The 144,179-nt window shown below is 40.6% G+C and overlaps 5 protein-coding genes and 2 long non-coding RNA genes across 11 annotated transcripts; 4 read left to right on the top strand and 3 right to left on the bottom strand.

The window, feature by feature from the left end:
- Positions 1-549: 549 nt before the first annotated feature.
- On the bottom strand, positions 550-5,369 carry LOC145437823 (uncharacterized). Its single transcript, XM_080315124.1, has 6 exons — positions 5,189-5,369; positions 4,892-4,996; positions 2,840-2,894; positions 2,493-2,781; positions 1,702-1,879; positions 550-831 (listed from the first exon to the last, which is right to left on the bottom strand). The coding sequence occupies exons 1-6, from the start codon at positions 5,303-5,305 to the stop codon at positions 634-636; spliced, it is 942 nt and encodes a 313-aa protein (XP_080171250.1). The 5' UTR covers positions 5,306-5,369; the 3' UTR covers positions 550-633.
- Positions 5,370-12,169: 6,800 nt separating this feature from the next.
- On the top strand, positions 12,170-26,405 carry LOC145437828 (uncharacterized). Of its 2 annotated transcripts, none has more exons than XM_080315131.1 (8): positions 12,170-12,323; positions 12,418-12,623; positions 12,676-12,823; positions 18,260-18,407; positions 22,902-22,992; positions 25,615-25,722; positions 25,808-25,955; positions 26,234-26,405. In XM_080315131.1, the coding sequence occupies exons 1-8, from the start codon at positions 12,275-12,277 to the stop codon at positions 26,305-26,307; spliced, it is 972 nt and encodes a 323-aa protein (XP_080171257.1). In that variant the 5' UTR covers positions 12,170-12,274; the 3' UTR covers positions 26,308-26,405. The 2 variants fall into 2 exon arrangements, with proteins under 2 accessions (XP_080171257.1, XP_080171258.1); XM_080315132.1 differs by having other exon boundaries at positions 26,237-26,405.
- On the bottom strand, positions 26,207-35,625 carry LOC145437830 (body wall muscle protein HR-29-like). 2 transcript variants are annotated; one of them, XM_080315134.1, is made up of 4 exons: positions 35,232-35,625; positions 29,802-29,896; positions 26,913-27,144; positions 26,207-26,750 (listed from the first exon to the last, which is right to left on the bottom strand). In XM_080315134.1, exons 1-4 carry the CDS (start codon positions 35,441-35,443, stop codon positions 26,576-26,578), a joined length of 714 nt encoding a protein of 237 aa, XP_080171260.1. In that variant the 5' UTR covers positions 35,444-35,625; the 3' UTR covers positions 26,207-26,575. The 2 variants fall into 2 exon arrangements, with proteins under 2 accessions (XP_080171260.1, XP_080171261.1); XM_080315135.1 differs by having other exon boundaries at positions 26,913-27,066; positions 35,232-35,601.
- Positions 35,626-36,111: 486 nt separating this feature from the next.
- LOC145437827 (adhesion G protein-coupled receptor E3-like) lies at positions 36,112-57,762 on the top strand. Of its 3 annotated transcripts, none has more exons than XM_080315130.1 (10): positions 36,112-36,331; positions 38,918-39,067; positions 39,129-39,231; positions 39,295-39,392; positions 39,886-39,959; positions 40,015-40,138; positions 40,192-40,363; positions 41,528-41,643; positions 41,697-41,847; positions 46,139-48,505. In XM_080315130.1, exons 2-10 carry the CDS (start codon positions 38,934-38,936, stop codon positions 46,277-46,279), a joined length of 1,113 nt encoding a protein of 370 aa, XP_080171256.1. In that variant the 5' UTR covers positions 36,112-36,331; positions 38,918-38,933; the 3' UTR covers positions 46,280-48,505. The 3 variants fall into 3 exon arrangements, with proteins under 3 accessions (XP_080171256.1, XP_080171255.1, XP_080171253.1); XM_080315129.1 differs by lacking the exon at positions 46,139-48,505 and adding an exon at positions 57,133-57,762 and having other exon boundaries at positions 36,119-36,331; positions 38,921-39,067; XM_080315127.1 differs by lacking the exon at positions 46,139-48,505 and adding an exon at positions 57,133-57,762 and having other exon boundaries at positions 36,121-36,331.
- Positions 57,763-58,408: 646 nt separating this feature from the next.
- Positions 58,409-73,581, bottom strand: LOC145437829 (GDP-D-glycero-alpha-D-manno-heptose dehydrogenase-like). The gene is made up of 6 exons (XM_080315133.1): positions 73,374-73,581; positions 65,397-65,487; positions 65,116-65,275; positions 64,002-64,147; positions 58,927-59,084; positions 58,409-58,863 (listed from the first exon to the last, which is right to left on the bottom strand). Exons 1-6 carry the CDS (start codon positions 73,502-73,504, stop codon positions 58,587-58,589), a joined length of 963 nt encoding a protein of 320 aa, XP_080171259.1. The 5' UTR covers positions 73,505-73,581; the 3' UTR covers positions 58,409-58,586.
- Positions 69,052-70,735, top strand: LOC145437831 (uncharacterized). Its single transcript, XR_013914747.1, has 2 exons — positions 69,052-70,029; positions 70,488-70,735. It is a non-coding gene; the product is annotated as an uncharacterized LOC145437831 (long non-coding RNA).
- Positions 73,582-82,829: 9,248 nt separating the features above from the next.
- On the top strand, positions 82,830-84,152 carry LOC145437833 (uncharacterized). Its single transcript, XR_013914748.1, has 2 exons — positions 82,830-83,069; positions 83,915-84,152. It is a non-coding gene; the product is annotated as an uncharacterized LOC145437833 (long non-coding RNA).
- The last annotated feature ends 60,027 nt before the right edge of the window (positions 84,153-144,179 follow it).

Here is a 144,179-nt window from a genome sequence, read left to right on the forward strand (position 1 = left end):
TGCCGTCCCATACGTAAATATATGTTCATGTGCAATTTGTGCATACAAATTTTGACAAACGGTTAGCCATATGGATATAACCATCAACTAACAACCCCGTCCCCTATCTACAATAAGAAATATTTGAGATGCATCTTGCCACCATACACACACACCAGAGATGAGAATGGATTAGGATAAAAAAACGGATTAATGCAATCTTAACGTTAATGTTATCGTATTTGAACTGTTCCTATACTGTTTATCTCATTTGTCGTCTGTTGCAGAATAAGTTTAATAAAGCCTATCTCTAGGTCAGAACACAATAAAAGACATGTCCTGTTTTAAACATGTTTTTTTCAAAACTATTTTTATTTTAAATAAAACTCCAACTTATTCGACCATGATTATTGGCGTAGCGATTCTGTAGGCGAAGCCGCACAAAATTATTCCAAGTAAATTTAATTTTCATAGCAATTTCATAGTAATATCCATATAGTAGTTACGATTTGAAAACTCTGCCATGGCAAATGGTGATGATTGGTTAACGTGCTGATAAAGATTCTTCAATAGTTTGGGTCTGAAGGATCACAGAATCTATTGGAATTGGCAAAATTGCAAGAAAACGAGCATCCAAGATTTTGAGCTGGTGAGCTACAGTTCTGATTTCGATTTCGGATGAATCTTCTTCGTCATATCGACGACGTCGCTCATGCTGTCGTCATCACTCTCCTCTTCTATGATGTCAGTCTCGAAGAGGTGCTGATGGCGTTTGATGTAGTTCTCGGTGACCGTGAGATTAGAACGAGACCTCTTGAGAGAGAACTTTGCGCTTAGCTGAGATGGAGAGCGCTGTGAAATACGATGGTTTGAGCAGTTCTAGTTCTGATTGCGAGTTTTGAACTGTTCAAAACACCATATGTCCCCTTTTAGAAGGATGTTTCCTATTTTTTCAATAAAAATAAAATGTCCTCTGAGGACGCCCGAATGTCCTCTTTTTTTCGCAATCCGCACTCCCTTTATGTTTTGAGTGTTAGACGGGTATGCAGAGTGGACTAAAAATATGCAACTAAAATTTGACTTTTTCTGGAACTGCCGCGGAGGTTGACTATAAAAAGTGATTGTCCAGCATGGTAACTCGGAGGTGCAGTCGTGGTTAAGTTGACTTACTTTTCGTCAACCTACGGGGCGATCAGAATTACCTGTATAAATTTCCTATATCTATTTCTCTTATCGTAACTTGAAAAAAGTCCGTTCTTTTTCGGATCTTAAAATATGGTAATCCAAGTTGGGTATTACAAAATAAGTTGTCGAACAACTAAAAAACACGTGTCGTCGTTGGGCGTGAATCGTGAAACCGGCGTTCTGTTGTTCGATGTTCTTGCAGCCATTGTTGGCTCAGAGTCTTCTACTAACCGCATGGCGTAGCCGGGGCGTGCCATGTAGGCCTATTGATATGCACGAGGAAAGCCGATCCGATTCCAATAAAATAAAAATGAATGAAGTGCTTCGGAATGGAATGGTTAGCTGTGTTTTTAGTTCTAGTTCTAGATGTGGATTCTTAAAGGTCGTTATAGTTCTATCGCCCTACTTCTAGTTTCAAGTACTGAGAGTAGCTGAATATAGTTCTTGTTCTAGTTTCAAGTTTTATAAAGTAGGTAGTCTAGCTCTAGTTTTAAAATCCAGTACTTTGTGCATGTCTGATGAAATCGGATTTGATACCTTGAGCGATCCGGCATCTTCAGCAGACAATAATGGCGAAGGAAGCATGGCGATTTGACTCGGTGTTAAGTCTCGTGTGTGTTTTCTCAGCATGGCCTTTGCCCTCTGACCGGGGTCCACCTCGTCGTCCTTTCCTCCTTCAAAAATCATGCTCTTCACTCTACGAACCGCTTGAGGCCTTTGCGAAGATTTTATAATCACATTGACGTCACGGATAACGATGAAAGCAACTAAAACTTGATGACCAGACCGGTATCTGTGTGGAAGTCCTACTGATACTGTTAAATATATCGACAATACGACAGCTGTCCCAGAGGAATAACTTTCATCTGGATTTCATATTTTGGCATCAGGAAACCAGATGCTTTGTGTGGTGTCCACCAAGTGTCCATTCACCCAGACTTGGACAAATTGATAGTTATAACTGTCTAATTAGAGGCTAAAAAGAGCGGACTGTCGGTAATCTCATGCTAAACTAATTTCTGGTTTTCCTGAAAATGCTACGGAAGCGCTGTATCGTGCGAAACGAGTCAAGCTCGGTGCACCCCTGTATACAGACATTTGCCATTCTCATCCTCATAAGAAAGAACAATGATTTGATATGAACTGAAATTGATCTAGATAGTATTTCTGTATAATTCGGAATGCTATTACCAAGTTTTTGCGAAAATAATTGTAATTATGATGAGAAAAGCTGAAAATACTCAAATTAAATGCACCCCTAATGTCACATTTAGTCATGCCTCAGACGCTGTTATTGATTTATAATTTCGGAGAGCTTATGAACTCACTTCAACTTTGTTACTGGACTTTGCCTCCCCTCTGAGGCTGTTTGTGAGGAACAGGCCTCGTCTACTTCATTCCCCGCTGCCGGGATTGGAAGGAACGCGATATCCGAGAACTCTAACTCTTCCGAACTGCTCCCCATCATCGTGTCGTGGGCCACGCCATCTAAACTATCGTTGGCTGACACGTCATCGCTGGACCACTCCGGGTAAAATTCAGATTCAGCGTCACTAGTCAGCTCGTGAAGAATGACTTCACCGTCGTTTTTCGTGGGAAGTGTTGGGATCACCGTTGCTGTTAAAATAAACAAACACGCTTCTCTACAAATCGATGTTTTCACGTTCACACAAACCTCTCGCGAGAGGGGAGAAGGCATCCCGACTGGTGGACGGACATTCCCGACAATCCTGAAAAACAACGCAAGTTGTTGAACCAAGCTCGAATCAAGATTTGGACAACTAGATAATTCTGGCAGTTAAATTTGACAAATTACAGCGAAATGTCGGTAATCTAATTGTAATCTAATTTGTGATATGTTGCTCTGCTCTAATTTCAATTCTTCTGTAATTTCTGGCTTTTCTGTAAATGCTACAAAAGAACTGTATAGTTTGAAAAGAGTCAAGAAAAGATATTTGCCATCCTCCTGCTTATGATAATGAATTCTGATTTGATATGATATGAATTAAACTTGAGTTTTGTGATATCTCCTTCGGAATTTAATTGAAATACCAAGTTTTTGCGATTTCAGTACTTCTAATTCTAATGTAATTTGAAAAAAACAAATCTGTAGCTAATATTAAAGAGCTGTACACTGAGTTCAGAGAACAAGACTGCATTCACGTCACACTCCACTCGATACGGATTAGACATGTATACGCGTGCTGTGTTCAGGAGTCAGTATTTGGGAAGATAACTTACTAGTTCCATGGAATGGCTATGAGTAATTCTATTCATATCGAGATCGCACTTGGCACCTGCACTGCAGTTATTAGATGATACTATAGGCTTACCATATTTTGGAAATCTAAAAAGAGGACACTTTTTCGGAAATTTGAGACTTGCAAAACCGGAGTAGAATTCTCAAAAACCAGTGAATTTTTCCCACTTTGCGACCGGTTGACTAAAAAAAAGATCGACTTTCCGCTCAGAACTCAAAATACCGTTTTTTCTCCACGTTGCTAGGTGGTTGACTAAAAAAAGGTCATCTTTCCGCTCGGAGCTCAAAATAGCGTTTTTCGCTCCGATATACCCTCCGGAGCGTCACTTCTGTGCTCATTTACGGCATATCGGTCGCAATTGGCTGTAAATCTGACCTAAATTTTCAAAAAAAGAGGATAAAATCTCAAAAAAAGAGGACAAAAGGGCGTCCTCCGAGGACACTTTCAAAAAAGTCACAAAAGAGACAAATCCTCTTAAAAGAGGACGTATGGTAAACCTAGATGATACTGCAAATAGCGTACTAAATTTCAGGCAGTTACGGCCAACGTAATGCTACAGCGACCGGTAAAAAGTTTTGAAACTCATCTTCAGGGTTGTAACCAAGTCACAAGGCTCCGAGTCACAAGTCAATCTCCCTTTTATAGTTTTGACTCGAGTCAAGTCGAGTGATTTTCAATTCCCACCGAGTCAAATCCGAGTCCAAGTCAGCGAACAGAGGATCGAGTCCAAGTCATGGTATTATGACTCGAGTCCTAGTCCAAGTCATTGTCTTGACTGCTCAGTTTCCAGTTAAAGTCTTCCTAAGCCCACTTTTTTAAACTCTGTTTGGTGATATTGAATGGTTCGCATTTATAATATATCAATTTTCCTAACTTTTAGCAGTTTCTGGTCGCATTTTCAAGCACCAGTACCAACAAACGAAATCCCAATAGTGTGTTGGCTTCGAAATTACAATGAAATGTCGGTCTTCGCCGTCTGAATCTCGAGTCAATGACTTGCTTCGAGTCATGCGCAATGACTCGAGTCCAAGTCGAGTCAATACACAGATTGACTCGAGTCGAGTCATCCGAAAATCGTGACTCGAGTCGAGCCATGACTCGAGTCATTAAAACCCTGCTCATCTTAGCACCTGCACTCAGCATGCAAGCTACTTATATCCAGGCAATTCCACCACTTCACAGTGTTGAAACAGACTTAGGTCATGGATGACGGGGCCTAGTTCCGAAATGGGCATCATTCTGAATCGAAATCTTAGCGTTGCTCCGCCGGTACTCGACATATTCGTTATCGTTACCACTGTGAGAATTTACGTACAAGGTTCTCTGATAACCCAGCAGTGAATAATGGCTTACTATGATTGACGAAGAACGTTCATTTTCATACATTTCCTCGACGCTGTTCTTTTGGTCGCCTGACGCATCTCGCACGCCCTACTCAGCACTAAGCAGATATCGCTGTCGCTTACTTGAATTTTGAAGGAACTTGGAAGGTATCGCTCCTCTAGATTGACTTGAGAAAAACTGTCCAGTACTAGATCCATCGCTGTTTCATCGATCCCTGCCTTCGTCTCCTGCGAAAAAAGCAGCTAGGTTTTTTGAAGACGTTCATCAGCTATTGGGAGAGACGAACCAAAGATATAATATTCCCTATGTATTTACCAGCCTCTCAAAATGAATCACGGATGAACCAAAATGTTCTTAATTCAGTATTTCCGTGCGATTCATATATTGCTTAACATGCAGAATACGATCATGAGTGGTACCTTGCCACAGAATCTTCGTCTAGGACGCAAGATTCTCTTGGAATCCGTCTTTCTCTGCTTCTTCTTATTACCCTCAGACGAAGGACCGGACCTCTTTTTGTGTTTTTCCTTTTCCATTGTATGCTAAAAAATCGCTAACAGAGCCATATTTCCGTGTTTATCGGAAAGTGAGTTTCTGACATATTGCAATTAAATTCTCGGTGACCTGTTACGTCACAATGATCGTACTGAGATTAGTGAAACGGCGAAGGATGTTTTACGAAAGTATTGTACGAAATTTACTTTGCAAAAGCCATTAGCGGAGCCTTATTGTAGATGAACAATTGCTCTTTTGGCAGGATCACTCAAAATATCAACTAAGTTTACCCTGTGATTACAGTCACGTGGCATGTTCTATTTAATTTGGTTTTCAGAATAGGGTGGTTCGATACAATGCGACCTTACATGACATTGTTGGTAGGTCAGGTACCGTCATATACTTTGGATTTCGTAAAAACTCACGCTACTGTCACAGTGTTGGTGAATGAATTACGACACCAGTCCTTAGTTAGTCACCGGAAAACCCCGTGGGTTCCGTGAACCAGTATAAGGGTTGGCTGAAAGTCGAGACACACACCCGACTCATGCAACATAAGTCACGTTGATTTGCAGTAAATATTCACAACAATCGTTCTGTATTGTGTGAAAATCATGTTTTAATGTTTTTTAACACCGTGGTTTATGCACAGTTCACTTTGTGCACCAATATTCATTAGTAATGTGTTACACGTGGAATGGGGTAGAGTTCTGTGACTAGACGAAGATTTGGCGCTCCCCGAAGACTTGCAGATCAACGTACCGGGTCTGTAAAAGTTAGGAACAGCTGAAATGGCGCAAAACTTATAACACAAATGTAGCGGTATGATTCTGGTGTGGAATATTAGTTAATGTTGTACATTGTTGTTGTTGTTGTTGTTGCTGTTGTTGTTGTAGTTGTACATCAAGAAACGTTGCAGATGTCTCGGACCAATCGTTCTGAAACTTTTCTTGACTGCATACCTTTTCGATGTATTTATTCTACATGTATGGCGTAGCCTACCCCTTGAAACTGTAAAGTGCATGCGATTGAAAAGACAAAACACAACAAACTGTGCAAGTACACCAGTGACTTGCGGTTAGATTCGTGATTGGTAAGGCACCGAACCCTGTAGTGTTTAGAGTCAGATTTGGAAATATATAAACCCAAGAAGGTAGCATATTCAATCTGGGTACTTGTTATTCAATACATTACACTATCAGCATTCTTCGTATGAAGGTGCTATACATCTTCAAAATTAATGTCAGGTATAAGTAAAATACATAGAGCAGTTCGTTAGGTATTGATTGCAGTTACATATATAGCAGCTGTCAGAATAACAGATGATATTAGATCTGCACTGCGGAAATCTAATCAAGTAAGTAAGTAGTTTTGCAACGGTCGTAATTCGTTCGTATATACTGTCAAAAGCTGCAACTTGAGCTATGCACAAGGTGCAGAGAGCTTGATTCACATTGATGCATCACAGGATGTATCAATGTTCGATATAATAAACATTAGCCCGCATCATGGGATGCAAAGAATAGTATTGATACGGAGATGTGATACTAATCCTTTGCTTATACTTACTCGAACACCCCGTTTTATTTAGAAAATATCATGTCACGGCGCTTTCCCCCATATTATAAGGTTCGTAGTTTAGTCGAGGAGCAATACGGAAAAGTTGTATCGGATACGGTTTTAACACTTTGCGCGATTAGAATCGAATCGTTAATGAAAGATACGGCGGATCATAAATAAGTCATATAGTGTAGCTTTAGAGCAGGGGTCACCAACACGCGGCCCGCGGGTGGTGGGCCATATTTACTGTGATGAAATATTTGATATGGGCGACAATGCGGTGTGAACGGAACCACGCAACCAGGTACCTAAATTATATTCACTGATATGCTACTTTCATAAAACATATTTGTCACTCCATATCTACTGTGCGCGAAACACAACGAAAATTCTGGTTTTTACTTGACTTTCATGAATATAAGATGTTGGTATTCCGTGAAAACAGCCATGAAATTCCTCGAGCTATCTTTCTTATTAGACTTGGAGGATTAAACTACTTCTACTTGACAAACTGAAAATAGCGAAAAATTAGTAAGTATATCACAAACTATTACGAAGTAGAAGTAGCGAAAATGATATCTACTTGAGTAATTCAGAAGTACAGGAAAACTACTTGGGTACTTGGAAAAAGTTGAAGTACTTCGTTATTGACCCCCTCTGTCACAGTGCCAGAAAAACGAAGTTACCCGCTTTCCCCCGAAAATGCTCTGGCGGTAAGCGTACCGCGGATTGCGAACCACTGGCATGGGCGCTAACCACTTGATCTCGTAAATATCAAAATGTGATATATCGTCTCCCGAGCTATATATGCACATTGCACATACGCTATGTGTATTGTGTATAGATACCATGGGGAGAAAATAATATTGGTAATAATATTAATTTTAATATTAATAACAACACATCTCCGTCACGCTTCACTCACTGTGATGTCTGTCTGACGTTGCCTGCGGCATTAAGATTGATTGGAATTCCTTTACAATATCTAATTTCCTCAAGGGCATATTTTCTACTTTTCTGCAAAATTGACGATTTTCGGAGTAAAATCTTTCTCCAACAAGGAACGATGTATCATTTGAGCATGTTGTTAGCGAATTTGCATCGTCACGCAGGCGAGGTATAGAGACGCTACATGGGTTGTGATTCGACAGGTGTCAAGATAGCTTGCGGAGTGAGCAGACATCAGTCATCTCATGATCCCAGCAAATAAGTGTATGAGCCAATCAGGGATATCTGGAGTCAGACATGGACAACTAGAAAATTTTCAGCTTTTCCAAATTAGATTAGAATTAGATTACTGGCATTTCGCCCTAATTTAGTGAAATTAGACAACTAGAATTATCTAGTTATCCAAGTCTGTCTAGAGGGGTCTACAGCAGTGGTTATAAACCGGTGTTTCATGGAACACTTGGGGTACCCTGAGTCAGATCCAGGGTTTTTTGGAGGTTACGACACACGCTTAACTCGTATATATATATATTATATATATCGTTTGTGATGTTACGCCCATCGCCCGATGGTTGCATGTAATTAGTAGGGATGGTGTGAACGCGAGGTTCACGTTCGCGTTCTGTGTGTGAACCTCGGAAATTTAGAGGTTCGCGTTCACAACAGAACCTTGGTAGGTTCTACACTGTGAACCTTTTTCATATATTACAATTTTCACTTCGTTACAACATCTTTGGTTCATATTTATTGCATTTCAACTGCGGGGCACTCCATGCATGGCGCTGGCAGCATTAAAAATCAACACTAAACGAGCATGCACCTTGACAATCTCAAATGTTTTACTTGCTTTGTTACAAAAGTTTGCTCGAAACATCCAGGTTTCCGTTTGTGACTCTCTGTTGTGAGTTTTACCCGCCATCAAAAACATCACGAGCAAAATACGCAGTAAGCGAATGATGCTTATTCAACCAATCAATGAAATTGATATCGTTTTCTGATGAAAAAAAATGTAGCAGGCGTACGGGGTCAATCTTGACTTCGTATCTTTACTGCATCATTAAAACCAAATCCGTGCGATTGAGGTGTTGGCCACTGCTGTATAGTGTACAACTTTTGTAGCAAGTATAGAAACCTGTTTTACATTCAGCTCAATATCAATGTAGCGATACTCTGACGCCGAATACATAGTCCGGTCTGGTCTCGACCGTTAAGGCGTAAGTTTATGTTCACTGGCAAGTACTCGTCGAAATTGTTGGCAAAGCGACGGAAAATATTGATTTTATGGGAGTATTATATCCTTTAATTGCCTCAGTTGATACATTTAGGGCAAAGATAATAAAGTTCGATTAGCAATAAAGTCGATTAGCGCGTTCGTCAGGATTTATCAACCCAAGATTAAGTAAACCGGTTGATCGCGGCGCATAAAGTTAGTGTTAATCTCATGATTTAACAAACTGGAACAACTATAGATTTCTAGTTATCTATAGAAACTGCGTACCATTCCTACGTCTAATTATTCCCGATAATGACCGTGCCGATTGTCTCCTAGGTTATGGCTTCACTAAACAATCAACGAATTATGTAGGACTACCCGCCATAGCAAAGCGATATCCGTTTCTTAGCTGTGCCGTACTAATTGGACTCGACTTTCATTTCGCGATGATGATAATTCTACCTATTACAGTGGCAGTATCGTCGTTAGCAGCCTGCTGTTTCAGTATGGAGATTGTGGGATCTCTAGTTTTATTCACCAACTAGCAGCCAATATATAACGCATTTTCGCATTATGATGCAACAGATAACGCCACTTGATTGAAAACTCGGGACACCGCGACTAACCATCGCGCGTAACCCTCTTCACCTTCATGCGTCGCGATTAGCAGTATTTAATCACACGATTAGCATTCTCCCGAATCAGCTAACTTAATTATCTCCGCACTCAGCGACGTTTAAAACACCAATATGTACTTCGGCATTGTGGCATTATGTAGCCCGAGTCGTCACTAGGTATCGTGTACATTAGTAGGGTATCACTTCATTGAAAGATAGGGTTGGAATTAGCAATATGACGTCACGTGACGTCATGAGGTTCACGTTCGTGTTCACACAGAACCTTTCAAAAAGGTTCGCGTTCACACGAACCTGAACCTTTCAGAGGTTCACACCATCCCTAGTAATTAGGCCCGATCAGCAATGATCAGTAATTGCGACTTTTTTGGTGGTACGTCCCGCGCCGTGGCGTACGACAGGGGATGTTGTGATTCGAAATCAAAACCTGGTCCTGTTGCGTTTGTATTTGACCAGACAATACGATGACACTTTCGCCGGGGAAGCCTTGCATTTTTGAACATGGTGTCTGATATGTAACAGCTCAAGTCACAATAATTTGAAATAAATATTCATCATCATGTTTCGTTTGGTGTGAAAATTATATTTTATGTTTAATTTTCCTTGCCGATCAGTTGATGCACAGTTAATTTCGTGCCCCAGTGATCCATAGTAATGTACAAGGTGTTCAGTTAGATGTGTATTGTGATAGATTTATTTGGGACTCGGCGTAAATTTGCGGTTCCTGGTGGGCTTGCAAATTATAGCATACGTGTCTGCGGCTTAAGAAAGGTCTAGATCAGTGGTTCCCAACGTGGGCGATATCGCCCCCCAGGGGGCGATTTGTCGCTCCAGGGGGGCGAAAATAGCCAAGGGGGCATTAGGGGGGCGAAAACGGACGAAGGGGGCGATAGGGGGGCGATGACGCGTTGAAATGGCTATATTGGCGTCCATGACCGTAACTGCCACATCCAAGCCCCCAGTTGAGATGGGGGGCCCGAGCTCGAATATGGCCCACAATTTTTTCGTGAATTAACATTAATTATAGAGGATTATTTTGGAAATTTAGGCAACTTTTTCAAAATATTTTCGCGCTGCGCGCCATTTCGTGGTCATATGTTTCTTGCTTATTGGATACTCTTCCTTCAAGAAATAATACGCATGAGGTAAAGACATGGGCATCTCGGCGTTAGCCATTATCACACCATGACGCACCAAGACATATGAAGTTTCAGGCCATGTCACATGCGACTCCGAGAAGTGTGCCAGAACGATAAAACATTGGCGGAAAAGGCCTGCCTTTATGCTGGCCGACTTCGATATATATGCGATATGCCGATATACATATATATTTAATTGTCCATATGCGCCTAAATGGCTGGCGCCAAATGTTCCTGTTCTGTCCAATCAGAATCCTACAAATAAATGCCATCTCGCAGAGAAAAATTAGTTGCCAGTGCAGAAATACCAATTTGAAATCGTGTGCGTCTTTTACTTTAGTACGTATGGGCGATTTGAATATCTTTTGACATAGCAGACAGGCCACGAAATGTCATTACGTAACGAAGTCATTATACCCACGGGTCCGCCCGAGTATGTCCAATTATTATTTACGAGCCCTACATTTTCCAAGACACCTCACTCAGCTTTATCGGTAAATCTGAATACATGAGCAGAGAGAGGATAACAAATTGACAGCAATATTTATGCAATTCCTGATCATATTGACCGATTCAATCAGGAATAATGTAAATTTTTCGCGCTTCGCGAAATAAACAGACTAACTAAAGAGTCCAACAATTTGTGCTGAGAAGTAGCGGTAAAGAGGTATCAGGGGAGTTGGGTCCGGGGTGGCAGAAGTTTGCTTTATCGCCCTATGGAGGGGGTCAAGACCAACGTATAGGGGGGGGGGCTAACGAAGTGCTGTTACGGTCCTTTGGGAATCAAGTCGGAGAAATCACTTTTTTGTTAGTCAACTCACCAAAATTTGGTTGGAAAAGTGTAATTTCGAGGTCGAGCCGTAAAGTTTACCTTTTTTCTTAGTCAACTCGCCCGTGATTTCAGTCTGTATCCCCATTTTTGTGTTCCCAATATTTGGGGGGCGATGATCGGTGTGGAGATTGAAAAGGGGGCGATGAGTCGAAAAAGGTTGCGAACCACTGGTCTAGATATCCTCGCAGACAATGCCCTTAGTCAGTCGCTTTGTGAACGTGATGGATAGGAAGCTATATGCTATTTGCAAATATTTTCCGAAGTAAATTGAAAAAATGCGGAACACTTCTTTAGAAAGCACATCATGCCCGCGTCCACTGTTCATATTCCAATGCAGCCTATGTATGGAAATCGACACTTATGGCGTGCTGCGTTCGTATGCGCGTTCTCCTAGGTCCGCGGACTCCGTATTAGATCAAGATAATACGTTCGCATATCTATTTTATTACAGCATCTAAAATCACGATGATGCTTGTCGTACGGTGCATATAATCGACTGCGAAAAAACGCTCGATTATTAGAATTAGAAGACGTAACATCACGATCACGCAATGATTGTAATCAAGTCAAATAATCAGGGTTTCACGTGAGCGGTGTGCTACGCTGATCCTCAACAAACCTGATGATCTATTTTTCAGAGGACGCACAATTATACTAGTTTTTTGACTGATAGGAATTCGGCTATGCGAATCGATTGGGTGGTCATTTTGTCGGCGCTTTTACTTAGATCAGGTAAGATGTGGGTCTGAAAGTCTATTCAATCGAAGGTCACATCTCAATATCGCTTATAACATTACCAACATTGTGCTAATAACTCATTTTATAGGAATTTCAAGTGCTCGCTATGTTCGAATACGATGGGAAGGGGAGTTGGTTGTGCCAGTTAATAAAACTAAATTTGGAGTTCGAAACCCGGCAGCAAAGTGGTGGGGGCGAGTCCCAGAAGCCGACGTCATGATCGTCATACTCACCCGACCCCATCAAATCGCTAGGTTTGATTTCATGGAGATTGCGAAAGAATCAGATATCAAAGTGAGCTTACGAGAAACACCGTGAATCGAATAAAAACCTTACTATCTACCAGGTCTACGTTACCAGATCGTTTAGGCTTAAAGGATGGAGGCTGCGATCCCGTCTGTTTAACGTCACGAATGGAAGCTTCGAAACGAAAGGAAAAAGAGCTATTCGGATAAAGGCAAACAGGAAAGCTGGATTTCTTCTCAAATATTTCAGTGAGCTGAACCTTCCTTTGTTGATGAATATTAATAATAATAAATAATAAAGCACTCGATTTCTTGAACAATATGTACCTTGAATATATTTTGAAGTGCCCCTCATTACCAGCGCTATATCCACGGAGGTGGCTTAAGGAGTAGTCGTTCCTACTAAAGTAGAAGTACAAGTAGGGATTTCCTAGTAAGTGAGAAAGTGAGTAGGGGAGATGTGGTACCGATGGATCACTGGGACCGAAAATACTTGAAAAATTCTCCATCATAATTCCATGATAACACTCCGTGAATTTGTCTGCAGTTACATGCTGACAGAATCTTTCCTCACATGCCAAAAAAATCGACCTGCGTGAGTTATGGGGTTTGTGACGAATGATTTACGTTTTAGGGGGTGTAAAGTAAGTTTGGATCGACATTTGTATTTTTCTATATCACCTTTCAGACTAACAAACCCGCCATAACTTTTTGATGTGAAGTATGGGTCTTGTATCAGGGTATATAATGACACATATTTTTTAAACCAATACCATCCTCGAGTGGACTAATTTCAAGTCAACTACAATATTTATGGGGTGGGGGGCCTATGATACCATAGCCAAATCAAGCAAAATAGATGGGCCAACTAATCACTTAACAACAGAAACTCGCCTACATAGGCTGTAAATCAGGGGTCACCAACCCGGTGCCCGCGGGCACCAGGTAGCCCGCGAGGACTGGATGAGTAGCCCGCGAGCCCATTCTAAAAATATGTGGAATAGCAGTATTTACCAATATTCGTCAGATTATTACCAGTGAGCTTTTAAATATATAGATTGATTGATTCAGCTATTCTTGTTTAAAACACACTAACATGTAACTTAAATACATAAACACTTGAAAATATATTCAATTAAAATTAGTAATATATAGATGTATGTGATAGAATCACCAGAAATTCAAAATACGGCGCATTGCCTATAAAGGCGACATGACGGAATGCCGTTCACGGTCCTCTCGAAATGGTGGGGGGTTCCGTTACGATAGCTCGACGACCAGGACAATGCCAAAGTAGTAAACAATATTACTATATTACTATTCGGAGTCAGATAGCCGTGAAGTACTAGCAGATTTTCAATATCTGTATACCCATTGCGTATTGCATCTTTTGGCACAGCTTGTTTCTGTTACACTCAACGCAGTTTAATATACCATGTTTCTAACTTTCTGTATTCGTTGCTGGTGTCCGGTAAAATGAAATCTTGGTCATTTCTGGATGCTGAACAGTTAGAGATTGAAATTATAACACTGCGAAATGAACCCCACCACAGTCTGCAGCAAACGCTTGGTGCATTGTTGATACGGAAAAGTACAGTGGTGTATGCGCAGCATCTATGAAGGTTGCAAGCGTCTATGGTTCAACTTATCGTTGTGAATCAGCCTTTTCGGACATGAGCTTCATCACAAACAAACACACAACACGCTTAATTAATGCACATTTGGAACACTCACTAAGAATTGCAGTGTCAAGTTGAATACCAGAGTACAGCGCGCTAGTTGATATCATAAAATGCCAGGCTTCCCACTGACTGCTATAGAAACAGATAACAAGATGTCCAGTCCTGCCCAGTGCTATGAATATCAAAGCGGAAATTCAGTGTGACACGGGGAAACGGCGGGAGTAAATAGTAGCCCGCCGCTTCAATCATTACGCAAAAGTAGCCCTCGGTTGCAAAAAGGTTGGTGACCCCTGCTGTAAATCATTGGTACCTATGGTGTTTTATCGCTATTACGAGTTATTTGAGAGTCAAAATGTCAATTTGCGGGTAATATGCATGTGGCATTAATTTTGTAAGTTTAGGTGTAAATCAAAACATGATTTTATGTTAACATTTCAGTTGATATAATCTATTTTATTGTTGAAAGTCGCAACGAAATATTCTTCATTGGCTTGCTGTAGAGTACACAACAAATTAAGTTGAAAAGTTTGAGTTTTTGAGCGTGTGTCTCATAGGTCCCATGGTCGTGTGCCGTTGGACCCAGCGGGTGGGGACCGATGACACGTTCGAGCAACAAATTTTAAACGTTTATAAACAATTTTTGAAAAGGCGGATATTCATGTAAATGTCGGCGATAGGTGGAGCTTGTATCGAAGTGTTGAGACAGCAAAAGATCTGCCATTCTCGGCTGAAGATTTGAGGGCCAGAGATCATTTTGCAATTTTTGATCCACCGGTACCACATCTCCGCTATTCCATGCCTAGTTTTGACTGACACTGAAAACTAACAACAAGTAGACTTGATCGAAACTCTAAAGCATAACCTCCCGAGGAAGCTTTGCAAGTACACAAAGTCTACTTCAAGTACTAGTACAAGTGGAAGTAATTCATTACCAACCAACTCTGTTTATCAAACGGTGGGACCACACGAGACATGTGTCCCGCATTTTTGCACCTAATTTAGCCCGGCAACGTTCCAAATCCTTTCGAAAATACTATAAATGACAGTTCATCAGCGTTAATGCACACGCATGTGCTGATATATATACAATATAGTAATATGCATATACACCTATAAATCAGTTTTTCGAAACCCTCAGAATGATATACGATTTTACATTATGCATCCTGCATTTCATAAAAGTTAGGTGGTGATAGTAGCCTAAAAGTAACACGTGTATAGGTCGTACATCCAGAAGATCGTTCGATCAAATAAATCAGCACATCATGACATTAGGGATGGTGTGAAACTCTGAAAGGTTCAGGTTCGTGTGAACGTGAACCTTTTGGAAAGGTTCTGTGTGAACGCGAACGTGAACCTTATGACGTCATATCGCTAATTCCAATCCTACATTTCAGTGAAGTAATATAGCCTATATTAATTTACAGATTGTACATGATGCCTAGCGATGATTCGGGCCAAATAATGCCACAATGCTAAAGTACTTATTGACGTTTTAAACGTCGCCAAATGTATCAACTGGGGCAATCAAATAATATAATGATTCCATGAAATCAATATCTTCCGTCGCTTTGCCAACAATTTCGACGATGACTTGCTAGGAATATAAGCTTACACCTTGACGGTCTAGTTCAGACCAGACAATGTATTCGGCGTCTGAATACTGCTACGTTGATATTGAGCAGAGTGTGAAACCGGTTTCAATGCTTGATACCGATATTTCACCCCATTCACAAGTTATAAAGCAGTAGCCAACACTCCCGCAATCGCACGTATTTGGATTTTATGATAAAATAAACATATGAAGTCAAGATTGACCCCGTAGGCCTGCTAGATTTTTTACATCAGACAACGATATCAATTTCATTGATTGGTTCAATAAGCATCATTAGCTGACTACCTACATGTAGTCTGTAGTGTAGGCCCATTTCGCTCCTGATGTTGCGTGATTGCGGGTCAAGCTCACAGCAGAAATTTTTGAGATTGTCAACGTGCATGCTCGTTTAGTGTTGATTTTTTACGCTGCCAGCGCCATGCATAGAGTGGCCCGCAGTTCAAATGCAATAGATTTCAACCAAAGATGCTGTAATGAAGTGAAAACTGCGTAATAGGCCTATATGAAAAAGGTTCACAGTGCAGAGCCTACCAAGGTTCATTCGTGAACATCAGGGATATATCAGTTCTATATATCCCTGGTGAACATGAACCTCTAAATTTCTGAGGTTCACACACAGAACGCGAACGTGAATCTCACGTTCACACCATCCCTAGATGACATTGTTCCGTCCAAAAACAAACGCAATCGGTCGCGTTGAACTTCTGCTCCAGTGTCAGCGACTAAGCACTTTTTAAAAGAGAGGCTCGTATAAGACGATTACAGAACTTTCACCTCGCTGTTAGGTCAACACTTGAGAGAGAATCATTCTTGTTTGCAAAACTAAAGTCAATAGGCTATACATTTATTGACTGGCGAGGGGCAGAGCCTTGTTTCGTTGAAAACTGCTGGAGTTCATAATTATTCAGTTGATCAATCCCAGTTCACATAAAACCTGTTCTGTATATAACTTGCAACTGCAACTGCAACTGCATATAATGCAAAGGTTTGCGTTATTTCTGTATGGCTTCTGTATAGTGTGTACATCTTTGTACCGTACACATCGAAATTTTATGTTGCGATAAATACAATGTGACTATCATCATCAGTAATTTCAATTACTATATCTTCCATAGTGATTTGACTCTTTTGTATTATTAAATATCACGAGTGTGCCAATAGCTCTTGATAGGGGACACCCTTAAAAGCCTTCAAATAGCTTCATGGAAGAACAGCGCTTGAATATCCAAATGAACAATATATTCATATTGAAATGATCCCGAATATATTCGGCTGACACTCGTCAAGGGTAATCGTCAGCAACGCGTAGAGCATTGGTTTTCAACCTTTCAGGCTGCGCGGACTCCCTTTGTGCCGTCACAGACCCCCTAAATTTTAGTTCAAATTTAGCGCTATAATCGTGCAACCGTCATCTGCCCTATGCAAATATTAACTGTGGACTAGTGATAAACAGCAACAAAATGACCTTTCTTGATATTCGCATCATACTATTTATGTAGAAATTGGGAAGACGTTTATTATTTCAAAGCGAATTCTGTGGCTGCATTTCCTGAAAAACACTGCCGTGTCTCGAAAATCCGTGCCGTCGATTTGACATGAGCGAGTGCCATAAATCCATTAATTTGCACAAAGATAGGTGGTGGCGAATGTAATAATAACGCGTGACGTTTTCGACGACACATTTGGGTCTGATCGCAACATAGCCTACATGGCACCAATATTTCTTACAGCCTAGTCATTTCTATATAGCAGCTCATATGGAAGTTTTTCAGGAATAGCGGTTATGTATAATACAAGAGAAAATGGATATTTTTGCAAGCGAATTTGTTCCGAAACCACAACAAATCATCTCTAAACAGGAACATGTTTGTATCAGTGAGCTATTGGCAATTTGGCAATTAAAATGACTTTACAAAGTAATTTTTTTTTATCTCAGACAGACATTCTGTTTATGCGAGCAGTTATGAAGCGAAACTGCTTCGTGATGTATCTAATTAAAAAATAAAAATTGAGTTATCACACATTTTTCAAATTTGGAGGTTGCGCGTACACTCTGAAATTGCTTCGCGGACCCCCGGTTGAGAACCACTGGAATAGAGAGTTAAAGTAAAACACATTGTACATCAACAATCGCATCAACAAATTTGATGTCACCCGCATGAAATTCTGGCTCTCGATTATTCGTAGTTTCATTCCGTTGACGTCATATATGGTGAAAAGATTGTTTATATAAATATAGGCTACTTTCCAATTCTCTGAAGAGTGTCATCAAAAAATATTCGGTTTCATTTCAATATGAACATACTATCCAAAAGTCTTTGAGTTATAGTGAATATTTATTAATGCGATACGAATCTTTCCAGATTTATTAGTAGCATTGTTTTGCAGGAGGATATTGCGCCGTGCCCGACTCTTTGACACCATCAGGGGAGTGCACGAGAAAAAAAGAGAAGCGATCCCGATGCGTTTTCGGATGCAAGTCACCAGAGTTCCTTCGTCGAAACAGTTCTATAATCTCCTTCACTTCGACGTGCCAGTAAGTATTCATCTTCACATTATCTGAAGACCCTGGATTTGTGCAGTAATTTAAATAATTGGACGGATCCTCGTTTACCTCTGGCTGACGTAGCCTTGTTGTCAGTCTTCCACCTCGCATTCGCCGACTGCATGGAGGAGGGTTGGTTTGAATATGTTCACAATTAGATCAGTCATGTTCACAATAAGGTTAGTCGCTATTTTCCCAATAAGGTCAGTTCAAGGTTAAAAGTTAGTGTCATCATGATTAGGGTGAGGGTGATAATAATACTAATCCCCTACCCCAATTCACACCATAATCATAAGGGCACTCACCCTCAACCACAATGGCCAAGAGGGTGAGTGCCCTTAGGATTATGGTGTGAGTTAGGGTAGGGGATTAGTACCACCTTCAACCACAATGACCTAAACCCCTAACCTTAGGGACACTCTGAGGCTCCTCCGCGCCACCTCATCCGCGTAAACGGTGTCTTACAAAAAGCCTAGAGGTGGGCCGTGCTATAAGTCGGCAGTTACGGAAAATGATGAGCAATATCGGCCTGGTGTAAATGACCATAGTAGTCGACAAACACTAGGAAGGCCACAAAACAAACTTAGGGACACTCACGCCAACCCGAATGACCCTCACCCCCCATCCTAAAGACCCTAATCTACACCCAAATGACCCTACGGCCTACACCCTAACGACACTCGCCTCAATCCTAATAATCCTCACCCTCACGCAAACCTAATGACTCAATAACCCCATATTAGCGGAATGGTATTATTGTGAACATATCGATTGACCTGATTTTGAACGTGACTTGACTAACATTGTGAACATGAGACTGACCTTATTTTTAACATACTTAAACCAACCCTGTAGGCTGCACTCGGTTGGCGATAGAGAAAGTCATTTGATTATATCAGTGGTGTTCCATCTTTTTATAGGCGTCGCCCGTTTTCTGAACTAAACATATCCCGTGGCCGACATATCAGAGATGAACAGTCTTAGAATTTCTATGTCCTAATCCAATCTAAATCCGATAAAATTTCGGAGATCCGTTTTTTTCAAATCCTAATCCTAATCCATGCTCATCTCTGCCACATATCAAAGTCCTGCTTGAAATATGGAAATAATCATCTTTTCGAGTCGTATAATAGCAATAATGAAACGACATGAGATACCCATGGAATGCCATTGCAGTTGGGTAGGTTGCGGGTGGATAGTATAATGTGCATGAAAAATTGGGAATTTTTCGATACAAATTTGTATTGTATTGTAATATGCTCCAAATTACCTGCGATGAGGCATAATTTCGTGACCTTCAGTCTGGATGTGTTTAGGGCAGAGGTAGCCAATCTTTTCGGCCAAAGGGCCACATGACATTTACTAACCATTGCGCGGGCCACTTGAATGTTGATGTCATTTGTTAGTCGTCCAATAGGCGCGAAATTGATAACAATTATGCCATGGAAAGTCAGTGTACACTAGTGCGGAGCATGGACCCGAGCCGGATTGGATATCCGGCCGGATTTTTACAATTTTAGCCGGACCGGATCGGAGCCGGATCATCACTTTTTCGATACGGCCAGAATCTTTATGGATAAGCATGACTTTTATAACTAAATAACTACCAACCAACCACACGCAAGTAACCGCCAAGCCATTGCGAACATAAACGAGACATATTTATCAATTCACGGAGCCCCGTACCGTGTAGCAGTGTTGGGATCAAGTCACTACCTTCGAGTCACGAGTCATCTCGAGTCATTGCAGATTTTGACTCGAGTCAAGTCAAGTCAATCGATTTTCAAAGGTGACTCGAGTCAAGTCAAGTCACTCGTTTTTTGGAGGTGACTCGAGTCAAGTCGAGTCAAGTCAAGTCAAGTCACGAGTCAAGTCACAATTCAAGTCAAATTGAATTTTCGAAGTATGAGTGATGATTCAAAGTCATTACATTTTGCTAGCTGTGTGAAAGACAGATTAATTAATCATTTATCTTAATCAAATAACGAATATCTCGTTAAATATGCATGCAAAAAGACGGTATATCGCTCACGCACACGTAGAACTGCTAATAATGTACGTCAGTAACTGTACAGCTCCATACTACAGTCAGTTCTTATCAGCCAAAATATAGGACCTAATACGAAGCTTCGAGAAGTTGAAACAAATTGATAAGGTACAATAGCCTACACTACTTATCTACACTTCCATGAGAATATAAACGCACCCAATATATTCGTTCGATTTATATCACACAAGAGGATTGGTAAATGTGAGCACTGGGCAACGTAAGCATTGAGCCGTCTAAGAAACAGAGACACATTGATATTTAGATTAATTTTCTACGTTGCGGTCAATTTATTTGTGATCGAACAATGGAGGAACCTTGTAACGTACAATTAGTGAATGACTGGTTGTTCTCACAAGTGACACCAGGGTATCTCGAACAATCCGAACATCCACAAGATACAGTGATTTATTCGACATCGCTTACTTAATGACTTGAAATTGACTCGTAAATTTTGCTCCGAGTCACGAGTCAATGCACATTTTTGAAGCTCCGAGTCAAGTCAAGTCAAGTCATTTTTCCAAAGTGACTCGAGTCAAGTCAAGTCATACGAAAAAGTTGACTCGAGTCTGAATCGAGTCAAGTCATGACTCGAGTCATCCCAACACTGCCGTGTAGGGCCGGATTTCTGGCCGGGGTTTTCATTTTTCGCCGGAGCCCGATCGGAGCCGGTCCAGAAGATTGAACAACCGGATCGGAACCGGACCAGAGAATTTGCCGATCCACTCCGCACTAGTGTACACGTCCTAGCCTTGCGAAGCGCGAAATTTTTTCAAAGGTAATGAAAGAATTAGGTCAATAAAATAGTGTTAGTTGCATATATTGTGGGTCGTCCCTGCATAACGCTGATGGGCTCATTTGGCCAGGACATGATTAATCGGCGCTTGCCGGACATATCAATATCGAGGATTTCAGTGAGCATGATTCTATCACTTTGCGCAAAGGTTTCATCACCGACGATCTTTCCGCAACTGCAGACGCGAAGTGGCATGACGGACGACACGTTCTCGCATAATTGCCAATATAGTTATAGACTCAATTAAATCAATCTGCCACGAATTATTCTACTTTATGATCATATACCAAGATCTACGAAAATGTGGATGGCCCGTGGCTACGCTAATGCGTCGGAACTAATATTTTAGTCCTCAACATCCAAAAGTCCACGGCCAGGCTAATAAAATTTTCGGTTGGCCTTGTATTTTTTGATAATACAACTAATTTCAAGAATTGCTTCGCGGGACACTCAAAACCTTCTCGCGGGCCACGAGTTGGCCGGCTCCAGTTTAGGGGATACCCTTCAATGTAGGTATGGTTGCATTTAAAACAAAAATCAATTTAAAACAAACATGTTTAAAACATGTTTATTGTTTTTTATTGTTTCTTTTTTAAGTCATGACGTCACGAATATTAAATTGACGATTGGCATTGACAACTTAAAAGTAGGGTAAATATAGCTCTTTTGACGAAATATCTACGTACTATAGCTGTCGAACCGACTATTTTGAGGGTTCCAACTATCCCATATCTTATACGTCGGCTATATCGGGTGGTAATTGTCCGTAGGCTCATACAATATGTTTTTTGGAAAGTATCAACACATTGATGGCAGGATTTTACAACTTGAAAAAAAAACACAAATTTTTTGAAGGGTCCTTGTTGGAAATACTGTTTAAAACATTTTTAAACGAAGTGTTTTAAAAACCATTTGTTTTAAATGCAACCCTATGTAATATTGTTTTCTTGTTTCGAATTCGGTTCATACCATTTACCGACGTTTGCTTTTGACAAGAGTCAGCCGAAAAGCTCAGGGTAGAATTAATTCGGCATAATGGATCTATTTTTCAGCAATGCATTGAATGTAACCTAGGCATACCATACGTCCTCTTTTAAGAGGTTTTGTCCTCTTTTTTGACTTTTTTGAAAGTGTCCTCGGAGGACGCCCTTTTGTCCTCTTTTTTGAGATTTTGTCCTCTTTTTTGTAAATTTAAGTCAGATTTAGAGCAAATTGCGAGTAACATGCCGCAAATTAGCACAGAAGTGAAGCTCTGGCGGGTATTTCGGAGTGAAAACCGGTGATTTTAGCTCTGAGCGAGATGATGACCTTTTCTTTTTTTTTTAGTCATCCACCTGGCAATGTGGAGAGAAAAACGGTATTTTGAGTTCTGAGCGGCAAAGAAGACCTTTTTTTTTGTCAATCGATCACAAAGTGGGAAAAAATTCACCGATTTTTGAGAATTCTACTCCGGTTTTGAAAGTTGCAAATTTCTGAAAAAGTGTCCTCTTTTTAGGTTTCCAAAATATGGTAAGCCTAATGTAACCAAACTATTACACTTTTCAGCAACTTTATAATATAACTTAAAAATAGTTATCTGGCCCCCTTTAATATAATCCCGTGGCCCATTGATTGAAATTGAAATTGAATTCATTGTCTCCAGAACCAATCGATCCTGGAGTGAGGAGGCAGAAATGAATTGCGTATCTCGGGATGAGGTGGAAAAGCAGTGTTTTAACCACTATATGGAACCGGTGAGTCAGCGTAATTTATAATATCATATCTTGTATAAGCTGGCGGCAACCATCGACATCATATACACAATATATACCCTTTAAACCAGTGGTTGCCAAACTTTTTCGGCTTATATGGCACACTAGAAAATATATAAAATGATCGCGGCATACTTACTAGAAATTAGCTAAAAAAATCGATTTACATGTAAATGCGATGCTTATTTATACAAACATATATTCGACTGAAACCAAGTTTAATTGTTCATAACCAAACCCACATTTCGCCGTTTATCAAGCAGTGCCAATCGGTTACGGCTTTTAATTTTAATAAAAGCCAAAAACAGACATGTTCACATACCAATTATGGGGCAAATGACAATAAAATTGTGCTTGCACTTATCATGTAGCAGGAATTAGAAGGAGAGCCCCAAAACTATTCGTGAAAACAGCGTATTCCTGAAAACGGGGCGTTTCGTAAATGAGCTGTTCTTCTTCTGCAAACGATCGCTAAAATGGATTGACTATACCTACTTATATTTGGTTACAGCAAATTCTGAGAAGTATTGTTAAATTCCAAGTTGAATTCCAGACAATGTGCTCATGATTTGCGGCACGATTCCTTGTTGAGGACTTGAAACGAATCAAAGTATTTTATCCGGACATAGCAGCCGAATGATGATGTGGACATCAGAGTTGGATCAATTGTAATTTGTAATTGTAATTGAATGTATTTAATTACATTTTTCAATGTAATTGTAATGTAATTGTAATTGAAGCATTTTTATTTTGTGTAATTGTAATTGTAATTGTAATTTGACAAAAATTTTGCTCAATTACAATTTCAATTACATTAAATTGCTATTGAGACCTGACAAGCACAACATAAAACAATTGACTTATAATGCATTCTCTTTAAATGTCGACAAGGAATTTGGTGGATCCATTCGCGGAAGCCCTTGACTGCGCCCTTGCGGGCGAATTTATTTTTTATTTTTACCGCTATGCTGGCCTCGGCTGCCATTGTATACAATTTTTAGATTACTAACCAACGGATGGATTCGCAACACGTGACTCACGATTGAATACGCAGAGAAGCGAACTGCTGAGCCGGCGAAAAGCAGCAGAATTGATATTCCCATAGGTGGCGATCCAAGCGTCGAAATTTGATATGTATGGTCCTAATCGAAAGATAGTGTCGCACTGATTCCGCAATAAAAGTATATTTCCAGGCAATGGTACCATCCCAAAATAGTCGTGAAAGCCTGGGAATCGGCATTGTTCTGAACAATCGCTGGGCGTAATTGGTAATTGTTGTGGTCATGCTGCTGCAGCGCTCTCACTTTTCAGAACAGTCGGCCTTAAACGGCTATTTTGGAGCAGTTACATTGCCCTGACGAGAATTTATTTTGTATTTTCGGAATTAGTACATCAATAGCTTACGATAAAGACCAGATGCATCAAATTTGGACGCATGGATCGCCAGCTCTAGGACTACAAAGTTTGCTGCTTTTAGCCGGCTCTGCAGTATGTTTGTCGGTGCATTCATCCGTGACTCACATCTTGCGCATCTATCAGTGGGTTGGCAATCTACAATACGATTTCAGATCACGATGCGGCATCGTTATTTCGTCTGGCTAACTAACCAGACCACTGGATATTATATAACGTCTTATCTGACAAAGCACGGTTTTATTTTCACTCCTCGTCCTAATTCCTACGTCCCTCGATAAAAATAATATTATATCTTTAATTATATACTATAGACGCAAATCCAACACGTGCATATATTATAATACTTTTTCAACGACATACTGCACCCTATCCTTAATCCTAACCCATAGGAAATTACGTAAATAACATTGTACATTTCCAATTACGTGAGCCATAATTACCGAGCATTCAAAACACGCTTATATTACGCCACAATGACATAGCATACTATGTACGCACATAAACGCATTTATTACAACACAATCTAAACTAGACTTGAATTGTTGTTAAATACGACGCTACGGTTGTCAAGGAGCACGGTTGAATTTATGATTATTAAATTACATGTTCAACAGCAGCAATTGTAATTGTAATTGTAATGTAATTGAAGCATGCAAGGAGTAATTGTAATTGTAATTGTAATTTGATATTTTTAACATGGAGTAATTGTAATTGTAATGTAATTGAAACATTCATGAAAGTAATTGTAATTGTAATTGTAATTGAACTGAAATAATGTAATTGACCCAACTCTGGTGGACATTACCCTATCCATCGGTAATGTCATGATAGGTTTCATAGACATTTTCGCAGGTGCTTATTTATTAGTCTGTTAAAAAGTTTAGATCACTTTTAAGTGAGATTATGCACGCTGGCATGCTTTATCTTCAATATTATACTGTGTTCTTTCTCAATTCCTGAACGACATGGCACATCGGAGAATCTTTGGCGGGACACTATTTGGGAATCACTATGCCCTAAACCAATTATAATATAATTTTGTATTATAGGTTTTTGCTTGTATCAACATCGTAACATGTCGAAGGTTCCACATGCAAAGTTGTATAGTCGCCAAGCTTCGATATGAATTAAAATCCACCCATATCGCCCAAACTAAACTGTCTACAGCTTAAAAATATGTAAATTCAGAAATCGTGCCCGTACTCACAAACGCAATTACTCGCGATGTATTCTGAAGAAAAAACTGGAACGGAAATGCACGCGGTAGCACTCAATTTTTTGGCACTTCGGCTAAAGGTATGGATATCTACTTTCGTTTGGAAATGCCGTCTGCTCGATATCTTCAGTTCAATAAAGGCAAATGCTCGCGAATTCTTTGCAGGGCCAGTACGCCACATATTCATGGAACTTACCGACTTCAGGACTTCAGTCGGCCACTGACGAGAGGGGTATTACAGGCGACTGTTTCAAATTCTGCATCCAAGATTCCGTGACACGCGGCTACAAGACCACGTGTGGGAGTCAAGCGGGTAAGCTGATATTGATCTCACCCATTAATCAGCGGTTCCATTATTTTCACCAACTTAAGACTGATGGGGCTGGACAAATTCGAGGTATTCAGTTCTGAACCGAGTAGGCTACGGGCGCGAATTATCAGAGCCCACAAAGCATTTTTTAAGAAAAGTATATGGGAACCGCTGACCCAGACGCAGCAAATCATCCTTAGCCTGTAGTGTTGATCAAAAATAACTAATCTAACCTATATCACCCCAAGAAGACATAATATAGAGATATGTTTCTTTTACAGCAGAAGAGATAATGGTCTGCATGCAGTGTCGCTACATCTACAAAATCTGCGATCAACATGTGGTCGTGGCGTAATCTTCCAACTGCGTATATAGATTCTACGGACTAGATGCATTCATATAGTCAACATTTACGTAAACATTTACATTGTAATCAAAGAGAACGCGAACTCATACTTTTCACTCCCGAAAGTTCCGATTAGGAAGGTCCACAAGTTACCATTCTTATATGGGCTGGTGTATAAATACGATTGATTCGGGAAGCGCAGACGCAAAGATAAGTCGAAAAATGATCGGAGCTGCCCATTGCGAATATATATTAATGGATATTCATTAACCCTGTATTAGTATCGTTTATTCTTGGTGTGTTCCACGGCCACCGAAACTGACCCTTCAATAGCGACCCCCGCTGATCGTTTTTTAGGTGCGTCGATCTGAAGTATCCCGCTAGATGTCAGGTCTGATGTCACTTTTTCGATGTCAATGTCTTTTGGAACTGCGAAGGCCTTTCGGAATTCTCTGCAGAAACAGAATTAGTGATACCATCAGGCAGAGAAATCTAACATTAAGATAGATTTATAGAATATCATTGGCCAAACTGAAATGACATTGTGGAAACATCATTCGCAGTTGTAGCTTATGCACATTGCACAATTTTCAATTAGGCCTACACTGGCCTACCTATAGCTGTATGCGTACATCCCGTCTACTTCCTTCTTATTTTCACGTTTGGCATGGACGAACACTTGACCGTTTTCCACTTTGACTTTGACTTCTTCTGGTTTGAAATCTTGAACGTCAATTTTGAGAGAAAAGCGGTTCGTTTCTTCCGCATCTGCGCAAGAGTCGGGAATAGGAGTCGTTATATGTGAACGGGCGATGATAAACAGGGAATCGTTGTTGAGATCACCCCCTAAAACAAGTATTGGTAGATGTTCTTGGAGGTACAGACCAGACATGGGGTAATCGCGATTAGTAATCGTAATCGATTACGACGATTATAGCATTTTCAAGTAATCGTAATCGCAATCGATTACATTCGAAAAAATTCCGAAGTAATCGTAATCGTAATCGACTACTTCCCATATCTAATCGATTTCTTGGTGAACGAACGATTACTTTTTATTTGTACATACAAGGACTATGACATGAACTGGACATTCGTGAACAAGGAAGAGATATTATACCAGGTTCGTGATAGCACACACGTTTGATTTCTAAATGCTATTGCTCATTATTACGTCAGAAGTAGCCTATTAGCTTTGCTCGTCATTGCGTAAGAAGTATCCACAGTAAATAGGTATTCGATGTACGTAGCCGACATTAGTGTGATTGTAAGAACACCCGCCGTGCTGTATATCAGGTTAGCAACACGTTCCACACGCCACTCCCTCGCAGCAGGATAATTAATCTCCATTCTGCCTAGTTTAAAATAGTAACTCATGTATTGATGTTCGGCTAAGCTTCGTTAAACGCAGTTTGACCGTTGCTACTTGGCGAGCAGGATGCCTATGTAATACGTACGTACACCGGAAAAAGATTTGAAATTTTGTACTCGCCAAATAAAACATTTGGGTTTCCACAACAAAGCAGTAAAAATCAACAGCTGGTGATATATATGATAACCGAGCCGTCTTTGCCGTTTCTCGTAACGGCGGCTTGCAGTAGCCTACATTATCTGTATGAAGTTGAAGGCAAAATTTTATTTTCGCATTATCGGTCCCCGGCTTCATCTTATTCTCATATGACTCTACTTGAAACGGGCGTCAATCGTTATTTCACAATTCTTTACTCAACATTGGGACTTGCCGCCATGGCCATGGGCTTCTATAGCATGTTAGCGTGGGTTGTAGCTAGAATCTGGACCTAAACAGCAATTCGTCCCCTAGTCCAAACGTTAGTCTTTGGCCCCATAGATTGTTATTTTCAAGTTGAAGACTGAATTTCGTCAATATTATTGGTAATTGCATTATATTACTATTGATTTTTAATCCTCTTTCAGCCCCGATGGTCAGATTTACCTGTCGAGCTGGGAGCACGTAATTCATAATTATAACGTCCGGTATCTTGTTATTATTACTTTAGTTTATGTTGTTAATTTGCGACCTCCGGTCTGTTATATAATCAAAAGATTTTGAAGTGGCGCAAAAACTATGGTGAGACGCACACACAAATTGTCATGTTTTAATACTCTTTGGATGCCCCTGCTGGCATTTGCATTATGGGCTCAGATTGGAAGGACTGGACTATTAGTCACGTCCACCCAGCGTGGCTATTGACAATGGACACATACCCAAAGTTTCGGCCGAGGTCTTTCTTTAGTAGTACACTTCGTGAAGTCGCATGTTGGTCGAACTGCGTATGTATTTTGGTGTGTCTTGGCACGGTATTGACTGGTACCTAAATGCCTATTACTATAAATTAGGGTTGCATTTAAAACAAAAATAAATTTAAAACAGACATGTTTAAAGCAAGGCCCTTGTTTAAAAAATGTTTTTTTTTAAACCGCGACGTCACGAATATAGAATTGTGACGTCGTAGTGGATTGAGAGTGGCAATTGAAAATTTAGGGTAAGTATAGCTCCTTTGAAGAAATATCTTGACTATAATTGTAGAACAGACTATTTTGAGGGTTCCAACTATCCTATATCGATGTCCGTCTGCCAAATCGGGGGGAAATTGTCCGTAGGCTCATACAACATGTTTTTTGGAAAGTGTTAACACAATTATGGCATAATGTTACAACTTAAAATACACAATTTAGTTTTTTAAAGCCTTTGTTTTTAAAACACCCTTTAAAACATCTTTTAAACAAAGTGTTTTGAACAACCATTTGTTTTAAATACAACCCTACTATAAATTATGTATGCTTTATTGTAGGGGGAGACGTATGCATTTCAAAATCAAGCTATCCAGAGAGAATTTTCAAGTTAATTAAATCTCTCGAAAAGACTTTATAATTTATGTTGGTTGACGAAATACTTTTGAGTCCCCTTCGATCTCGCTCCCCACCCTATTGGGAAATTTTTGGGGCGGCGGTTTTGTGCCTGGCAAGAATGCAAATCGTTGGGTGCGACAAATCGACCTCTATAAAAATGGGCAATCGGTACATTATGACGTAACAGATAAATGACGCATCTTTTATTAAAGCAAGTTTGTCATCTCATTAGGCCTTTTCAGAGCAATCCATATATTGTTTTCCGACATAACTTCTAAGATGCAAAATAAATGTAATCGTGAGTAATCGTGATTACTTTTCCAATGTAATCGTAATCGTAATCGACTACTTCCTGATTTTGCTGTAATCGTAATCGTAATCGTAATCGCGTCATTCAGAAGTAATCGTAATCGCAATCGATTACATTCATGAAGTAATCACCCCATGTCTGGTACAGACTTCATTTAGCAATTGAATATATTATTCCACTGGATTTTGGACACACACACACACAATCGAATATACTATTCAATTTTATACTGAATTCTGTGGGCTACCTCCAGAGCCTCTTCAAAAATATTTGGTAGTAGGAGTAGGTATTCGGTTCAATTTTAAACCAAATAATATCTCACCCAACTGAGCAATGCGCTTTCCGTCGTGCTCCACGTCGACTTTCTTCGTTTGAAACAATTCGTCGTCGTCAAGGAGTGAGAATATCCCCGAAAACCTGCACCCAATCGATATGCATGACTTTTAGCAGTAGCCAGTCATTTTAGCTTTACTATCCTCAACAAAACTGATGACGTCTGAGAGCTCTGCACACTCAATAGGTACAACGGCTTGGATGCATTCAGAGTCTACAACACTTGTGTTCAAATTGCAAAATTATAATTCCATATCACCAATGTTCCCTCTAATTTTTCACGAGTCTGCGCAAATACGCCAACTCACTGCGCAGGCCCTTGGACAGCAGTGCGCAACTAGGCCCCCTATAGGGTGAAAAATCAAACTTCTGGGGGGCTTCGCCCCCCAGACCCCCCTCGGCCTACACGCTTTTCGCTGCTACTAGTCATCTATGTTCGGTCTTCGTTTAGTGGGCGTTCCGGCTAAACGCGCGAAATTTTATCTATAATTCATGATCAAATCGGTCAATATCATCGGGAATTTGCGTATATATTGCTATCAATTTTGATCCTGTCTCTGCTCACGTAATCAGATTTACCGGTTAACCTGATTGAGTGAGATGTGTTGGAAAAGGTAGGACCCCTAAATAATAATTTAATATCTTCGGGCGTAGGCCTACCCGTTGGTATAATGACTTACTTACTTGATGCTATTTCGTGACCTCCAATCTGCTATGTCAAAAGATATTGAAATCGCCCAAACGTACTGAACTAAAAGACGTACACCATTTCAAATTGGTATTTCTTCTTTGAAAAAGTTGCATAAATTTCCAAAAACATACTCCATGATTTATGTTAATTCACGATTTGATTTCAATAATTTGCGGCCCCTTCGAGCTCGGGGGGTCTGGGTGCGGCAGTTACGGTCCTGTGCTTAAAACCAGACGTGCGTGTATCCATTCAAGTCACATGATTTATTGATAGAATCACAGTACAACATTTACATTTAGTTCTATTGCATGGCACCAAATAATCTCATTATGAGTGAAGAAGGGGAACTGCGCTCTGAACATGATGTGGTTTTGACTTGACGCTCGGCCATTGAGGGCATTTTTTTCAGAAAGCCACCGCGTTTGGGCTGTAACTGAAATATTTTCGGGATATGCACCATAGCACACGTGCAAATCTGTGGGATCGCAAAGGGCTAAGACGCATTCATGCGCAATAACGATAAATCTAGACATCATGGATATCGCACGTGTGCTGTGGCGCGTATTTTGAGGGTGTTTTGGCTTCAGTTCGAGTGCGGTGCCTTTCTGAAAAAAATGAGTGCTTCCAAAATTGTTCACAAATTTATCTCAAATTTAAGACCCCGTCGTATCTAGATCGCAGTCTCCCTTTACATTTAATCCTTATTTTCCCGTCTGTCCTTTTCAGCTCTCCAATGGTTGTATACATTGTCCAGGTCAATGGCATCGTTTGTATTCAGTTTTGACTTTATGCGCATCAGCTGGTCCAAATGAGCCACTTGAAGACGATTTCTCGATGCTGTTTTGATCCGATTCATTAAACTAAAGCCTCTTTCGCAATCCGCACTGGATGCTTGAAATGTAGCACAAATATCCACAAGCTGTGAGACGTGCTTCAGCTCCTCGCATTTTAGTGTCGCAGCCACCATATCGGAAAATGTTCCGATCGATCCTTGTTTCAATTTTTGCTTCATAACATATTTGAAATCAGGATATTCATCGTGAATGGCCTCCATAGAATTTGGCTGGTGGAAAATGTCCTCATACTTCTTTGTTAATATGGCAATGTCTGCTGCTCCGTACTCGAAGTCAGAACTGATATCTGAACTCAATGCCTCACAGTCCAATGCAGACCACTCCTTCAATTCATTCTCTGGAAATCGAGCATCCAAGTGATCGCAAAGATTACGAATAAAACAAATAATCGCGTCGGTATCTATGACTTCAGCTGACCCAGCCCTCATCACCTCTTTGACGCGGTCACTCCACTTGATAACCTTTCCTTCTTTCAGATACTGAGAACGCAGCTTCTCAATCTTTGCTCTTGCAAGGCAGTGTCCCTCCATCACAGTCAGATTGCGTTTTTGAAAAGAAAGACACAGTTGTGCCAGGTCATCCAAAACATCTCCCAGAGCAGTGAGAATAAACTTGAATTTTGAATCCGTCAGCTTTTTGTAACAGTATTTTGTCACTGGATCTCTATAATTACTGGATGATTCTCTCCTGCAGTATTCTTCGAGAACTGTGTAGTTCCTCAGAACAGCCTTCACAGCTTGGTGCCGCGAAAGCCACCGTACTTCGTTCAGAGGTCTGAATGACAGCGAATCCTCATCAAGAATATTCGATAGGTCTTCCAATTTCCCCTTTTTTACAGTGGATCTAGAGAAAGTGGAATACACCGTTCTAAGAAACGTTTCCACGTCACGCATCGCAGGGACGTCTTTCCATGCATCAACAATGCCCAAGTCTTCTCTATGGGCAACACAGTGCTGTTCTGTTAGATGTGGTATTTGCTGCTTTAATAACGCTGCAACTCCGTTGTGCTTTCCCAACATTACTGAGGCACCGTCGGAGGTCAGCATCACCATTCTCTGCATGTCTAATTTATGCTTGGCGTAAAACTGAGTTATTGCCTGCACAATATCCCGAGCGGTGCATCCAGTCAGCTGGGAAATGCCTCCAAACACAGTTTTGTAGTCGACCTCATTTTCCTCTCTATATTTAATGTAAAGCACTAGCATTTTGTGCACCGTTATGTCTGTGCTCTCATCCACGATCAGAGTGTGCCAATGTGCATTTCTAAGTTTGCACATTGTCTCATTCTGCACTATTTGATTGATAGAATTCACAAACTCAAAGGCATAATTTTTGCTTCGCCAGCTCTCTGGAACACTCACGTACTTTGCCATGTGATCGTGAATTTGTTGAACTGACAGCATAGAAGTATTCATGTTTATGGCTAGGAGAATATTGTCGACGAGAACCTTAACTTGCTCGGGGTTGGATTTCTTCACGAGTGACAGCTCGCTCCTCTTCTCTCGATCGTTGATGCTCTCAGTCAGTAATGTACCGATTCCAATTCTCATCTTGCACCTTCTTACGATTCCGACCGCTTTCACGTGGGTTTTGTGCTTAATGTGACGCTTAAGGTAATCCAGTCTCCATGCTTTCCACATTTTACCATCCGAAAACTCGTTTGATATTTTGGCTTCTCGACATATTTTGCACATTAGACCTTTCTCGCTCGAGAAAGAAAAAATCTCACCTAATTTTATAGTTTTGTCTTCCGTTTTCACGTGCTCCGACAACCATTCTATTTTAAACGAATCACAGCTCTTTGTCAATTTGGCTTGGTGGGGGGATGAGAAACCACCCATTCGTTTTGCCATCATTAAAAGCGGTCAGTATAAACAGTGCTAAGCAGAATTAGTGAGTATTCACTCAACGTTGGCCCACCGGCAAGCAGCTAGCTAAAACACTTATAGCGACACAAATGGACGCATGTAACCGCAATTACTGTATACGGCGAATCGTAATGCTGTGCGACTACGTGTGACGTCACAATTAATCAATGTACGTATGTTGATATACTATGGATTACTAGAAGACAGACATACACGCACGAGAACGCACCCGAAATCAATACATGCGATCGATGTAGACCTATCGCGTTAAAACACTGATGTGACGTCTTGATACCGGCAACGCACTCATTACTTTCAAGACATACAGTCAGATATAATGATACGAATATTCAAGTCTGATTGAAGCAAGAACAAGATCACCGTATGACCTTATCTACAGAAGATACCCGTTCAAACCAATCGAATAAAATCACAAATTTGTGCTGCTGAGAAGCTGATCCAACGCAACGCCTTAAAGTGCATATAGTTGCTGCATTTCCTGATCAACGTTTGCAAAGGATTGGATTTTTCAACAATATTAGTGCTTGTACTTGCATATTCTGCATATTACCCTATATCACCATACGTGATCAGATTTGCCTGATGGAAGTGATGACTTCAAAAATTCGCGACATGCAATTGTAAAGTAAATCTTACATAACAATCATGCCACGCGGACAAGACTATTCTTTAGTTTCTCGTAGTTTAACTTCGAGCTAGAGCCCATTGTTATTTACAACTTCGTTACACCATTTTATATCGCCATTCCCACAAGGAATGCGCTATTGAAATGATATCAGTATCGCTCACGCGTACGATATCATTCTAAAAAAAATCTGTTTCGTGAGGCGCACACGATTGCAAATTCTCATTGCTTCGCAGAGCGCAATATTTACCTTTGCGGGCTGCAGGCTTACCTCGGTTTCAGACTTCAGCGTTAGCACTATTTACCCCTGGCAATGTTTCCTCTCATTTTTCTCGAGTCTGAGCGCCTGCGCGGTGCCTTGGACAACAGTGCGCAACGATTAAAAAAAAAGTCATCACTTCGGATTTTTTGTGCGCGGCCAAGATTTTCTGTGCGCGGAGACCGTTTCAGTACTGCGCATTTGCGCACGCGCGCAGCTTAGAGGGAACATTGCATATCACCATCCCATGGGACGGGATAAGACCCGATTGCCAGATGAAGCAAAGAATCGCTGCACGAAAACTATAGGATATTACACAGTAAAGACACCGACCTATGGTTCACAATATGGACGAAAGCGCTCCCTGCAGGGGAGTTTGCGACCTATAAGGGAGCGCCGGCTAGAGATTGGGTGATTGGGGGAAATGGGAGTGTAACGTGGGCGGTAATGGACTATGGGGAGATGTTTGGGAAATCTGCAAATTAATAGCAATGTCTGTTCACCAAAGTCTGCTTTATGAGTGTGTGTTGACGTCGCTCGCGGTCGTACAATATGCATTCAATCGGAAATCATCACCAACGCTCTCCCCACATATGTTTATTGTTATTCAACATTGAGTTTTCTAACAAAAATCAGAAAATCCATCAAACAAAGAATAAACTGATTAATCAGAGTGACACTGAACGAGCGAAAGTAATGAGCACACATTCAAACGAGGACGACGTCGTTTTAAGCGCATAACGTGCCACATCGAAGCACGACGATTTGGAAGATAAATTACTTCCACACTTGATAACACACTGATTGCGCCCTAGAATGTTTACAAAAAATGTAAATCTTACACAGTGTACGTAACGTAGGCTACATCGGGGCGCCAATAAATGATATCAATACAAAAATCCAGTGACTGTAAAATGAACCAAAAATATTTTGTCGGGAATAGGGGGCGTTGTGAAAAAAAGTATGTGGAACACTGAGTTATATGCAACTGTTTAGAGTGGGTTACTAATTACTATAGTCATCAGGGAGATAGCCTTAACCGGTACATATGACACATTAGGATAACTTGATAATTCTAGCTTTTCCAACTATGACACCTACCGCGCATCAACCCTGCGCACCATCTCGTCGAATTTCCTCTCCACCTCCACCATGCGGTCATCACGATATTTTCTTGAAATCCAGTCGTGTCCGGGATTGTCAAAGTCGCTGGTTTGATTTCTCAAGTCAGAAGCGAACACAAAACTTTGCAAAGCACCTCTGAGGTGTCGTCGTCGGCACTGCCACAAGTTTTCGTATGGAATCAGAGCCATCCCTAAATTTCACTGCAGAAAATGAGATGATCAGAGTTCATAATAAATTCGAGATCGATCCTTTGGATATATTCTGAGCTTGGAGAATGCTGTTGATCAACTTAATGCCCCCATTTCTTTATAATCAAGTTGGTAGTCAGTGTTCTACTGGTGTGCTCAAAACTACCAATCTATTAACGAGGACTCACGGCACGCGAGTAAATTGAACTGAGACTGAAAGCATTTTAAAAACTTTACGCATTTTCCATCCAAACGCATGTTGCACTCTCTGCGTCACGAATTTCGTAAACGTAGGCTATTCCGGCGAATGGAAGATCTTATACAACACGCTAGTTTCCGAGGCCTTATCTATCGCCTCTCTAACTTAGATAGTATTTCAAATCAACCTTAAACAGCGCATTTACGACTAAACTAAATCCATCAAATTGTAACTCATTCAGTTGCAATGACCTATCTCTCATTTAAACACCAACGAACTGTCGAGGGGTATTTTGAGCGGCAACTGTTCATGCCTACTGGGAATTACGTCAGGCGCAATACTCGAGGTGATATTTTCACACTTCTAGCCTTGATAGCCGGTAATATTGACCGGATATGTACAATATCCGGTTCGGAGAGTTTTGTTCGACTATAGATAACTAACCTACGTAGGTTAGTTATCTATAGTTCGACACGATGATCACAAGGAAAGCGTAGCGAAACGGAATTTGCAACAGTCGAATGATTTCCGGAGGGTGAAAGCTAATTTCATTCAATTTTCTCGAAATAATCGAGATAATCGACGCGAAGCGCCAGCAATATTAGTATCAGAACAGGAGATCGCATTTCAAGCTCGGAAAATCTCATTGCAGTCGTCTATGTGGGAGAATACGTAATCAAAGCTTCCGTGTAAGTAAATAATCTTTGCGATTGTCGTTTTGTAGGTGTTGAGTTGAGTTTATTGTCGATAATTTTATCCTTTCAATACACCGCAAAATTGCGATAACTTGAAAAACTAGGAAGGTGTAGAAACGACTTGGATTAGTCTTCGAAATCAGACGTTCACCTTGGCCTAGAACACGTAAAGAGGTGTGCACACTGAATGAAAAGCAATGGAGGATAACATTAAACGAAAAAGCAATAAAATGGGGGGACGTGTGTCGGAAAGCAAGGTCAATAGATCGCGGTCCGACAATCTAGAGCGACTATATGTATGACTATATAATCAAGTTCGCCGTGCGTTGAATCGACGAATTTAGCACGTTTTTTCACGCTAGCTCAGATGCTGGCTTTAAAAAGGTAAACATTTTCACCAGAGGCATTGAGCTGAATTTGGTATGACTTCTCCCTGCTTAGTGGCAATTTGTTAGAGGCTGTCGTGGGCTCGACGAAATCTTCTCGCGAGTCTCTCTTTATCAGGGGTGGAATTTCTACAGATAGCGTTAAAACATACATCAAGCTAAAATCCGCCAAAAGATACATAAAACTAGTTTCACTATAAAAATTAAAAACCCCCGTGAATCCAAAGATAGAGCACTAAAGCCGAATTTCTCCCTAAAAATTTAAAAAATCCCCCCGGGTTGGAAACCTTTGATTTAATAGAGTCTGCACTGCATGTTCCGATTGGTGGTGACTTAGTGAAACAAACTCCGTCCATGCAGCTACCTTTCCGTGCAGAAGGCCGATCATTCCTTGTCGCAGTGGTTCTTAATCTTCATTAACCCGCGGGACACTTATGCTAATCTGCAAGCTTTCGTGGAACCCCAAATCTTCAGTCATAGAAACAAACATCTACCACACAAACTACATTGCAATAGGCTATACTGGCGCATAAAATGAACTGTTTATCAAGAGAGTGTTAAAAGAACCAAACAATTAAGTTATATTTTTCACACAAAACCTATAAACGTGATCATGAATATTTATTGCAAATCATTTTTACTTTTGCTGCTGTTGAATACAGAAAGATAGAATCGCCATATCGAAAGGACAGGGTTTCTATTTCGAAACCGAAACTTCCCTGCGTACGCCACTTGCGCACGACGTACCACCACGAATAAAACAAAAATCAAGTTAAAATAAACATGTTTAAAACAAGCCGCTTGCTCATAACGTGTTTTTTGTTGCTTGTTTCAAACCATAACGTCACGAATATTCAATTGTGACGCTATAATTGATTGACACTGACAATTAAAAAGATAGGGTAAATATAGCTACTTTGACGAAATATTTACGTACAATAGCTGTTGAACCGACTACTTTGAGGGTATCAACCTGTCTATATCGTATACGTAAGCTATATCGGGTGGTAATCTTCCGTAGGCTCATACAACATGTTTTTTGGAAAGTATTTACTCAATTATGGCATAATTATACAACTTTAAAAAACAAATATTTTTAAAAGGCTTTTGTTTAAAACTCTGCTTAAAGCAGGGGTGTCAAACTCAACTTGGTCGGGAAACATTTTGATCGCTCGCGGGCCGGACCAGTCAAATGATTCCAACATGTTACCTCCAAATCCATATCTCTGTTTTTCACTGGAATGTTTCATTTTATATCAACACTATGCGAAATAGTATTATATTTATTATATCTCAGATTATGTGGGCTCTATTCGAGAAACACCGGTATTCGTAAACAATGGGATTGGCAAAAATACGACTATTGGCCAATTGAACACATTTATAAGCCACAGGAACAGTGACTCTAACGGCAATATAAGTTGGAATATTATTTTTCGGATTGTCGTTTCCGCCTCTGAATAGCTATTATGTGGTCCGTTTTTCCAGAAAACTCTGAACTGAGTTTGCACTTTTTTGCCTTCTCAAAATGTTGTGTCAATATCACCGACTTGTTCGCATTGTTATTTGAGTGAGAACTCAACACTGCCGAATGTTGGTTATAATGTGGCCTGTGAATATGTTCGACATTAGCTGTCTTGAGGAGTTACTCACATAAAATTATTTATTACTAAAACTTCTGTTAAAAATATTCTGGATAATACAATCCTTTTCAATTTACTACGAATGGCCTCGCGGGCCGGATTAAATGGTCTGTCGGGCCGGATGCGGCCCGCGGGTCGTATGTTTGACACCCCTCGCTTGAAGCATATTTTAAACAAAGTGTTTCAAACGACCATTTGTTTTAAATCCAACCCGAACCCTAATAGTCACAATTCGACGACTGATCGACCCTATCATAAACCTTCAACCAAAATTGCCATGATGGTTGTATCATCACAAATCATATAGATGAGCTAAGTGTATGTCTTGACCTCCATCGAGCTCCTGAGACTTGCTCGCAGAATCGTTAGTGTTCAATGAAACACCTATGGCTACACCAATGCCTTGTCTGGGTTTACTGAGCGCAACCGTAGCCTAAACATGTGCTAGGCATAAGATGCGCGAATCTCCGCTATACAGTCATTGTCTATACCTCTCGATGGAAGTCGAGGTTCAGTCAGATGCAAGCTGATGTCATTTTGACCTTTTTTAGCAGTTTTATATATCCGATGACTGAAGAAATCGACGAAGCCTTCAAGACGATCGCAGTGACATGCTCGATATCCGCGGCCGTATTGTATTTCTGCGTAGCGGGTCTGATTTGTGGAATGGGTGCGAGCGGAGTACGCAATCACATTCACTGGTATGCATTTCGACATATCGATAAAATTTACGTGTAACGAAAACCTTCGGAAAATTTTCAGGAATGTATGCGTTTGTCTCATCGTTTCAAATGTGTTACTGTTGGTCGGCTCGGAAAGGGTGCCGGGATCAATTGATTGCACAGCGGTTTCTATCGCAACGCAGGTAACGTATGTACTAGCCTACCTTTGTCCCTTAAATTGAATGTGTTACGACACCAATTCTCAGTTCTTCAACCTAGCTTCTCAATCGTGGCTTGCCACTGAAACAATGCATTTGTTCCGAATTTCGGCAAGCGGAAACACTGTCTCGGATAAAAACTCGAGGTGAGAAGTAAATATAGTATCAGACACTTTTAGGTAGAGCCCGACCTACACCGGGTTTTGAAGCTGACACCGATCAAACCGAGAAATAGCACCTTCGCCGATTACGCCGCTATATTACCTTACGTCGATATTCAAAATATATGTCATCAGCTACCTTTAAGGCTCATTTCCCAAACTTTAGAGAAGCCTATTTATTTATACAGCTTAACAGTCATTGCTAGAAATGCTGCATCCGGACATCCGGGATATTTTATAGCGATATTTCCAGTGTAGCAGTGCCGTAGCTATAGTTTCTGACTACGTGCTACCATGCTATGCCGTCACGAATATGGGCGATTCCAATGTTTTCCAGTGGGATATCGACTCGATATTATCGGTCGGGAATCGACCGGTCTCTATACCCACATGTACTGCAAGCCATCTCATATAGCCTACGTTGTAAAATGTATGTAAAGTAGGCTATGGAATTAGAATATCCACATTTCCACAACAGGAAATGTTCTGGTAACATGGATGACCACGTGGGGCCATGTTCAGGCGAGGGTCTACCGCAAGATCATCAGTCGGGTAAATTCGTAACTGCTGTCTCATGTAGTTAATGTCAAGAATGTGACAATTGCAGATAATCTTACAAAATCGCCCAGCGCTAGAGTTTCTCATTATTACATTATGGGATGGATCGTACCAGGTGTATACGTCGCAACCACCGCCCCAGCGGCCATCGAAACACTCGGAAAATCATATAAGTAGGAATGAGAGACTTTAGGGATGGTTCCCGATTTAAGGAATATTCTTTCAGTTGCTGGATTGCTACCGAGGATCGCGTGATTTGGATTTTCATCGCCCCCTCTGCTGCCATTTTTGCATTTCACTGTGTCGTATCCTTTCTAACAATACGCAGAACTGCAGTTGCACTCAAGTTTCCTGTAACCGAGAGTTCAAATCTGCGGGCCACTGAACAAGCAATGCCGGTGGGAAAGAAAAATATCTATTAGAGTTGTGCAGGTCATGGTTTTCCGGAATCGATAAAACAAAATCGTGATCCAATTAGGATTCTGTCGTCAATGTTAAAGTACGAATCCCAAAACTACTTCCCATTTATGCGTGTAGAAGTGGGCGGCAGCGAAGCATTCGTAGGCTACTTTGTATCAGTTGCCTACACCTTGCCAACTTTACCGAGTGCTTTTACATTCTACACTGCTTCCAATTCTACTTGAAAACTCAAGTAGGTTTGTCTACTTGGACAACGTGCTCAGGTGATTATTAGTTAAGACTACTTCTACTCAATATTTTTAAGTTTTCAAGGCCGTCGGCATTTTCCGATTATACTTCCGCCAATAGATTGAAATCTGGTACTAAGGATTCTTTAAAATTGTGGTTCAACGCAGAAACTAGTAAAACTCGGGTTCACATCATTGCGGTAAACATATACCAAGTCAAATTCATGCAATAGACCAGTGGTTCTCAACCTTATAACTTATAAGGCTTACGACTACACTATTGTCTTAATATCGGAACATATTTGGCACAAGAACTGAGAAACATATTTTAAATGTTGATATTACGTCCAGCCTTATCAATTCTGTCCAGCTGCATGCTCTACTTGAAGTTCTTCTATAGGATAGTGATTAGGTATAGGCCTACCTCGGGAGAAAATATAGCCTGCCGTGCCGTTTCAATCCCTTCGCTTGAGATTAGGGGAAAAAATGAGGAATTTTTATTTTAACGGCTGTTCACTAATTTGCTGAGACTGACAACGTCAAATCCAAAATATTTTGCTAACATTGCGTGGTTACCCTGATTATCGATATACTGCGCAGTACAGGATATATTTAATCGCAGAAAGCCATTCTGGTAATGTGAGTCCTGAAGTTTTAGCAGTTATGAAGAGAAACTTCCTTATGATTTCCTTACTTTAGAAAATGAAAAATTAGGTTAATTATCAATCATGCTGCAAATTTAGAGGCTTTGCGGACCCCTTGAAATGCTTCGTTGACCCCCGATTGTAAAAATAACGTCCGGATCCGATCATGTTTCGGAAAAACGTTCTGGATTCATGTTCGATTAGAATATGAAATCATGATCCTTCACATCTCTTTATCTGTACGTGTGGTGTCTGACATTTCTCTGGTAAGGTTTTCAGAGAATCGGCGTCTGCTGAAAGTAATCGGTCTGGACACGGAATCGTCTTCATCCACCCCCCAATATATGATGTCACAGAGAAAAGGCTCGTCGTCACATTGCCAGACAGGTCTGAAGATAATTACTTGACGATAAAATCGATAGATATCAGATCTTTTGCAGTCAAGCGATGAAAGAAAACAGTCTCCAAATCACTCGTTGGAACGTAAGTCTTCTACCAATTGTTACTGCCACCTGGTGCTTTTGGATATTATCGATACGAGTCCGCTTGGTGGTCTCACTCTACTTGACTTGCGCAATGACAGCTGGACAGGTAGGTAGTTGAATTCTGGATAAGTAACCAAATACGGCTAGAACTTATAGTAACTTCGTAAATAGCTTGCGACCCGAACTATAAATTTATCAAAATTGGTCTTGCTTGAATGAGAGCTATTGTCCCATTGATTCCGAAAATATATATATATATTATAATCCTTTCAGTGTACTGCAACCAGAGGTGGTCAAAGTAGTCAAGAAAGCTACTCAAATAGAAGTTGAAGTAGCGATGAAAAAATCTACTCAAGTACGAGTAGAACATGGGTGGGCAAACTTTTGAGCTAGCGGACCGCATTCAACATCTGAATCCATTTGCGGGCCGCACTATATAAATAAATCCCACTCGTGATCCGAGTTTTATCAATCTCGGTTAGGATATCTGTAATGTTTAGCATTTAAAACCTTTCAAACTGCGCGGGCCTTGAGATCGGGCTGTCACGCCAGAACTTAAACATAAAAAATATTATAGGAAGTATTTACCTAAGAACCGTGGTTCTCAAACTTTTCAAGATACGCGCCACTCCGCGTCTTAACGACGGTGAAAAATTTCGCGGCCCGCTTATCGTCACATCACAAAACACAACCAAGATGCTAGAAAACCTAACGGATAGTTTGATGGCATGGAAGGTTACGACTGTGGATGACAGATATTTAAATATGAAATTCAGACTAAATAAAGAGCAATAATTATGAACAGGATGTAAATCGCGCAGAGCGCAAAATATTTTTCAGTTGAGCTCAGCTCCGCGCCCCCTTCAGATGCTTTTACGCCTCCCAGTTTGAGAAACACTGCCTTAGAATTATCATGGTGAAATATACCAAGAAAAAGTTTAATGTAGTCCCTGCAATAAATCGATTTTTAGAACGCATTTTTAAATATTTTTTATTAAGTTTATTCATATTCTCGCGGGCCGCACAGAACGGTGTTGCAGCCCGCGGGCCGTAGTTTACCCAACCCTGGAGTAGAAGTACTTCTTACATAAGCGACCTTAAACTACTTGAAGTAGAAGTAGTATTGACTGACTTTAAATCTACTCAAGAAAGTTAGTAGTTGTGAAAACGATCGTAATTCGTTCGCATGGATTGTAAAAAGGTGCAAATTGAGCTATGTGAAAGGTACCGAGCTTGATTCATATTGATGCATATGAGGAGGTATTCAATTTTCGACAGCATAGGCATTCGTCCGCATCATGGGATAAAAATGATAGTATTGATATGGAAATGCGATACTAATTCTATGTTTAATCGAACACCAGGATTTAGAAAATATTACGGTATGGCGAACTCCCCCATATTATAAGGCCCCTAGTTTAACCGAAGAGCAATACGGAAAAGTTGTATAGGATACGGTGTAAACACTTTGCGCGATTAGTAAACGTTAATAAAAAATATGGTGGATCGTAAAATGCCATATTGTGTAGCTTTATTTCCGGAAATTAAAGGCATTACTACCAGAGTTGGATCAATTGCAATTTGTAATTGAGTAAAATGTAATTAATTACATATTTTCATGCAATTGTAATTGTAATTGTAATTGAAGCATTTCTATTTTCTGTAATTGTAATTGTAATTGTAATTTGATCAAAATTTTGCTAAATTACAATCTCAATTACATTTTCATGGAAACCTGACAATCACAACATAAAATAATCATTTAATCAATCATTTATTCGCCGCACCAGTGAAAATCCGGTACGAACCAGTTTGACGACGAGGGGCCTTAAGGCCTTAATAAACAGTCACGACATGTAATAATTAGCCCAGTGCTTTTAAACCTTTTTGAGCTTCATTCGCACTTTTTTTGTAAAATAAATTTCATTCGCACAAATTAACCGAAAATTGTTATTCAAAAAGAAGATTAAAATACAACATTTATTTGTTCAGATGTGAAACAAATTGGCTACTATGTATCTTATGCTATATCAAGTGTCTCATTAAAAGGCTACTATTTTCGCTCGTTTTGATTTAAACTATTTCACTAAAACCCTTCTCGCCTACACAAGTTCACAACCAATGATATATATCATTTTGCTGGGCTTTGTACAAAAACGTGTACTAGTGCTAGGGATGGCTTGAGATAAACTCACGATACTGTGTGTTCTGCTCTTTAGTTCAATCTAGCTTGAGAATTCATAATAGTTTAATAACGTTAAAGAAGCTTTTTAGACTACAACCAGAATCTGAGTTTTCGTGGCATCTTGCGAACCGAGCCTCACCCACGAAAAAGAATTCGGTTTTAGTATTACAGTAGTATGCTACGATTTTACGAACATGTATGACATACAGAGCGCGCAAACCACAATTCTATCCAACACTGCTCTACAAAATATGTCTGACGCACGTGATTTCAAATTAGGGTGAATTAAACTCCTCAGCGTGTCGGAGTTGTACTACTGTCAACTAAGATTGCAAAAACGGGACTATTTCGTGTCGACGACGGAGCATATCCTGTAGCGTACCGCTCCCTGATTACCCTCACTGATCATTAATCATGCTGGTATTTGTTGCCGTTTGCGAACCTATGTGGCAGTCGTCTTTTAGTCTCCGTCGGACGAGCATCGTCGTGGTTTAGTTGTTTTATTAAAAAGGTAATGCTGACGTGTCTACTTTGTCTTACCGAGCCGCGGACCTAGAAGAACGCGCGCCCACGACAGAGCACGCTATAATCCAATCCATATCGAATGGTTTGACCTTCCAGCATTGGTCATTTTTTGGCCAAGGTTTTGTCAATGCTCATGTTTTGGCACCGCATTTTACCAGCCGTTTGTTGGCCAAAGCTTTACGTCTAAATGTGACCCGACGCAGAAGGGGTAGGCCTCGAAATGAATGAGTCTTATAGACCTGAACTCGCTCGTTGCACATCGCCAGTCCCTACACCAGCTCATCCCAACGGTCTTCGACCATGTTTTCCAGAAAACCCAGTCGGACAAATCTTATCATGAATTCTCATGATAAAGCCATATTTTCTGGGTGTCTCCCTCATTGGCTACAGTAGCCTACACAACTCCGTGACCTCGGATTCGTAAAAACTATCGCAGAATTCTTTGCAATAAATTCAACAAATAATACATACATATTAACAGATAGCTCTGGCACCGTGTCGACCCCAAATTATACCCTTTGCGGACCATACTTTCATAACCCTTGAAGGGGTAAAAATTTGCGTTACAGTAAGTTGCAAATGTGAGTCTATAATGATGGTATTTACTACTATCCTCGTGCCTCCCAGTAATCGATGATTGTTCAGCGAAAGAAAGCAGAAAGTCAATTTAACGTCCCTTTTTCAGCCTGTCGCAGGCTCAGCCGGGGTGACGTGATATACTGTATGTCTGCCACTACAGAAGATACCAGACCAGGCTTTTGGTTGCGTAATAATTATAGTGCAAAAATATTAATTCACTATGGCTTGTGAGAGCTACGATTAGTGGTGGGTCGTAAGTTAAACTAGTTTTTACAATTGAATCGCAACAACAAAAGTTTCATTGCCTTTGAATTTTCTATTAGGTTTATTTGAATTATTCCAGGTCAGAAAAATTAACAATTATGATTCACGATTTTCATTCGCACTCATCCGGGATTTTCATTCGCACCACCTTCGTCATTCGCACTGCAATTTTTTTCATTCGCACAAGTGCGAACCGTCACACAGGTTGAAAAGCACTGAATTAGCCTATTTACATCGGTGTTCTATGCGTGCTGCGTTATAACTAGATAATTCAGTCACGCTAAACTGTTTCCCATACTTCAGTAGCAGCACAGAAAACTTTGTGAATTACAATATAGGCTAAACCAGTGGTTCTCAAACTGGGGGCGTGCCCAATTGGGCGTCGTGAAAGCATCCAGACCGGTGATTCCCAACCGCGGCCCCGAGGGCCGCATGCGGCCCCCAGCTAGCCCTCTTGCAGCACCCACAAAAATATTGAGAAATCGCTTTATGAAAGAAAATTATATATATAAAATACTCTTGCTTGGCTTGGAGTCTGGATTGCAGGAAAGTTCTGAGTACACTGCTATGCTAAGATTACGTCAGTGCTGTTTCAATGCAATGTGCCCTACCTTTCCAGTTATACGAGCAGTATCTATAGATATAGGTTTAGATATAGGTGTTGACAGGACCGTAACTGCCGCACCCAAAACCCCCCAATTGGGGACGAGCGAGCTCGAAGGGGGCCCAAAATAATTAAGTGAATTAGCAAAATTGAGTATTTTATGAAATCTTATTGAACTTGTTCAAAAAAATTTCGCGCTGGGCGTGATCTCAAGTTTACAAGTATCCTAATTATTTCTAGAAGTGGGCAAGATTTATAGAAGTGGGCATATCAGCGTTGACCATTACCGCGCCACGACGCACGAAGACATATGAAGTCTTAGGCCATGCAACATGCGACTCCAAGAAGTGTGCCAGAACGATCGGCAGCGAAAAAAACTAGGCCGAAAAGGAGTGCCCTTACGCTGACTGAAAACTTCATTATGTATCCAAAATACATATAGATATAATTGACCATAGGCGCCCAAATGACTGGCGCCGAATGTTCCTGTCTTGGCAATCTGAACCTCACGACAAAAAATGGCTACCATCCCGCTGGGAAGAATTATATGCCAGTGAAGAACTACCAATTTGAAATCATGTGCATCTTTTAGTTAAGTACGTTTGGGCGATTCTATATTTTTTGATATAGCAGACTGGAGGTCACGAAATAACATCATGTAACGAAGTTGTACCAACGGGTCCGCTCGTCCGAATCAGGGATATATAGAACTCCGGGATGGCTGACTTCTTTTTGGCCTTTACCTAAGTAGGTCCAAAAAGTTACCTGCAATCTACCTCGAAATATCCACTTTTCTGCAAGCTAGCGATACAGCTGTTTCTAGAATAATGATACTCGACCTTTTGCAGAATAGTCAGTGAGTAAGCTAGACATTCTTCCCATATCTCAACCTTACTGCTGTATAGCCAACCGAGTAAAGTATGACACTCCTGTATAGCCAACCAAGTAAAGTATGACAACTCTGAGCTTCAGTAAAACATGAATGTGTTTAATTTCTACACATCATATAATCTGCATCAGGCCATAAATAACAGAGTGTATAACGAATAAATCAGCGTCATCTACCTATTTACAAGCCATTGTCGAAAACCGTGCAGCTGGGAAGAGGGGGGGGGGGGGGGTAGGATCGATTAAATCAACCGTGTCAATTCGCGTTAATCCACAATTACCTTGGAGTAGGGTTGCATTTAAAACAAACATGTTTAAAACGAGGCCGCTGTATAATTCATACTTTTATTGTTTTTTTTAAGCCATGACGTCAAGAATATTCAATTGTGACGTCATATTGGATTGGCATTGACAATTGAAAATATAGAGGAAATATAGCTCCTTTGACGAAATATCTGTACTATTGCTGTTGAAACGACTGTTTTTAGGGTTCCAGCCATCCCATACCCAGCTAGCACGCCCACTTGGTATCCAGGTGGAATTTAAGTGGTTAGGTGGGATGGATGATCGGAATGGGTTAGTAACATGTAACCCACATCGAAACCAAGCGGGATTTCCATCCATAAAGATGCGTGGTTATACCATACCAATCCCAGGTAGATTGCAATAAGTCTCTTTCTAATTGTACCTATCAATTTGAACTCGGGGGAGTTTTACTCGTTGAGTTTTTGATATCAAATCATCTTGAAACATGAGAAATCCACTTATGGAGGAGCTCAGAATTCCCATATATCACCCACACAGGAACCAACCTTATTTTCCATCATTATTTCATCGAATAATAAAGGTGGTTCCATATGTAGTAAAGTTTTCTAGCTATTATGCTATCCCTGTTGGTTGCTCGAACCTCGAACATTAAAACCCCTACCATGCTTTACTTCGTCAATGTGATTTGAACTATTTAAAATTGACCGTTTGTCACACTGAAGTGAACTTAAATTTCCGTTGCTAGAGTACTCAATTCCTCACAGCGTGTGGTATAATTTTCTTGCGTGGATCCCATTACCTTGATCCCTTATCTGTATCTATTATTTTAACTCAGGATTAATTTTACTCGTAAAATTTCTGTGATCAAATAATTGGAACTTGTTATTTTCGTCAATGAAGAATTGTCGACTTTTCATACGGCTCCCACATGTGACCGAGTAGTTTTCCGAAATAGATGCTTCTCTTATATTTTCCTACAGCAAGGTTTGTTCATCTATATAGTAAAGTCATATTATAATCGGTTTCCGATTTATTCATTTGCGATGCTGGTCGCTCGGACATTTCCAAATTGAATTCCACCACCATATGAATTGAATTCGGGTACTGGTGACGATAAGCGTTTAAGAATCGGGCGGCCTCGGTTCGACTCCCGTTGGAGGTTTGTCCGGGCTCCTCTTCCTGCGACATGAAACCCGAGAATGACTCGACGAAAGAATGCACTCACAAGTTATGGAAATCGCTAGCAAGGGCCGTGGCCTCGAAAATGATCAACATCGAGAGTAACTGTGACGGCGGGCACTCTAAGCCGAGGTAGATGTCAGTCTAAAAGACGGCAACGGCGCGTCGGTCGGCATCCTCCTATCTGTTCATAACATCGCTTTGTATCTTATCGCATTGTACATTGTGTGTGTCTTGTTCAGTTGAAAATATAACTCAACGATTACACTTAAACAGTGATGATGGCCTCACTCACCCACCGTAAAGGTTATTATATACTCAGATTACCGTATTTATTGTTTGGTGTGAGTGAGTGTTGGTAGCAGGTATGTACTGTACAGTATACAATGTTAAAGTTAACTAACGTGTAGGATTTACCTAACATCGCCTTAGCACATGTCTACATCGAATTATCTGCCCAGTGACACTGTCACTGCTACTGCCACAAGGACCAGGGTCGTAATATTGTCTTCGCTATCAGCTTGGTGGGTTACCCACATGGTTCCCCAGAAAATACCTCTGTAATATGGGGCCAAAAATGTAAGGTTCCCGAATGGTTTCACCAGCTGGTTACCACAATTCATCTCACCTTGATACCTTGTGGTACCCAAGTAGGCGTGCTACCTGGGTATCGATATTAGTCGGCTATATCGGGTGGTAATCGTCCGTAGGCTCACACAACATGTTTTTTGGAAAGTATTTACACAATTATGGCATAATTTTACATCTTAAAAAAATTTTATTTTTCAAAGGGCCTTTGTTTAAAACACTGTTTAAAGCATGTTCTAAACAAAGTGTTTTAAAACACCGTTTGTTTTAAATGCAACTCTACCATGGAGCATTTCCAATAACAAAAAGATAGCACGGCCTGCAAGGACTCGAAATTGTGATAGCAGCATTGTCATCTTCTACGTCACTCAATGAAAGTTGATCAAGAAATCAACAAACCATTGATACTTCTCTTCAGGTTCAAATGTAGCCTCGGGGGGGGGGGGGGGGGGGGGGGGTAGAAGTTTGGTACATATTATTATGAATTTGAGAAGCATTCGGTAGACCCAGTTGCTGAATTCAGCTGATATTTTGTTCACCTAGAAATAGTTTCACGACCGCAGTGAAGTAATTACCACCATTGGCTTAACGGTACATCACGAATGGGCCTTCTGAAGCATTTCATGCCATTTATCAGCTAAGAAATATTCAGTATCATTGTCTTGCAGATTTTCCGATAGAGCGATAGATGTTTCCATGTTGAAAAAACATCTCGGTGAGGAGGCACGAGATCCAAATATTCAGATTGTGGCCATATTTGCCAAGATTTCAATGGGATATGGCCAGTATAGTATATATAGGCTATAAGTGTTTATATGGTAAAGACAGGCCATATCTCAGGGTCCTATCCTGTCCTGACGATTGCGTTGGCTTATCCATTCAAGGGAGTGGGCATCTTCAAGGCTTCAGTAAAGAGCAAATGGTCAACAAATGCTGTGGCCATATTCTGGGAGTCAGCCATTGGCAGTTCACAACAGTGCACTTCTGTTGAAGTATAATTCCAGTATTGTAGCATTAAGGTGCCGTTCATTAACAAACATATGCCTGCCTTGTTTTATCAGACACGTAACTGATGAATAGTATCTGTAACAAAGATTGGATTCAACAGTTGTTATAACAGTTGTTATGGACACTTACAATTGCAACGACCTTGACGTGTTGTGTTTGTATTAGATTCAAATGTTTGGTTATCCTTAATTGAAATGCCTCTTGAATCTTGCATACCGGTAGTCTACTCGGTGGCTCCAATTCTTACTAGGAATAATCCAGCAATGATCTGGAATAAGTCTGCAATACCAGCACAACCTGCATATTCATAATCGACTCGGCACAGTGTAAATGTACACTTGTACTTGTACAATATACACTGTACACTGTACAGTGTACAGCCTTGGATGGTGACATACATTATATCGCATAACATAAGTAATGAAAAACATACCGCAAGGCGTGATCAAAATCATGCTGCTGATATCAATGTTAACGTTGGAAAGTTTTCTACATTCTGTTATCTTCTCACGATTATCAACGCAGCAAAACATGTTACATAAGATACTTCAGAAGCAGAGATATTCCGAAGGCGACCAAATGACCGTACCGGTATACCGGTAAATTGCTGCTGACGAGATAGAGCTAATACCGCAAAGTTTCAGACTACCTGAACATCTCATAACCTGGGTTAACCTCTAGCTTTCTAAAAGAACTTAAACATGGATATTATATGCCTCTACCGCTCTCAAAGACTTAAAATTGAACACATATAAAGCGGCTGACCAGAACGTGCATCAAAACTGAATGCGCTAATCTGGACCTACTTAGGTCATACCGCGATGACGCAATTGACGCAGTCAGCCATCCCGGAGTTCTATATATCCCTGGTCCGAATATGTTAAATTATTATTTACTGGCCCTACAGTTTCCACGACACTCAGCTCTGCTGGTAATTCTGGTTACGTGTGCAGAGAAGACAAGAAATTGATAGCAATATATATGCAATTCCGGATCTTATTGACCTATTTTATTTTGAAGTATCGAAAATTTTTGCGCCTTGCGCTGGCTCACTAAACGGTGATCCTGATTTCGTGGCAGAAGCGAACAGCGGGACGGGGGTCAGTTTATCACCCTATGGGAGCTCAAGACATAAGTGTTTTGGGGGGCCTGACGAATGCTGTTTCTTTCCTGCCAACGGTCATATGCCGGAAGATGTTTAATTATTATTGAGTGGTCCAACCTTTTCAAACACAACTCACTCGGCTCAACCGGTCAATTTGATTACGTGAGCAGAGAGAGGATAAAAATTGCTAGCAATATATATGCAAGTCCCGATTATATTGGCCGATTTGATAATGATTTATAGAAATTTTTCGCCCTTCGCGCGATTAGTCGAGAAAACCTGCCTAAAACAGACATCTGATTTCGATGATAAATAGCGGTAAACAGTCGTCTAGCCTGAGGGGGGTCTGGGGGCTTTGAAGTTCGGTTTATCACCCTATTGGGAGCCCAAGAGCAACGTTTTTTGGGGGAGAGGTGACGAAGTGCTGTTACGGCCCTGGGTATTGATAACTATTTTACGGATAGATGTGCAACAAGTGGCTCACGATTGAATACGCCGAGATGCGTACTGCTTAGCCGGTCAAAAGCAGCATAATTGGTAGTCCTAGCTCGCGACGCAAGCGTCCGAATAATTTGATATGTCGGTGTTTATCGAAAGCAAGTGTCGCACTGATTCCAAAAATACTAATTGAAATCTCGCCAGGGCAATAAAACTACTCTGAAATAGCGACCAAAGGTTGATTGTTCTGAACAATGGGAGCGCGGCAACACAATGGCCAATGGCGTCAAGCGAATGATCGGAATAATGCCAATTTTCGTATTTTGGTGACTATTTTGGGTTCCTTTCATTGTCCTGGTATTCGTGCGGCCCCGACCGTACTCTGAAATTCTAAATTTGGCCCTGCCACCGAAAAAGGTTGGGAACCACTGATCTAGACGGGGCGCGACGGTCCAGTGAACTGAAATCTTTTCCGCGCATGGTCCGATTCACCTCCGTTGTATGGTTATTGCTCGGTGTATAGTCTGAATTTCGTATTGGAGAATTCTCTCATCAACACTCATAATAACCTTCCATACCATCAAACTATATGTATGGATTGATAACTTTATGGTTTCATTGTGTGCTATGGCGAGAAGGGGCACAAAATATTTACTGTCATGAACCGGGGCGTGTCTAAAAAAGTTATAAAACCAGTGGGCTAAACTAAATCTTAATATTTCAAAAATGGATGAACAGCAAATAAACTCTTAAGAAAAGTGTGCCGAACCATTTCCTACACCACGGTCAAAGTTATTTTAAATCTTTGACCAGTACCGAGGCATGTTGCAACAATAGCCAAAAAAATCAAGTTTCCAAATTTCAAAATTCAAGTTTCCAACCAACTCTTCATCAAACTTGATCACGCATTTGTAGAGATGTTATCCCAACCTTACCTCCAATCTTGACCAAATTTACTGGGGCCAGAAACTTCTCGCACCCTAATGTTCATCAAATGCAATCTAACAGTTTCCGAGCAACTGAAAATGTAAATGCGAACGAAAATATTGTAATTCTTAGTTATCAGTAGGTTCTTTTCTTCTGCATTTATTTTAATTTGACGCAACTTATCGGTATCATCCTTAACGCTGACGCCTTACCAATTACATTTCATTATCCTTACTAGATGACCTCACGGCCGTATCGCAACTCCGTCGTCAAAGCATCTCGATGGTGCATGCAAAAAGAATATCATATATCTCATTGCACATTTAACATTCGACAAATAGAAAAAAAAAATTAATCAGCTCTGAGTAGCCTAATCGTTTGATTACATTTCATTGACTGTCCTGTAGCCTATTCGCTGTTAGTCGCTCAAACCTGTGGTTCTCAACAGTCGCTTGAAACATGTTTCTGTACTTATAATTTTCAGTACTAATGATTAGGAATAGTTCGGATACGTTCGAGTTATTTTTAATTATAGGGTATTCTACATATCAGGAATGAAACATGAATAGCTTGATATTGTTGCTAGTACGTCGCTACGGTTGTCAAAGAACACCTCTTTCCTGAATCAATTACCTGTTTAAAAGTAATTGTAATTGTTATTATAATTGTAATTTGATATTTTTAGCATTGAATAATTGTAACTGTAATGTAATTGAAACATGCAAGAAAGTAATTATAATTGTAATTGAATTAAAATATTGTAATTGATCCAACTCTGATTACTACACTTGCTTTTATACTGCAATATGTATGTTATCCAGGCAAAAGAACTGAAATAAATTAAAGCTCAAAGTATATGATACGGTAGGGCAGGGGTTCTCAACCCGCGGCCAGCGACATTTTTCATTATGAACGCAATTACTACTGCCAGTTGGCACAGTATTGTTACATATCAATTTAGCTACATGTACTTAGCTCTCTTACCGTACCGACTGTGTTTCGTGTGATTACTCATTCTTTGATGTGTTTTGATTTCTTGATATATGCTTGAGTTTAGATTGTTTTTGTTTTGAATCGGCATTAGGCTTGACTCTGGTTCAAGGGAATCCCACTGAGTAGTAGCCTACACCTTTACAGAGTGTTGCACTCACCGCGAATGGTTTGAACAGAAACATGAACAAAGAACGGGAAGTAACAGTAATGTCAGTCGATCTTTTGTCGCATGTTCTGTAGTTCGTTGCCGCGTACACTACTTTAGCCTAGCATTGGACGAATCCATCTACACCTTACTCAACATACATTGCATATCTAATTATCTGGGTGCATTTTTATCAGAGGGACATATTTGCAGAGGAAATGCTTGCAAGGAAAATGATAATAGCTTGCAATACTTGCTCGCTCAGGCATTGGAACAGTGTTCGGTTCTCTGGCGAAAGGGTTTGAACATAGTGTCCTATATGGTGTCGACACAAGCAAATCTCACGGCTCAATGAGATTGGTTCAGGTCATACTCTACATTTATTCAAAGGCAAATTGACGGTGATTTTTGACCGGCTTGCCGAGCATTTCATTTGATGAATCAGGTATCAATCGAACGCCGACGCTGTACTGCTTGCGAAAATATAAATTTTATTCCGCTCATGGCCTTGGAACCCCCACAATCAGCCCCAAATTATTAATTGTTGAGGAGATTGGCAGTGTGACGCAACAATGCTGTCTAGCCAAACGAGAGAGTAGCTCAAGAGTCGAGAGTGCGATCAGCTGGCAATGTGCATTGTGCAATCGCGTCGCAATAAATGCGAAGCATCATCTGCTCTTCCAGACTCTTGCTGAAAAAAAGGCTGCCTCATGCAAACGATGCTTGCCCTGCTGCATGGCCACTTGGCCAGCCTGTCTTTGTTATGGGATTTCGCGAAATCCATCATCCAATTCTCTACAGTTATGGTGCCCATACGGAGTGAAGGTTATGTCATTTATTCCTATAGCAATCAGCAAATTCGCAACATCTGCGTCTGTTACCGTTGCTGTAGAGTGTAGGTAGACCCGACGGCCGACTGACAGCCTGGATGATACTCTCGGTGCCTCATCCTCGTCATTAATCGCCAGTAATTCCTGTATTATTTCCGGACTAAGCCAATCGACCTCATGATCTGACACTGACATATTTAATGTTTATAGCTGTATTGACGGAAATATATTTAGGTTGCAGAAGAATGCGCGAAGGTTCATAAGGCCCTAATGCATTCTGTGCACCAAGTACTATCCTTACTGGTCAACGAAAGGCTCGTATAAGGTGTGCGACTATAGAAAGTATCGACACCCGCCATCAACAGCGCCACCTGCCTCTGGGGACCAACACAACAAGCGGGCGAATACATTTATTTAATGTATATAGGTATACCTAGACAGAAGGATCTCTATAAGTTGAAGGATATTGCGCGAAAATTCGTGGGGCCCTAATACATTCTGTGGACCCAGTTCTACCCTTACTAGTCAATAAGGAAATACTGGTAGTGTGTGCTCGCTTCTAGCGAGGTGCCTAAAGAAAGTATCTACAGCGCGACGTGTCTCTGGAGCCCTACACAGCAAGCGGGCTAAGCCAATCGATATCATAATTATCTGGTATAGCCTATCCAATGTAGAATACTTAGACGTAGCGTAAATATCTCTATAAGTAGAAGGATGATGCGCGAAAATTGGTAGGGCCCAAATGCATTCTGTGGGCCCCGTTCTACCATTACAAGTCAATGAAAGGTTGGTAAGGTGCGCTCGCTTCTACCGAAGCGCATAGAAAAAGTATCAACAGCGCAGCGTTTCTCTGCGACGCGATTGCGCATTGCTGTTGCCGCGACGTCAGCTGGTCTCACTCTCGCAGCACAGCCGCATCCTTGCTCTTGAGCTACTCTCTCATTTCGCCAGACAGCATGGTTGCGTCACACTGCCAATCTCCTCATCAATGAATAATTTGGGGCTGATTGTGGAGGTTCCAGGGCCAGGACCTGAATTCAATTTGTATTTTCGCAAGCAGTACAGCGTCAGCTTTCGATTGATACCCGGTTCATCAAATTTAAGGCTCGGCAAGCCGGTCAAAAATCACCGTCAGTTTTCCTTTGATTAAATGTAAAGTATGACGTGAACCATGCAATTTCATTGAGCCGTGAGATTTGCTTGTGTCGAAACCATGGTTTGAAGGTGTATACGCCGACATGCAACGAAAGCAATGCACGCTCCATGGATGAATGTACTTGCGCAGCTAGCAGATAAATATTCTCACAACAAACCAGACCTTACGAACGCTGTCCATGTCCATCAATGCTTTAGAACGCATAAAAATGTACTAAATGCCCGTATACGACCGGTAAATACGCTACAGTAGCCTAAATTTATTAGTAGCCCACAAATAGCCTACATGGTAATATTATTCTGCGGCCCGCAGCGTCTTTTACTGTTAAAATGCGGCCCGTTATACAAAGGAAGTTGAGAACTCCTGTGGTATAGGGTTACCATACGTCTTCTTTTAGGAGGATTTGTCCTTTTTTTAACTTATTTGAAAGCATCCTCGCAGGACGCCCTTTTATTCTCGGTGTCCACTTTTTTTAGAATATTGGTCAAATTTATGGCCAAAATCGACTGAGATGTAATTAGCACTGAAGTAACGCTGAAACGGGTATTTCGGGAGCTGAGCCGGAGATGACCTTTTTTTTAGTCAACCACCTAATAAAGTGAAGGAAAATACTGTATGTAATTTGGGCGCTGGGCGATAAGGTTGACCTTATTTGTTAGTCAACGACCTGAAAACGTGAACGAAAATACTGTATTTTGAGCGCTGAGCGAGAAAGTTGACCTTTTTTTAGTCAACCGACCACGAAGTGGGTAAAATTTACCATTTTTTGAGAATTCTCCTTCGGTTTTGCAAGTCAAAAAAAGTGTCCTCTTTTCAGATTTCCAAAATATGGTTACCCCATGATACAGGGAATTCAAAGTGAAATATGAATACCACTTCTAAAAGCGGACAATGTATTTCATGTCATTAGTCCAGAAAGTTTCAAAAGTGGTATGCTAAAACAGCTCTAAAACTAACAAAAAGTCAGAGTCCACTTTTCCAGATTAAGACACGCCATGGGGTGCTAGATTACGATATGATAAGTAAATGCTAGATTGCGAAAATTTGATTTCAAACTTTATGATGAGCCATATATACTGCGATGAAATATGTCGTATGGGCGTAGGGCGACAATCCGGTGTGAACAGAACCACGTTAAGCCGCTACCTAAATTATATTCACTGCTACTTTCGTGAAATCAGATTGGTTACTCCGTATCCACCGAGCGCGGAGCGCGACGAAAATTCTGGGCTTTACTCAAATTTTATGAAAATTAAATGTTGATATTCCTTGAAAATAGCCCAGTAATTCCTCAGGCTATCTTCGTGATTGGTGGATTAAACTACTTCTACTTGAAAAACTGAAAATAGCGAAAGTAAGTAACTAGATCATGAACTATTACGAAGTAGAAGTAGCGAAAATCAGATCTACTTGAGTGAGTACCCGAAGTAGAGGAAAACTACTTGAGTACTTCGAAAAAGTAGAGTACTTCGTTACTGACCACCTCTGACTGCAACGACCCCCAAAGTACCCTTAAAGTAGAAAATGGAGATTGTTGCGAACAAACGGAGCACAGCAATGCAACGATCCTAACAATAACCAATAGTGACGCTCCGACACCGGTTGCCCAACCGTGTATAGACGAGCTGCTTATCTATCCGTATTTGTTATTTATAATTGAATTAAGTGAGTAGATAGATAGCATACATGTCGTACCGTGGCTTTTTGCAGGTCTTTTACGCATTTCTGTACTTCTGCGTCATCTCATTCCGATTGGAACGCAGAAAACGCGTCTTGAAGAAACGCAAAATCAACGCGCAGGCAAGACCCGTAACAGTCATGTTCGGAGATGACGAGGTGAAGACGAGCCAAGTAAAACCAAACAGAATCCAAAACATGGAGCTCATGCTGCGCACGCCCACTCCATTCCCGGATAGCTCGCCACTCCGGCTCCTACAAAGCGCGGGATCATATACATCTCGCAATCACTCTGTCACACAAACTGCAAATGACAAAGCAGTTGCTCAATTGGAGTCCTGCGCCAGTCTGGCTAGATTGATCCCCGAACAACGTTCTCGACTTCCATCTATTGACATTGACCTCGGAACACTGTCGCTATCCTCCAATCTTCATTCCACCGAGATTCAGAATACGGATAGGCCTACGATTCATTTGCCTTTCTCGATTCCTTGAGGCTATCTTAGCGATGCCAAATTACAGGTATCGTTACGAGGGCTGGACAAAATCGAGTATCTGCATGAGTAATACGATTCTGGATCAGCGCGAATGGCGCGGAAAGCTGAAATGTGTACAATGTACATTCTATGCGATCACCTAAAAGATGACTTGTTATTCTTTCGGCCATACCTATTTCATTACCCTTTGTAAGGGTTACCATATTTTTGAATCGGGAAATGGGGACACTTCTACCAAGTCAGGAAAGGTAGTTGAGCATGACCGAAAACAGCTGATTTCGATATTTTTTTTGTAAAATTAGGTTGAAAAGGTGATCACTTTCGTCTCCCAGTTTAGCCACATTTTACTTAAATTTAGTGGTGTTGACTAAACAAATAGGTCGTCACTTTCGATCGAAACCCAAATTACCCGATCGAACGTCCGTCTTTGCTATTTAGCGTCATTAATGCCCATTTCACCCGAATATGACCATTATTCTAGCTGTAGGCTAATAGCTGTAAAGGAGGACGATTTGCCAAAAGGAGGACATGTAGGCGTTCTTGCAGGACATTTTTACAACTTGAAAAAGAAGGACGTATGGTAACCCAATGTAGCAGTGTTTTCCACTAACGTGTATGGCTTTGTACTGTAGTTCGTATGTTGCGATATGCATAATCGAGGTTTCCACGGGCTTCCACAGTGACAACTGGTACCAAAACGATAATTCTTGTTGTTAAATCAACTCTTAGAAGCGTGTAATTTCAGTATACCCAAAACTATTTGTCACTACTCGACCCGATCCCCCGACGCTATCGAATTCGGCACTCAGTAATGCCGATTGCAGGATCGTTATATATTTCATATCACGGAAGAGGTATATCATTTGAACATATAAACTCTATATATTTGCTGCCAGGTTCAGACCAAGAAAATGCGACAGTGATACATACGAGTCAGGTCGACAGTTTACTAATAAACGAGTCTATTCCTGTGAGAGCAAATCAGAGTTTCTATACGTTCTTGCACTTGGCGGCTTCTTCGCTGCTCAAGTTGGGAATAATTTTTAGAAGTTCACCGATACCCATCTCCATATTGATGTTTGCCTTGAAGCCTAAGGAACGAATTTTCGCGTACGACACTTCGTAATCCCGTTTGTCTAGATCGGTTCCATTTTGCGATTCACTGATCTGGCAGCCCTCCACGTTCGCCTCAATCATTTTTGCAACCTGAAGTTTGGTTAAGTTCATGGACTCGTCTCCGACATTGAAAGCTTGCCCTCCCATGGAGCTGAAAACACAAATTAATACGCTATTTGACTGCCAATATTTGCTGGTAAATTGTTCTTGTCACCCGTAATGCTGAAGAGCGAACACAAACGCTTTCGCGGCGTCCCTGACATGGAGGAAGGTTCTTCTGAAGCTTCCTTCGTACAGGTCGAAACAACGCTTCTGCACAGCTTTGTTAGTGAGGTCATTCACGAGTAGATCGAGACGGAGACGCGGAGATACCTAGAAACATAAGATTATCGCTCATGTTTTTCGTAGTGTCCCCACCCGTCCTGTAGGTCGGCAACGTTTTGTATGCAGCGTCTCAAAATATGTCACTGTTAAAATGTTATTGTATCCGGCGCGCCAAACAAATTTAGTTTTGTCATAATTATCGCATCGAGCAGGGAATCACTGAAACCGTTTTTTTTTTAATCTGGCAACGGAATTGATTACGCTATAGAGCAGTGATTCCCAAAGTGGGCGCCAGCGCCCCCCTGGTGGCGTTGGCGAGCGTCAAGGGGGCGCTGGACGTGAAATGGGCGATTGGGGGGCGCTGGCTATACAAGTGGGCGTTAGGGGGGCGCTAAGAACAAATGAGGGGTAGGCTATAGCATTGGACCTCAACTGCTTTATAATGCGGGAAATGATGATATATAAATCAGGCCAATCGCAGTAAAAGAATGATATATCGATTCAGTCAGGGCAGTTTACGGTCGATCGCGGCGTAGGTGTTTTTAATACCAATCAGTAGGCTAAAATAATGTGCCAGAAAAGTCTGTTGTTATTTGACAATGCTAAATCTGTCCGTCGATCGACAGATTCGGCAATCAGCTGTGCCAGAAAGCCCATTATTATCTGACAATGCTAATCCTGTCTGTCAATGCACATATCCGGCAGTCGGCTGAATCCCAGGAAGCGTGTTACATTTACTTTCAGCCAGGCGTGGGGACGTTTATTTCTGTCGTTGAATCAGATTGCTACTATGAGTTCCGCGAAACGGAAATGTAGACAATACAGCTCGAGCTACCTTCGGTATGGGTTTATTCCTGCGCCCGATTCAGAGCTTCAGCCTATGTGTTTGCTATGAAGTAAAGTTTTCTCGAATGAAGCTATGAAACCGTCAAGACTTTCGGAACATTTATCAAAAATCCACCCAGATAAAGCAGCCAAAGATTCATCGTTTTTTCAATCACTCTGGGACAATTTTTAAAAGTGACAAACCATCGGTGCACTGTTTTCAAGCTCTTCCCAGAAAAGTGATGATGGGTTGCTTGTATCATACAATTTATCTTTGATGATTGCAAAAAAAGGCCAACCTCACAATATCGGCGAAGAAATAATCCTACCAGGCGCCCTGGGAATTTTGAACACTGTTGTGCATCAACATGAACTCTTCTTCAGTCATCAAGTCGATTCCTCTCAGTGATAATACGGTACAGAGGCGGATTGATGAGATGGGTACCGATATAGAAGATAGGCTGTGCAGCATAATTAGGGACACTGAGTTTAGCCTCCAACTGGATGAGTCTACTTTGCCAGGAAATGAGTCGCTATTACTTGGTTACGTTCGTTTTGTGCACGATGGAAGCTTACATGAAGAGCTGGCAATGGCTTTAACTCTGGATACAGATACTCGAGGTGAGACAGTGCTTCAAGCTATCAAATCCTACTTCGATAAATTTCAAATTCCACTGACGAACATAGCATCCGCAACCGATGGTGCTCCATCCATGGTCGGTCGTTATCGTGGCTTCAACGCCTTTCTAATTGCAGCCAATCCCCGTGTACTCACACTTCACTGTGTAATTCATCGGCAGCCTTTGGTGGCAAAAAAATTAAGCGTTCGTCTCCACCACGCCATGAATACTGTTATTAAGGCAGTGAATAAAATTAAAGCGCACGCCCTGAACACGCGCTTATTCAAACAACTGTGCAATGACAATGACGAAGTATTTGAACGTTTGTTGCTGCACACCGAGGTGCGATGGCTTTCCAAGGGAAACTGCCTTGCGCGATTTTACTCGCTGTTCCAAACTGTCGTGGAATTTTTGCAGAGCTGCGACCCAGGGCTTGCGCATGACGTTCTGGTTTCAAAAAACGACATCGCTTACCTGACGGACGTATTCTCCAAATTTAATGAGTTGAATTCATCTCTTCAAGGTAATGAGATAAATCTTATCAAGGCAAAGTCGGAGCTGTCAGGGTTCAGAAATAAGCTCGTGTTGTATCAGCGAAATTTAGCACGACGTGAATTCTTCCAGTTTTCAATCCTGCAGGAGCTTGATACCAGTACCGCAGGCATACCCGACATTGACGTCTAAGTATACAGGACTCATCTTGAAAAACTGCATCAGGACATGGCAATTCGATTTACGGACATCTTCCAGTTAGAAGTTCCTGACTGGATACTAAATCCATTCACCGACATATCCGAACACGTAATTCTTGAGGAGAAGCTGATTACATTACAGAATGATTTTGAGCTCAAACCGATGTTCAATACATCATCATATCAATCGTTCTGGCTACAGAGGAAAATTAAAGAAAAATACCCTGAGATTTGGAATCGGGTGAAACTTTTCTTCATTGCCTTTCCTAGCTCATATTTGGTAGAGCGTGCTTTCAGTGCCGTGACAACGCTTCTGACTGACAAAAGGAACCGACTGGACATAGTTCGACGTGGTGATTTGAGATTGTTTTTATCCAATGTGAAACCTGATATCACGAGTTTGGTTGCAATGCACCAGGCTCATCCATCGCATTAGTTGAAATATAAACATGAACCTTTGTCTTATCTGGTCATCGCCTGGGGGGTAGGGGGGCGGTGGCACATTTTTCAGTGTCCAAGGGGGCGCTAGCTAGAAAAAGTTTGGGAGACACTGCTATAGAGGTTCTTAAAGTATGGGTCGCGAAGGGTATCAATTCGGGTCTTTACCACACTAGAGCCAACGTTTTATGCCCGTGATATTTTCTGAATTTCTTGCAATTTCTAGAAAAAGGTTCCGAGCAATTCCCTTATCATGTTGCAGACCCCTGGACTAAAGCATCTCAACGGCCTCATGCGATATTAGGATGTCGTGCACTCATAATGGGTAATACTTCTGTTTTACGTTTTGCGACAAACATGGTTATAATATATCATGTTTGTCAAATGATTTGGCTCGCCATGAAAAACCATCTCACGTACCATACATAACTGTCACGCGTGTCAGGGGTTGCCGACACCTGCTAAGTGCTATATATAGTATATAGTAGGGATGGTGTGAACGTGAGGTTCAGGTTCACGTTCTGTGTGTGAACCTCAGAAATTTAGAGGTATATATTCACAAACGAACCTCGGTAGGTTTTGCACCAGAGTTGGGTCAATTACAATAATTCAGTGTAATTACAATTACAATTACTTCCTTGCATGTTTTAATTACATTACATTTACAATTACTCAATGCTAAAAATATCAATTTACAATTACAATTGCAATTACAATTACTGTTAAACATGTAATTGATTCGGTAGAGATGTGTACTTTGACAACCGTAGCGACGTAATTAGCAACAATCTCAAGCTATTTAGTATTCATGTTTCATTCAAGTTACGTAAAATACCCTTGAATTAAAAAAAAACACGAACGTATTCGAACTATTCTCATGAGTACTGAAAACTATAAACACAGAAAAATGTTTCAAGCGACTGTTAACAACCAAAGTTTTGAGCGCCTAACAGCGAATAGGCTACAGGACAGTCAATGAAATGTCATCTAACGATTAGGCTACTCAGAGCTCAGTGAGGATAATGAAGTGTGATTGGTAAGGCGTCAGCAATAAGGAGGATACCGATAAGATGTGCAAAATTAAAATAAATGCTAAAGGAAAGAACCTCCTGATAACTACGAATTACAACATTTTGGTTCGCATTTACATTTTCACTTGCTCGGTAACTTTTAGATTGCATTTGGTGAACATAGGGTGCGAAAATTTCAGGCCCCAGTAAATTTGGCCAAGATTGGAGATAAGATTGGGATAACATCTCAACAAATGCGTGATCAAGTTTGATGAAGCATTGGTTATAAACTTGAATTTATTTTTGCAATTGTTGCAGCAAGCCTGAGTACTGGTCAGAGATTTGAAAATAAAACTCTGAACGGGGTGTAGGAAATGGTTCAGCACAGGTTTCAGAAGAATTTATTAGCTGTTCATCCATTTTTGAAATCTTAAGAATTAGTTTAGCCCACTGGCTCTCTAACTTTTTTTTAGATACGTTCCCCTTTATGACAGTCAAATATTTCGTGCCCCCCTTATCGTAATATCACACAATGAAACCAGAATGTTAGCGATCCTTACAGATAGTTTGATGGTATGGAAGGCTATGACTGCGTTGATGGTCGAAATGGAAGATACTGATTTTAATATAGCATTTGATTGTTCCAGTTGATACATTTGGTGACGTTTAAAACGTCAGCAACTGCTTGAGCATCGTGGCTTAGCTGCGGCCTGAAATGCAGGGTTAGAATTGATAATATGACGTCACGTGACGTCATAAGGTTCACGTTCGCGTTCACACAGAGCCTTTCCGAAAGGATCGCGTTCACACGAACCTGATCCTTTTAGGGTCTCGCACCATCCCTAGTATATGTAGGCCTAGTAACTGGCGAGGCTTCTATAAGATATCGAATCGCAGACGGAAACAAATAAAGTCATATGCATTATTAGCGCAAAAAGTGTTCATTCACACCCTTGAACTACCCATGATATACGGATGTGAATATACACCCGTGGTACACGAAACCAGAACCTACCTCAGACTTCACCACGGCAGAAACTAAATACAATATTTTGATCTATATGCTTGCACGAAAGGACTTAGCGAGGTATGCACCTAGGCTCGTCGAATTTACAACCTCGATATAATTGTCAGTTAGGTTCTGCTTTCGTGTACCATCTTTTGGGTGTGAATGCACACTCTTTTCGCTAAGAGTGTACAATCTGTACAGTCTTGACAATCCTGAACACGTTACAGTGAGCCTGGTCCAGCTCAGATTTATGAGACGATCACAGACTGAAATATGTTTTTCCTCCATAATACGCTTAGATCCGTGTCAAGGCGTCAGGGTTATCATTATACCACCACAATATAATGAAAGATCGAAAAATCTAGAATTACCCCAAAAACAGTGGCAAGTCTCAACCCCACTCCTCCGACTGCCAGGACAAACGCTTCTCCTTCCGCTTTGGTCCGTCCGTACAAAGTTAACGGGCTAATCGGGGTTTCTTCGGTGCAAATTCCCTGTACGGCACCATAGCATGATCCTAAGGAAAATTTGATGACGCATTAGCTCAGTGGTTCCCAACCTGGAGATCGCCCTCACAATCCATGGGTTAGGGTTAGTGGTGTGAGCGTGTGGGGGTGAAAGCATCTGAAGGGGGGTGCGACCAATACACAAGGCTGGATAATATAGGCATTTTGAAAACTGCTCAGAATTGCTTTGCGGGTCGGATGAAATCGTTCGGAGGGCTGTATGTTTGACACCTTTGGTGTAGGTAGACTATGCTATAAAGAATATGTAAGTTAAATCCGGAAACACATGTTACTCCCGAAACGCCCTACACCAGAATGACGCACTGTCGAAATTATTACCAACGGAGGTGAGGCAAAGATAGATACCTAGCGGATACATAAAATATCACAGTCGTTATGGTCATTGCGCCACAAGAAACGTAGTGCGAGGAAATCTGCATCAAGCAATATGCCATGGGTTTGCAACCCGTTTAACATCGTGGCCTCTTTGAAATTTTCAATAATCAATGACACTTTCATTTTCCCAACCAAATAAAGAAATGTTATTAAAAAATTTAAATTGAAAAAAAAAAGAAAAATAGTTTATACGGTAACCGGTAGTTAGAATAATAACACGATATGAACACAACCTACAATTAATATCATGATTATTACGTGCTCAGTTGATGGTATGGCTGACCTTGTTTTCGCTCTGAATAGTCCTAATTACGGGTGTGGTGGAGGAGAGAAGAAAGAATGTAAACTCAATATCAAGAAGTAACTTTACTGCTTTACTAATATTGTTATTTAATCCCAATTTATTTTTTGTTATGGTGTAGTAAACTTGGAGATGACATTTTTTTGAAATATGTTCATGCACCCCTGATAAATCCCCACCACCCCCAGTTTTGGAACCCTTGATTTAAACCTTTCTACAAATGTATTTTTTTTAATCGAATCCGAAGTCAAACGCGGTGAATGTAGGAGAGGATAGTAAGACCTGTTGACGCGTAGATCAATCGTTGCCCTGCCTTCAAATTCTTCGTTACGTTTTCTGTACCCTGAACGTTTATGGAAACAGCCATCTCTGGTTCACTTGCGCACGCAGGATAGCCAACAAGTGCCGCTAAATGAACCACGGCATCTGCATCCGCCATCACCTAAAGTCAAAAACATTTAACGTCCGCTTGGCAGATTTCAATCGCCATAACATTTTCATGCCAATATATGCCTGAAAACTGATCAAGATTCCGGCATTGATACAAGGTTAAAGTCACATACTTTCTTCACGTGTTCTTCATCGAGAATGTTACCTTTGACAACGGTGAGGTTCGGATGAGACGCAATGTGGAGAAGGGGCGAAGCTCCCCATCTGAAACCAAATGTAGATCGATCACAGTTTTTGTCATTACCGAAATATGATCAATTTGGTTCGTAAATGCATATGCAAACCTTCGATAGTACAACCGCTCGCCTTTACGCACGTGGACAGCAGTGTTGGGATGACTCGAGTCATGACTTGACTCGAGTCAGACTCGAGTCACCTTTTTCGCATGACTTGACTTGACTCGAGTCACTTTGCAAAAATGACTTGACTTGACTTGACTCGACGCTTCAGAAATGCAGATTGACTCGTGACTCGAAGCAAAATTTACGAGTCAATTTCAAGTCATCAAGTAATCGATGTCGACTAAATCGCCGTATCTTGTATAAGTTTGGATTTTTATCCGATCACTCAATGTTTGTGCCTTTTACCGAGCCTCCATTGTTCATCACTAATGAATTGAACGTTAACGCAGTGATCGGAGCTTATAGCTTACGTTGTCGTAAACTTGCTCACCTCAACCAACCCTCTTGTGTGCTGTAAATCGAACGGATATCGTCCATACGTTTGTAATGGTATGCCATAAATATATATGCTATTGCTCCATATCATTTTTTGAACTTCCTGATGTTTCATATGTTATCCTATAGTTTGGCCGATAATTATAGATCAGCGGTGGGCAGAGCGGCTTCACGTGTGAGTCGCATATCAAAAATCGTTGCCTTAAAAGAGTCACAACCCAAAAATTGATATATACTAATTTATTCCGTCACAAGGAAATGTAGCGTATCGAATGAAGTATATTATTGAGTGGTATAATACGATGCGTCTCCGCCTTGGCGGAAGGTGTTTGAAATCGGGCTGATGAGACGTCTAACAGTGCGGAGCTCGGTTATCATAATACTTCGTAAATATGTCTTTATTGGGTAACTCGTGGTAAATAGGGTTTTGGTGTTTGGTTTCGTAATGCCGTTTCAATTCTAGTTATGTTGTTGTTGTTTTTATTAACTCATATAATTGGCGCTTGCAACTCGTGGTTATTTGCGCCCACACAGTAAATTTCATAATCGCATAATGGCATGTCTTCATGAACTTCAGGCTTTTTTCGGCTCATTTGCTGCCTTCTTTCACGAGTTCGGCTTTCTCTTCGCCTGGGCTTCTCAATGCGCTGTACTACAGCAGGATCGGCGATGAGGAGCCCAGATAATCCTCCGACACATAGAAACATGGCAGAGCCGAGACTCGAACGATCAACCATCGATGTCGTGACTACAGTGTTTAACCAACTGCGCCACTTGCTTCCCCAATTGTAGCTGTGTGATTATTGGGCGAATATTGACGGAAAAGGCACACTGGCTTACGTTCATTATCACCAAATGCACATTGCACACTCGTTGAACAGCCGCAATCAAAGGCTCAAATGCGGCTCGCGAGTCGCAGTTTCCCACCCCTGTTATAGAATGAGGCTATACCGCTATACTTGCGTAGTTTGACAGCTCTACGTATGCATGAGCGATAAGCGCCTTCTTGCGTGTACAGTACACTGTATATTGTACAATCAACTCTTGATTCGTTCTTCAATTCAGATTAAATGGGGACTCCATCTGTATTTAAAACAGTTAGCATGATGCAATGACTTTGAATCATGTCTCGTACTTTGAAAATTCAACTTGACTCGAATAGTGACTTAACTCGTGACTTGACTTGACTTGACTCGACTTGACTCGAGTCATCTCAAAAATCGGGTGACTTGACTTGACTCGAGTCACCTTTGAAAATCGAGTGACTTGACTTGACTCGAGTCAAAATCTGCAATGACTCGAGATGACTCGTGACTCGAAGGTAGTGACTTGATCCCAACACTGGTGGACAGATGTTTTTTGCTCAACGAGTTTGAGATAATCAAAGTAAAATCATACATAAATAAATAGACTTGAGAATGCTGAATTCAGCATGACTTAAATCTGAGCGATTTACTGAACATGTAAAACTAGTTACGGCCTATAGTTAACAGTGTTGGGATCAAGTCACTACCTTCGAGTCACGAGTCATCTCGAGTCATTACAGATTTTGACTCGAGTCAAGTCAAGTTAATCGATTTTCAAAGGTGACTCGAGTCAAGTCAAGTCACTCGTTTTTTGGAGGTGACTCGAGTCAAGTCAAGTCAAGTCACGAGTCAAGTCACAATTCAAGTCAAATTGAATTTTTGAAGTACGAGTGATGGTTCAAAGTCAGTATATTTTGCTAGCTGTGTGAAAGACAGATTACTTGATCATTTATCTTGAATGAAATAACGAATATCTAGTTAAATATACATGCGAAAAGATCCCTCACGCAAAGTACACGTATAACTGCTAATAAAATACGCAAGTACCTGTACAGCTATACATTATTCAGTCAGTTATCATCAGCCAGAATATATAGGACCTAATGCGAAGCTTCGAGCAGTTGAAACAAATTGATATGATACAATAGCCTACACTACCTGTCTACACATCCCTGAGAATATAAACGCACAAACTATATTCGTCCGATTTAAATCATACAAGAGGATTGGTGAATGTCAGCACTGCGCAACATAAGCATTGAACCGTCTAAGAAACAGAGACACATTGCTATTTAGATTAATGTTCTACTACTACTTCGACAACGTAAGCTGTGATCGTCTAGTTTGCGGTCAATTTATTTGTGACGTAACAATGGATGATCCGTGTAACGAGAAGCAGTGAATGACTGGTTGTTCTCACAGCGTATTTCGAACAATCTGAACATACACAAGATACAGTGATTTAATCGACAGCGTTTATTTGATGACTTGAAATTGACTCGTAAATTTTACTCCGAGTCACGAGTCAATCCACATTTTTGAAGCTCCGAGTCAAGTCAAGTCAAGCCATTTTTCCAAAGTGACTCGAGTCAAGTCACGTCATACGAAAAAGTTGACTCGAGTCTGACTCGACTCAAGTCATGACTCGAGTTATCCCAACGCCGATAGTTAGTTAGTTATACGGAAAGGAATCAACCACTGAAGGGGCTATGCTACCTCTGAAAATGAAAAAAAAAATCAAATTGCTTTTTTTTTAAAATTTGTTCTGTTCTACTCGACTTCATTTTCCGTTTACCCAAATCTTTTGACTGGATGATCATAAGTCTGTTAAATTCAATTTTTTTTTAGCCTATTCAAACCCCATCACACACTCACCAGATCATGAACTCAACCAACAACCACCGACAATATCCTTACTTCAAGGTTTCTAATTGACCCTGGTGTTGCTCTGGGGTGAGCAAACTTTTGAGCTCGCGGGCCGCAATAAACATCTGAATACATTCGCGGGCCACACTATATAAAATTGGGATTATAAACCAAAATGCAATATTCGTGTTTGATTATAGTGAGGACCTGGAGATAATATATATGCTTATTTAAAACAAATCAAACATTGCGTTGATGATATCGTACACGAGTCAGAAAAAGTTGCGAGATTTCATAGGCTGGTCGACCTCAATGACCAATTTGTCAAAATATAGAGATGAAAGTCGGTTGTCCCAATTCCTAGAACAGGATTGAAATTTAAATCCGTGACCAACGATCTGTTCATAGATTCGCTACACTGTAAAAAATCTGGTAGATTTACTGGGAAATCTCTGTAAATTTTACCACGAATTACCGGTCGCAGCCAATTACTGTCCGTAGCTTGTCATTTTACATTTTGATATGTAATATTACCTTAATATAGCTGTAAAGTAAGTTACCAGAATTTCTTCGCAAAATTACTGACAGTTACTCGTTACTGCAGTTTACCGGGCTATTGGCAAAATTGATTAGCTTCAAAATCGCTGCAGCCAATGTATACGTAGAACTGAATGTTACTGATATATCATTCTAGAGGTGATTTGACCTGATTGAACCTCGTTTGCGAGACTGGGGTCTGTCATACCGAAATTGTTGGCCCTAGTATCAATTTAAGCTTAGTACGGCACAAGAAATAACTGACAATCGTAGCTAATGTGGTACACCGTAGCCATATTATATTATAAGGCAATGGCTGTACGGCCAGTCTCGCTGGTTACATTCGTTGTCACGGATAAGGCTGATAAGTTAGAAAATTAGTTCAGGATGTATAATATTGCTCGGGGAAACTAGAAATATCAGCACCGCATGCTCAGGCGACCTGTAATAGGTTACATTAGGTGACTGCTTTTTCTGAGATTCTTAGTAAACAACCAACGCACGACTGTGACATCACAAGCAGCGTCTGGTTAGGTAAGTACAGTAAGTAGTGAACAACACATGGAATATATATCAATTTATACGAAATTAGATGAAAAAAGGGACTATATGCAATGATAAATGTTTCTGTATGGAAAAAACGACCCAGATCAAACATTATAACGTGGCCAGTAAATATTATTGGTGTCATGTGTCAGCGGATGAATACCATTTATTTCGAAATCGTTCGAGTGTCGTCTGGCCAGTGGCCATTAGTGAGATTTGAGCAAAGGGTGGAGCGAAGCTTGTTGTGCTTGAAGAAAGTGGACACGATCGTTAAAGATTTCTAGGAATGCTGAATGGAATACGCATCTTAAAAGGTAATACAGTACTACATAGTATTTGTAACCGTGAATATCTGACTCTGCACACCAGCCCTCGATGACTTAGATTTCATGATTGATATATTTCATTCGCCGCATTCTCTGTTCTATTTTGGGATATTTGTCGACTTATATAGTGACCACATACTCCGCTGCGGAGGAGTTGAAACTGTTGGCTTGGTAATGTCATTTTCGGGCCATAGCATAGATATGTTTTCATCCACTGCTGGATTTGTTTGCCACTCATGCCACCTTAAATTAGGAACCTTTTGCTTCAATACAGAGATAAAGTCATGTAAAAGGCGGAGCCGTCATCACACAATGTGCCAGTACCGGTACTTCAAAACATGTTATATTTTTGTTAGCCTATTTGTCTTAGTCTTTATAATGTCATGTCCACTGTCCAGGTTAGGAACTTTGCTTTATATAGCGACTTACGCATGAATTCTTTTTAGTGGAACTGCAAGATACTACTTACACAGAAGGAATGAGAACGAGAAAAGGAAACAATTGGAAGTTTGGCCGGTGGTGGAATTAATTCGCGTTTTCTTGAGACCACTCGTGTTACTGCATGTCTCCTAAAGAAGAATTAGACCTCCAGCAGCAATATTTTTCCATCGATAACCACTTCATCGTGATATCATGAATGAATATACAGTTTGTTCCAATGTCGTTTTGGGGATGTGAAGAAAATGTTGCGATATTTTTTGTGTTGTTGTTGCTTTGCGATAGGTATGGATGTACGTGAATTTACAAGCTGGTATGTAATCCTGATTTACAGTGACAGCATGTAGGTAGGTAGGCGGTAAAATGACAGTCTCGATCGCAAATGTACAGGAGAACATGTAGATTAGATATACCGGAGGTGACTGTAACATTACAGTCTGGCGTGTAAAGTGAGATTACCGGACGAGTGTAAGTTAAATTTACATTGACTAACGGTAATGTTAGATTACCACGAAATGTCTGGCTACCGTGCTTCCAAACATTTCGCGGTAAATCGAGGTTTTTATTTTTTACAGTGTAGTTCCACTTTTGCTTCAGTTCCAGGACACACAATGCTGTCAGCATCATAACCATAGCTTCAAAAACGCTTCTACTACTTGTAGATAAAATATATATACCGTAATTCTACGCATACAGAGAACGAAACTACCTAAGACACGCGTGAATCATTTTTCATAAGCGTATCACTAAAATAATTAAAACTGGAGTGGCCAATCTGAAATCTCACTCGGGATCCGAATTATGTCAATATCGTTTAGGATTTCTTTGATGTTCAGCAGTTGGGACCTTTCAAACTGCGTGAGTCTTGAGATGGTCGCGCCAGAAATTAAACATAAAAAATAATATAGTGAGTATTTACCTTAGAACAGGGGTTCTCAAACGTTTTACGACACGCCCCCCTTGTGATGGTGAAATGTTTCGCACCCCCCTTATCGTCATATCACAAAACGCAACCAGGATGCTAGCAAACCTAACGGATAGTTCGATGGCATGGATAGTTACGACTGTGGATGAGAGATTTTGAGCTATAAAATTCAGACTAAATACAGAGCAATAATTAGAAATCGAGTGTAAATCGCGCAGGGCGCGAAAATTATTTCAGTTGAGCTCACGTTGACGCCCCCCATCAGATGCTTTCACACCCCAAAGGGGGGCGCGCCCCCACTTTGAGAACCACTGCCTTAGAATTTTCATGGTGAAATATACCAAGAAAAAGTCTAATCAAGTCCCTGCATTAATTTTATATTTAGTACGCATTTTATCAATATTTTTAATAAGTTTTCTCAGACTCTCGCGGCCGCACAGAACGGTGTTGTGGGCCGCATGCGGCCCGCGGGCCGTAGTTTGCCCACCCCTGCTGTAGCTTGCCTTGCGTAACAAACAAAACAGGCATGATGGAAGGCAAGCTAGCCAATATTTAGTTGGATTTTCTGTGCTGAGAGACAGGTTATCTTGACTGGTTTGGGACGATATCTGCATTCTGGTACTCAAGATTGTGTATTATTTTGACATGGGTAGGAAGAAGGAGAGTGTGAATGCCTATGGCCGTAAAAAAGGAAATATCACTGGAAGAAAGCTATAGTGATACGACAGGAAAGATGCCAAAGGAGGTCGAGGTAACCCCGGTTGAAAAATGAGTGGTAGCATTGCGTATACATTACGCTTAATTATCGCGGAATGAAAGGAACGTGGGGATGAATATTGAAAATTAATCGGAGTAGCTTATACTCGGGCGTTTGTTCCAAATCTGATCGCACTAAAATACTTTCCAATTCAAACTCATCATTACTAAACACCCACAAAATCAAATCCTCAAGAAAAGAGGCTCCTAAAATCTAAATGTTGATGTAGAGTCAGCCAAGATCGATTGAAATTGCGATAAGATTGATTGAGGTCGCGAACAACGCCACGCCCGAAATACGGTATTTCATACCTTACTACATACGTCAGCTTTTTGAAATCGGTGACTTTTGGTTGGCGAAAGCTCATTAAAAGGCTAAACCTGCCCCCAGGCATTATGCGAATAACGCATCACAATGACAAGCGAAGTGTATTTATCTTGGTAACTTGCGCGCTATTCGTAAAACACCGTACCAGTGATTATTAACATTTGATAACCTGACGAATCCGTACGCTAATATGCAAGGCATCGTGAACCCCCCCAAAAATCGACTACTACATTAGAGAAATACATATCTGTAGCTTACTAGTGCACAATACGTAGGCCTACTGTGCATCAAAAGACTGTTAAAAGAACAAACCCATTAAACATGATTTTTACATGCAACGAAAACATGATTATGCATATTTATTGAAAATCAGTGTGGTTTCTCTGTTCCCTTTCTGATACCATTTCAGAAACGCTAGGTTTTGCCGAAGAAATATATCAATTGCCTGGAAATGAGAAAGTGATATTGGAGATAGAATCGGCATTTCGGAAGGACGGAGTTTCGATTTCGAACCCAAACCTACCCAGTGTACCCCACTGAACATATGACGCGCCATCACAACAATCACATTTCGGCAACTGATTGCGCCTAATCGCCTGTAGAAAAAGAGGCAAAGACCGCATCATATATGTAGGGGTAGTGTGTGCGTCTTGTTCCGGAGACCCGGAGACTGGCTTAGTGAACCCCGGTTAAGAACGAATGCACTATACACTCTACAAACCATGGCACCTGTCGGCTATTTAACTATGGCTCAACTGAGTCGTTTCAAGATATGGACATAATTTGCTTCGTGACGATGCAGCTGGGAGACAAGCTAATGAATACACGAGTGTCAATGATTTCAAGTCTTGTCTCAGCGAATACGTTCCAAGAGAAACATCTCACCTGAAACAATCGTAGATTGTGACGTGATAACCGTCTTCTAGTAGTAACGGAGCGATGGCCGATCCCAAGTATCCGGCACCACCAGTTATCAGTACATTCCTTACGCCACTGTCATCCCTTTTCGCTTCCATCGAATTTTAGTTAAGCAAATGATTCCGTATAATATTCTATTGAACGCAGACTGTTAGTTGGGATCGTAACGAACGCCTTATAAACACTATTTGACATTCACGTACACCATTCTAGAATATTGTGAACAGAAGCCAGTCCACGTCATTATATGTGAACTTGGATGCCTCTTTTCTCTTCCTTATTATCGCATTACAGCACGCAAGTTTCGACTGGAAGTAATCGTTTACATCCCACGGCTTTGAGCGAGAGCGTCAAAGTCGCTACCCCGAGGCAATTTTACTGTCATGGCCAACTTTGACGGATTAATGCAATCTTGAAAATCAAGTTTGCATCACGTGGTCACTTCATGTAAATAATGGTTAGTTTTGCTCCAATTCGAGCATAATTTTCACAGCGACGGTAAAAATCAAATGACTAATGTCATATACGTTCCATATCAGTGGTTTTCAACCAAAGTGTTATTTGAAATGATCAAGGGTTTCGCAAGATGTTGCGACATTGCAAGATTATGACATCCTGAACCTGCAATGCGTGGAATTAATATATTAGAAATCCGGTGACCTTGCTGTTCGTGATTGGAAACCATGTCTGTGCAACACCACTGTCTTGCAGAGATGAGCGGATTTGAAATTTCTATGTCCTAATCCAATCCAAATCCGACCCTTCAAATCCAAATCCGAATCCTAATCCATAACTTTTACATATCCAAGTCCATGTCCAATCCTAATCCGATTCCAACTGGAAATTTCGAAAAAAATACCAATTTATGCAATGGAGAGACTCGAAAATTTTCTTTCATAACCAACAATTCACTTGATTCAAGATAACTTAGTGACCTTAAGTACATTTATAACTGATCTGAATAAAGTTTGTCGCCATTCGCCACACAACATTTCAATCTCCCAAAAAATAGGTCAATCCAATCCAAATCCGACAAAATTTCACGAATCCTGTTTTTTCAAAACCTAATCCTAATCCATGCTCATCTCTGCTGTCTTGTGCAAAATTCAATAAAGAATATTGGTGTCAATATATGGAATAGTTTATTACAGTATGATATAAGTAAGTTGCCTTCATTCATGTGAGTTCAAAAAATCTGTTTGACCTCTCCGTCCTCAAGCTACTGCTAAATTGAATTTGCAAATGACTTCATTTCAGTTATTGAAGTTCTAATTATTTTCCAGGATGCTGTTTTGTTAATTTTTGTATGGTCTTCCAACGTTGGTATTTTTTTATGCTAAAGCTTTGAGGGTAACGACTTCTGTAGTAAGATGCTCCTGAACTGCCTTGTGTTCGTTATTGATCTCCACGGTTGGCCCCTCTCTCTCATGATCCGAAATCATTGATAGAAAGTTACGAATGCATTCCATATGATAGGTGCATGATACAGTAAATCAGTATACAGTAAATCAGCTCTGAAGTAACGCTCCGGCGTTGACCTTTTTTTTAATCGACCACCTGATAATGCAGAAGAAGAATAACTGTATTTTGGGCACTGAGCGAGAAAGTTTACCTTTTTTATTTTTAGTCAACCGACCACGAAATGGGAAAAATTTGCTACGTAAAGCTACAGATGAGATCAACCGTATCACACGATTTTCCAGGGTTCGAATTCTGCACAAAATTGTTGTGCATGCATCCCCCCATACCAGAGATTAGCAATGAGCATGGATTAGAATTAGGATTTGAAAAAAAAAACGGATTGTGAAATTTTGTCCGAATAGGATTGGATTAGGAATGGAGATTTATTCCTGGACGGTTAGGATTATTGATGGGATTTACCGATTTACTGGCATATTGATATCGTGTGGCGAATGGCGACAAACTTTATTCAGATCAGTTATTAATGTACTTATGGTACACTACACTATGCTACACTCGATGCCAATGAACATGAGAGGAAGTGGCGTATAGCAGCCACTTGGCGGTTCTGGCTCTGCGCCAGGGGCGGCAGGCTCCAAGGGGGCGGCAAAAGGAGGCTGCAATGTGTGAGAGAGAGACAGAGAGAGAAAGATGATATTCTTTTTCGCCTGCACCATCGAGATAGTTTGACGACGGAGATGCGATACGGACTTTATAGTAAGGTCATCTAGTCTGCACCCCCGTTCTTTTCTCCTCCATGCTATCCTTGATTGCTGAGCGCCTGGCGGGATAACCGCGGATACTAGTTTTCGAGTTTTTGGTCTGACCCGGTCGGGGATCGAACCTACGACCTTCCGATCAAGAAGCTGGACGCAGCACCATTACACTATCTCGCTCGGCACAGTGTACACAGCCGGCTGAAAGAAACGTAATTGGTAGTCTTATAGCTGGCCTCCCATGAACTAAAATCTAATCAAACAGGTCTCAATCGAAAGTTAGGGTGCGTTCTAGGTGCGGTATCGTGCCAAAAGTTTTCGAGTCTGATGCTGAAAACACCTCACTACGAACGCAAGGCCTGTTTTCACGACCACTGCGAACAGTGGGTGTTTTGGCGATTATTTTGAGGAACTGCGTGGTCACTTGGAACGGAGACGTGATTTTGACAACCGTGATTGCCAAACCGGCGTCGAAGCTATGTCGTTCGTAGTGCAGGCCGTGTTTCATGTGTGTGCTATTATAGAGACTGTTACCAGACAGTATAGTATTATAGTGCGTTGGCGTTCTGTAGATGCTAGGTATGGTAGGTTTTGATAGTCGGTGATATACAGCCTATGGCAGGGTTGTAATCAAGTCACATTGTTCCGAGTCACGAGACAATCTTACTTTTGTGGTTTTGACTCGAGTCAAGTCGAGTCATTTTCAATTCATCCAGTCCAAGTCACTGTTTAAAGGCTCAAGTCCGAGTCATAGTGTTATGACTCGAGTCGAGTCCAAGTCACAGTATTGAAGTCATGTTTAACTCATGTTTTCAATCCTGAATTAGCTTATAGCTTATACAAATAGAGATTTTCGAATTTTACCGGCCACCTCATGATATTGTTATATTGTGTAAAAATATGATTCATAGCAAATTTGGCTCAATTCCAACTAGAAAAAGCGAATTTACAGTGCAATATTTTGGATATGAAAAAATAGCCGGCTTACTACTATCATTTAATTGAGTATTGCTTTCACAACTACATTCATTGCAGTAAAGAATTCATTAACTCGAAGACTTTTCGTGTGCCCCTTATCGAGAGTTAACGGCACAATAATAAGCATACAGAGAGAGATTCAAACAAAAACCAAATTGGCAAAGTATGACGTAATAATACAATAATCAAAAAATTAACGCTAGGCAAAGTCAGCTGTACCGGTAGTCATAACAAGAAACGAGAGAAAATCAAATTATACAATAATACACGGAAGACAACACACAGAAAAATAGCGGTATGTATTAATGAGAAATTTTGAGATTATATAGAAACTCTTTCTGCCGACATAAATCCGGATTGGTCAATTTTATAATAGTCGACTCCAAGACAGACAGATGGAAGGCAGATCTGCATTTAGCAATCACAGTGAACATACTGTCATTGTAATGACTGGCACACACCGGGTAGTTCATTAAATGTTGACCAATTGCAGAGTTGAACGCTGAGACCTGGTTATAGGAAGTAGAGTCAACCGCTTCTTTACACCGACGAAGAAGTGCAGATCGATCGATAGGTTTGTTTACTGACCTTCAGTATATAGGAAACCAACGTTCACCGGTCACTATATTCGCTGGGACTCATTTTGCCTCAAACAACGGAAATTAAATTTGATTTCGTCATTAGTTCACCGTGCGCTAATGATATGCTCTGATGTTCGGCTCGTGGCGGAAATTGATAAAATCAAATCCATGTTGATTGAAAATGGATATCCAGACTACGTAATTGAATCTGCCATCACAAAGAAAATGTCGCAATTCAAACAGCCGCGAATTCATGGACCAGACAAATGCCCTGTATACATACATCTCCCTTGGCTTGGGTCAGTGTCAGTCGGCTTTTCTAATCCAATCCGGTCATCAGTGCAATCGTGCTATTTTATGCTAAATACCCGAGTGGTGCTCATGACAAGACCGCTCATGCCTCAAACTCGCAAGGATGTGCTTCCTGCTTTACAAACAAGTAATATTGTATATAAATTTCAATGCCACTGTGATAGTCGATATGTGGGTCCCACATCTTTGATGTTGGCTGAAGGAGTGAACCAACATGGGCCTAAATCGATTAGGTCAGTAAACAAACCTATCGATCGATCTGCACTTCTTCGTCGGTGTAAAGAAGCGGTTGACTCTACTTCCTATAACCAGGTCTCAGCGTTCAACTCTGCAATTAGTCAACATTTAATGAACTACCCGGTGTGTGCGAGTCATTACAAGGACAGTATGTTCACTGTGATTGCTAAATGCAGATCTGCCTTCCATCTGTCTGTCTTGGAGTCAACTATAATAAAATTGACCAATCCGGATTTATGTCGGCAGAAAGAGTTTCTATATAATCTCAAAATTTCCCATTAATATATACTGCTATTTTTCTGTGTGTTGTCTTCCGTGTATTATTGTATAATTTGATTTTTTCTCGTTTCTTGTTATGACTACCGGTACAGCTGACTTTGCCTAGCGTTAATTTTTTATTATTGTATTATTACGTCATACTTTGCCAATTTGGTTTTCGTTTGAATCTCTCTCTGTATGCTTAATTGCTTATTATTGTGCCGTTAACTCTCGATAAGGGGCACACGAAAAGTCTTCGAGTTAATAAATTCTTTACTGCAATGAATGTAGTTGTGAAAGCAATACTCAAGTTTAGTACCGCCAACCATATTTTCAAATATCATGTAATTATATTATACGAAATAATTTCTCACCAAAAACACTCCCTTCATTTTAAAATATAGAATTTTCTAATCTCATATCGTTGATTTTACTTTTTAAAATTAAGAAAGATTCAGTGTTTTTTCTGCAACATAACAGTCATACCAAGTAGCCACCCAGTAAAATAAATAAGGTATATTTATTTACCATATGTGTGATCCGCAATTAAGCAATGAGTACCGGTAGTCAAAATCAATGCACGACAGAATCATCATCCGTCTATGTATGCGGCAAGAGAGGAAGAACATCACGTCGTAAGAAGATGAACTGTGACAACGAGAATAAATGCCTGGCTGAAAAATAAATGTCTGTCTGTTCTAACAAGGTAAGCTATCAGAAGAGATGTTGCAGTGTAATTCTTGGTAATGTCCCTATCAGAAGCAATAACTGCCAAGGGCATTCCTAGTAAATTGTCATTGAACAGGTAAAATTGACTATAAAGTCACTGATATGAAATGATTTATATCTTTCTTGCTCTAGTCAGGTAATAAATTTTCAAAAATCCTCCATCTGTAAAATTTTATCCAATTTATTCCAGAAACACAGCTCAGCAAGAACATACATCATATCCCAGGTACCACAAGGTATCAAGGTGAGATGAATTGTGGTAACCAGGTGGGGAAACCTGGTACCCGTACCACTATGGCTCCATATTACAGAGTTATTTTATGGGGAACCATGTGGGTAACCCACTAAGCTGGTAGAGAAGACAATATTACGACCCCGGTCCTTGTAGCAGTGGCAGTAGCAGTGACAGTGCAGGTAGGCCGAGATTTCGAAGTAGACATGTGCCAAGGCGATGTTAGGTAAACCCTACGCGTTAGTTAACTTTAACATTGTATACTGTACAGTATATACCTGCTATCTTCGGTCACTCAAACTAATATATACGAGAATTTGAGTATATAATAACCTTTACGGTGGATGAGTGAGGCCATCACAGTTAGTGTAATCGTTGAGTTATATTTTCAACTGAACAAGACACACACAATGTACAATGCAATAAGACACAAAGCGATGTAATGAACAGATAGGAGGATGCCGACTGACGCGCAATTGCCGTCTTTAGACTGACATCTACCTCGGCTTAGAGTGCCCGCCGTCACAGTTACTCTCGATGTTGATCATTGTCGAGGCCACGGCCCTTGCTACCGATTTCCATAACTTGCGAGTGCATTCTTTCGTCAAGTCGTTCTCGGGTCTCATGTCGGAAAAAGGGGAGCCCCCACAAACCTCCGACGGGAGTCGAACCAAGGCGGGCCGATTCTTAAGGCCTCTGCACACTGAGCTCGCGACCCGATAAAACGAGAGAATCGCGCCTGTCTGCGACTGGACCATGCAGACCGGAGTCGCCGGCAACTCGCAACATGCCGTCTGCGACAGGGTTGCGCAACTCCGCGACAAAGTTGAAAATTTTCAACTTTGTGGCGAGTTGCGAGCGACTGGTCAGCAGTTACTGATCGTTAGCTCTATGTCACCGCAATAGTTTGTCCGGGTATTGCGTGTTTTGGCATCTATAATTGTTTCCTCATTGAATTTAGACTGATTTGAAGCCATTTTAAAACTTGAAGCTTAACTGCAAGACCGCATTCTACTGTAAGCAGTATCGGTACTTGGTAATTACCAAAGGCCAACCAGCTCCGGCAGTACCGATACCGCGAAACTCTCAGTCTACAGGTGGATTTATTAGATGTATACCTTGTCTGATTCATTTTAACCTGTACAGTGTACATTGGTTGGAAACTGGGTTAAGCAGGTAGGCCTACATATAATCGTGGTATGTCATGGGTTCACTGATGTATATTTCAGATACCGGTACATCTCAGTACACGACGTCTGAAAATCTTTTTGTTGACTAGGTAGCAGCAGTGTAACTCTTGATGTTAGATTTCGTCTATTCTCCTCTTTATCAGACTTCGGTACGAATTGTAATGGCTAATATTATAAGTCAGAAATGGACTATGTATCATTATGGAGAATGAATCAACAAGGCCTACGGATCAGTTTCCATGCTTGATACCTGAAGGCGAATCGAAGATTGAAAAAGAAAGAATCCCAGAGTTATATTTGAATATTGTTAAGACTTAATTCATTTACAATAAAATTATAATGCATTTGAATGTTCTTCTCTATCATATCGAGAAATTAATGTATGAGTGCTTGACAGTTGATGCAGTCACTGAGGCAGTGGAATACAGAAAGGCTTGGTGTCTGTGGCATAATAGGCTAAGCTAGAACTCCAGAAATTTGGATCGGCAACCGGAAATAGCACCTTTAACTGGGTCACCCAGATTATGCGTTTTCAGCATTGAAATATGATATTGGTTCGTTAATGGAAAAGTGTGTGCATATAAGACGTCATCTTATTCATTGACAAACCCATGTATACCCATCGAAATATTCATTTTGCGATCTATCGGGAGCTGTGCAATGTGTATCCATTGCGAGACTTCGGACAGAACGCGCAAGAGCTGTAGTTGCCGCTTGTGGGCACTGCCGGGACCAGTGTGCATTGCTTCGCGACTTACGACTCGCAACTCGCAACGCGCAACTCGCGATGTTGCGTCGCGAGGTCAGTGTGCAGAGGCCTTTAGGCGCTTATCGTCACCAATACCCGAATTCTATTCATATGGAGATGGAAGTCAATTTAGAAATGTCCCAGCGACCATCATCGCAAATGAATAAATAGGAAACCGATCATAATATGACTTTACTATATAGATGAACAAATCCTGCTGTAGGAAAATATAAAAGAAGCATCTATTTCGGAAAACTACTCGGTCACATGTGGGAGCCGTATGAAAAATCGACCCGTCTTCATTGACGAAAATAACAAGTTCCAATTATTTGATCACATAAATTTTACGAGTAAAATTAATCCTGAGTTAAAAATAATAGATAAAAATAAGAGATAAAGGTAATTGGATCTACGCAAGAAAATTATAACGCACGCTGTGAGGAATTGAGTACTCTAGCAACGGAAATTTAAGTTCACTTCAGCGTGACAATTTTAAATAGTTCAAATCACATTGACGAAGTAAAGCATGGTAGGGGTTTTTATGTTCGATGTTCGAGCAACCAACAGGGATCGCATAATAGCTAGAAAACTTAACTACATACGGAACCACCTCTATTGTTCGATGAAATAAACCAAATAACATTGATGGAAAATAAGGTTGGTTCCGGTGTGGGTGATATATGGGAAATCCGAGCTCCTCTATAAGTGGATTTCTCATGTTTCAAGATGATTTGATTTCAAAAACTCAACAAGTAAAACTTCCCCGAGTTCAAATTGATAGGTACAATGAGAAAAGACTTATTGCAATCTACCAGGGATTGGTATGGTATAACCACGCATCTTTATGGACGGAAATCCCGCTTGGTTTCGATGTGGGTTACATGTTACTAACCCATTCCGATTATCCATCCCACTTAACCACAAATTCCACCTGGATACCAAGTGGGCGTGCTAGCTGGGATGCTGCTTTATTTGCCAATTCCCAAATCTCAATTCTCCCTGCTTGGCGCTCATGCATTACTGGGATGGCATGGAGGGGTGGTGCATGACTTAGAAAGCCGTAAAGGCTATATCTGCACTTCCTTGTCAAGCGGCATATGCACATCATGCACTCATGGTATGCATGTGCGCAGATCGTGTGTATGTGTATCATGAGTCGGTGTATGTGCCGGAAAAACATCAAGGACAAAAATAAACTACGTCCTTTCCATCTCAAATCTCAATTGTTAATTTTTACCAATGAAACGTCACATCCTGTTAGTGTGTGATACTATACAAATTAAACATGGAACGGCAACGACCGATTTTGAAACTTCGTTCTGCTTCGTTGAGGCTGGAGTGGAGAATTGCATTGCGTAAGCGACTGCAGGATTACCGGCAATCCAAAAGTTATCTTCCCGAGCGCGAAAATTACTGAATGTGGTCTTGATCGAAAGCTACTGTTGCAACAATTCCGAAAATATAAATTAAAATATAGATCAGGCACTGATCCACCTAGAATCTGTCCTCCAAGTCTGAAATATCGGCATTGTTGAGAACAATCGGGTAACCGCAACACAATGGCCGTAACAGTGACCCGTTGCGACTCTCCGATTGTTCGGATATGAGGCCTCTGGGACGAACACAAATTAAGATATGATCATATGAAGTTGTTCAACTTGAAATTTTAAAAGGGTTAGGATGCTGGTGCGGAGCAGTGAAACCACGTTTGATCGTAGTGCAACAGCGCTTGATGTTTTACAGTGGTTAGTTAAAGGTCAACTGCATGATCAAAAAGACTTTCCCTTATTTCGTACATTATGTGGTTAGGAACATGGATAAAATAATAAAAATTGCGAATACTCAATAGTTTGGTCGTAATTTAATTTACAAATAGAAAAGCCATAAAACAGAAACGAAATCATTCAACCATGAAATGACGTCATGTAACTGACACGACAAGTCCTGGTAAACAAAAAGTTATACCTTGTGGTCATCAGTTTTGGGATTGATTATACACTTTTTTCTGTGGATTTGGGTCTTTCAGTGTGGTCATGAAAGCTGTTAAGAAGATCAGACATCGAGGTAGATGTCATGTAGCGTATGGTTGATACTCTCACACGTACTGCCGGTTCTCACTTCATATTCTTGCAACAAAAAAATTATGGAAAGAAGATGTCAGAGGAATGCTATAAACCTACTAAGGGTGGAGATCAAAATTCCCGCTAAGCGGCTGGAATCGGTAAGTGGAAATGTATTGTGTCTGCCAGTATTGTAAGAGTGTAACTTACCGTTTCTTCTTGTACTTATATTGTTTGCACTCGAGTACATGTGGAAACAATTATGCCTTCAAAAACTATATAGTATAAGTGTAGTAGTCTGAAATAAATCAACTTCACTAATTGAAAAAGTAGAGGCTTTACTTACTGAAAATGGAGTCTATGACCACTGACCAGCCTACTTCAGAACGGTAACGTGGCTAACCAGCTTTTTATGAAAAAGGTATTCGTATTAGTCATTTTATTTACTGAATGGGGAGTGTCAGATATCCCTGACTGAACACCTCTGGTAGTCATTACTAGCACTATATCGATTTAGGCTTTATCTTCGAAAACAAGTCTTCCAGGAAGAACAAAAGGTGGTACACGGAAGAGATACACGTTTTCAAACTCAAAATCATTCACTAATGAAGCTGTTTGAGCCGGAAAGCCTACATGTCATGTCGGCAGCAAAAGTATAAGAGGATAATATCGATGATCCATTAAGATATCGTAATCTGTGAAGTTGTAGGCATACCTCTCAATATGTTGACATCTCAGTAGAGATGAAAAGGTACCACTATCACCATAACAGTTTAAATGTTAGGTGCTGTGTAAGGTACTGGGTAATATTATAACTGTTCAAAACACAAAACAACCCTTATCAGATTTCATATGCATTTTTGTAGGATGCAGTTGGCAATCCTTCATTCTAATGAATCATGAAAATACAACATTTGGTACACTGCCTTCAATCTGACAACATTTGGTATACTGCCTTCAATCTGACTGTTACCAAAACTTTGTAATATTCTTTTACCTGTTCTAGATTACTTCAATGAAAAAGTTGAAGCACTCATCAAAACAAGACCAGGAACGGCGGAGTTGACCGATTCTATTGAGATTGTTCATCCTCATTTGACTACTGACATCTTCAAAATTAGCTGGGACGAAGCTATTGCCAAACACAAAACCTGATATATTTCTCTCCCTGACACAGTAGTGGTCCGGATGGATTAGTTATGTTGCATTTATTATTTTCAATAAAACTATTCATTGACAAGGAAGCATTGCAAAATTGAAATCTCTTGAAAGTAGTCGATGAGAATTGTGATCAGGTGGCGGTAACAACGCGTGCAGTAAGGATTCTTCGTTTCGTTGTTTTTACGTGGGATCCACAAGGCCAGCGAACAAAATTTCTCTACGCAGTGTTTAGCAGCTTCCTGAAAAGTGTAATTGTTGTGTTTGGAAATTATTTGGCAGCTGACTCGACGTTTCATCTGAAGTAGACTCATTCACTCCTGCATCGAATGAGGTGTAATAATTCTGTGGCCATATTCCTGTTGATATCCACAGTAAGTCATGTCCAATGCATCAACATCAGGACACACTGATTGAAATGCTGTGATGCATTCTTCTGTCAGTTACTCGGGGGGACCTTCTTGCTGCATAAACTCTCCCTAATATTTATCATAAGCTGACAACCTCCATACTGACACCTGTAATTGATAATACCAAGATTCCTAACTGTAAAGAGGTGATGCACTAACTCACAAATACCACTATAGACAAGCGGCTTACGTTGAACAAGCTATAGACTGATCATACTATTGATTACTAACCTGCTTCGGTTAGTCTTAGTAATGTATAATCACACACAAACGACCTATCGTTACACGAAGCTGCTAAGGGTTCCACTGATGTTGGATGGAGCGAATCAACACCAGAAACGCGTCTGCATTTCCACATTATTTTCGTAGGTAAGTGCAAAAGATATACTTACATTCGACATCTGAGAACTCAGACTCATTTTCAATATCACTTGACGAATCCGTTACAAGCAAAACCTCCGCCATCAACTAAAATAATCGCCCTGCGATTGGGAGTACACAAACATCTGCGGTGGTGAGAAGAGATGTCATGTACCTGACGTCACAATGCACATTCTGCTTTTTCTGTAAACAACCCAATATTGAGACTTTCAGTCCAAATTACGGCAATTTCCGATTAGTTTGAAATACGTAAAGTCGGCAATTTCGGTATAAAAAATAATTCTGAACACGATTCCGCAAAATTGTCTATGGAGATGCAGCTGACCTTTAATTCAAAGCTACTTGATTCGACACCATATTTATGCTCGTGTCTGAAACTTTATCTGACTATTGGTGTTTCAATTGCGAGCTGTGTGAGGATTTTCTCAAAGCCCAAACTGATTAAGTCTTATTTACGTTCCACCATGAATGATGGTCGACTATCAGCTCTATGCATTCTGTCTATAGAAAGAGACTATACGTTCAAAAACTTGAATTCGAGTTATCGCTGAATTTGCTTTGGGACGGCTATTGATTTTCTATTTGCACAATACATTCGTTTGCTATTTATTGTCTTTATTATTTTTGTCCTGATTAACGTTGTGACGGTGAGGCTGAGACGCGGCATATTATTTGTAATTATTTGCAAGATTGCTTGAGCCTGAATCTATGTCGAAATTTGCTGCGGTCTACTTAGGGGAGGATGCATTTCAAGCGAGAGCCAAGGGCGGCAGAACATGTGATGAGAGGTGCAGCTCTATGCTAAGTTATCTTAAATCAAGAGAATTGGTGGTTGTGCAAGAAAAATTTCCAATTCCTCCGTTGTATGTATTAGCATATTTTTCTGAATTTCAAGTTAGAATCGGATTTGGATTGGATACGGACTTGAATATACAAAAGTTCTGGATTAGGATTTGGATTAGAATTTGAAGCTTCGGATTTGGATTGGATTTGGCAATAGAAATTCCAAATCCGCTCATCTCTGCCCCATACTATGATTCCACATTGCAGGAGAGAGTGAAATAGAGATATTAGATGTAGATGGTTCTGATCTAGAAACCAAAGATTGTAGATGGGCCAGTTCTTCCCACACACCGAGCTAGTTTTGATATTGTGCATTCAATATGCTGCTTCCAAGACTTTGACATCAATGGTGACGCCGATAATATTGCCGAGTCACATATGGAGATTTCTTTACGATTGATATTCACAGTGAAATTATGATTGGCATTATATGAAACGGGCGTCTCGTTCTTATCTGCATACAAATTTAGTTTGTTTGCTTGCAGCCATCTCGAGACTTTTAGAGTTCCCTATTTACAGATGCATGCAAATCATAGACAGCGCTGGAGGTCATAAAGAGGTGAGTATCATCAGCAAATAGGGTTGTGCGAAATAAAGATGCATTAGCAATGTCGTTTATATAAATGGAGAAAAAGTCGGTCCAAGGACTGAGCCTTGTGGCACTCCACAAGTTATGTCTCTGGTAGTCGCTCCTAATGTCCCCAGTTTTCAAAATTGTTTACGGTTTGCCAGGTAGCTTTCAAGTGGAGTGGCTGCAACATCGTGATTGCACAGTGTTCTAGCTTGTATCTAAGACTCTGTGGTTAACCGTGTCGAAAGCTTTACGTAGGTCGAAAAAAATGCTACAGCTATACTTTTTTCTTGCTCGATGATTTTATAATAGTTTGTTACAATTGATAGTATAGCACGGTTAGTGTTGTGGTTCGATCTGCCCCAGAAGTTGCATCGATCACGATATGGTGTTTATTTTGACGAAAGGCGGCTGAAAAAAATTTTGCTTTGGCGTCAGATGACCCCCCTATTTGAGAATCAATGCACTAAAATGTATCGGTGATGGAACTAGAACTAGAACTGCTCAATTTTCAATACTCGAAACTATACCTATAACGAAAACTACCCGATTGACAAAATCCGCAATTAGAACTATAGAACTATCCGATTTTCAAAATCCGCAACTAGCACTAGAACTACAACTACAACTACTCGAAACACCGTTAGTTGGTTGACCATCAAGTAACTAAATGGGTAGTTTGTATAAGTCTGCCTGATTAGCTATACTGGTCCCTTCGAGCTTTTTCCAGTTTGAAAACTTTTCTTAAACTTATGCAAGGAACATTGTTATAATAATGTGCATAAAGTCATTTAGCGTGCCATGAAATGTCATCTTGCGTGACAGGGCTAGCCGATCCCGGGCGTAATTTATATTATTAATGAAGTCGATATAACATGGTTTAATAAGTCGGGAATATGACATAAGCACGCAGTCATTCGGCTGAGGCGGCGAGAGGTCGAATTCGGAAAACCTGCCTGCGAAATTACCAAAACAACAGGACGATTTTGCCAAGCTACACAAGCCAAGCTGTAACATCCCATACATTTTGGTATCTTAATAGAAAGACGTGTCTATGGGGTAGTGTGATTAACAAGAGTTAATAATGTTTGTTGTTTAACCATTGTTTTAAATAATTACGTGGGATGAATACAGGGTTGTAATGACTCGAGTCATGACTCGACTCGAGTCAGACTCGAGTCACGATTTTCGGATGACTCGACTCGACTCGAGTCATTTTCTCAAAATACGGAAATGACTCGACTCGACTCGAGTCAATCTGTGTATTGACTCGACTTGGACTCGAGTCATTGCGCATGACTCGAAGCAAGTCATTGACTCGAGATTCAGACGGCGAAGACCGACATTTCATTGTAATTTCGAAGCCAACACACTATTGGGATTTCGTTTGTTGGTACTGGTGCTTGAAAATGCGACCAGAAACTGCTAAAAGTGAGGAAAATTGATATATTATAAATGCGAACCATTCAATATCACCAAACAGAGTTAAAAAAGTGGGTTTAGGAAGACTTTAACTGGAATCTGAGCAGTCAACACAATGACTCGGACTCGATCCCCTGCTCGCTGACTTGGACTCGGACTTGACTCGGTGGGAATTGAAAATGACTCGACTTGACTCGAGTCAAAAAGATAAAAGTGAGATAGACTTGTGACTCGGCGCCTCGTGACTTGGTTACAACCCTGGATGAATATTATATTTGTACTTTAACTCTAAATTCTTAATTGCTTGATAGTAATTCATCCACCAAGAAGCGTTTGTCAACCACGTCATTCTCTTGCTTTCAATTTATAAATTATTAGAAATTAAGACAAAGCCGGATACAGTGCAAAATTTTGACTTAGCTTGCTGACGTATTTCCTGCCTGTCATTCTCAGAAAATAGTTGCTCATCTGTGATGTAGGGGTTTCCAAGTCAAGGTTAAGAACCGTACAGATTTTCATTCTACTAGTCAACATATCAATGTTTATTCTATCGGAAATATCAGATATCGAATAGACATTTAAATCTGACGGGCTTTCGAGTTTGAAATGGGAGCGAAGTCTGCATATTGACGAACATTGATCACAGCATGTTTCGACAGAAATTCCATTAACCAAGAATGTATCAGTTTCTCAAACAGTATCGCAAAGCTTGATAGTACGGATATGGATCTATAATTGTCAGTAGAGTATATAGTGCCTGTTTTATGCACTGGAGATAATGTTGTTATTCTGGAGCACTCAGGAACACAATCTATTTTGAAGCACATATTGAAGAAGCAATATGAAGGTAAAGCAAGATAAAGCAAAATAAAGCAAGATGTAAAGGTTTTCTTACTGCTCGCGTGATGACTTTAAGGAGGTCATTGGGAATTAGATCATGTCCTGTTGCTTTTCCAGATTTAGTATGTTTCAAGTAGGCCTATGGTTCAAAAAGTGATTGTCTGAATGTAGTAGGTTTAGTGAGTGAACTTCATGTTACTCATCTTGTTGCTTTGTAGAGCTGGTGTGTCGTCGTTCATCCTCATAAGAACTTGACCATTAATGGTCCACAGAGAAGCATATCCTAGGGATGGTGTGAACCTCTGAAAGGCTCAAGCTCGTGTGAACGCAAACCTTTTTGAAAGGTTCCGTATGAACGCGAACGGGAACCTCGTGACGTCACGTGACGTCATTTTTCGAAGTGCAATCATACATTTGTGAAGTGATAGCTTTTCAATATAAACGATACCTATTAGCGACGACTCGGGCCACATAATACCACAATGCTGAAGTACATATTGATGTCTTAAACGTCGCCAAATGTATCAACGGGGGGAAGCAAATGGTATAATAATCCCACAAAAGCAATATCTTCAGTCGCTTTGCCAACAATTTCGACGAGGACTCGCAAGGGAATATAAGCTTACGACCTAGTGGTCTAGGCCAGACCGGACAATGTATTTGGTGTCTGAGTATTACTACGTTGATATTGAGCAGAGTGTAAAATGGCATTTTATACTTGTTACCGATATCTTCCCATTGACAAGTTAAACAGCAGTGGCCAACACTCCAATCGCATGGAGTTTTTTTTATAATACAATAAAAATATAGTTAATACTGACCTCGTACCCCTCATGCCAGATTTGTCACATCAGAAAACGACACCAATTTCATTGATTGGTTGAATAAGCATCCTTCGCTGACTATCTACATAAGTGTGTTTCGGTCTTGATGTTGTGCGATTGCGGATTAAGCTCACAGCGGAGAGTCACTAAATATTCACAAACGGAATGCTGGATATTTCAAGCAAACTTTTGTATCAACGCAAGTAAATTGTTTGAGATTGTAAAGGTGCATGATCGTTTAGTGTTGATTTTTTTATGTTGCCAGTGCATTGTATAGAGTGGCCTGCAGTTGAAATGCAATACATTTCAATCAAAGATGTTTGCAGAACCTACCAAGGTTAGTTTGTAAACTTGAACCTCTAAATTTCTGAGGTTCACACACAGAACGCGAACGTGAACCTCACGTTCACACCATCCCTAAATTACCCAAGGTCTTTCTTCAGGTTTATTGCATCAAAGAGTAAGTTTCGTTTTTTTTTTCTGTGAGATTCTCAACAATGAAAGCATTTGGTGCATGAGGGATATCTGCAGCTGGCCGGAGCTTGGAGCGGGATTCATAAAATCTGTTTCCAATTTTGCACAAAGTCAATTCAGTAATGATTGTTAGAGGCTTCTCTTTTGGGTCGCTCGATTTAAATTTTCTGTGTGAAAAGCCGATACGCAGTTACTGTCATCCAATAAGGTGATTCTTGATATGACCTCCATAACCAGTGAATCTGTGTCCTCTGATAAGCACACAGGAATACCTTGAAGTTCTAGCAGGTTCAATCTTGCCTGTCCGCGCATCTCTTAAGTTCTCCCCAGGGTTGTGGTGTTTTATCCAAGCTGTTTATCGAAGTCATGGAGCTTAACAGCAATGAACTCCTGACTTTCTTCGACGTCCAGATAACGCATAAATTCCTTGATAATGTAGCCGTATTTTAAACATGTCATAATAGTGTTATGGAAGTGCACAAGGATTCAAATGTGTTGGATGTCCTTGCTTCAAGAACTCTGTACACTCCTTGCTTCAAATGATCAATATTGAAGCCATTATTTGGTCCCGCTGCTGAATTCGATAACATCGCGAAGATCGAAAGACGGATACAGCGCCGACTATTCAGCCTCAAGAAAAACGGCTCCATAACACCTGAGGTCTACGCCTCCATCAGACCGGTCGGGGCAAAGAGGCCACGTAAGTACGGACTGTCAAAAACTCATAAAACCAACGTGCCCGTTCGACCAATTCTTTCTATGATTGTATCGGCGCAGCACAAGCTCGCGAAGTGGCTTATCGGTATTTCGGAACCAGTGCGTTCCATGTATGATTCGCATTGTGTCGCTGATTCGTTTACATTCGCGCACGAGATGAAAACCACCGACCTTCCAAACTCGAATATGTTTCTCGGTTCTTATTATAGCGTTAGCCTCTTCACGAACGTGCCGCTGAAGGAGACCATTGGTATTTGTGCGGACGCGCTATGTGGTGGTGGTGATTTAGCATCACCTTCCTTCTCGCGTAAAGTGTTCGTTGAACTTCTTAATACGGCTACTTGCTCTGATGAGTTGAGTTTTAACGATACCATCTACATGCAAACCAACGGTGTAGCTATGGGTAGCCCTCTTGGCCCGATTTTAGCCAATATATTTGTGGGATTCCATGAAAACAGACTTTTCGCCGCAGATGAAACCAAGCCTCCATTCATGTACCGTCGCTACGTCGACGACACCTTCGTTATCTGTCAAAATGAGACGGAGTTCGATGACTTCTTTGATAACTTGAATTCTCTACACTCATCTTTAAAATTCACATTTGAAAAAGTGTGTGCGAACTCGTTACCATTCTTAGACGTTCTAGTGGAAAAACGGGGTATTAGCCTTGTCACTTCGGTTTACCGGAAGCCAACGTTTACAGGGCATTATATACGCTGGAATTCTTTCAGCCCGAATCGTCGTAAACTAAATTTGATCGGCACGTTGGGGCACAGAGCCTTGATGATTTGTTCGGATGTAAAAGTAAACGCAGAGCTAGAATATATCCGCAAAGTTCTAATCGATAACGGGTACCCCGAACACATCATCAAGAGTTCTGTGGACAGAAAACTCAGTAATTTCAATCCTAACAAATCACAAAACACGAACACACGGTGTGAGGAAAATGTATATATACATTTACCGTGGCTGGGCCCCATCTCTTCCCGGTTTGAAAAGCAATTGATTTCTGCTGTAAATCGCTGTTACGATTTCAAGTGCCACTGTGATTGTCGGTACTTGGGAAGAACAACTCAGCGAACGCATCAAACAACATGTTCCGAGCGTTATTAGATCACGGACATGGGACTCTCGTAAAGACGCAACCGTAACTGATCTGCGATTACTAGAACGTAATCAGGCCATGGCTATGAACTCTGCCATCGGCAAGCATTTGGCTGAGAATGCAACTTGCGCTAAAAACTATCGCGATTAAAGATTTTTTATATTAGGTAGAGGCCGCACTAATTTCCATCTGTCTGCACTGGAATCGATTTATATTAAATTCCACCGACCGCGCTTGTGTCAGCAGAAGGAATTTTTAGTTAATCTAAAAATTGACCACTAGCTGCGCTCGCGGTTTGCCTGTATTTCATGTTTTTTCTATGACGTCATAATTGGTTGTATGCAATGTAGCTAGATGCATGTTTTTGAAATTCTCCATTTGCTGACGATTGGGCTTGAAAAGTGTCAGCTCGAAAAGCTTCGGGTTTTAATATATTTTACTATGAATATATTATTAAAATGTATGTAAAAGTTCTGTACCCCAAAGAGTCTCTTCAACTATGATTTTATCTCACAAAATCCGACATTGCGTGAGATCGACTGCATGATATTTATTGCAGCATTAAGTTAGATGTGGATAGTAGGCCAGAGCTTTTCAACCTTTTTGAGCTTCATTCGCACTTTTTTTGTAAAAAAAATTTCATTCGCGCAAATTAACCGAAAATTGTTATTCAAAAAGAAGATTAAAATACAACATTTATTTGTTCAGATGTGAAACAAATTGGCTACTATGTATCTTATGCTATATCAAGTGTCTCATTAAAAGGCTACTATTTTCGCTCGTTTTGATTTAAACTATTTCACTAAAACCCTTCTCGGCTACGCAAGTTCCCAACCAATGATATATATCATTTTGCTGGGCTTTGTACAAAAACGTGTAATAGTGCTAGGGATGGCTTGAGATAAACTCACGATACTGTGTGTTCTGCTCTTTAGTTCAAGCTAACTTGAGAATTCATAATAGTTTAATAACGTTAAAGAAGCTTTTAAGACTACAACCAAAATCTGAGTTTTTGTGGCATCTCGCGATCCGAGCCTCACCCACGAAAAAGAATTCGTTTTTAGTATTACAGTAGTATGCTACGATTTCACGAACATGTATGACATTCAGAGCGCGCAAACCACAATTCTATCCAACACAGTTCTACAAAATATGTCTGACGCACGTGATTTCAAATTAGGGTGAATTAAACTCCTCATCGTGTCAGAGTTGTACTACTGTCAACTAAGATTTCAAGAACGGGACTATTTCGTGTCGACAACGGAGCATATCCTGTAGCGTACCGCTTCCTGATTACCCGCACTGATCATCAATCATGCTGCTATTTGTTGCCGTTTGCGAACCTATGTGGCAGTCGTCTTTTAGTCTCCTTCGGACGAGCATCGTCGCGTTTTAGTTGTTTTATTAAAAAGGTAATGCTGACGTGTCTACTTTGTCTTACCGAGCCGCGGACCTAGAAGAACGCGCGCCCACGACAGAGCACGCTATAATCCAATCCATATCGAATGGTTTGACCATCCAGCATCGGTCATTTTTTGGCCAAGGTTTTGTCGATGCCCATGTTTTGGCACCGCATTTTACCAGCCGTTTATTGGCCAAAGCTTTACGTCTAAATGTGACCCGACGCAAAAGGGGTTGGCCTCGAAATGAATGAGTCTTATATACCTGAACTCGCTCGTTGCACATCGCCAGTCCCCATACCAGCTCATCCCAACGGTCTTCGACTATGTTTTCCAGAAAACCCAGTTGGACAAATCTTATCATGAATTCTCATGATAAAGCCATATTTTCTGGGTGTCTCGCTCATTGGCTACAGTAGCCTACCCAACTCCGTGACTTCGGATTTGTAAAAACTATCGCAGAATTCTTTGCAATAAATTCAACAAATATTACATACATATTAACAGATAGCTCTGGCACCGTGTCGACCCCAAATTATATCCTTTGCGGACCATACTTTCATAACCCTTGAAGGGGTAAAAATTTGCGTTACAGTAACTTGCAAATGTGAGTCTATAATGATGGTATTTACTGCTATCCTTGTGCCTCGCAGTAATCGATGATTGTTCAGCGAAAGAAAGCAGAAAGTCAATTTAACGTCACTTTTTCAGCCTGTCGCAGGCTCGGCCGGGGTGAAGTGATACACTGTATGTCTGCCACTACACAAGATACCAGACCAGGCTTTTGGTTGCGTAATATTTATAGTGCAAAAATATTAATTCACTATGGCTTGTGAGAGCTACGATTAGTGGTGGGTCGTAAGTTAAACTAGTTTTTACAATTGAATCGCAACAACAAAAGTTTCATTGCCTTTGAATTTTCTATTAGGTTTATTTGAATTATTCCAGGTCAGAAAAATTAACAATTATGATTCACGATTTTCATTCGCACTCATCCGGGATTTTCATTCGCACCGTTCGCACCACCTTCGTCATTCGCACTGCAATTTTTTTCATTCGCACAAGTGCGTACCGTCACACAGGTTGAAAAGCACTGTAGTAGGCTATACTTTACTATAGTTGTATTGTCGTGGCAGTTGGTAATCATTGCATTATTTTGATAATGGAAATGGCCAGTTGGGTGGTTGGTATGGGTTTTTAGTGATGCCTGGCAACTGGCGCCTTGTGCACCAGACCGAAAATTTGATTCGAACAAGACTTCTAAATGATTGGATTTGACAGGAGTGCAAATTCTACAATAGGCGCTGCAGTGAAAGGGCTAGTATGAATTTCTGATAATACAATGTTAACACCATGGTTCCTTGCAGCTTCGATGATATATTGTCTATTAGTTGAGTATCTCGGACATTTTAGCAGGAAATGTTCCGCTGATACAGGCTGTGCTCCGCGCAGTTCACATAATCCATTGTCATGGCATCCGATCCTGTGCAAATGGCCAGTCGCATGTCATATTGAATATCCAAATCCTCCCGTTGCATTGTCGTCAGAAAGGCATGACAATTTCATTACACTTACACTTTCCTCCCTTACGAACATGATATGATCAAACCCTATCATTCTCGAAGGTCAGCCGGATTGCAGTCTATTCTTTAGTAGCCTAAATTGCAGTTTATTCTACTGTTATAGTAAAGTAGACTTGGAGTTGATATATGTTATGTTCGTGCATTTTACGTTGGTATCGTTTGTTTCTTATTTGTCTAGGATTAGTAATTACCGCCAATCTTTATTTCCTCGTGTGTCGTGCTTCGTATTTATACCCTGTGTTGTTGTCTACTGGTCTTTCGTTTAACTGAACTCTGGATCGTGTCGCCTGTCTTAAAGTTATTCTGCTGATAATATACTGATTTCGTATTACAACCTCGTCGTATGAGTTATTGTTCGAACAAGATCAAGAACATGACAATATATAACTGAAAAAAAATCTTGGTCCCCCGAAAAAAGCTCATGGCCTACAGGTTGGGATCTCCCGATTTAAATAGATCAGTACACTGGGATCCGAGATAATTACGAAGCCATTGCATTTACTGCAAGAAACGATACGAATCAATCAAGCGATTATAACCAGGCCCTGGAACCATTCGATATGAGTACCTTGCAATGCGCAATAAAAAAAATCTTTTTAACTGTCGGCATAAAGCGATAACATGAAATTAGCATATCAGGTCGTTTCTCCAGACCGACACACTATGACTAATTATTGCTCATGCCTACACTACGTAGGTGTTTGTGAAGAGAGAGCACCGGGAAACGTGAAACGGATCGGACACGGGACATCTTTCGGAGAATTCGCTTGAATTAGCATGTTTTCAAAAAATGGTAATAATGGTAACGTTTTAAATTCTCTCACGACCATTTCCTCAAATAGCTGGTTCGTGGTACAGAACTTGAATATAGCTTTCAATACAACATCCACTGTAGCAGTATATTTATTAAACTCGAAGACTTTTCGGGTGCCTCTTTTCAAGAGTTATCGGCACACTAAAGGGATTTAAACAGATTTAAAAGCAAAACCAAAAAGGCAAAGTATGACGCAACAATCAAAATCACACGACGAAACGCTTGTTACCCAACTCTCGAAAAGATGTACTTCCTGCCTTTGATGCAAGTAATGTTGTTTACCAATACAAGTGCCACTGTGATAGTAGGTATGTAGGACGTACATCTCAAAGATTGTTTGAGCGTGTTAAGCAGCATATCCCAAAATTGATTCGGTCAAAGACATGCGCAAATGATCGCACGGAGCTCGCACGTCAGTGCAAATTGGCTGCAAAAACAGACTGCTATGATGATTACCAAGCATATGCTTCGTCAATCGGTCAGCATCTGAGCGAAAACCTTGCCTGTGCACAGCACTATGATGACAATATGTTCACTGTCATTGCGCGTGGTAGGTCTGTGTTTCATTTAAAAGTGTTGGAGTCTACTATTATTCAGTTGAGCAAACCTATTTTATGCAGACAGAAAGATTTCCTCTATAACCTACAAATTTCTCATTAGTGCGTGTTTTTCCGTGCGTGTAATTGTTTATTTACAAATTGTGCTGCTACTATAGTACCGTATGTCCGTATACTTCGTAATTTGTTATTATTGCCATTGATACGATGCGAATTTCATGGTCTGTGATTTTGATTGTTGCGTCTTACTTTGCCTTTTTGGTTTTGCTTTTAAATCTGTTTAAATCCCTTTAGTGTGCCGATAACTCTTGAAAAGAGGCACCCGAAAAGTCTTCGAGTTTAATAAATATACTGCTACAATGGATGTTGTATTGAAAGCTATTTCCTCAAATTGAATCCAATTCACGCAGATATGCCGCAATAAATTTGCTGAAAAGCAAATTCTGGACGATATTCAAATTGATAGAGAGCAATAATGATCCTACATGTAATCTGCGGAAATGTACTAAAATGCTATCGTTTGACACATCTTTCTGCCAATTACACGTTTTTATGGTCGCATACTTCACCAGACAAATGCAAGAATGCAATGAAGAAGGCTAGTCTATATATTCAAGTGAGGTATAGTTTGAGAAACATGTTTTGGATTTCATATTCCATACCGACATCAAAATGATTTACAGATAACTCACAGCGGATGTTAGAGGTCCTTGGATGTCCCAGAACTGGAGTGGACAGTAGTTTCAGTAGATTGACCTGATATGAATGGATGAAGTGTTTACGAGGCCGAAGTGCAGATTTACTACATCCATTCACCTATAGACAAGGAATAAATTACGGTTATTGTAACCTCAGCGTAGAGCTGTGATTACCAATCTGTGTGCCGTCAGACAAACGTCGCCTAGCGAATCTTTAATTTAATTAAAATAAGGCGTGCAGACAAGCAGAGTCGACTTGAAAGCACTCTATCTGTTTAATTACACGGGGCAACAAAAATATATTTTTTTTTCAAAAATCATGATAAGTTAGGGTTGCCATCCGTCCGGAATTTCCCGGACATGTCTGGAATTTTACTGCTAAAACTGCGTCCGGGAGGAATATCTAAAATATGCCTAAATGTCCGGAATTTTGAAGTAAGCTCATAATTTTTTTCCGAAATCAACACATACAATATTAATTTTGGGCAGATTTATGCTACATGAAATTTTTCTTCGCGCTGCGGACGATTTAGTATCGCGTTTATTGGTTTTAATATGGGGACTACCACACTCGCAATTTTTTTTTAAATATATAAAAATAACATTTAGTTACAGAAATGAGTCTAATTGTTATCGCGATTACAGGATAACGGTATATTGATATAGTCGGTTTAGGCCGTTTGGACATGACTTAACGTTGTACAATTACCCTCCTTGTATTTTCGAAGTCATCATCCTCCACCAGATATGCCGCTAACTCTGATCATGTTTGTGGAGAGAGGATCAGATAATATGGTAATATATGGAAGAACCAATTATTGAAATAATTCATTCAAATCATTTAACGACCAGATGCATATAGAAACCAGATGCATATAGTAATAAGCCCCAGAAGTTGCATCGATTACGATATGGGATCAAGATCAGTGTTTATTTGGGCGAGAGGGGGCTGAAAAAATTGGTTTCGGCCCTGGTTACAACACACAACCACGTACTCCTGAGCCAAATCGTGACCACCTTCAGTCGATAAACAAAGCTTTGCTGGTATGACGTCATACTGATCAACAATGTTCTCGTACCTCATTTTGAAGTCCGGTAATGGGCGCTAAAAAGCGTCCTGAATTTGGATTACAAAAATATGTTAACCCTATGATATGTGAGATCGATTCAGGGGTATATCAGGGGCCCTGAATCCAATATGGCATTACTTTAGCTGAATCGGCTCTATTTTTTGCGATATTGCCTCTTCGTACATATGCCATGAAAAGTAATATGTTTGTGGGTAACATAGGTTAACTCGCGCTTGAGGAGGTGAATATGGGCTTAGATTAGTCTATATAATCTTCCATGAAGTATCAACATGTGCTGTGCGTTGTAGTGCACTGATAAAGCAATAATTAGGTTTATCATGAAAAATTATCATTAAGAGACTAATTTTCCGACAGATTACGTCAATTAACACCCCCTCATTCAAGCTACAGAAAGAGTCAAATGACACTTATCTCGTCACCGATGATTCGTGGGATCTAATTTAACACTCTTTCCGATGCTTCTTAATATTAGACACCGTCCCTTGCTATCATTTTCAGAAATTTCAATTCATGGATGTTTCAACAAGTATGTTAAAAATTGAGTGATAGCTAGTCAGAGAAAGTGTCAGAATGGCCTAGATTTGTTTTGCTACATATGTTAAGAGAAAACTTTGAAAATGAAGCAGTTCAATATGTGAAATGTCATCAAGTACACTTACACTTTGGTATGACGTTGAGAGATCAAGATAAACGCCTGACACCACAAACGGTCCGCCTGCATTAAGCTGAAACTTCGCGCTTAATAGACTCAAGATCTGCAGTTTGTCATAGCACTTCCTCAACATTGATTCTATTCATCGCTAAATTATTCAATTTCTCATTTTCTTCGGGGATATTTCCTGATTACTTGAAGATTGCACGTGTGATACCTGTATTTAAATGTGGGGACAAAACCAACGCAAGCAACTATCGACCCATTTCGATATTGTCACCGTTTGCCACTCTGCTTGAGAAAATATTATTTGAGAGACTTAACAGTTATCTCAATAAAATTAATCTCTTAAACTCAAATCAATATGGTTTTAGAAATTACCACACAACCTCTCAAGCTATATTACAGGTTACCTCAAGGATATATGAGCTCATTGACTCTAAAAATGTTGCCACTGGTGTGTTTTTAGATCTGAAAAGGGCATTCGACTGTGTCAATCATTCCAAACTAGTTGATAAACTTGAATTCTACGGTATACGTGGACTTGCAAAAATGTATTTCGAATCTTACTTAAATAATAGGAAACAATTTGTTCATATTGGAACAACGCGTTCACAATTACTACCCATACAGACTGGTGTACCGCAGGGATCAGTTCTCGGGCCCCTGCTGTTCATAATTTACATCAATGATATTGGTCATTTATTCGACAATAACATCACACTGTTTGCTGATGACACCAGCCTAGTTATACCCGGTAAAAATTTATCTGATACATTTGACAACATTAACACTAAGCTATCGACAGTGTCAAAATGCATGGCATCTAACCAACTTCAGCTCAATGCCTCCAAAACCAAAACCCTCGTGTTTCATACACAAGTCAATCGCAGTGGAATTATAGTAAATAACGCACATCTTGATACACATAAAACTGTTAGATATCTTGGCATCATCATTGATGATAAACTCGGATGGTCTGATCATATCAACAATATAAAAACTAAAATCTCGCGTGGTGTCGGGGCTCTCTATCGCCTTAAAAATTTAATTCCTCATCAAACTCTCAGATCAGTCTACTATGCCTTAATTCACTGCTATCTTATTTATGGGATCCTAGTTTGGGGACCTGATGCGAAAAAACATCTGCAGAAATTGCAAGTCTTGCAAAACCGAGCCATACGAATTCTCTGTCGGAAATCTAGATATGAGAATTGTAATAGCATGTATCGTAGCGTTGGAATATTGAAAGTGGAAGACGTTTTCAAATTTGAGGTAATGAAATTCATGCATAGCTATCATCAGGGTGAACTGCCACTATATTTTGATAATCTGTTCAAGATACCTTCAGATACCCACCAACATCATACCAGATTTTCTTCTAACTTGTCTCTGTCTGTGCAACACCACTCTACCAGTCTAGTACAAAATTCAATCAGTTTTATTGGTGTCAATGTTTGGAATAAGCTGCCACCTAATCTCCGCAATTTAGACTCTTGTGCTTTTAAAAAACAATGTTTTCATTCTCTTATCTCTAACTACCGCTAAATTGTATTTGTGTTGTATTTCAAATTGGTCCGTGATACTGTGTCTTATTTTCCCTATCGTTCGCTGGTTTATTTTAATTTAATTTAAGTTTATATTTTCTCATTAGTTATCGACTGTGAAAATTGCTCCTGTCCCGGGTGGCTCGGCTCTGAAGACTATGTCATATCGAGCCTCCCGTCTACCTTGCATGTCGCATTTCACTGTCACATTTTTGTAGTGTTATGTTGATATGTAATGTATACGAATAAAGATTCTCTCTCTCTCTCTCTCTCTCTATATATATATATATATATTACAGCCAATTACCCACTCCCCTGAAATTCCAGTTGCAGCTTTACGTCCCTGCCAGATCTGATTTCGAATAATGCTACGATATAGGATGTAGTGGAAGATGTAGATGGCAATGATATATATGCTATAGAAAGTCCATTAGCACCGACTCCTCAATATTGTTACGAATAATGAGGGAACCAACGTCTTTTACTCGAGATCAGATAAGCAACGGAGGTCTTGATTTGTGTTGAAACTACAAAAAAAAGAAACTGTGGGAATAACGTGGATGCGATGTTCACGAAGTTCTTGGATCAAGGATAAGCATGGACATAAAACGTCAGTATCATCGCTTCCCCGCAAACCCGGGAAATATGAGATATCAATGACATTTTCGAACTCAGCGTCCCCGTTCACCCTAAAATGACTCTAAATCTACTCAACTATGAAAGTAGCATATTGATGAGATGCATATTGATGCATCCCGGGAGGTATGAAGTATTGAGATCATAAGCATTCGTCCGCATCCTCTGTTCACTGGAATACCCCGATTTAAAAATATCATGGTATAGTGCCCTCCCCATATTATAAGGCCCTTAGTGTGGTCGAAGAACAATACGGAGAAGTTGTGTCGGATGGGGCGTTAACACTTTGCGCGATTAGTAAACGTTAATAAAAATTATGGCTGATTGTGAAGATGTCATATAGTGTAGCTTTTCTTTCGGAAAATAGAGGCATTACTACACTTGTATTTATACTTTAACACGTATGATCTCCATACACTACTTCAAAAAAGCGGAAATACATTTCATGTCTCTTGTCCAGAAAATTGTCTGCTAAAACAATAGTCTGCTAAAACAGGTGTAAAGCTACAAAAAGTCACAGTCCACTTTTCCAGAATTGGGCATGCCACGGGCTGCCAAAATACTATATGATAGATAAATATTAGATTGTGAAACATTAGTTTCAAACGGTAAGATGGGCCATATTTACGGTGATAAAATATTTTCTGTGGGCGACAATGCAGTGTGCAAGGAACCACGCAACCCGCTACCTAAATTATTATCACCGATATGTCCGTGATATCATATTGGTATGATGTGCGCGAAGCGCGGCGAAAATTCTGGACTTTGTTCAACTTTTATGAAAGTTAAATGATGATACTCCTTGGAAACAGCCCCGAAATTCCTCAGGCTATTTTTCTCATTGGAGAATTAAACTACTTGTACTTGACAAACTGAAAATAGCGAAAAGTGAGTACGTAGATCACAAAATATTGCGGAGTAGAATAGAAGTAGCGTGATTTCTACTTGCGTAAGTATCTAAGTAGCGGAAACTACTTGACTACTTCAAAAATAGAAGTAGTTGGTTACTGACCACTTCTGGTAAAACCTCTACACAGAGAAGAAGAACTACAACTCAGTGATTTACGAAAGACCAGTTTTTTTAAAACGCACTGGCTGTGGCTGTGGCTGTCTGATTCCAAATCCTATTCCATGATCGGTGAAAAGCAATCAAATTTACATCACCTTTTTCGTGTTCATGGTTAGACGTGAACATGAATTTACCGTTTCGTGTGAAAAAAAATTCAAGCCGAATTCAGCACAAGGTCCTGGTAAAAATGATTACTTTTTAAAGCCAACATATGAGCTATACGTGAAAAACATACCAAATTGATCGATTCAACTCAAGGCCATAGCAGGCGGACTTGGTGAGTTATTTTACGTCAGCGGCTACCCGATCGGTAGAAGAACTTGTCAAATTTAGCTCTACTTTACCAAAGTATAGTGGGGTCCACATTCGACATAGTTCGGACATATCTGAATATGTTTGGCCACTTATTGCTCAGTTAACAAATGATTGTGCATTAAAAAGAACTTTCATTAGTCACAGGCACAGGCAGCTTTTTTATATCGGTGAATTTTTAGCTCAAATATCGTCCAAGGGTTCCACGAAACTAAAAAGGTTGGGAGCCACTGGCCTAGGCCAAGGTGGGTGTCTGATTTCAAAGAATACTCCGTTTTGACATCTTCCTCATATTTCCATTGTATCGCAATATTTCGTGGTGTATTGAACTGATAAAATTGCTAATAAACCGAAACGAGTCATGTATATATAATTACTTTATTCCCCTTCTCTCTGCACCGTCGCCACAGTTCAGTCATCAGCTTTTGACAGTTCAAGAGAGCTTATTCATGAGTGCAACTACGTATACCCACTAGAGTAGATTAGGAGCCAAACAATTCTACTTCCACTGGAAGTAGTTTTCGGTTGCTTTTAATAGCAATACTTTTACACGCCCTTTAGTAGCTTTCTCGACTACGTGAACCACCTCTGCTCGTGAATATAGGGTATACAGATCAGCACACAGCAAATAGAATGGAATTATGGTGATTATTTCATGATTGACGAACAACAACCCCACTTAATATTCAGTTACGCATAAACCTCGTAACGCTTACAATTGGAATTTCTTCCAAAATTCAAAATTATCATGTTACCCTGCAAACAAAACGGTCCGCTCAAGCGCTATCGCGGGACATGGGCCGTTGCTGGCCAGGTATACTGTCCTAAATGTCGCCTTGTGCGTTGCACATCGACAGAAGTAGGTTCAGCATTCATACTTCTATCCAGCTCACCACTATACGAGTCAATATAAAAGATAAGTAGACCACCTCAACCTTTCACAGTGACCTTCCAATCCTCACTAGAAGGCAACACTATGTACGTGTGAGTCGTGGGAAACTGAAGTAATATACAGAAACATTTCCGGAGATCTGTTAAACATCGATGAGATCCGCTCTATAGTAATATAGCTCTTCATTATTATATATTACTAGCTAGTCGAACCGGTTTTACCCATGCTGTATAATTTCACTCAATGGATTTTGAATGATACGTACGGCTGTGACTTATAATATTTGGTCGGTATGCTGATCCTTCCAACGCGAAGGTCCTCATAGTCATAACAATAACGCCGGTAACAGCGTATACTAGACAGCAGCATAGTGCAGTGCATGACGGTTCTGGCAATGCAAAGCGTTGGCGTTCTGACCATCACACAAAAATACCCAGCCTACAAACTCAGAAACCGACTGCCCGAAGATCCCTGAAATATGTTCCTTTGATGAAAGCTATAGTATATACTGTCGCGCTGATAACGAAAATACAAATTAAAGTCTGATCACGGCAATGAATCCACTCCGAAATGGCTGCCAAAGCCGATTGCTCCGAACAATCGGAGCGCAGCAACAGACTGACCATTACAACGGACATCGGTCAATTGCGTCGAGCCATTGTTTGGAGCAATGATGATTGTCCGACTTTAACGGCTTTTTTGGGGGGCTCGATTACCCTGACCAGATTCCAATTGATATTTTGGGATTCAGGATGGCCCTTTGGTTAAGACTAGTATTGTTAAATTTGAGCGACCCAGTCGCCAACTACAACTAGGGTTACCATATTTTTGCGACTTAAATTCCGGACACTCTTTAGCGCCGCCTAGCGGGCTATAAGATGAGGAATGAAGGTATGAGTCACACTGGCAATGGTTTCATTATGATATCCGACAATATTATTTTCGACGCCTTCCTATTTTCGTTTGCAATGTCTTTGGCCGTGGTGCAAAAGGCCGTCATGCGATAAGCGCCACATCTGTTTGTTTAAAACAACAACAATAACAAAAGTTCTGTAACCTCTCAAACCAGGATCCGAACAACTCTTTCACTTGCAAAATTATTGAAGAAATCTGGCACGATATTGACAGTTTTGTGAATCTAAACTTTCAAACGTTCAACACTTATACTAAATCATCGCTTTTTAATCGTTTCGGATTGGACAGGTACCAGCTACCCTTGTCTCCAACTTGGTTGTTGCCTCAACAAAGTGTGGATTTCTCTCTCCTCGCAGAGAGGTCTTCACGGGACGTTTTCGTAGCCTACAACCAGATGCTCTGAAACGATGAAAATGTAAATAAACCTGATTAATTGTTTGTTCAAGTCATGTTGCCGACAATTACGATGAGCACGTGCTTTTATATGCGACAGAGTTGGGATCAAGTCACTACCTTCGAGTCACGAGTCATTGCATATTTTGACTCGAGTCAAGTCAAGTCACTCGATTTTTGGAGGTGAGTCGAGTCAAGTCGAGTCCATTCAAGTCAAGTCACGAGTCACAATTCAAGTCAAGTTGCTTTTTCGAAGTACGAGGCATGATTACATCGATTACGTCATTGCAGTTTGCTGTCTGTCTGAAATACAGATAGAGGGGTCGTTGATTTTGAACCGATGAACGAATATAGATTTAAATATACACACAAGGAGGCGCTGTATCGCTCATATATACGTAGAACTGCTAAACTACGTAAAAAATTGTATAGCTTCAGTTTATAGGTACCAGCCAAAATAGAGAATAGAGAAGCGAATTGATAAGATGCAATACTTTACCAATCTACAAATTGATATAATACAATTCGAGCCTGCGCAATGATTGGGAACTATATAAACCAGTGCTCTTCAATCTTTTTCGGAGTGGTACACCCTTTTAACGTTTGCCAAAAACTCGTACACCCCTGTTCATTAGGGGTTTCAAAAATGACTTTTTTTCTCAAATCGTATTGGGTACTTGATAAATTTGTTAGGTTACCTAATTTAAGCCTACACACCAAATTTGGTTCGATTCCAACTAGTAGCCGCATTGCTACGGGGAAAATAAATAACGGAAAATTTGAAATTTTTCCGTTCACCCGATGAAAGTATCAGGTTGTCGATAAAAACGATGTTCTTCAAATTTGGTTCAATTCCAACCAGTAGAAGTGGAGTTATTGCCGTCAAAAAATTGGGATTTGAATAAAATAGTATTTGGACACAGAGTCTATTCGCCGCCAGTTAGGCCGCCTGTCACGCAAATTGGAATTTATTTCGTGTCAGCCCAAAAACAGCATGACATTACTAACGATAATAAACCTAAATGTAACAGTATTGGGGAGAGAGTTGGTAAAGCTACTGCTGCAGACGCGGTAATTCAGATCAGCGATGATAGCAGGCGCACCAGCCTACGGCGTATCAGGCCTGCCCCACACCGCACACAGTCGATAGAAGCACATGGGCTGCATGAGATGTCAGTAACATCGGATCGTATGTCGCTATACACCAGTGGTTCGCAACCTTTTTTAGAAACGCCCCCTTTTTCATGGTGAAAAATTTCGCGCCCCCCCCCTTATCGTCATACCACAAAATCCCACTGGGATGCTAGCAATCTCAAGAGGTTTTTTGGTGGTATGGAAGGTATATAAAAATATGAAATTGGGTCTATAGAGAGAGAAACATGCATGCATTGGAGGTACATCGCGCGAAGCGCGAAATATTTTTTCAGGTGACCGCGTCTTCGCGCCCCCCTTCAGATGTTTCACGCCCCCCTAAAGGGGGCGCGCCCCCCAGGTTGAGAACTCCTGCTATACACAGTCTATTGTCGCTAATTTGCATCACTAATAACAAAATATTAATTTGCAAATGCATGGCGAAATATTGGACATAAAATCGGCATTTTAAAACGAAAGGGTTTCGATTTCATCATGGATCCTGGCTGGCTACGTTACTTCTTTTATTTTCATTGCGGTATTTATTAACGTCGGGTATGAAGTACCGATTCAAGAAGTCTGAGCTATTGCGGCGGTTTCCTCAAAAATCCCTAAAAGACAAATGACTAGCTGAACATATGTTTGTTAACTGCATACTTTCCAACACCAAACGGAACCATTGGTCTATTGCCGACGGCTAAATGATTACGAGAAATTTGTGCTTATGACATCACAATCAAACGGTGTACAGTATTACACTTGAGATAACATCGTACCTTGCTCATTAACCTGTGCGTCAACCTGCACTGACGAGTGGTACACCCTTTGTAAATTCTGGTACACCCTAGGGTGTACGACAACCCCGGTTGAAGAGCACTGATATAAACTATATTCGACTTCGATTTCAATAAAACAAGAGGTTTGTTCAAGGTAACAACAGAGATCAGAAATAGACATTTTGCTACCAAATTACTTCACTATACCAGTTTACGACAACGTAAACTGTAAGCTACGATCATTTCGTTTGAGGTCAATTTATTCGTGAGAGAACAATAGTGGCTCAGTAAATCGCACGATCATTGAATTATTTGTCGCTTTCACGGGTCACACCGGCATTTCGCAAACAATCGGAACATATGCAAGATACAGGGATTTTTATCGACACCGATTACTTGATGACTTGAAATGTGAAGTCACGAGTCACTTCACATTTCTGATACGCCGAGTCAAGTCAAGTCGATTCATTTGAGCAAATAGACTCGAGTCAAGTCAAGTCATACGAAAAAGGTGACTCGATCAAGCATATCCTAACATACAGCATCTCACTTTGTAAGTGGGAGAAACATTATATACAAGTGACAAGGAATCGGTAATACAATAGCAATAACAATATATACAAGCATCGTGCAAGACGTATGCGATTCTAGATACCAGCACCGTGATTTGTAGCGGGCAAACCAAGCACAAGACCAATGGTCACTACACATGCAAGTCCAATAACGTGATATATCTAATTCGTTGTCGAAATGGATGTGAAAATGACTGGTACGTTGGAGAAACTTGTCAACCACTCCACAAGAGAATTAATGGTCATTGACATGATATTTTTGAACGCAACAGATCGATGCCGTTCGGTGAGCACTTTTCTGCAGCAGGACACTCAGAAAATGGTACGATTATCAGCGTGTTGGCCGGAAACATCGAGTACTCAATCAAGCGCAAGGCAACAGAACAAAAATATATCGATCGATTTAATACGTTCCATCAAGAGCGAGATAAAGATCGAGGCTGCATGTCACACTACACCATGCGAAGCTACATTTGATAAATTAGGTGGATGTACTGTACATATTGTACATTTATAGTCACTGTATATATACTATGTCAAATCTCATTTGAAGTGCCACAACTTGCTGTGGCCCAGGGGTGTCAAACTCAACAGATATCGCGGGCCGGATTTAACACTTCAGATCACTCGCGAGCCGCACCAAAATTCTTCAATCCCAAAATAACTCATAATCCGTGCACTTGTTTTTCGTTTGAGTACTTCATTAACCAGCCTATACACATACACAATACCATATTACATTATATTACGGATCACAGGGGTTCTATTCTAGCTGTCCCTTTATTTGCAAAACAGGGAAATTGGCAATAATACTACGATTGGGCGGCTAAATACAGTTATAAACCGATAAAACAGTGGCACTAAGGATGATGTAAGTCGGTACATTTCTATGCTCGCTTTTATTTAGTGATATAAGCCTATTGACATCAGAGTTGGATCAATTACAATATTTTAATTCAAATACAATTACAATTACTTTCTTGCATGTTTCAATTACATTACCATTACAATTACTCAATGCTAAAAATATCAAATTACAATTACAATTAAAATTACTGTTAAATATGTAATGAATTACAATTATAATTACAATTACAATGACTTTTAAACAGGTAATTGATTCAGGAAAGAGGTGTTCTTTGACAACCGTAACGACGTACTAGCAACAATCTCAACCTATTCATGTTTCATTCCTGATATGTAGAATACCCTATAATTAAAAATAACTCGAACGTATCCGAACTATTCCTAATCATTAGTACTGAAAACTACAAGTACAGAAACATGTTTCAAGCGACTGTTAAGAACCAAAGGTTTGAGCGACTAACAGCGAATAGGCTACAGGACAGTCAATGAAATGTAATGAAACGATTAGGCTACTCAGAGCTGAGTCATTTTTTTTCTATTTGTCGAATGTTAAATGTGCACTGAGACATAAGATATTCTTTTTTACATCTACTATCGAGATGCTTTGACGACGGAGCTGCGGTACGGCCGTGAGGTCATCTAGTAAGGATAAGGAAATGTAATTGGTAAGGCGTTAGCGATAAGGATGATACCGATAAGTTGCGTAAAATTAAAATAAATGCAAAAGAAAAGAACCTCCTGATAACTAAGAATTACAATATTTTGGTTCGCATTTACATTTTCAGTTGCTCGGAAACTGTTAGATTGCATTTGATGAACATTAGGGTGCGAAAAGTTTCTGACCCCAGTAAATTTGGTCAAGATTGGAGGTAAGGTTAGGATAACATCTCTACAAATGCGTGATCAAGTTTGATGAAGCGTTGGTTGGAAACTTGAATTTTGAAATTTGGAAACTTGGTGTAGGAAATGGTTCGGCACAGTTTTCAGAAGAGTTTATTCGCTGTTCATCCATTTTTGAAATATTAAGATTTAGTTTAGCCCACTGGTTTTATAACTTTTTTAGACACGCCCCGGTTCATGACAGTGAATATTTCGTGCCCCCTTATAGCCATAGCACACAATGAAACCAGAAAGTTAGCTATCCTTACATATAGTTTGATGGTATGAAAGGTTATGACTGTTGATGAGAGAATTCTCCAATGCGAAATTCAGACTATACAACGAGCAATAACCATAAAACGGAGGTGAATCGAACCATGCGCGGAAAAGATTTCCGCTCACTGGACCGTCGCGCCCCGTCCAGAAGCTTTCACGCCGCCCAATTGGGCACGCCCCCAGTTTGAGAAGCACTGGTTTAGCCTATATTGTAGTTAACAAAGTTATCTCTGTTGCTACTGAAGTATGGGAAACAGTTTAGCGTGACTGAATTATCTAGTTATAACGCAGCACGCATAGAACGCCGATGTATATAGGCTAATTATTACATGTCGTGACTGTTTGTTAAGGCCTTAAGGCCCCTCGTCGTCATCCTGGTTCGTACCGGATTTTCAGTGGTGCGGCGAATAAATGATTGATTAAATGATTATTTTATGTTGTGATTGTCAGGTTACCATGAAAATGTAATAGAGATTGTAATTGAGCAAAATTTTGATCAAATTACAATTACAATTACAATTACAGAAAATAGAAATGCTTCAATTACAATTACAATTACAATTACATGAAAATATGTATTAATTACATTTTACTCAATTACAAATTACAATTGATCCAACTCTGATTGACATCAACCCTGCGTATGCGTTGTAGGGAATGCAATAGATGTAACTGGTAACGTGGACCTTGGAATTTGCTGCATATTTATCATTACATCGCGATTCGAGTTTCTCTCGAGGCTGGAGACTTTCAACACATCGTCCATGTAAACAGCATATAAGGGTTTCGGGTTTCGCATTGGCGTTTTCGCTTCGGTGAATAACTAGTTTTTGGTCAGTAAAATGAATTCACAGTTTTTTGCCTTCTCGGAATGGGGTTCCCAATATCAGCGACCTGCTCCTACTAGTTACCAGAAACCATCAAAACCCAGTCGGGTGGTTATAATGTGGCCAATAAACATACTCGACATGTACCGTCTTGAAGGACTATTTAATGAAAGTATTCTTACTAAGAATCTTAACATTTGTTAGAAATATGCTGGCCGATACACGCATTTTTGAGTCTACTCAGAATTGCTTCGCAGGCCGTATATTTAACACCTTTGCTGTGGTCGTGTCATATACGAACTTCGATTTTTCTGCGTATGACGTCATAAATGTACACATTTTTTTTGGATCTGAGAGTACTCTTCTCTATGATGTCACAATATGCGTATTTGTTTGGATTCAAAATCTTTTTGCGTTATTTTCACTTCACACTAGAACGAGCAAGTGGCTTTTTTGACGCATTTTCATTTTTGAAGAGCTGGCATCCAGTCATATCTTACGCTGTTCGGCTGAAACTTCTGGACTTTTATTTATTTTATGTAGGCCACCTTACCTATGATTTTTTTTCTAGTACAAATCAAAAAGTAATACACAGAACTACCTAGAAATACCGAGGGGCCTTTTTGACGCATTACAGTGTTTCTACCAAGGTTGTAACCAAGTCTCATGGTTCCGAGTCACGAGTCAATCTCAGTTTCATAGCTTTGACTCAAGTCAAGTCGAGTCATTTTCAATTCACCACTGAGTCAAGCCCGAGTCCAAGTAACCGTTTAATGGGTCAAGTCCGAGTCATGGTGTTATGACTCGAGTCCGAGTCCAAGTCACAGCATTGAAGTCATGTTCAACCCATGTTATCAATCCTGCATGTGTGATATCGACTATCGAATTCCTTGCTTGCCGAACATGCTTATTTTGTCCCTATTAGAGTCTTGGCACATGTTTATTCAGGCAGATTACGGACAGTTCCTGGCCTCATCTACCGATGCTACGGATAGACGAGACAGTCCGACAATATCATAACTTAACTAATCTTAGAACTTAAAATCAAATATCTGTCTTGTCAATCCGATGCATCACAAATACAAGCATTCAGTTTTTATTACGAGCACATCGACGACAGCTAACAAATAGCTGATTGAGAACCAACGAATTCAAGTTTACATACTATCAGATACAGAACCTACGAATTCATGTCTACATATCTGGTGATAGAGAATCAACAGATGTATGTTTATGTAGTTGTAGAGGTATTTTCACCGGGACGGCATGCTGTAAAGGCGTGCATGCAGCCATGTGCAATTGTGCAGTGACAAAAAGAACAGATGCCTTTTGATATTACCAAAAGTTTTCCCAATTGCATTACAGACTACATCGCAATTACAGCATTGAAGAAATAATTGTACAACGGGGCTGTTAAAAACCACTTTTCAAATTTTCCGGCTACTTCTTAAAATTGTTACATTGCCTAAAAAAAAAATTAAATTTGACACAATTCTAACCGGCAGAAAGCAATGCTATGAGAAAACAATTTGGAATAATTACGAATAAAGATTTTCGAATTGTACCGGCTACCTCATGATATTGTCAGATTGTGTGAAAATATGATTCATAGCAAATTTGGCTCGATTCCAATTGTAAGAAGCGAAGTTATTAGAGTAAGATATTTTGGATATGAAAAAATAGTCGGCTTACCACTAATATCTAATTATAATATATGAAAGAATTTCTGATTAAAAATACTCGATTAATTTTCAAATTCAAAATGTTCTCCTCGCATATCATTGATTCTACTTTTTAAAATTTAGCCAGATACAGTGTTCTTTTAATGCAACATAACAATTTTATCAAGTAACTATCCAGTAAAATAAAACAGAAGTTATTTTTGAACAGCCCCACAGCCCTACTGTACAGACATCACACAACATTAGCCATTCATTATTACTCACGTGCACAATGCACATACCTAACAAAACGTCAAATGGACGGAGGGTGTTGTGTGTTTTCACAGACGGAAGATCAAATCAATGATGAGTTACACTTCAAAAAGTGCAAAGGAGATTCTCAGATATATTAAATCGGCATGGCCTTAGAATAAATACACATATACTGGAATACACGTTTCACTGGTGCACTAGATGCGGGAATTGACAAGCATTTTTGAACCTCAGTGAAGAGCATTGAATACTCATTCTTTCTAGTCGCCCTAAAATGCAAAGAATCATCGCCTTCAGATCTACACATGAGCCTATCAGTCCCTTTCAGTACTTCAGCATCTGAGTTATTGCATTGGCTCTAATTTACCTTTGCGTCGATTATTTGATTGTATAATTGAAAAGTCTTGAGTACTTTGATTGCGGAGGATTTATTACCTCTTCATCACGGGATGATTTTGTGCAATGCATTGCTACTATGTACCATTGCCTGTTGTTTTTACGGTGGCATCTCTGATATCAAACGAGTGCAAGGAAAGCAGTGGTGACAAATAGCGATATCGGCATAATTCGTCGGATGCGTTGATTTAGCCATTACGATTCGCAAATTTCTTCGTCTTCAAGTCATAAAATAAGCCGAGTAAATGACTTGGGCCGAGTCATGCGTAATGACTCGTGTACAAGTCGAGTCAATCCAAATATTGACTCAAGTCGAGTCGAGTCATTTTCCCATTTTAAGAAAATGACTCGAGTCAAGTCGAGTCATAAAGAAACGTGACTCGAGTCTGACCCGAGTCGAGGCATGAATCGAGTCATTACAACCCTGGTTTCTACCTTAAGGCATCGCAGTTTCAAATTCTTGAAAGTGGTTATGTATCTTCTAAGCGCAGAAAAGTCGTTTGTAACAACAGAACTTTGTTAATATCGACTTGGTCTACCTCTGAGCTCTCGCAATGCATTCGTGGATATATGCTCCGGATGGTGAATGTCGAGTGCATAGCGGAGGAGTGCGTCGTAGTTAGCGTTGAGCGTCTTAGCCAGCTTCTCTGTCAGCGTGAGTGCCTCTATTCCGTAGAGAAGAACCTGCTCGACAGTGGCACGGAAGATACGGGTCTCGAGCTGGGTTGAGGCACTTGAATGGAAGAGGCTATGTAGCCGTCTTGCCGCGCCCCAGGCCTTTGCTCGCCTCACAGTGTGCGTGTGCACAGCCAAAATATGCATCATAGCAAGAAACAATGAACACTTACCAAGTGGAAAAGTATTACATCACAGTCATTGCAAATCATGAACAATGACAGTATATTTCAACAACAGAGGAAGGTGTAGCAAGTGGAACAGTAATACATCACAGTCATTACAAATTTTAACTAGTTCAGTATTTTTCAACAAGAAAATTGCGGTATTTGATCTTGAACTGGTTGTACTGCATCGATCTATATTCTTCTGGAGGGTTATTCCCAACCTTGGCACCCTTGAAGTTGAAACTGTTTTTGACAATTTCTTAGAAACTTGAGGTAATGTTATTTTTCCTTGAGAGCTTTGCTCGCCTCGCCTTGAGCGCTTTTCCAGAGTCGGTGACGTCAATACCGAGGTACACAAAACTCGTTACATACTTGAGATCGATTTCTCCCAGTTGAATCGGTGTCGCGTTCTTCGGTAGAGCTGGTAAGGCGAGAACCTCAGTCTTCGTGGCGTTGATCTGGAGTCCAACAAGAGCGGCGGCGGCCTCTAGCTGGTTAATGAGGCGCTGTGCCGATGCGGTGTTCGGGGCAAGCAAGGCTAGGTCGTCTGCGTAGGCAAGAATACCTACGTATATTGCTTCGCGAGTCGTATGCGTGCGCTGCTTACAGGAACGGTGCCATGCCGTCTACTGGCAGCTGAACGACGCTTCCGCCTAATCGGGCATCTAGTGCGGCATCAAGACGAGCAACCAGCCGCCGCCATCATCAATCACATTCCGACGGAGCCATGGCGCAGAGGTGGCTGGAATCGGAAAACATGGCGCTCGACAATGGAGACTGACCTAGCGCAACGCGGGCTGTCGCTTGAAGACGCCCACGACCGCCTACGTTGGAGACGCTTAATACGAGCCTCAACTGATTATCTTGATGTTTTTTTGTTTCCTGTTTTCTTTTGCCCTTTTCATTCTACTCTAATTGATATATATTGGTCTACCTGTGTTGGCAACAACATCCCTTATAATAGAAGGCTGTGGATCTTCCTCGTTCCGAGTCACCAAAGCTTTGTAATATTATATTTCTGAAGCTCAGCGTGTTACAGGAGATGCCATTTGAAATGTACCATTAGACCGAGCCGACATCTGTATTGTTTATACTAATATACTAGGGTTGTACAAGGGCAAAGTGCCTTTGCTCTGGTCTACGCGATCGATCTTCGGGAGAGGGGGGAGGGAGCTGGATCTTGTAAATTGAATGCATATGAGGACTGAGGGCATGAGTGCATTGTGTTTAGTCAGACCCCCACGAAGAAAAAGTTTATGGAAATCATGAGCTTTTTATTGACATGAGGAGAAAAAAAGGTGTAGACTCGATACATACAATATTGTTTTCGTTTATTACATGGTCGAAATGCCAGAAAATAATTGGTGTAAAATGTCAGATGGTGGACGCTGCTGTTACCAAGTATTTGTACGAGGCCGTCTCATATTTAGGCAAGGGTAGGACGGGACACCTCTTCTATAATCTATACATTTGCCAAGCATGGTAATGTGAAGAGCCTGATGTAATCCATCTTGAAACAATTTTACGTGAATATGGCTGTATACGCTTGTAGAAGCAAACGAAGTCCCAGTTGACACTATTGTCAAAAGTTGCTTGAACCTACCAAGGACCAGAAAGAACACAGGCAGCTTCATGTAGCCACACTTTTCAAAGCTATCATCTTGTTGATAAGCGTAACGGCGAGATGCCTGCGTAAAGATCGAAGTTGTTCACATATATATTGAGTTCACTCCAACCGGAGGTAACTGTTTCCTTTAGAAACAACACAAACAAGAAACCAGTGACAGTTAAATGTTATAACGAACAAAACCTGGAGGGCATTATTGACCAGGTTGCAAGGCAGTATTCTATGAGGGTACTAACATGTCGACGATGGTCCGTGCATGTTTTCGTAGAATGTGAATTATCTTCTACTTGCAAAATGCCGATACTATAAAAAGATGCAAATCGAGGATTAGTTGCGAGATTGCATTATGGAAATCTTATCTGATAAGCTTTGTGATATGCCAGCAATAACCAAGAATGGTGATGTGGCTAAAGCGGATCAGGAACCTACTCTAAATTTTTAAAGAACGTACACAAATACCAAGTGCGCACCAGAACAACACTTTTATGTTACACCAAAAAACAACGATTTGTTATATAAGTATTGCACTAAGGTGTGTCTAAAATATTGCAAGTAGCTGTGAGCGCAATAAACCATGATTTGTGATTCCGTTTGTTGAGATTTGAGCTGATTTTTAGCTCCGTTGAATCCATTTAATCGAAGAAAATTCAACATGCGTCAGAAAAGCCACAAGGTAGTTCTAGGTAGTTCGAAGTTCCGGTAGTTCTAATGTTAAACACGATGAATTAGGGTGCGGGGTAAGTGATTCTGGTATAGCTGGTTTTTTAGGGTGGGTCAATGCTGGCTCTGGCTATTCAATTGGACATTTACTCCTCTATAACCAATGATTGCAAGAATTTCTCTTTTGCTGCTTTTCTCATACGACTCGGGGGATACCTGATGCCATTTTCAAGGCGGTCGGATGGCTTCAAGACGATGAGTTAGGGAGTAGGATAATCGATTTTGGTCCAGCTAGTTTTTCTGCGGGGTCAAGGCTGGTTTAGTTTTAATTGGATTTTTGTGTCTCTATAACCAATGATTGCAAGAATTTTTCTGTTGCTGGGTGTTTCATACGACTCGCGGGATACCTAATGCCATTTTCACGACGATCGGATGGTTTAAAGACGATGAATTAGGGTGTAGGATAATTCATTCTGAATATGCTACTTTTTTGGGGGGTATAATAAATGAACTCGATTTCAATTGGACTTTTGCGCCTCTCTAAGCGTCGCGTCCAGGAAATTTTCAATCTTTGGGAGTTTGATAAGACCGGCTGAAGCTCCAGTGCCATTTTCAATACCGTCCGCCCGCTTGAACACGTTGAATTAGGGTATCGGATTATTCATTCTGAATATGGTACTTTTTTAGGGGGTATAATAAATGAACTTGATTTGAATTGGACTTTTGCGCCTCTTTAAGCGTTGCGTCGAAGAAATCTACCGTCTTTGAGAGTTTGATACGATCGGTTGAAGCTCCAGGACCATTTTCAATAACGACCGCCCGCTTGAACACGTTGAATTAGGGTATCGGATTATTCATTCTGAATATGCTACTTATTTAGGGTGTATAATAAATGAAGTCGCTTTCAATTAGAATTTTGCGCCTCTTTAAGAGTCGCGTCGAAGAAATCTACCGTCTTTGAGAGTTTGATACGATCGGTTGAAGCTCCAGGACCATTTTCAATAACGACCGCCCGCTTGAACACGTTGAATTAGGGTATCGGAATATTCATTCTGAATATGCTACTTATTTAGGGTGTATAATAAATGAAGTCGCTTTCAATTAGACTTTTAAGCCTCTTTAAGCGTCGCGTCGAAGAAATCTACCGTCTTTGAGAGTTTGATACGATCGGTTGAAGCTCCAGGAGCATTTTCAATAGCGACCGCCCGCTTGAACACGTTGAATTAGGGTATCGGAATATTCATTCTGAATATGCTACTTATTTAGGGTGTATAATAAATGAAGTCGCTTTCAATTAGACTTTTGCGCCTCTTTAAGCGTCGCGTCGAAGAAATCTACCGTCTTTGAGAGTTTGATATGATCGGTTGAAGCTCCAGGACCATTTTCAATAACGACCGCCCGCTTGAACACGTTGAATTAGGGTATCCGAATATTCATTTCGAATATGCTACTTATTTAGGGTGTATAATAAATGAAGTCGCTTTCAATTAGACTTTTGCGCCTCTTTAAGCGTCGCGTCGAAGAAATCTACCGTCTTTGAGAGTTTGATACGATCGGTTGAAGCTCCAGGACCATTTTCAATAACGACCGCCCGCTTGAACACGTTGAATTAGGGTATCGGAATATTCATTCTGAATATGCTACTTATTTAGGGTGTATAATAAATGAAGTCGCTTTCAATTAGACTTTTGCACCTCTTTAAGCGTCGCATCGAAGAAATCTACCGTCTTTGAGAGTTTGATACGATCGGTTGAAGCTCCAGGACCATTTTCAATAACGACCGCCCGCTTGAATACGTTGAATTAGGGTATCGGATTATTCATTCTGAATATGCTACTTTTTTAGGGGGTATAATAAATGAACTTGATTTCAATTAAACTTTTGCGCCTCTTTAAGCGTCGCGTCGACGAAATCCCCTGTCTTTGAGAGTTTAATACGATCGGCTGAAGCTCCAGGACCATTTTCAATAACGACCGCCCGCTTGAACACGTTGAAATAGGGTATCGGATTATTCATTCTGAATATGCTACTTTTTTAGGGGGTATAATAAATGAACTTGATTTCAATTAAACTTTTGCGGCTCTTTAAGCGTCGCGTCGACGAAATCCCCCGTCTTTGAGAGTTTAATACGATCGGCTGAAGCTCAAGGACCATTTTCAATACCGACCGCCCGCTTGAACACGTTGAAATAGGGTATCGGATTATTCATTCTGAATATGCTACTTTTTTAGGGGGTATAATAAATGAACTTGATTTCAATTAAACTTTTGCGCCTCTTTAAGCGTCGCGTCGACGAAATCCCCCGTCTTTGAGAGTTTAATACGATCGGCTGAAGCTCCAGGACCATTTTCAATAACGGCCGCCCGCTTGAACACGTTGAAATAGGGTATCGGATTATTCATTCTGAATATGCTACTTTTTTAGGGGGTATATTAAATGAACTTGATTTCAATTAAACTTTTGCGCCTCTTTAAGCGTCGCGTCGACGAAATCCCCCGTCTTTGAGAGTTTAATACAATCGGCTGAAGCTCCAGGACCATTTTCAATAACGACCGCCCGCTTGAACACGTTGAAATAGGGTATCGGATTATTCATTCTGAATATGCTACTTTTTTAGGGGGTATAATAAATGAACTTGATTTCAATTAAACTTTTGCGCCTCTTTAAGCGTCGCGTCGACGAAATCCCCCGTCTTTGAGAGTTTAATACGATCGGCTGAAGCTCCAGGACCATTTTCAATAACGGCCGCCCGCTTGAACACGTTGAAATAGGGTATCGGATTATTCATTCTGAATATGCTACTTTTTTAGGGGGTATATTAAATGAACTTGATTTCAATTAAACTTTTGCGCCTCTTTAAGCGTCGCGTCGACGAAATCCCCCGTCTTTGAGAGTTTAATACGATCGGCTGAAGCTCCAGGACCATTTTCAATAACGACCGCCCGCTTGAACACGTTGAAATAGGGTATCGGAATATTCATTCTGAATATGCTACTTTTTTAGGAGGTATAATAAATGAACTTGATTTCAATTAAACTTTTGCGCCTCTTTAAGCGTCGCGTCGACGAATTCCCCGTCTTTGAGAGTTTAATACGATCGGCTGAAGCTCCAGGACCATTTTCAATAACGGCCGCCCGCTTGAACACGTTGAAATAGGGTATCGGATTATTCATTCTGAATATGCTACTTTTTTAGGGGGTATATTAAATGAACTTGATTTCAATTAAACTTTTGCGCCTCTTTAAGCGTCGCGTCGACGAAATCCCCCGTCTTTGAGAGTTTAATACAATCGGCTGAAGCTCCAGGACCATTTTCAATAACGACCGCCCGCTTGAACACGTTGAAATAGGGTATCGGATTATTCATTCTGAATATGCTACTTTTTTAGGGGGTATAATAAATGAACTTGATTTCAATTAAACTTTTGCGCCTCTTTAAGCGTCGCGTCGACGAAATCCCCCGTCTTTGAGAGTTTAATACGATCGGCTGAAGCTCCAGGACCATTTTCAATAACGACCGCCCGCTTGAACACGTTGAAATAGGGTATCGGAATATTCATTCTGAATATGCTACTTTTTTAGGAGGTATAATAAATGAACTTGATTTCAATTAAACTTTTGCGCCTCTTTAAGCGTCGCGTCGACGAAATCCCCCGTCTTTGAGAGTTTAATACGATCGGCTGAAGCTCCAGGACCATTTTCAATAACGGCCTCCCGCTTGAACACGTTGAAATAGGGTATCGGATTATTCATTCTGAATATGCTACTTTTTTAGGGGGTATATTAAATGAACTTGATTTCAATTAAACTTTTGCGCCTCTTTAAGCGTCGCGTCGACGAAATCCCCCGTCTTTGAGAGTTTAATACAATCGGCTGAAGCTCCAGGACCATTTTCAATAACGACCGCCCGCTTGAACACGTTGAAATAGGGTATCGGATTATTCATTCTGAATATGCTACTTTTTTAGGGGGTATAATAAATGAACTTGATTTCAATTAAACTTTTGCGGCTCTTTAAGCGTCGTGTCGACGAAATCCCCCGTCTTTGAGAGTTTAATACGATCGGCTGAAGCTCCAGGACCATTTTCAATAACGACCGCCCGCTTGAACACGTTGAAATAGGGTATCGGATTATTCATTCTGAATATGCTACTTTTTTAGGGGGTATAATAAATGAACTTGATTTCAATTAAACTTTTGCGCCTCTTTAAGCGTCGCGTCGACGAAATCCCCCGTCTTTGAGAGTTTAATACGATCGGCTGAAGCTCCAGGACCATTTTCAATAACGACCGCCCGCTTGAACACGTTGAAATAGGGTATCGGATTATTCATTCTGAATATGCTACTTTTTTAGGGGGTATAATAAATGAACTTGATTTCAATTAAACTTTTGCGCCTCTTTAAGCGTCGCGTCGACGAAATCCCCCGTCTTTGAGAGTTTAATACGATCGGCTGAAGCTCCAGGACCATTTTCAATAACGACCGCCCGCTTGAACACGTTGAAATAGGGTATCGGATTATTCATTCTGAATATTCTACTTTTTTAGGGGGTATAATAAATGAACTTGATTTCAATTAAACTTTTGCGCCTCTTTAAGCGTCGCGTCGACGAAATCCCCCGTCTTTGAGAGTTTAATACGATCGGCTGAAGCTCCAGGACCATTTTCATTAACGACCGACCGCTTGAACACGTTGAAATAGGGTATCGGAATATTCATTCTGAATATGCTACTTTTTTAGGAGGTATAATAAATGAACTTGATTTCAATTAAACTTTTGCGCCTCTTTAAGCGTCGCGTCGACGAAATCCCCCGTCTTTGAGAGTTTAATACGATCGGCTGAAGCTCCAGGACCATTTTCAATAACGGCCGCCCGCTTGAACACGTTGAAATAGGGTATCGGATTATTCATTCTGAATATGCTACTTTTTTAGGGGGTATAATAAATGAACTTGATTTCAATTAAACTTTTGCGGCTCTCTAAGCGTCGCGTCGACGAAATCCCCCGTCTTTGAGAGTTTAATACGATCGGCTGAAGCTCCAGGACCATTTTCAATAACGACCGCCCGCTTGAACACGTTGAAATAGGGTATCGGATTATTCATTCTGAATATGCTACTTTTTTAGGGGGAATAATAAATGAACTTGATTTCAATTAAACTTTTGCGCCTCTTTAAGCGTCGCGTCGACGAAATCCCCCGTCTTTGAGAGTTTAATACGATCGGCTGAAGCTCCAGGACCATTTTCATTAACGACCGCCCGCTTGAACACGTTGAAATAGGGTATCGGAATATTCATTCTGAATATGCTACTTTTTTAGGAGGTATAATAAATGAACTTGATTTCAATTAAACTTTTGCGCCTCTTTAAGCGTCGCGTCGACGAAATCCCCCGTCTTTGAGAGTTTAATACGATCGGCTGAAGCTCCAGGACCATTTTCAATAACGGCCGCCCGCTTGAACACGTTGAAATAGGGTATCGGAATATTCATTCTGAATATGCTACTTTTTTAGGGGGTATATTAAATGAACTTGATTTCAATTAAACTTTTGCGCCTCTTTAAGCGTCGCGTCGACGAAATCCCCCGTCTTTGAGAGTTTAATACGATCGGCTGAAGCTCCAGGACCATTTTCAATAACGACCGCCCGCTTGAACACGTTGAAATAGGGTATCGGAATATTCATTCTGAATATGCTACTTTTTTAGGAGGTATAATAAATGAACTTGATTTCAATTAAACTTTTGCGCCTCTTTAAGCGTCGCGTCGACGAAATCCCCCGTCTTTGAGAGTTTAATACGATCGGCTGAAGCTCCAGGACCATTTTCAATAACGGCCGCCCGCTTGAACACGTTGAAATAGGGTATCGGAATATTCATTCTGAATATGCTACTTTTTTAGGGGGTATATTAAATGAACTTGATTTCAATGAAACTTTTGCGCCTCTTTAAGCGTCGCGTCGACGAAATCCCCCGTCTTTGAGAGTTTAATACGATCGGCTGAAGCTCCAGGACCATTTTCAATAACGGCCGCCCGCTTGAACACGTTGAAATAGGGTATCGGATTATTCATTCTGAATATGCTACTTTTTTAGGGGGTATATTAAATGAGCTTCAGCCGATCGTATTAAACTCTCAAAGACGGGGGATTTCGTCGACGCGACGCTTAAAGAGGCGCAAAAGTTTAATTGAAATCAAGTTCATTTATTATACCTCCTAAAAAAGTAGCATATTCCGAATGAATAATCCGATACCCTATTTCAACGTGTTCAAGCGGGTGGTCGTTATTGAAAATGGTCCTGGAGCTTCAGCCGATCGTATTAAACTCTCAAAGACGGGGGATTTCGTCGACGCGACGCTTAAAGAGGCGCAAAAGTTTAATTGAAATCAAGTTCATTTGTTATACCCCCTAAAAAAGTAGCATATTCAGAATGAATAATCCGATACCCTATTTCAACGTGTTCAAGCGGGCGGTCGTTATTGAAAATGGTCCTGGAGCTTCAGCCGATCGTATTAAACTCTCAAAGACGGGGGATTTCGTCGACGCGACGCTTAAAGAGGCGCAAAAGTTTAATTGAAATCAAGTTCATTTATTATACCTCCTAAAAAAGTAGCATATTCAGAATGAATATTCCGATACCCTATTTCAACGTGTTCAAGCGGGCGGTCGTTATTGAAAATGGTCCTGGAGCTTCAGCCGATCGTATTAAACTCTCAAAGACGGGGGATTTCGTCGACGCGACGCTTAAAGAGGCGCAAAAGTTTAATTGAAATCAAGTTCATTTGTTATACCCCCTAAAAAAGTAGCATATTCAGAATGAATAATCCGATACCCTATTTCAACGTGTTCAAGCGGGCGGTCGTTATTGAAAATGGTCCTGGAGCTTCAGCCGATCGTATTAAACTCTCAAAGACAGGGTGTCCGGTCAATACCGAGAAAACCATTACCGAGAATGCCATTACCGAGAATGGACACCACCGAGAATGGACATTACCGAGAATGGACACCACAGAGAATGGACATTACCGAGAACGGACACCACCGAGAATGGACATTACCGAGAATGCAATATATGCAATGCAGGCATGTTATGCATATGCACAGGTCGTGTGAGTGCATCACGGCGTTGCCACATTCGGTATCGATGCTCAGGTATAAATTTCTCGACAACATCAGTCCCAGTAAGCTATATTCTTGACATTGGTCATTCTCGGTAATGTTCATTCTCGGTGGGGTCTATTCTCGGTAATGTCCATTCTCGATAATGTCCATTCTCGGTAATGTCCATTCTCGGCAATGGCATTCTCGGAAATGTCCATTCTCGGTAATGGTTTTCTCGGTATTGGTATAGAACCCAAAGACAGGGGATTTCGTCGACGCGACGCTTAAAGAGGCGCAAAAGTTTAATTGAAATCAAGTTCATTTATTATACCCCCTAAAAAAGTAGCATATTCAGAATGAATAATCCGATACCCTATTTCAACGTGTTCAAGCGGGCGGTCGTTATTGAAAATGGTCCTGGAGCTTCAGCCGATCGTATTAAACTCTCAAAGACGGGGGATTTCGTCGACGCGACGCTTAAAGAGGCGCAAAAGTTCAATTGAAATCAAGTTCATTTATTATACCCCCTAAAAAAGTAGCATATTCAGAATGAATAATCCGATACCCTATTTCAACGTGTTCAAGCGGGCGGTCATTATTGAAAATGGTCCTGGAGCTTCAGCGGATCGTATTAAACTCTCAAAGACGGGGGATTTCGTCGACGCGACGCTTAAAGAGGCGCAAAAGTTTAATTGAAATCAAGTTCATTTATTATACCCCCTAAAATGTAGCATATTCAGAATGAATAATCCGATACCCTATTTCAACGTGTTCAAGCGGGCGGTCGTTATTGAAAATGGTCCTGGAGCTTCAGCCGATCGTAATAAACTCTCAAAGACGGGGGATTTCGTCGACGCGACGCTTAAAGAGGCGCAAAAGTTTAATTGAAATCAAGTTCATTTGTTATACCCCCTAAAAAAGTAGCATATTTAGAATGAATAATCCGATACCCTATTTCAACGTGTTCAAGCGGGCGGTCGTTATTGAAAATGGTCCTGGAGCTTCAGTCGATCGTATTAAACTCTCAAAGACGGGGGATTTCGTCGACGCGACGCTTAAAGAGGCGCAAAAGTTTAATTGAAATCAAGTTCATTTAATATGCCCCCTAAAAAAGTAGCATATTCAGAATGAATAATCCGATACCCTATTTCAACGTGTTCAAGCGGGCGGCCGTTATTGAAAATGGTCCTGGAGCTTCAGCCGATCGTATTAAACTCTCGAAGACGGGGGATTTCGTCGACGCGACGCTTAAAGAGGCGCAAAAGTTTAATTGAAATCAAGTTCATTTATTATACCTCCTAAAAAAGTAGCATATTCAGAATGAATAATCCGATACCCTATTTCAACGTGTTCAAGCGGGCGGTCGTTATTGAAAATGGTCCTGGAGCTTCAGCCGATCGTAATAAACTCTCAAAGACGGGGGATTTCGTCGACGCGACGCTTAAAGAGGCGCAAAAGTTTAATTGAAATCAAGTTCATTTATTATACCCCCTAAAAAAGTAGCATATTCATAATGAATAATCCGATACCCTATTTCAACGTGTTCAAGCGGGCGGTCGTTATTGAAAATGGTCCTGGAGCTTCAGCCGATCGTATTAAACTCTCAAAGACGGGGGATTTCGTCGACACGACGCTTAAAGAGGCGCAAAAGTTTAATTGAAATCAAGTTCATTTATTATACCCCCTAAAAAAGTAGCATATTAAGAATGAATAATCCGATACCCTATTTCAACGTGTTCAAGCGGGCGGTCGTTATTGAAAATGGTCCTGGAGCTTCAGCCGATCGTATTAAACTCTCAAAGACAGGGGATTTCGTCGACGCGACGCTTAAAGAGGCGCAAAAGTTTAATTGAAATCAAGTTCATTTTTTATACCCCCTAAAAAAGTAGCATATTCAGAATGAATAATCCGATACCCTATTTCAACGTGTTCAAGCGGGCGGTCGTTATTGAAAATGATCCTGGAGCTTCAGCCGATCGTATTAAACTCTCAAAGACGGGGGATTTCGTCGACGCGACGCTTAAAGAGGCGCAAAAGTTCAATTGAAATCAAGTTCATTTATTATACCCCCTAAAAAAGTAGCATATTCAGAATGAATAATCCGATACCCTATTTCAACGTGTTCAAGCGGGCGGTCATTATTGAAAATGGTCCTGGAGCTTCAGCGGATCGTATTAAACTCTCAAAGACGGGGGATTTCGTCGACGCGACGCTTAAAGAGGCGCAAAAGTTTAATTGAAATCAAGTTCATTTGTTATACCCCCTAAAAAATTAGCATATTCAGAATGAATAATCCGATACCCTATTTCAACGTGTTCAAGCGGGCGGTCGTTATTGAAAATGGTCCTGGAGCTTCAGCCGATCGTATTAAACTCTCAAAGACGGGGGATTTCGTCGACGCGACGCTTAAAGAGGCGCAAAAGTTTAATTGAAATCAAGTTCATTTATTATACCCCCTAAAAAAGTAGCATATTCAGAATGAATAATCCGATACCCTATTTCAACGTGTTCAAGCGGGCGGTCGTTATTGAAAATGGTCCTGGAGCTTTAGCCGATCGTATTAAACTCTCAAAGACGGGGGATTTCGTCGACGCGACGTTTAAAGAGGCGCAAAAGTTTAATTGAAATCAAGTTCATTTATTATACCCCCTAAAAAAGTAGCATATTCAGAATGAATAATCCGATACCCTATTTCAACGTGTTCAAGCGGGCGGTCGTTATTGAAAATGGTCCTGGAGCTAAAGCCGATCGTATTAAACTCTCAAACACGGGGGATTTCGTCGACGCGACGCTTAAAGAGGCGCAAAAGTTTAATTGAAATCAAGTTCATTTATTATACCCCCTAAAAAAGTAGCATATTCAGAATGAATAATCCGATACCCTATTTCAACGTGTTCAAGCGGGCGGTCGTTATTGAAAATGGTCCTGGAGCTTCAGCCGATCGTATTAAACTATCAAAGACGGGGGATTTCGTCGACGCGACGCTTAAAGAGGCGCAAAAGTTTAATTGAAATCAAGTTCATTTATTATACCCCCTAAAAAAGTAGCATATTCAGAATGAATAATCCGATACCCTATATCAACGTGTTCAAGCGGGCGGTCGTTATTGAAAATGGTCCTGGAGCTTCAGCCGATCGTATTAAACTCTCAAAGACGGGGGATTTCGTCGACGCGACGCTTAAAGAGGCGCAAAAGTTTAATTGAAATCAAGTTCATTTATTATACCCCCTAAAAAAGTAGCATATTCAGAATGAATAATCCGATACCCTATATCAACGTGTTCAAGCGGGCGGTCGTTATTGAAAATGGTCCTGGAGCTTCAGCCGATCGTATTAAACTCTCAAAGACGGGGATTTCGTCGACACGACGCTTAAAGAGGCGCAAAAGTTTAATTGAAATCAAGTTCATTTATTATACCCCCTAAGAAAGTAGCATATTCAGAATGAATAATCCGATACCCTATTTCAACGTGTTCAAGCGGGCGGTCGTTATTGAAAATGGTCCTGGAGCTTCAGCCGATCGTATTAAACTCTCAAAGACGGGGGATTTCGTCGACGCGACGCTTAAAGAGGCGCAAAAGTTTAATTGAAATCAAGTTCATTTAATATACCCCCTAAAAATGTAGCATATTCAGAATGAATAATCCGATACCCTATTTCAACGTGTTCAAGCGGGCGGTCGTTATTGAAAATGGTCCTGGAGCTTCAGCCGATCGTATTAAACTCTCAAAGACGGGGGATTTCGTCGACGCGACGCTTAAAGAGGCGCAAAAGTTTAATTGAAATCAAGTTCATTTATTATACCCCCTAAAAAAGTAGCATATTCAGAATGAATAATCCGATACCCTATTTCAACGTGTTCAAGCGGGCGGTCGTTATTGAAAATGGTCCTGGAGCTTCAGCCGATCGTATTAAACTCTCAAAGACGGGGGATTTCGTCGACGCGACGTTTAAAGAGGCGCAAAAGTTTAATTGAAATCAAGTTCATTTATTATACCCCCTAAAAAAGTAGCATATTCAGAATGAATAATCCGATACCCTATTTCAACGTGTTCAAGCGGGCGGTCGTTATTGAAAATGGTCCTGGAGCTAAAGCCGATCGTATTAAACTCTCAAACACGGGGGATTTCGTCGACGCGACGCTTAAAGAGGCGCAAAAGTTTAATTGAAATCAAGTTCATTTATTATACCCCCTAAAAAAGTAGCATATTCAGAATGAATAATCCGATACCCTATTTCAACGTGTTCAAGCGGGCGGTCGTTATTGAAAATGGTCCTGGAGCTTCAGCCGATCGTATTAAACTCTCAAAGACGGGGGATTTCGTCGACGCGACGCTTAAAGAGGCGCAAAAGTTTAATTGAAATCAAGTTCATTTATTATACCCCCTAAAAAAGTAGCATATTCAGAATGAATAATCCGATACCCTATTTCAACGTGTTCAAGCGGGCGGTCGTTATTGAAAATGGTCCTGGAGCTTCAGCCGATCGTATTAAACTCTCGAAGACTGGGGATTTCGTCGACGCGACGCTTAAAGAGGCGCAAAAGTTTAATTGAAATCAAGTTCATTTATTATACCCCCTAAGAAAGTAGCATATTCAGAATGAATAATCCGATACCCTATTTCAACGTGTTCAAGCGGGCGGTCGTTATTGAAAATGGTCCTGGAGCTTCAGCCGATCGTATTAAACTCTCAAAGACTGGGGATTTCGTCGACGCGACGCTTAAAGAGGCGCAAAAGTTTAATTGAAATCAAGTTCATTTATTATACCCCCTAAGAAAGTAGCATATTCAGAATGAATAATCCGATACCCTATTTCAACGTGTTCAAGCGGGCGGTCGTTATTGAAAATGGTCCTGGAGCTTCAGCCGATCGTATTAAACGCTCAAAGACTGGGGATTTCGTCGACGCGACGCTTAAAGAGGCGCAAAAGTTTAATTGAAATCAAGTTCATTTATTATACCCCCTAAAAAAGTAGCATATTCAGAATGAATAATCCGATACCCTATTTCAACGTGTTCAAGCGGGCGGTCGTTATTGAAAATGGTCCTGGAGCTTCAGCCGATCGTATTAAACTCTCAAAGACTGGGGATTTCGTCGACGCGACGCTTAAAGAGGCGCAAAAGTTTAATTGAAATCAAGTTCATTTATTATACCCCCTAAGAAAGTAGCATATTCAGAATGAATAATCCGATACCCTATTTCAACGTGTTCAAGCGGGCGGTCGTTATTGAAAATGGTCCTGGAGCTTCAGCCGATCGTATTAAACTCTCAAAGACTGGGGATTTCGTCGACGCGACGCTTAAAGAGGCGCAAAAGTTTAATTGAAATCAAGTTCATTTATTATACCCCCTAAGAAAGTAGCATATTCAGAATGAATAATCCGATACCCTATTTCAACGTGTTCAAGCGGGCGGTCGTTATTGAAAATGGTCCTGGAGCTTCAGCCGATCGTATTAAACGCTCAAAGACTGGGGATTTCGTCGACGCGACGCTTAAAGAGGCGCAAAAGTTTAATTGAAATCAAGTTCATTTATTATACCCCCTAAAAATGTAGCATATTCAGAATGAATAATCCGATACCCTATTTCAACGTGTTCAAGCGGGCGGTCGTTATTGAAAATGGTCCTGGAGCTTCAGCCGATCGTATTAAACTCTCAAAGACGGGGGATTTCGTCGACGCGACGCTTAAAGAGGCGCAAAAGTTTAATTGAAATCAAGTTCATTTATTATACCCCCTAAAAAAGTAGCATATTCAGAATGAATAATCCGATACCCTATTTCAACGTGTTCAAGCGGGCGGTCGTTATTGAAAATGGTCCTGGAGCTTCAGCCGATCGTATTAAACTCTCAAAGACGGGGGATTTCGTCGACGCGACGTTTAAAGAGGCGCAAAAGTTTAATTGAAATCAAGTTGATTTATTATACCCCCTAAAAAAGTAGCATATTCAGAATGAATAATCCGATACCCTATTTCAACGTGTTCAAGCGGGCGGTCGTTATTGAAAATGGTCCTGGAGCTAAAGCCGATCGTATTAAACTCTCAAACACGGGGGATTTCGTCGACGCGACGCTTAAAGAGGCGCAAAAGTTTAATTGAAATCAAGTTCATTTATTATACCCCCTAAAAAAGTAGCATATTCAGAATGAATAATCCGATACCCTATTTCAACGTGTTCAAGCGGGCGGTCGTTATTGAAAATGGTCCTGGAGCTTCAGCCGATCGTATTAAACTCTCAAAGACGGGGGATTTCGTCGACGCGACGCTTAAAGAGGCGCAAAAGTTTAATTGAAATCAAGTTCATTTATTATACCCCCTAAAAAAGTAGCATATTCAGAATGAATAATCCGATACCCTATTTCAACGTGTTCAAGCGGGCGGTCGTTATTGAAAATGGTCCTGGAGCTTCAGCCGATCGTATTAAACTCTCAAAGACTGGGGATTTCGTCGACGCGACGCTTAAAGAGGCGCAAAAGTTTAATTGAAATCAAGTTCATTTATTATACCCCCTAAGAAAGTAGCATATTCAGAATGAATAATCCGATACCCTATTTCAACGTGTTCAAGCGGGCGGTCGTTATTGAAAATGGTCCTGGAGCTTCAGCCGATCGTATTAAACTCTCAAAGACTGGGGATTTCGTCGACGCGACGCTTAAAGAGGCGCAAAAGTATAATTGAAATCAAGTTCATTTATTATACCCCCTAAGAAAGTAGCATATTCAGAATGAATAATCCGATACCCTATTTCAACGTGTTCAAGCGGGCGGTCGTTATTGAAAATGGTCCTGGAGCTTCAGCCGATCGCATTAAACTCTCAAAGACGGGGGATTTCGTCGACGCGACGCTTAAAGAGGCGCAAAAGTTTAATTGAAATCAAGTTCATTTATAATACCCCCTAAAAATGTAGCATATTCAGAATGAATAATCCGATACCCTATTTCAACGTGTTCAAGCGGGCGGTCGTTATTGAAAATGGTCCTGGAGTTTCAGCCGATCGTATTAAACTCTCAAAGACTGGGGATTTCGTCGACGCGACGCTTAAAGAGGCGCAAAAGTTTAATTGAAATCAAGTTCATTTATTATACCCCCTAAAAAAGTAGCATATTCAGAATGAATAATCCGATACCCTATTTCAACGTGTTCAAGCGGGCGGTCGTTATTGAAAATGGTCCTGGAGCTTCAGCCGATCGTATTAAACTCTCAAAGACGGGGGATTTCGTCGACGCGACGCTTAAAGAGGCGCAAAAGTTTAATTGAAATCAAGTTCATTTATTATACCCCCTAAAAAAGTAGCATATTCAGAATGAATAATCCGATACCCTATTTCAACGTGTTCAAGCGGGCGGTCGTTATTGAAAATGGTCCTGGAGCTTCAGCCGATCGTATTAAACTCTCAAAGACTGGGGATTTCGTCGACGCGACGCTTAAAGAGGCGCAAAAGTTTAATTGAAATCAAGTTCATTTATTATACCCCCTAAGAAAGTAGCATATTCAGAATGAATAATCCGATACCCTATTTCAACGTGTTCAAGCGGGCGGTCGTTATTGAAAATGGTCCTGGAGCTTCAGCCGATCGTATTAAACTCTCAAAGACTGGGGATTTCGTCGACGCGACGCTTAAAGAGGCGCAAAAGTTTAATTGAAATCAAGTTCATTTATTATACCCCCTAAGAAAGTAGCATATTCAGAATGAATAATCCGATACCCTATTTCAACGTGTTCAAGCGGGCGGTCGTTATTGAAAATGGTCCTGGAGCTTCAGCCGATCGTATTAAACTCTCAAAGACTGGGGATTTCGTCGACGCGACGCTTAAAGAGGCGCAAAAGTTTAATTGAAATCAAGTTCATTTATTATACCCCCTAAAAAAGTAGCATATTCAGAATGAATAATCCGATACCCTATTTCAACGTGTTCAAGCGGGCGGTCGTTATTGAAAATGGTCCTGGAGTTTCAGCCGATCGTATTAAACTCTCAAAGACGGGGGATTTCGTCGACGCGACGCTTAAAGAGGCGCAAAAGTTTAATTGAAATCAAGTTCATTTATTATACCCCCTAAAAAAGTAGCATATTCAGAATAAATAATCCGATACCCTATTTCAACGTGTTCAAGCGGGCGGTCGTTATTGAAAATGGTCCTGGAGCTTCAGCCGATCGTATTAAACTCTCAAAGACGGGGGATTTCGTCGACGCGACGCTTAAAGAGGCGCAAAAGTTTAATTGAAATCAAGTTCATTTATTATACCCCCTAAAAAAGTAGCATATTCAGAATGAATAATCCGATACCCTATTTCAACGTGTTCAAGCGGGCGGTCGTTATTGAAAATGGTCCTGGAGCTTCAGCCGATCGTATTAAACTCTCAAAGACTGGGGATTTCGTCGACGCGACGCTTAAAGAGGCGCAAAAGTTTAATTGAAATCAAGTTCATTTATTATACCCCCTAAGAAAGTAGCATATTCAGAATGAATAATCCGATACCCTATTTCAACGTGTTCAAGCGGGCGGTCGTTATTGAAAATGGTCCTGGAGCTTCAGCCGATCGTATTAAACTCTCAAAGACTGGGGATTTCGTCGACGCGACGCTTAAAGAGGCGCAAAAGTTTAATTGAAATCAAGTTCATTTATTATACCCCCTAAAAAAGTAGCATATTCAGAATGAATAATCCGATACCCTATTTCAACGTGTTCAAGCGGGCGGTCGTTATTGAAAATGGTCCTGGAGTTTCAGCCGATCGTATTAAACTCTCAAAGACGGGGGATTTCGTCGACGCGACGCTTAAAGAGGCGCAAAAGTTTAATTGAAATCAAGTTCATTTATTATACCCCCTAAAAAAGTAGCATATTCAGAATGAATAATCCGATACCCTATTTCAACGTGTTCAAGCGGGCGGTCGTTATTGAAAATGGTCCTGGAGCTTCAGCCGATCGTATTAAACTCTCAAAGACGGGGGATTTCGTTGACGCGACGCTTAAAGAGGCGCAAAAGTTTAATTGAAATCAAGTTCATTTATTATACCCCCTAAAAAAGTAGCATATTCAGAATGAATAATCCGATACCCTATTTCAACGTGTTCAAGCGGGCGGTCGTTATTGAAAATGGTCCTGGAGCTTCAGCCGATCGTATTAAACTCTCAAAGACTGGGGATTTCGTCGACGCGACGCTTAAAGAGGCGCAAAAGTTTAATTGAAATCAAGTTCATTTATTATACCCCCTAAGAAAGTAGCATATTCAGAATGAATAATCCGATACCCTATTTCAACGTGTTCAAGCGGGCGGTCGTTATTGAAAATGGTCCTGGAGCTTCAGCTGATCGTATTAAACTCTCAAAGACTGGGGATTTCGTCGACGCGACGCTTAAAGAGGCGCAAAAGTTTAATTGAAATCAAGTTCATTTATTATACCCCCTAAAAAAGTAGCATATTCAGAATGAATAATCCGATACCCTATTTCAACGTGTTCAAGCGGGCGGTCGTTATTGAAAATGGTCCTGGAGCTTCAGCCGATCGTATTAAACTCTCAAAGACGGGGGATTTCGTTGACGCGACGCTTAAAGAGGCGCAAAAGTTTAATTGAAATCAAGTTCATTTATTATACCCCCTAAAAAAGTAGCATATTCAGAATGAATAATCCGATACCCTATTTCAACGTGTTCAAGCGGGCGGTCGTTATTGAAAATGGTCCTGGAGCTTCAGCCGATCGTATTAAACTCTCAAAGACTGGGGATTTCGTCGACGCGACGCTTAAAGAGGCGCAAAAGTTTAATTGAAATCAAGTTCATTTATTATACCCCCTAAGAAAGTAGCATATTCAGAATGAATAATCCGATACCCTATTTCAACGTGTTCAAGCGGGCGGTCGTTATTGAAAATGGTCCTGGAGCTTCAGCTGATCGTATTAAACTCTCAAAGACTGGGGATTTCGTCGACGCGACGCTTAAAGAGGCGCAAAAGTTTAATTGAAATCAAGTTCATTTATTATACCCCCTAAGAAAGTAGCATATTCAGAATGAATAATCCGATACCCTATTTCAACGTGTTCAAGCGGGCGGTCGTTATTGAAAATGGTCCTGGAGCTTCAGCTGATCGTATTAAACTCTCAAAGACTGGGGATTTCGTCGACGCGACGCTTAAAGAGGCGCAAAAGTTTAATTGAAATCAAGTTCATTTATTATACCCCCTAAGAAAGTAGCATATTCAGAATGAATAATCCGATACCCTATTTCAACGTGTTCAAGCGGGCGGTCGTTATTGAAAATGGTCCTGGAGTTTCAGCCGATCGTATTAAACTCTCAAAGACGGGGGATTTCGTCGACGCGACGCTTAAAGAGGCGCAAAAGTTTAATTGAAATCAAGTTCATTTATTATACCCCCTAAAAAAGTAGCATATTCAGAATGAATAATCCGATACCCTATTTCAACGTGTTCAAGCGGGCGGTCGTTATTGAAAATGGTCCTGGAGCTTCAGCCGATCGTATTAAACTCTCAAAGACTGGGGATTTCGTCGACGCGACGCTTAAAGAGGCGCAAAAGTTTAATTGAAATCAAGTTCATTTATTATACCCCCTAAGAAAGTAGCATATTCAGAATGAATAATCCGATACCCTATTTCAACGTGTTCAAGCGGGCGGTCGTTATTGAAAATGGTCCTGGAGCTTCAGCCGATCGTATTAAACTCTCAAAGACTGGGGATTTCGTCGACGCGACGCTTAAAGAGGCGCAAAAGTTTAATTGAAATCAAGTTCATTTATTATACCCCCTAAAAAAGTAGCATATTCAGAATGAATAATCCGATACCCTATTTCAACGTGTTCAAGCGGGCGGTCGTTATTGAAAATGGTCCTGGAGTTTCAGCCGATCGTATTAAACTCTCAAAGACGGGGGATTTCGTCGACGCGACGCTTAAAGAGGCGCAAAAGTTTTATTGAAATCAAGTTCATTTATTATACCCCCTAAAAAAGTGGCATATTCAGAATGAATAATCCGATACCCTATTTCAACGTGTTCAAGCGGGCGGTCGTTATTGAAAATGGTCCTGGAGCTTCAGCCGATCGTATTAAACTCTCAAAGACGGGGGATTTCGTCGACGCGACGCTTAAAGAGGCGCAAAAGTTTAATTGAAATCAAGTTCATTTATTATACCCCCTAAAAAAGTAGCATATTCAGAATGAATAATCCGATACCCTATTTCAACGTGTTCAAGCGGGCGGTCGTTATTGAAAATGGTCCTGGAGCTTCAGCCGATCGTATTAAACTCTCAAAGACTGGGGATTTCGTCGACGCGACGCTTAAAGAGGCGCAAAAGTTTAATTGAAATCAAGTTCATTTATTATACCCCCTAAGAAAGTAGCATATTCAGAATGAATAATCCGATACCCTATTTCAACGTGTTCAAGCGGGCGGTCGTTATTGAAAATGGTCCTGGAGCTTCAGCTGATCGTATTAAACTCCCAAAGACTGGGGATTTCGTCGACGCGACGCTTAAAGAGGCGCAAAAGTTTAATTGAAATCAAGTTCATTTATTATACCCCCTAAGAAAGTAGCATATTCAGAATGAATAATCCGATACCCTATTTCAACGTGTTCAAGCGGGCGGTCGTTATTGAAAATGGTCCTGGAGCTTCAGCCGATCGTATTAAACTCTCAAAGACGGGGGATTTCGTCGACGCGACGCTTAAAGAGGCGCAAAAGTTTAATTGAAATCAAGTTCATTTATAATACCCCCTAAAAATGTAGCATATTCAGAATGAATAATCCGATACCCTATTTCAACGTGTTCAAGCGGGCGGTCGTTATTGAAAATGGTCCTGGAGTTTCAGCCGATCGTATTAAACTCTCAAAGACGGGGGATTTCGTCGACGCGACGCTTAAAGAGGCGCAAAAGTTTAATTGAAATCAAGTTCATTTATTATACCCCCTAAAAAAGTAGCATATTCAGAATGAATAATCCGATACCCTATTTCAACGTGTTCAAGCGGGCGGTCGTTATTGAAAATGGTCCTGGAGCTTCAGCCGATCGTATTAAACTCTCAAAGACGGGGGATTTCGTCGACGCGACGCTTAAAGAGGCGCAAAAGTTTAATTGAAATCAAGTTCATTTATTATACCCCCTAAAAAAGTAGCATATTCAGAATGAATAATCCGATTACCTATTTCAACGTGTTCAAGCGGGCGGTCGTTATTGAAAATGGTCCTGGAGCTTCAGCCGATCGTATTAAACTCTCAAAGACGGGGGATTTCGTCGACACGACGCTTAAAGAGGCGCAAAAGTTTAATTGAAATCAAGTTCATTTATTATACCCCCTAAAAATGTAGCATATTCAGAATGAATAATCCGATACCCTATTTCAACGTGTTCAAGCGGGCGGTCGTTATTGAAAATGGTCCTGGAGCTTCAGCCGATCGTATTAAACTCTCAAAGACGGGGGATTTCGTCGACGCGACGCTTAAAGAGGCGCAAAAGTTTAATTGAAATCAAGTTCATTTATTATACCCCCTAAAAATGTAGCATATTCAGAATGAATAATCCGATACCCTATTTCAACGTGTTCAAGCGGGCGGTCGTTATTGAAAATGGTCCTGGAGCTTCAGCCGATCGTATTAAACTCTCAAAGACGGGGGATTTCGTCGACGCGACGCTTAAAGAGGCGCAAAAGTTTAATTGAAATCAAGTTCATTTATTATACCCCCTAAAAATGTAGCATATTCAGAATGAATAATCCGATACCCTATTTCAACGTGTTCAAGCGGGCGGTCGTTATTGAAAATGGTCCTGGAGCTTCAGCCGATCGTATTAAACTCTCAAAGACGGGGGATTTCGTCGACGCGACGCTTAAAGAGGCGCAAAAGTTTAATTGAAATCAAGTTCATTTATTATACCCCCTAAAAAAGTAGCATATTCAGAATGAATAATCCGATACCCTATTTCAACGTGTTCAAGCGGGCGGTCGTTATTGAAAATGGTCCTGGAGCTTCAGCCGATCGTATTAAACTCTCAAAGACGGGGGATTTCGTCGACGCGACGCTTAAAGAGGCGCAAAAGTTTAATTGAAATCAAGTTCATTTATTATACCCCCTAAGAAAGTAGCATATTCAGAATGAATAATCCGATACCCTATTTCAACGTGTTCAAGCGGGCGGTCGTTATTGAAAATGGTCCTGGAGCTTCAGCCGATCGTATTAAACTCTCAAAGACGGGGGATTTCGTCGACGCGACGCTTAAAGAGGCGCAAAAGTTTAATTGAAATCAAGTTCATTTATAATACCCCCTAAAAATGTAGCATATTCAGAATGAATAATCCGATACCCTATTTCAACGTGTTCAAGCGGGCGGTCGTTATTGAAAATGGTCCTGGAGTTTCAGCCGATCGTATTAAACTCTCAAAGACGGGGGATTTCGTCGACGCGACGCTTAAAGAGGCGCAAAAGTTTAATTGAAATCAAGTTCATTTATTATACCCCCTAAAAAAGTAGCATATTCAGAATGAATAATCCGATACCCTATTTCAACGTGTTCAAGCGGGCGGTCGTTATTGAAAATGGTCCTGGAGCTTCAGCCGATCGTATTAAACTCTCAAAGACGGGGGATTTCGTCGACGCGACGCTTAAAGAGGCGCAAAAGTTTAATTGAAATCAAGTTCATTTATTATACCCCCTAAAAAAGTAGCATATTCAGAATGAATAATCCGATTACCTATTTCAACGTGTTCAAGCGGGCGGTCGTTATTGAAAATGGTCCTGGAGCTTCAGCCGATCGTATTAAACTCTCAAAGACGGGGGATTTCGTCGACACGACGCTTAAAGAGGCGCAAAAGTTTAATTGAAATCAAGTTCATTTATTATACCCCCTAAAAATGTAGCATATTCAGAATGAATAATCCGATACCCTATTTCAACGTGTTCAAGCGGGCGGTCGTTATTGAAAATGGTCCTGGAGCTTCAGCCGATCGTATTAAACTCTCAAAGACGGGGGATTTCGTCGACGCGACGCTTAAAGAGGCGCAAAAGTTTAATTGAAATCAAGTTCATTTATTATACCCCCTAAAAATGTAGCATATTCAGAATGAATAATCCGATACCCTATTTCAACGTGTTCAAGCGGGCGGTCGTTATTGAGAATGGTCCTGGAGCTTCAGCCGATCGTATTAAACTCTCAAAGACGGGGGATTTCGTCGACGCGACGCTTAAAGAGGCGCAAAAGTTTAATTGAAATCAAGTTCATTTATTATACCCCCTAAAAATGTAGCATATTCAGAATGAATAATCCGATACCCTATTTCAACGTGTTCAAGCGGGCGGTCGTTATTGAAAATGGTCCTGGAGCTTCAGCCGATCGTATTAAACTCTCAAAGACGGGGGATTTCGTCGACGCGACGCTTAAAGAGGCGCAAAAGTTTAATTGAAATCAAGTTCATTTATTATACCCCCTAAAAAAGTAGCATATTCAGAATGAATAATCCGATACCCTATTTCAACGTGTTCAAGCGGGCGGTCGTTATTGAAAATGGTCCTGGAGCTTCAGCCGATCGTATTAAACTCTCAAAGACGGGGGATTTCGTCGACACGACGCTTAAAGAGGCGCAAAAGTTTAATTGAAATCAAGTTCATTTATTATACCCCCTAAAAATGTAGCATATTCAGAATGAATAATCCGATACCCTATTTCAACGTGTTCAAGCGGGCGGTCGTTATTGAAAATGGTCCTGGAGCTTCAGCCGATCGTATTAAACTCTCAAAGACGGGGGATTTCGTCGACGCGACGCTTAAAGAGGCGCAAAAGTTTAATTGAAATCAAGTTCATTTATAATACCCCCTAAAAATGTAGCATATTCAGAATGAATAATCCGATACCCTATTTCAACGTGTTCAAGCGGGCGGTCGTTATTGAAAATGGTCCTGGAGTTTCAGCCGATCGTATTAAACTCTCAAAGACGGGGGATTTCGTCGACGCGACGCTTAAAGAGGCGCAAAAGTTTAATTGAAATCAAGTTCATTTATTATACCCCCTAAAAAAGTAGCATATTCAGAATGAATAATCCGATACCCTATTTCAACGTGTTCAAGCGGGCGGTCGTTATTGAAAATGGTCCTGGAGCTTCAGCCGATCGTATTAAACTCTCAAAGACGGGGGATTTCGTCGACGCGACGCTTAAAGAGGCGCAAAAGTTTAATTGAAATCAAGTTCATTTATTATACCCCCTAAAAAAGTAGCATATTCAGAATGAATAATCCGATACCCTATTTCAACGTGTTCAAGCGGGCGGTCGTTATTGAAAATGGTCCTGGAGCTTCAGCCGATCGTATTAAACTCTCAAAGACTGGGGATTTCGTCGACGCGACGCTTAAAGAGGCGCAAAAGTTTAATTGAAATCAAGTTCATTTATTATACCCCCTAAGAAAGTAGCATATTCAGAATGAATAATCCGATACCATATTTCAACGTGTTCAAGCGGGCGGTCGTTATTGAAAATGGTCCTGGAGCTTCAGCCGATCGTATTAAACTCTCAAAGACTGGGGATTTCGTCGACGCGACGCTTAAAGAGGCGCAAAAGTTTAATTGAAATCAAGTTCATTTATTATACCCCCTAAGAAAGTAGCATATTCAGAATGAATAATCCGATACCCTATTTCAACGTGTTCAAGCGGGCGGTCGTTATTGAAAATGGTCCTGGAGCTTAGGCCGATCGTATTAAACTCTCAAAGACTGGGGATTTCGTCGACGCGACGCTTAAAGAGGCGCAAAAGTTTAATTGAAATCAAGTTCATTTATTATACCCCCTAAAAAAGTAGCATATTCAGAATGAATAATCCGATACCCTATTTCAACGTGTTCAAGCGGGCGGTCGTTATTGAAAATGGTCCTGGAGTTTCAGCCGATCGTATTAAACTCTCAAAGACGGGGGATTTCGTCGACGCGACGCTTAAAGAGGCGCAAAAGTTTAATTGAAATCAAGTTCATTTATTATACCCCCTAAAAAAGTAGCATATTCAGAATGAATAATCCGATACCCTATTTCAACGTGTTCAAGCGGGCGGTCGTTATTGAAAATGGTCCTGGAGCTTCAGCCGATCGTATTAAACTCTCAAAGACGGGGGATTTCGTCGACGCGACGCTTAAAGAGGCGCAAAAGTTTAATTGAAATCAAGTTCATTTATTATACCCCCTAAAAAAGTAGCATATTCAGAATGAATAATCCGATACCCTATTTCAACGTGTTCAAGCGGGCGGTCGTTATTGAAAATGGTCCTGGAGCTTCAGCTGATCGTATTAAACTCTCAAAGACTGGGGATTTCGTCGACGCGACGCTTAAAGAGGCGCAAAAGTTTAATTGAAATCAAGTTCATTTATTAAACCCCCTAAGAAAGTAGCATATTCAGAATGAATAATCCGATACCCTATTTCAACGTGTTCAAGCGGGCGGTCGTTATTGAAAATGGTCCTGGAGCTTCAGCCGATCGTATTAAACTCTCAAAGACGGGGGATTTCGTCGACGCGACGCTTAAAGAGGCGCAAAAGTTTAATTGAAATCAAGTTCATTTATAATACCCCCTAAAAATGTAGCATATTCAGAATGAATAATCCGATACCCTATTTCAACGTGTTCAAGCGGGCGGTCGTTATTGAAAATGGTCCTGGAGTTTCAGCCGATCGTATTCAACTCTCAAAGACGGGGGATTTCGTCGACGCGACGCTTAAAGAGGCGCAAAAGTTTAATTGAAATCAAGTTCATTTATTATACCCCCTAAAAAAGTAGCATATTCAGAATGAATAATCCGATACCCTATTTCAACGTGTTCAAGCGGGCGGTCGTTATTGAAAATGGTCCTGGAGCTTCAGCCGATCGTATTAAACTCTCAAAGACGGGGGATTTCGTCGACGCGACGCTTAAAGAGGCGCAAAAGTTTAATTGAAATCAAGTTCATTTATTATACCCCCTAAAAAAGTAGCATATTCAGAATGAATAATCCGATTACCTATTTCAACGTGTTCAAGCGGGCGGTCGTTATTGAAAATGGTCCTGGAGCTTCAGCCGATCGTATTAAACTCTCAAAGACGGGGGATTTCGTCGACACGACGCTTAAAGAGGCGCAAAAGTTTAATTGAAATCAAGTTCATTTATTATACCCCCTAAAAATGTAGCATATTCAGAATGAATAATCCGATACCCTATTTCAACGTGTTCAAGCGGGCGGTCGTTATTGAAAATGGTCCTGGAGCTTCAGCCGATCGTATTAAACTCTCAAAGACGGGGGATTTCGTCGACGCGACGCTTAAAGAGGCGCAAAAGTTTAATTGAAATCAAGTTCATTTATTATACCCCCTAAAAATGTAGCATATTCAGAATGAATAATCCGATACCCTATTTCAACGTGTTCAAGCGGGCGGTCGTTATTGAAAATGGTCCTGGAGCTTCAGCCGATCGTATTAAACTCTCAAAGACGGGGGATTTCGTCGACGCGATGCTTAAAGAGGCGCAAAAGTTTAATTGAAATCAAGTTCATTTATTATACCCCCTAAAAATGTAGCATATTCAGAATGAATAATCCGATACCCTATTTCAACGTGTTCAAGCGGGCGGTTGTTATTGAAAATGGTCCTGGAGCTTCAGCCGATCGTATTAAACTCTCAAAGACGGGGGATTTCGTCGACGCGACGCTTAAAGAGGCGCAAAAGTTTAATTGAAATCAAGTTCATTTATTATACCCCCTAAAAAAGTAGCATATTCAGAATGAATAATCCGATACCCTATTTCAACGTGTTCAAGCGGGCGGTCGTTATTGAAAATGGTCCTGGAGCTTCAGCCGATCGTATTAAACTCTCAAAGACGGGGGATTTCGTCGACACGACGCTTAAAGAGGCGCAAAAGTTTAATTGAAATCAAGTTCATTTATTATACCCCCTAAAAATGTAGCATATTCAGAATGAATAATCCGATACCCTATTTCAACGTGTTCAAGCGGGCGGTCGTTATTGAAAATGGTCCTGGAGCTTCAGCCGATCGTATTAAACTCTCAAAGACGGGGGATTTCGTCGACGCGACGCTTAAAGAGGCGCAAAAGTTTAATTGAAATCAAGTTCATTTATTATACCCCCTAAAAAAGTAGCATATTCAGAATGAATAATCCGATACCCTATTCCAACGTGTTCAAGCGGGCGGTCGTTATTGAAAATGGTCCTGGAGCTTCAGCCGATCGTATTAAACTCTCAAAGACGGGGGATTTCGTCGACACGACGCTTAAAGAGGCGCAAAAGTTTAATTGAAATCAAGTTCATTTATTATACCCCCTAAAAATGTAGCATATTCAGAATGAATAATCCGATACCCTATTTCAACGTGTTCAAGCGGGCGGTCGTTATTGAAAATGGTCCTGGAGCTTCAGCCGATCGTATTAAACTCTCAAAGACGGGGGATTTCGTCGACGCGACGCTTAAAGAGGCGCAAAAGTTTAATTGAAATCAAGTTCATTTATAATACCCCCTAAAAATGTAGCATATTCAGAATGAATAATCCGATACCCTATTTCAACGTGTTCAAGCGGGCGGTCGTTATTGAAAATGGTCCTGGAGTTTCAGCCGATCGTATTAAACTCTCAAAGACGGGGGATTTCGTCGACGCGACGCTTAAAGAGGCGCAAAAGTTTAATTGAAATCAAGTTCATTTATTATACCCCCTAAAAAAGTAGCATATTCAGAATGAATAATCCGATACCCTATTTCAACGTGTTCAAGCGGGCGGTCGTTATTGAAAATGGTCCTGGAGCTTCAGCCGATCGTATTAAACTCTCAAAGACGGGGGATTTCGTCGACGCGACGCTTAAAGAGGCGCAAAAGTTTAATTGAAATCAAGTTCATTTATTATACCCCCTAAAAAAGTAGCATATTCAGAATGAATAATCCGATACCCTATTTCAACGTGTTCAAGCGGGCGGTCGTTATTGAAAATGGTCCTGGAGCTTCAGCCGATCGTATTAAACTCTCAAAGACTGGGGATTTCGTCGACGCGACGCTTAAAGAGGCGCAAAAGTTTAATTGAAATCAAGTTCATTTATTATACCCCCTAAGAAAGTAGCATATTCAGAATGAATAATCCGATACCCTATTTCAACGTGTTCAAGCGGGCGGTCGTTATTGAAAATGGTCCTGGAGCTTCAGCCGATCGTATTAAACTCTCAAAGACTGGGGATTTCGTCGACGCGACGCTTAAAGAGGCGCAAAAGTTTAATTGAAATCAAGTTCATTTATTATACCCCCTAAGAAAGTAGCATATTCAGAATGAATAATCCGATACCCTATTTCAACGTGTTCAAGCGGGCGGTCGTTATTGAAAATGGTCCTGGAGCTTCAGCCGATCGTATTAAACTCTCAAAGACTGGGGATTTCGTCGACGCGACGCTTAAAGAGGCGCAAAAGTTTAATTGAAATCAAGTTCATTTATTATACCCCCTAAAAAAGTAGCATATTCAGAATGAATAATCCGATACCCTATTTCAACGTGTTCAAGCGGGCGGTCGTTATTGAAAATGGTCCTGGAGTTTCAGCCGATCGTATTAAACTCTCAAAGACGGGGGATTTCGTCGACGCGACGCTTAAAGAGGCGCAAAAGTTTAATTGAAATCAAGTTCATTTATTATACCCCCTAAAAAAGTAGCATATTCAGAATGAATAATCCGATACCCTATTTCAACGTGTTCAAGCGGGCGGTCGTTATTGAAAATGGTCCTGGAGCTTCAGCCGATCGTATTAAACTCTCAAAGACGGGGGATTTCGTCGACGCGACGCTTAAAGAGGCGCAAAAGTTTAATTGAAATCAAGTTCATTTATTATACCCCCTAAAAAAGTAGCATATTCAGAATGAATAATCCGATACCCTATTTCAACGTGTTCAAGCGGGCGGTCGTTATTGAAAATGGTCCTGGAGCTTCAGCTGATCGTATTAAACTCTCAAAGACTGGGGATTTCGTCGACGCGACGCTTAAAGAGGCGCAAAAGTTTAATTGAAATCAAGTTCATTTATTATACCCCCTAAGAAAGTAGCATATTCAGAATGAATAATCCGATACCCTATTTCAACGTGTTCAAGCGGGCGGTCGTTATTGAAAATGGTCCTGGAGCTTCAGCCGATCGTATTAAACTCTAAAAGACGGGGGATTTCGTCGACGCGACGCTTAAAGAGGCGCAAAAGTTTAATTGAAATCAAGTTCATTTATAATACCCCCTAAAAATGTAGCATATTCAGAATGAATAATCCGATACCCTATTTCAACGTGTTCAAGCGGGCGGTCGTTATTGAAAATGGTCCTGGAGTTTCAGCCGATCGTATTAAACTCTCAAAGACGGGGGATTTCGTCGACGCGACGCTTAAAGAGGCGCAAAAGTTTAATTGAAATCAAGTTCATTTATTATACCCCCTAAAAAAGTAGCATATTCAGAATGAATAATCCGATACCCTATTTCAACGTGTTCAAGCGGGCGGTCGTTATTGAAAATGGTCCTGGAGCTTCAGCCGATCGTATTAAACTCTCAAAGACGGGGGATTTCGTCGACGCGACGCTTAAAGAGGCGCAAAAGTTTAATTGAAATCAAGTTCATTTATTATACCCCCTAAAAAAGTAGCATATTCAGAATGAATAATCCGATTACCTATTTCAACGTGTTCAAGCGGGCGGTCGTTATTGAAAATGGTCCTGGAGCTTCAGCCGATCGTATTAAACTCTCAAAGACGGGGGATTTCGTCGACACGACGCTTAAAGAGGCGCAAAAGTTTAATTGAAATCAAGTTCATTTATTATACCCCCTAAAAATGTAGCATATTCAGAATGAATAATCCGATACCCTATTTCAACGTGTTCAAGCGGGCGGTCGTTATTGAAAATGGTCCTGGAGCTTCAGCCGATCGTATTAAACTCTCAAAGACGGGGAGGATTTCGTCGACGCGACGCTTAAAGAGGCGCAAAAGTTTAATTGAAATCAAGTTCATTTATTATACCCCCTAAAAATGTAGCATATTCAGAATGAATAATCCGATACCCTATTTCAACGTGTTCAAGCGGGCGGTCGTTATTGAAAATGGTCCTTGAGCTTCAGCCGATCGTATTAAACTCTCAAAGACGGGGGATTTCGTCGACGCGATGCTTAAAGAGGCGCAAAAGTTCAATTGAAATCAAGTTCATTTATTATACCCCCTAAAAATGTAGCATATTCAGAATGAATAATCCGATACCCTATTTCAACGTGTTCAAGCGGGCGGTCGTTATTGAAAATGGTCCTGGAGCTTCAGCCGATCGTATTAAACTCTCAAAGACGGGGGATTTCGTCGACGCGACGCTTAAAGAGGCGCAAAAGTTTAATTGAAATCAAGTTCATTTATTATACCCCCTAAAAAAGTAGCATATTCAGAATGAATAATCCGATACCCTATTTCAACGTGTTCAAGCGGGCGGTCGTTATTGAAAATGGTCCTGGAGCTTCAGCCGATCGTATTAAACTCTCAAAGACGGGGGATTTCGTCGACACGACGCTTAAAGAGGCGCAAAAGTTTAATTGAAATCAAGTTCATTTATTATACCCCCTAAAAATGTAGCATATTCAGAATGAATAATCCGATACCCTATTTCAACGTGTTCAAGCGGGCGGTCGTTATTGAAAATGGTCCTGGAGCTTCAGCCGATCGTATTAAACTCTCAAAGACGGGGGATTTCGTCGACGCGACGCTTAAAGAGGCGCAAAAGTTTAATTGAAATCAAGTTCATTTATTATACCCCCTAAAAAAGTAGCATATTCAGAATGAATAATCCGATACCCTATTTCAACGTGTTCAAGCGGGCGGTCGTTATTGAAAATGGTCCTGGAGCTTCAGCCGATCGTATTAAACTCTCAAAGACGGGGGATTTCGTCGACGCGACGTTTAAAGAGGCGCAAAAGTTTAATTGAAATCAAGTTCATTTATTATACCCCCTAAAAAAGTAGCATATTCAGAATGAATAATCCGATACCCTATTTCAACGTGTTCAAGCGGGCGGTCGTTATTGAAAATGGTCCTGGAGCTAAAGCCGATCGTATTAAACTCTCAAACACGGGGGATTTCGTC

The sequence above is a fragment of the Botryllus schlosseri genome, chromosome 4 (assembly GCF_051294905.1).
Source record: "Botryllus schlosseri isolate E-star chromosome 4, Bs_hap1, whole genome shotgun sequence".
Taxonomy (NCBI): Eukaryota; Metazoa; Chordata; class Ascidiacea; order Stolidobranchia; family Styelidae; genus Botryllus; species Botryllus schlosseri.

Excerpts from the sequence above, each read along its gene's own strand:
- LOC145437823 (XM_080315124.1), bottom strand. The coding sequence starts at position 5,305 with ATGGAAAAGGAAAAACACAAAAAGAGGTCCGGTCCTTCGTCTGAGGGT. Across the intron at positions 4,997-5,188 it reads GACGAAGATTCTGTGGCAAG|GAGACGAAGGCAGGGATCGA; the intron begins GTACCACTCATG and ends CTTTTTTCGCAG. Across the intron at positions 1,880-2,492 it reads AGTCCAGTAACAAAGTTGAA|GCCTCAAGCGGTTCGTAGAG; the intron begins GTGAGTTCATAA and ends ATCTTCGCAAAG.
- LOC145437828 (XM_080315131.1), top strand. The coding sequence starts at position 12,275 with ATGCGAATCGATTGGGTGGTCATTTTGTCGGCGCTTTTACTTAGATCA. Across the intron at positions 22,993-25,614 it reads TTAACCACTATATGGAACCG|AAATCGTGCCCGTACTCACA; the intron begins GTGAGTCAGCGT and ends ATGTAAATTCAG. Across the intron at positions 25,956-26,233 it reads CACGTGTGGGAGTCAAGCGG|CAGAAGAGATAATGGTCTGC; the intron begins GTAAGCTGATAT and ends TTTCTTTTACAG.
- LOC145437830 (XM_080315134.1), bottom strand. The coding sequence starts at position 35,443 with ATGGCTCTGATTCCATACGAAAACTTGTGGCAGTGCCGACGACGACAC. Across the intron at positions 29,897-35,231 it reads GTGCGCAGGGTTGATGCGCG|GTTTTCGGGGATATTCTCAC; the intron begins GTAGGTGTCATA and ends GATTGGGTGCAG. Across the intron at positions 26,751-26,912 it reads ATGTACGCATACAGCTATAG|AGAATTCCGAAAGGCCTTCG; the intron begins GTAGGCCAGTGT and ends CTGTTTCTGCAG.
- LOC145437827 (XM_080315129.1), top strand. The coding sequence starts at position 38,934 with ATGACTGAAGAAATCGACGAAGCCTTCAAGACGATCGCAGTGACATGC. Across the intron at positions 39,960-40,014 it reads ACCGCAAGATCATCAGTCGG|ATAATCTTACAAAATCGCCC; the intron begins GTAAATTCGTAA and ends TGACAATTGCAG. Across the intron at positions 40,364-41,527 it reads CCACTGAACAAGCAATGCCG|GTTTTCAGAGAATCGGCGTC; the intron begins GTGGGAAAGAAA and ends TTCTCTGGTAAG.
- LOC145437829 (XM_080315133.1), bottom strand. The coding sequence starts at position 73,504 with ATGGAAGCGAAAAGGGATGACAGTGGCGTAAGGAATGTACTGATAACT. Across the intron at positions 65,488-73,373 it reads ACAATCTACGATTGTTTCAG|ATGGGGAGCTTCGCCCCTTC; the intron begins GTGAGATGTTTC and ends ATTTGGTTTCAG. Across the intron at positions 64,148-65,115 it reads ATTGATCTACGCGTCAACAG|GATCATGCTATGGTGCCGTA; the intron begins GTCTTACTATCC and ends AATTTTCCTTAG.